The 144179-nt window shown below is 39.2% G+C and overlaps 1 protein-coding gene across 1 annotated transcript; it reads right to left on the reverse strand.

Annotated features, from left to right (window-relative positions):
* Window positions 1-6958: 6958 nt before the first annotated feature.
* Window positions 6959-96063, reverse strand: adcy8 (adenylate cyclase 8 (brain); the record flags this gene model as incomplete). The annotated part of the gene is made up of 18 exons (XM_080503800.1): window positions 6959-7458; window positions 8795-8909; window positions 10207-10299; window positions 11292-11438; window positions 16651-16809; window positions 24312-24390; window positions 26680-26852; window positions 28267-28356; window positions 29778-29979; window positions 30557-30657; window positions 34077-34274; window positions 47099-47369; window positions 49267-49425; window positions 55355-55482; window positions 56657-56768; window positions 57513-57643; window positions 64396-64545; window positions 95164-96063. The coding sequence occupies 18 exons, from the start codon at window positions 96061-96063 to the stop codon at window positions 6959-6961; spliced, it is 3708 nt and encodes a 1235-aa protein (XP_080359926.1).
* Between the last annotated feature and the right edge of the window lie 48116 nt (window positions 96064-144179).

Below are 144179 nucleotides of genomic sequence, written 5' to 3' on the forward strand. Positions count from 1 at the left end.
AAACGAATCTCATATACAAGAGTTACTCAATAAAATATTATATCAAGTGCAATTTGTTTGATGTCAGACTTAACTTGTTGTCAATAAAGTGTCAAAATGAATCTAGCTATGCTTTTATAGAGGTAACAGCCATAAATCTGACAGAACTTTAAATTTCACATTAAACCACTCGATAGTCTTTATTGCTTTTAACTTATTTTCTGTCCTAAAGAAGCCACACTTACATTTTTCAATTTCATTCACGACACTGATAGTTGTGGTTCAATATGAAATCACTTTATTATGATTGAAGGAATTGTGATAAAACCCACTCAGCAAGCAACGTCCAAAGACATCCAGATTATGGCCTGGAAAGACATGTTTTGGAAGTCTATTTGACAGCCAGAGCTAGTTGACAAATGACATAAAATTCTGGACAATATAAAAATTCTGGACATCAAAGACACCCAGAATCAGTTGAAAGAGACAGGTCTGTCTGTTAAGTCCAACTGCCTGTATGATTATTGATTTCTCATTAAAATAATGAGGGAAGTCGATCACGACCGGCAACAGGAGACAGCATGGGAAGTTTATACGCAATATCTGAGTTATGACCATTTATTGTTTTGGTCGCAAGACATTGAACTTTTCAAGTCTTCACAGAGAAACTCGCCACTTTGATAACCTTTCATCTGGTGAATACAACTATGTACATGAGTAAATGTTTTCCCAGCACTGTCAATTATCAGTCAGTTGTCTAATTGGCACAATGGTTAGTGCTTTTGTCTCGTAGTTAGAAGGCTGTTGGCTCAAATCCAGTTGGAGGTGTTTGTAGAGTTTGCTCGTGTTAGCCAGGTATCCTCCAACATTCCTAAAACATGCATGTGGCTGTAAATTTGCAATGCTATATCACTCCTATATGTGTCCTGTGATTAGACTGATGAGGTTAGATATCTTTGAGAACAGTGGTTTTGCTTTGCCATCCCTGACAGTTGACACAATTTAATTCCTTTCTACTCTTTTTTTTTTCTCTCGAAAAATTTATAAAAAAACATTTTAGTGCATTTTCCACAGCTCATCTATTTTCAGTGGACACATGCAGTGCTGGCAGCTCATGCAAGACTAAAATAGCACAGCTATTTGCACAAGAACAAGAACTGAAGGAAGAACTGATTTGAAGAAAGCAGCTATACCAGTAACTTTATTACTCTGGTATGGACTAATGGACTAACACCATTTACAGTTCAACACGTCCTGTCTTATTTTCTTTCCCTAACCCTCACCCAATTTACCCACACACACACACACACACACACACACACACACACACACACACACACACACACACACACACACACACACACACACACACACACACACACACACACACACACACTGCAGTCTCAATGTACCAACGTTGCCATAGCAACTCCATCCTCCGCATCGTTCTCTCTCCTGTTGTTTCCTCCTCCTCCTTGTCTAACAAAAAATCCATATGAGGGAGGGAAATGGGAGCAACAATCAATTTCTCCTGAACACACAGCATTTATGTTTGTCACTGTGACAGTGACCAGATGCTCCAAGTCGTTTGAATTTCCTATTTATTCATGGATGATGTCTCTGTGTTGGAGCACCTGTGTGAAGCAAGACGATGATGGAGAGGACATTCTGATCCTTGTATCGAGGCCTTTAAGCTTATAGTGACAACAAATAAAATACGATCATTTATATCTGGTTTGAAATCTAAAGAATCTCATGATCTTCTGGTAGCCTTTTCAAATAAAGAAAATATATAAACAACACCACTTTATCGGACATGCCATGTTTAAAAAATTACCACGGGGGCCTTCAGCCATGACCCTCCATCACACTACAAACGCATTGAGACAGGGGTACACACACACACACACACTCACACACACACACACACACACACACACACACACACACACACACACACACACACACACACACACACACACACACACACACACACACACACACACACACACACACACACACACACACACACACACACACATTTACGTCCCCGAAACTAATGGGTTCAGATTTCCACCATTTTCTCAGCTCACATACAACCTGATAGTCATCATGTATGTAACACAAATATATTGGTATGTCTTTCGTAGTTTAAAAAAAAAAAAATCTCAAGTAGGTGGGTTCTACTTTTGGGTCATATACTGCCCCCTTGTGATAACAAAGCACTGTGAAGAGGAGTAACTAAGAACTGAGCTGTGTGAACTTTGTTGCACTTTCAGGGTTATCAGCCATAGGCAATTTAATGGGTTGTAAAATACAAAATAAAACAGAATATCCTATCAAGGCACATTTTATATTTCTACATGGTGAAAAGTGTTCAATACACAAATAATACAACCATTTTAAATGTGAGAAGGAACACAGGTGGAAAATACCAGCATGACTAACATGAGATGTTTTGTAACTGCATTACTAAATGTGTTCAGACTGATGCAGACATGGCGTGGACAAAGGTTACTGAACAGTAACAGGTAAGGAAAAGTCCAAGTGGAATAGGTGAGATTTTCCTGAGGTTTTTTCTAAAACTCTGCCACTGCAGGAGTCTAACTGGGAGTCTACCGCCACCAAGTGGATATATTTACAAACCACAAGATTTCAGTAATTTAAAAATACATGCTTTTCCATGCCTGACTTGTATGACAGGACAAATGCTCTTCAAATACTGCCTGCCAACTAACCAACCAACCAACCAACCAACATTAGTTTGAATATGTTGGAGGATATTCTCCAACTTCCTGCAATTGCCTTCTGTTTTTTTTTTTTTTTTGTGATAAAGTTAAGAAGTTAACTGAGGAATCATCCAAGAACACAACAACACAGAATAATAAAGACCATTAGAAAATTTAATACATTTATGGTATTTGATGTTTTTTTCCCCCATTGGTCCTTTTCTGATCTCCAGTTTGACAAATTACAGTGAAGCCAATTACTCCACTCTAATAAGAATATAGAAAGAGTCTTTAAGATAATGTGGAAGAGTAATTGGGTATATCCTCTTTCGCTTTAAATAACATAAACACAATTTACAGAAGAGAGACCGAGAGAACTCACTGGAAAGAATCGCATGCTTTTTTGCACTGTAATCCACATCGTCAGTTGTGTGGATGATGTACTTTTTTGAGACTGCTGCCTTTTTATTTGGGGTCTTTGTCCTGTACACTTTCTTGTTTTAAAGCACTCACGATCAAAAATTAACTCAATTTATTTTTAGATCCCAAAGGAAATGTAATATTTTGGTTTGAAATGTTGGAGAAAAATAAGTTATGAAACCACAAAGGAGGCCATCATAACTGGAACAGTAAACAATAAAGGAAGTTTGTAGGAGCCGTGAAGAAGAGCAACTTGTTGGTAAATATTGATGATGCACTTTTTTTCACAAAACTGTGAGTAGCAATGCAAATATGGGCAAATGAGGTGAAGCCTAAACTAAATCTTACATCTTACAGCCATCAGACCAACTGCGTTAATGGTTTAATTGATAACACCTTCTCTTTCACAGCTTTTTCAATGCATCACATTGACTGTAAGTAACCTGCATAGCCTTTAGAAATTAACAAAATCTGTAAAGTATCCTGATGGTAATTCCTGTGACCATCATGCATCACTGCACCTTTCATTTTGTGTTGGAATGAGAAGACGGCGTCTCCCCTGCAGCTGAGCAGGACTGATGATCGGCTCTGATACAGATGATCAACCATCAGCTCGGCTCTGTCACAGGCCAGATGGTTCGAGATCAACTGGCAGGTGTTTGGATTCATCCACCCCCATCTCATGCCTGCCAGGCTATGTGATTCATCAGAAAAAAAAAGAGTTTCAAGACGATGAAGCAGACAGTTCCTCCTCTGGTGTGGAAATGAAAGCAGGTGCTTCTTAAATATCTCGGCCACATTGATGTAGAAGTCAACAACAGACGGAGGACAGCCATATCAAAGAGATTTTAAAAGTCACTCTGCCTATCAGCCACTGTTCATATTAAACCTCTTAGAAGTTTAAGATGTCTGATCACCTGACCTTGCAAAAGATGTACTGAAACATCTCAATGAAAAGCTCCTGTGATGGCAAGTGATGTATTGACGCCAATGCTTCTCAGTCTGTTTAAGCATGTGTGCTAATTACAATATCAGATTGACTTTTACACTTAATGAAATACTTTGAGATAAAGAAAAGGTCCCCATGCTCTTTAGAGAACCTGTTTCCTGCAGCCTAAATCCATCATAGTGACATAACAGGTGCACCTAAGTGGCAGATTGGAGCCGTGTGTGTGTGTGTGTGTGTGTGTGTGTGTGTGTGTGTGTGTGTGTGTGTGTGTGTGTGTGTGTGTGTGTGTGTGTGTGTGTGTGTGTGTGTGTGTGTGTGTGTGTGTGCGTGTTTCTTTTGGGTGATTTGGAGCAGAATTAAAATAGCATTTCATTGTTATAATTTGACAATTTGACCTAATTTTCAGCACTCTTTTCCAAACACAGAAAATAACAGCAAAGCCAGCTTAGATTTAACTTGGTTTGTTTGTTTTAATGCTGAAATGACCCAACAGTTCAGTCTTGTACTCACCTTTTCAGAAAATTCAAACAGCCAAAGAGATTTGTGGTTTACTCTCAAACTGTCTTCTTTTTCTTTATATCCATCCATCCATCATCCATCTATCTATCCATCACACGATGGCCGTACTTTATCACTTTTTTTTTTTTTTGCAGAAGTTAACATGCTGCTGTTTAATTCAAACTGTGATGGTTCATTGACATCTGAAAATGTGATCAATGAGACAATTAATGCAACCAGACCCATGGCTTATATAAAAAATTATACCCCTTTTTATTGTGTTCTCATATACAAAAGAAATACAAAAAAGAAACACCGGGCGAGGGTCAGAGTGGGACGGGGCTTTTGGGGCGTGGGCGGGGATGGGTAGGTAGTCGGGCGACATAAAAAGGGGACACAATAGGAGTAATGTTAGACAGTCCGGGGGGATCACACATCGAACAGACAAGAGTGGATGAAAACAGAACGCTGTGGTCCTGTCCAGTCCCTCTCTTCCTCCCTCCCTCCCTCCCTCACCAACATCACCACTACACACTCCTCTTCCTCTTCCTCCTCCTCCTCCTCCGAAGTGGAGTTTCAGTCCTACAAACATTCATCAACAGCAGCAATGCTCAATAGGCAGAAACAATCTCCTCAGCTGAGTTGAACCGTAGTGGGAGGAGCCAGAGTGGGCTACCTGGCAAACATCCCACAGTGGAGGAAACTTCATTCAATTCTACATGACATTCATGGTGTTGAAAGGTCAGCAGGCTGGTTGATGACAGTTTGAATCTTAATTCCCTGTGTTAGTCCAAAAATTCAATGTATGTAACATGTTCAGTGGAGCACGTTGTTACATTCAGTACTTTTCACCACAATACAAAAACCTGTGGATATTAGCTGGCAGTCTTCTTCCTCAATATTACTTGCACATTTCTGGGCAGATTTCTAAATGACATGCATGCATGTACGAAGTTTTGAGCACATACAGGATGTGGACATGATCCTTAAGACACAGCACTATATTGTTGATCGTGTTTTAAGAGAAAGGGCGGAGCCAAAGACCCAGTCATCAACATTTGCAAACAGATACACATACACTCAGAAAAACCAATACTTTATAACAGCTCACAGATTAAGCAAATAATTTGGGTCAAGTGCATGTCAAGCTCTGGAATACTTTTACTGATTCCCACAGTAACCATGTTATATGCATAAGAAATCTATGTAAAGGTCTGAGAAAGCTTATTATGAGCTACAGAAAAGTAGGCAATGGACCCAAAGCATCTCTGAGTGGTCCTAGTCAGTAGGTTTGTAGCTACCTGATGAGGTTAGACGATGAATCCTTGATTGATGGAACAGTGGCAGGAGAGTGAGCTGGGAGAAGAAGCCTTTTTGGTACCAGATGGCTCCAAATATGAACCAGAATAGCGAGGATGAATGTACTGAAGTAAATTAGAGACTGAAATGTCTCACAAAACAGTTTGTATTGGACCTCACTGGGTCTATATTCTCCATAGTAATGGCCTGATGGGCTTTTAGAATTATGGGAACATTCCTCAGTCGCAATGGTACGGTGGTACCAATATAGCTTTTGGTAAAGTTTTAGTTCATCAGTGAATGTACAACAGTTTTAATCACAATTTGAATAATTATACCAATTCCTTGATATCAATTTCTCACCAAACTGATGTATCAAAACATCTTTTTTTTAACCCTTCAGATACTGGCTCATTTGTTGTCGACAAGTTTCCCTCTCGTCTAATCCAGCTTGAGGCGTCACAAACTATTCATGAACAAGTAGTGGATCTGCAGGATGAGCAAAGTTCTTCACGTTCATGTTATCAGTTTGTGCGGCATGTTAACATCTTTTGTCAAATGAGCCTCAAAATGCAATATATTGACTAACTGGTGGGGTATCACAGTAGGGTACGATAGTAGAAAAGGCTCTACAACCACCCAAACCTTTCTGAAATCAAACTTTGTAGTAGATTCTATGATGCGCTAACATGTTGCCTGGGTGGAAAAACACCAATGTCGCAATAGCTGTATCCAGCTTCCCTCCATGATACATGTGTTAAAGATGACTTCCCTGTTCTTAATCTTGGCTGCAGATTTATTTATGATTTTTTTTTTCTTTCCCTAAAGTGAACAAAACACAGAGCCTCAATTAAATTACTCACCAAAATTTTTTTGAGGGAAATTTCGGGAACCAAACAAGCCTATGCTTCCATAGCCAAAGATAGCAACATGTGAGGAGTTTCATCTGCTTTCTGTAAACATATAAACCAATCTTCTTCAGCTTCACCCACTGAGGTTTAACTCAACCACTGAGACGGTTTCTGCCTGAAGAGCAGACGTGTTTCTGAGAAATCTGCGTGGAACTCAAACTCCAGTCGGCTCTTCAGGACAGTTCGGTCTTATCAGCTGCTTCGGCGTGATGGCCCCCTCCACCCTCGGAGCCTCCGGGCGCTAACAACGTCCTCCGGTTGTAGTGGTGGTGGCCCTTCATGATGCCCGAGTTGTTGTTCTCGTTGAGGATCTGCTTTTGCTTCTGCCGGTTGAGTGACTGAACCAGGCCGAGCACCACAGCTGCCAGCGAGTACTGGCCAGTAATTTTGCGCGGCTGCAAGATGAGCGGGTTGGGCTGTACCCGGCCAAGCAAGAAGTACGTTCGAATCTTGCCCTCCTGCTCACTGATGCCCTTCACGTAAATCTCGCCCCGGTACTCGAAGGCAAAGCCTCGTTCCTTCAGGATCAGGTAGGTCTCCTCGGGGACCTGGATCTTGCCGCTCACCCCGGTGCTGTCCATTCGGCTGGCCAGGTTGACGGTCTTCCCCCAGATGTCGTACTGCGGCTTCTTTGCGCCGATCACTCCTGCTACGACTGAGCCGTGAGCCATACCTGCAAAAGAATGTTGAAAAATTGTTGCTGCAAAATTGTTTAAATTGGCTGAGCATTTCAGACCCCTCTAAGGCCCGAGTCTTCAATTTAAAACCATTTCTGCTGATGTATTCCTGCTCCCCTGTGGTTTCATGTTGGCACAGTTCAGAAATGAGATCAGCTTTCTGTAAACACAATTTACACATTTCAACATCAATAGAATCTATCTATCTCTAAAAATACAATAAACAATAATTCACCCAGAAGAAAGAAAGGCATACCGAGAAATACATTTTTTTTGGCGGCCCTGATCTATATCTAAAATAAGTAACCATTAGAAATATAGGATATCAATATTGCCTTTTCCATTGTAATATTTTCTCCTTATTTTTCCTCTGCTATAAATAGTACGGTCATATATAAACATATGATTTAACTGTGGGCCTTTTCCTACAGCTGTGGTGCAGCATTACCCTTATTAAACATGAGAGTTTATTTAATGTTTGCATGCATTTTTGTGACTTCCTTGTGTGTTATTCCTCATATCCACACTCCTGGTGAGGTGAAACAATTCAAATAGCTTTCAAAATATGGCCGAAGTGGGAGTAAAATCTGAGCTAATGTCAATCATTCATTGAGACTTTCTTTTCAAGTAGAAATATGGATGCATTCATGAAAAGAAGGTACAGATATAAATTATAAAATGTGATTAAAACAATGGTTGAATTCCATTTGGTTGCTTTCTGTTGACAGCATCAAACAGAAATGCTGTCATTGTCCTACTACTTCCCATGGGCTCTATATAAAAATAGGCAAGGAGGACTGACATGGTATCAAGATCCCGTCTCTTGGTATTGATGTCTCGCCTTCTATCTGATGGCTGGAAAATGATGAGTTCGGGGGAAGGTGTGCTGCTTGTGGAGAGATTTTAGAGGTACGCGCAAGACACTGATACCCCGTCTCCACCTGCCAAAAACGATGTGTCAGCTCTCTTTAGAATCAAGTCTGCTCGGTGAAGATATCTGCTATTATTAAGATCATGGTCACTCCATGTGGGTTGACTGATTGCTCTGCAAAACACAGGCGCCGCCGTGTTACCTGTTCCCATATTGACAAACCGAGGCACATTGTCCACAACTTTGGGTAAAAATAATGATTTATAACTTCCAGCTGCAACGTGAGAGTGACCATAGACAGTTGAGATTTGTTTTCAATTGATCAACTGATTTTATAGATAAGGCTCTGAATCAAATTATATAATGAACTTTTATGACATAAAAAAAACAACAACTTCATGGACATTTAAAACTGTTCTGTTCAGCAAATGAGGGCAGCTTCGGAATAATTCTTCTCTCACCAATCCTCAGTTCAAAGTTGTTGAATGAGTGCTTGTTAATCTCCTGGATGCTCTCGTTGAGGGCGATGGCGAAGTCTGCCAGCGCACACAGGTGACCCCATTTATCTTCACATTGCTGTGGGAGTCAGAGGGGAAAAGCAGAAGAGTCTGAGTCAGCTGGACGTCAGGACTTGGCTGTGGTCGGGATGAGCTGAGCATCTGAGTGTTGGAGGGGAATACTAGCTCTGAAGTTTCAGCACATAATATCCTGTTTTGGGAAGTTGCAGACGTTGATTTTTGTGAGATTATTGTGGTTGCATTTTAATCAACTGAGTATTAGTCAAAGAACATATCCAACATATAAAAGAAAAATTATAATTGCTGCTCCAGTATCTACTAGCACGTAGCATTGTTGTAACTTATGAAAATATGAAAAACTAAAGTCAGTATGGCATAATATCTGATCAGCTTAGAACAAAACTGACAAAATGCACCACAAATGTGAAAACAGCCAGAGCGTCACTAGCGTAATCAGGATGACATGCTTTTTGATTGAAAAAGCTAATTCATGAATTGCCCATACTGAAAGAATTCTGATATGTTAAAGTGATTCAACATTCTTATTTTGAGAATTTGATAGTTAAATTGATAATGGTTCATCACCATAACATGTTTTTTTTTAAAAAAGGTCCTTCTTATGATATTTTATATGACCTTCATAGTGCTTTATATGAATCTCAGACAGATTATTTACTTTGTTGTTTTTGCTCACGCTCCCTTGATTTCTGTTTGTGTTTTCTGTTTATGATTTCTGCCCTGTGGCCATCAAGGCATAATTGAGACTGTCAATCAATAACATTTTTTCATCAGTTCTTTGTAAAATTTCTTTGAAAAAAGCATGAAAACACATAAAACCTTTTTATCATAGCTTCACTCAAAACATACAAGCGTAATCTCTCTTTGAAAGCAGCAGTTTAATCATTAGCGCATCATCACAATAACAATAGGTAAAATGTGTGCGTTCATACTTATGTAGAGTATACAGCCAGAAAAAAGATCAAAATCCTTTAAAATCACATTAGGTCCAGAGAAGTTACAATTCATTTCTTAGTTTTGAATGCATCAATTTCAGAAATTATTCTTTCTTTTGTTTTTTTAACGTTTATGCCAATAAAGAAATAAAATAGATATTTTTACATTTCCAAGTATACCGTTTACACACTTGTCTGCATCTGAGTTCTTTTGGCATCTTTTTATAGTCACTCTAAATACATTCCTTCAGGCTAAATACATTTCTTCGGGTGCTGTATATCATAAGATCAATATATGCTAATCATACTTGAATGGAGGCATTAATACACACCAACGAAAGAGATGGAGTCGATTCAATTGCTACATGTCGATAAGTCTGAATTCATAGTTTTTGGTCTGACCTGCTTTTCAGGTGACAGTCCAGAGACGGCCATGTACGTGCTCCCAATCGTCTTGATCTTCTCGATGTCCTGGAAACGGTCTTCACCGAGCAACTGTGATGCACAGACAGAATGTTTCCTGAAATGATCTCGTAAAAACTAGTTGATAGTACTGATAATCCAGAAATGAGGTGTGAGTAAATAGTACAACTTAAAGAAGAGACATAATATGGATACAATTTCACAGCACTGCTTTGAAAAGCAGTTGGCTACATTCTTAATGTGCATATAATTAACCGAGGAGGGAATTTAAGATTTCTGTCTACTGCTGCAAATGTCTTTGCCCTCACTCACTCTCTCTCTCTCTCTCTCTCTCTCTCTGGAGAACTCCTTGCTGGAGAAAAGAAAAGGTCTGCTCCTGGTTTGAGGGAGACGTATTTGAAAGTGAAGAGGGTGGCCCGAGGCAGCGGAGCCCAGCTGGTGTCTGTCTGTCTCTGCTCTTATTTACTATGAAACTCGTTTCACTTCGGACGCGCTGTCAGGGCCATGGGTTCCTCAGACTTCAGTCTGTCCATGGGGAACTAAAATGTGCTGGAGTTTGAGGAAACTTTAACTATTGTGCTAACTGAAACTGAACCCAGACCGACAAATATGGATTAGTGCCCCTGCAATACAAAGATATGTATTATTTAAACATCTTATCTTGATAAAGACTTGACTGGTTTGTTGAGTGTATACATGTTTACATTTTCTTGACCTTCGAAAAGTAGGATAATGATCTCAAAGCTTGCAAATCATTCTATAACACAAGGGAAATTAACCCTGGAAGAAAGTTAATATCTAGATTCATATTAATGGTGTTCTTGATGGAAAATAAATACCCAGAATGTTTTGTATATGCAGTGTTTGGAGAAATTAATGTCTTGTGGAGGGCAGCTTCTGTTTTGTCGGCCTTTTGCATTAATCAGTCCTGAAGTGCTCCGAGGAATGAGATGGAAGTTTAATCAAAAAGTGGAGATGGCGACATCGGCGTCGGTCCCCTGCATGTTGGGAAAGTTTAAGTTGTGAAGGAGAAGCGGGCGCACTTCAAAGGTCTGCAGTCTCACCTCGTCAAAGTCGGCAATAATTTCGTTGAGGAGCCTGAGGCACTCCACTCCTTGGTTATTCATCTCAGTCTGGGAGTAGAAGTCGGCAAAGCCCGGGATGGAGGCAAACATCACACCCACAGAGTCGTAGGACTGTGAGTACAGCTCCTGTGGCAACACACATCACAGAGGGAAGACTTTTAGACACATTTCTCTCACAAGAGAAGCAAAAACACTAATTGTGTGCTGCTTTTAGGTATGTTATTTATTAAATCAATAAATGAATTTGTTTATTGGTGGTTTATTTGTCTTCACTTTGGGAGATATACAGTATATATGTTTTCCATGATTCATCCCTCCACCTTCTATATGACTTCTTTTAAACTGATGAAGAGAGGAAACATCCTGGACCGGTCCATCACAGGCCAAACACACAGTATGCCTCCCAGCCCAACATGGACTCAAAGAGAGGATTTCCTCACTTTGAGGGTAAAATACAAACTCTGAGCATTTTGCATTTCCCTTAAAACATTTCACATACTGACACTGCAGCTTCGAAAATGTTTCGATGCTCTCTTCACATCAGATTCCAATACATTTGATTTGGTAGAAGCCAATACAACAATGGTGCATTACATAATTTTCACCACTGGGGAGCAATGTTGGAACATGACCAAGCATCCCAGTCACTCCTAACAAGCAGCCTCATGCAGTAATTCACTGTGTCACTATTGGGATCTTTTAATAATAATTTGATAAACACAACGTCCAGTCAGAGTTCAACATCACTTGTTAATAATATAGCATGGTCCCCCTCTCTCTCTCTCTCTCTCTCTCTCTCTCTCCTTGTATTCCGCTTGACTTTTAATTTAATGTAATTGTACACTCACCTTTTACTTTTTCCTGACATCATTGCTGATATTATGCACAGTAATAAACCCAGTCAAATACCACAGCTACTAAGTTAAACTAGGGTATAGTTTAATTACTTGGTATTTCACTGTGTCTGCTCAGAAGCTCATCAGTCAGACGCATAGTATTGACGTCTTCTGGAATGTGAAGTGCCTTTAATATGGTTTAAGTTAATTGTGCAAACACATCCACACATTTTGTCCACTGTTTAAGCCAATCCCAAGCCCTTACTGCATTTCCTTTTCTTGATTGCACTTCAGGATCTATAAGAAGCTGAAAAATGACTGTGATTCAAACAGTGTTTAGATTTGGTGGCAGGAGAGCACAATGCTGTTGTCTTGAAGAGTGCAACCAGACGGCTGTTCCCTCCAATACTCCTGTAGCATAGTCAAAATAAAGTCGGGTTTATTCAAAATTCATCCTAGCAACACAGCTGGTTTGCAAATTATACAAATATTGCACCAATACATTACTGCTGTTTAAAAAGAATAGGCATACATATTAATTAAAGTAATCAATTTGGCTCTCAAATATAAATTTAAATACAAGTAACAATACAAAATGTTTCCTCAATTTGTTTTGTACAGGTTTATAGATGATGCTGTTTGACTTTTTTTTATTGTCTGGTTTTGATCCATTTTAATATACTTTAATCTTCAAGGGTCAAGTTAGCTAATAGCCTGGTTTTTAATGAATATTATTGCTAAAATCAATTGACAAACTAGCATTTACTTTGACAAATTTCTATAATTAACCCTTTTCATACTACATTAACTGCATTCATGCTCAGTTTGTGGCTGTTGAATTTCCAAAAATGTGCAATGTGTAAATGTTTTTGGCCCTTTTTCCAAGATAATTGAATCATTTATGGAATTCACTGTTACTGCTTTTGCCAATATTCAGAAGCCTATGTTATAAATATGTAGCATTCTGGTTAATTTTGTTTGATATTGGAGGTTAATGGCTGGTTTCATTTTACAAAACTCAATTTCTTTCTGTGCATTTTGATTTCGCTGTAAATCAAACAGAAGAGAAGTGCGTGTGCTCAGAGTGAAATCACCGCAGGTCTGCTCTATGTTCATCTCAGTCAACCTCCTGTGTGTGTCTGCATGTACTTCACAGCAGATGTATTCTAACTCGGGTGGTGAAAAAGGCACAGTTGTATTTCCTAAAAGTACATTTAGATATTTTCTTCGCTTCTTGGTGCTATAATGAAACTTTGCATGAGTGAGGCACCATCATGTGAGTCATTGGAGAACAATTTCCTCACAATGCCAGATGTCCTGTAGCATGAACAACATGTACCGAGTAAATAATGCCTTTTTCACAAACAGCGGGCGAGAACACTTGTAACCATGACAACTGTACATTACCACTCCCCCCCCCCCTAAAAAAAAAAATGCCTCAACTGAATTCTCTAACCGGAGAAAACTCGACTGACGTTTCTTAGAAGCTAAGAAAAGAAACCCAAATATAGTCACTTTATTATTTCCCAAACCTCTTTAATGTTGTGAAAATCTCTTAATCACCCACCATGTGTATCTTAATGAAGATACAATATACAACCTGGTTAATAATGCAACTAGCGATTCAGACCCAAACCGGCCTAATGGATGCATTTTTAATCGTGTCCTTTTTAATTAGGAACACGCATGGGAGCAGAATGAGATCAGCTCTCCTCATCTGACATTCATAATTCATCCGATGCTTGACCTTTGTTTTGGAGGCTAAAGATGAGACGATAACACAGGTGACTGACAGCGACAAATGAGAAGCACCTTGAATGTACCATCTGACTGCTGACCATTCCTCATTAATAAAGCACTGAAGTGGGAAAATGCAGAGAAGAAATTAAGGAGCCATTTCTATCCGAGTACAATTTCTCGCGAAATCCTCGCATCTTTTAACCTGAATTACAGCAGCTTAAGAGAGAAGACGTTATTAAGCAGCTTTTAAAGTGGACATTTGATAAGTTTTAGGATTATCTCGTAAATCTTGATGATTAGCCTATTCAGCTGCTTGAGGTAACCAGGATGTGTACCTGGAAACAGCTCATAAGTCTAAATAAAAGCAGTTGTTTGTCTGTTAGTCTGATGGCCAATGTGTAACATTTGTACACTGAAATATCTCGATATCTAGATTAATTAGATTTCTCAGTAATGGAAGTGCACATGTGCAACATTAGGAGTCATGTCTGTAAATGCCTGAGTCTTGTCTTAATTGTTTTGGGAACGCTGACTATTCAACACAGATATGAATGAATTTCACTTATAAAGTAATTTTCAGCAGTCAATGGCTGAGAGTAACTTGGGGGTTATTGTCTTGTTCAAGGTCCCTTTGACATTTGGATATGGCGAGATGAGGGATCGAACCTACAACCTTATGATTGAATAGTAAATCACCATAAAATGTGTAATTCTATGGAGTTATTGCAGTGAAGTCATGAGTTAATGGATGTGTGATTTTCTTTGCTTTAGCCACAGTTGTCTGCACAGTGACCCACACAGAGACAAGCCAGAGACACATCTGAAACATCAATGTTTAAATAACTGCATAGAACCTACTGGAATGTCTGTCATTCATTTGTATTTTCTGGATCTGTGTGTGAGTTTGTGGAGGGATTGTTCACTTTATCTGACGTAGCATTTCATGCATCTGTGGTTTATATCCGAGTTTGTTTGACGGAGATGGAGTTTAAATAGGTTTCATGATTCAGATTTTTAGTAAACGTGTATAGAATAAATGATAAACCAAGAAAAAAAATGGTTGTGTGGGATAGTTAAATAAATGAAACCGCTTTAGTAATATTTGTTTGCAATGGTACTGTTGAAGAGTGGTATTGGCATTGTCTTCAATCTTGATGAATACATTTGGTAAACTGATTGTTAAAATTATTAATGTTTATTGAGTATGTTTTGTTGCTGTTGTTATGTCTTACTGTCATTAATAGTTTAATTTTCATTAAACTTTTAGATAGATAAATAAATGAATAACGTTTAAAAAAAGATTTCAGTTAATTGTCTCGATGCAGTTGAATGATTTAGTTAGCATTTTGGTTCTTTTTCTCAAAGGTTATTAACCTATTATTGGCAGGTTATCGTTATGATTCTATGTTTTATCAAAGGAATAAGGACAGGTGTTCCTCAGAGACCCTGCTGTGTAGAGTTTGCATGTTCTTTCTTTGTTGTTGTATTTTATTTTTATTTTGTATTTTAAATACAACAACAAACATATCACAGATTGAATTAGGTTGTTTAACTTGCCTGGCGGTCTGTCTTCAGTTCCTGTAAATTTCAATATCGTGAGGATAAAAGTTGTCTGGATCGACTGAAACTCCTTAGAACGTCCACATGTAAGAGTAAATAAAGGTTTTGGAAATGTGTCTACTTTGTAGCTGCAGGGAAATTAAGACTGCTGACTGACAGCATGTTATCAAAATCAAATCAACTATGTCCCACCCTTCCAAAAAGATAAAAAAAAAAAAAAGAAGATCGCTGGCTCAAAAAAGATTTGCGTCTGAATGAACCGCCCAGCCAATTCACTCTCTGTACAGTCTTTGAAAAGCAATTACACAACCTTTTCTTTCCTTTGCAGCGTTGGAAAAGCGAGGCTCCGGGGACAAAACTGGAATGAATGCAAGGGCACTAATTATGGAGCAGGTCTGAGGTGGAAATGAGGTGAGGCAAACAGATGTCTGAGGTTTCACAACGCAAGCTTCAGAGTTCTTCTTATGTTACATGTGACCCATGACTTTTCTGCGTTGCTTACCCAAAATATTTGTCTTTGTTCATATTAGTAGCTTAAAAAGGAGCTCACACAGTTCTTTTCTATTATCATGTGCTGTAATAAAGAGATAGGACTCAGAAACAGAAGCAAGTGAATGATTTCAATGAAAAATGATTTCACTAATAAAACCAAATGTTTTAACCATCCATCATAGTGTACTGACCCACTTCTTGCTTTAGGCTGTATTCACATAACTCAAATTAACTGTAAAACGTCTCATTGGCATCCCAAATAAATAGCTGCAGGTACTCTGGTTTCCTCCCGCAATCCAGAAACATGCATTTTATGTTAATCGGTGGCCCTAAAAATTGCCCCTCGGTTTGAGTGTGTGGTTGTCTGTCTTTGTCCTGTGATAGACTGGCGCCCTGTCCAGGGTATATCCTGTCTTCGCTCATCAGTAAGCTAAAACTGGACTGTCAAACTTTGGCTCAACACTTTGGTCTTCGATAAATGCTCCATATTGCTGATGAAAATGTTCTTTAAGCGTAATAACATGAGATTTATTCCAACCAAGATCTCAAAATCATCACTTGTGCTCAGATTCAAGACGTCGCTAATCTTAAAGTAAGAAAATGAAGTTACGTGATCACGTTGGAAGCTATTCTCAGCAGGTTTAACCGAGTCTGTGTGGAAGCTCGAAAAAGAAGCGACAAAAAAATGTGTGTCTGGGTGTTGCGCCGACCTCATTGTCTCGGTCCTTCTCCAGGAAGTGTCGGGCCACGTGGCTGGGCAGGATGTTCCTCAACATGTTCTCATTGTGCTCTCGCAGCTCCTTCATCTCGTTGATCTCCTCTTTGGCCTGGACACGCCACAGAAAATCCAGCCGTGCCGTGTATTCCAGCTGAGGACAGGAAGGAGATTGTAAAAGGGTATAACAAAATACATGGTTTACCTGCATATCACTACATTATTGCACTCTTCATTCCGGGCTTTCCGCAGTATTTCATTATTATATCACTTGATTTTAATAAGCAATTGCAATATTAATTAATTGCATTGGAAGTCTGCAACTGTTATTTGCAATCAGTTTATTTAAATGTCACTTGATGACTTTAAGAAACTCCGGTTATTTGCATTCATAGTACAATTAGATCCATCATAACCAAGGTCCAAAAGACACAGACTAATCTATGTTGCTGTTTTTTCTCACCAATAATTTGTCTCATCCTGTTTTGTTTTTTTTCTTACAGCAGTCACTCCTGAAATCATCTCATTATGTCACAACATCATTAAAATTTGATTTGAGGAGGAGCCCTGAGGTCGAGTGTGAAACGTGAAGAAATTCTATAAAATTCTGCAGCTGTGATTAATCCTGCTGAATGATGAATACATTTTCAAGGTTGTATTTTTGTGTTGTTCTTTGTCACCACAAGGTTATTTTGAACCAGCATTTCAGTACCTTTATTTTTTCATCAATCAGGTACCTTCCAGTGAAACCTAATTTACAATTTATTAATTTTTGAGTCCAGCTAATTGAATATCTAGGATTGAATCAATTGATGGGTTCCAGTGCCTTCCCGGTTATAAAGAGTATATATATATAAAGATGAAGAAATGCTGCTTGTTGCACAAAAATATGTTTCTATTCTATGAGCTCCAGGCAGTGATTTGCTTATTTAATGGATTATTTGTTATTGTTCATGGGAAAATAAGGCACAACATATTAGTTCAAGCAGATATTTCCTGGAGAGACGTCCTGTTTTACTGATGTTACGGCATCACTGGAGGTTGTTTAGTCGACACAGAGATAAAAAAACTGTCCCAAAAAAACAGGTTCTGCTTCAGGGAAGTATTACATCATTGCGAGCACACAGAATATATGTAGGAAGCACAAAATGAATTTGATGTCAGAACCTAGTCCAAGATTACAGTGTTCTTTATGTACGGGGGATATAATGTATGTGCTGAGGGCACAGAGCAGGTGGCTCGACCCAAACTGCTAAAAAGACTCATCACAAGACCAATTCACAGCCTACTAACACATAAAACACAGACAACATTTTTTTTTCTCACTAGAAATGATCAGGCTCCACAACAATGAGTGAGATTCTTATTCTTTCTTCTTAGTCTTCCATCCCCAACATCTCTTGCTTCGTATAGCCACCATTTCTCCTCTGCACAAACAACGAGAGGCCCAGAGCAGATCCTTGATGAACCCCACCCTGATGCAGTTAACGCTGTCTCACTGTGATGAAGTAATTAACTCAGGGTGATCAAAGATCCAGCCCAGCAAACCACCAATCAAATACATTAAACAGCTATATGGGAGGGTTTTTACATTTGACAGTATTTTGTACCAGAAGGGTTTCGTTCAAATTGGCTTTATGTAAAGATTGCAGTCATTTTCAGGAGTAAAATATAGGCGTTTTCATCACGTATAATTTGCACAACAAAGAAACACTTTAAAGTTTAAATATACATGTTATTTTACTGGTTTGGCCCACTCAAGATGAAATTGGGCTGAGTGTGGACACTGAACTAAAATATGTTTGACATACCAACATTAAATAAACATTGAAAATAAAATCCTTTAAGTCTGCAAAGAGCGGACTGAACAAAAACTTACATTACAGTGTTAATTTGGCCATACATATTCAATAAAAGTATTTATCAGACATTGCTTAAGCTACACTTAAGTCACCAGTTATATGTGCTAATACTGATTTTGACTCTTTCACTTTTTTCTCAAGGCCATAATACATAACATGTCCAAACATTAATTTTTTTCTTCCTACTCCATTCAAACTGTTCACACAGACTGAAAGCCATCACAGGCCTTTGAAAAATCCTCAATTACTTGAAAAGTCAAACCAAATTCAAGGAAAACTCTGTTGTTTATATCATTAAGATGATGGAAAAGGCCAAGCTGCGGCTCTGCAATGAGCTGCTAAATTAAAAAAAAAAAAATCTGTTAAAAACTGGATCAATTATGTAACATGAGGAGAGCTCGATCAATCAGACAGGGCAAAAGGGATTCCAATAACCAACACAAATTACTTTTTTGAATGAACAATTAATACAAAGTCATTTGAATAAATTAGAGCCCAACAAAAGTCAGTACCAGTTAGTTTGTACTCGCAGAAGAAAGAAAAATGAAAGAAAAAAAAAAATCAGTTTTATTAAAATTAATTTCCAGGGCAGACAGATAAGCCTGTGAGGATTTAAAGGACTCTCAGTGGCTTTTGACGGAAGCAGTTTTGTGATTAATCGTGGTATCAATTAGTCGCCTAATCGTATGAGTGGGTACAAAAACTTCTCACTTTGTGTTTTTCCAATTAAGGATGCAAAGCCTGTGGGGCCCGTTTGGCGGCGGGATAATGAGCTGGTGGCCGGTAAAAAAATAGGTTGCTCACTCGTTAACCAGCGTGACCTCTTCAGTTCACAGACAGCTTCTCCGAGGAAATACAGAGGTGGGAAAAAAAAAACCCCAACCATTTCACCACTACTAATCAGTACTAATCAACATTTCAAAACAATTCTTACACATTAGTGTTGTCCTCACCCTCACCTGACTGCATTTACAGCACATAAGTCTACTTGTGCAGTAATATGTTGAATATTGAATATATATATAGATTTGAAAAAAGTGTAAAATATGAATTAACATTAACATTTTCTTCACATCTACTTGATAGAAGTGAATGGCTTTTTCCTCGCTACATTAATCTGATAAATGCACTGGCTTCTCACATGTATTTTACAGATTACAGTATAAGAAGTTTTATGGACATTGAAATGTGCGTGGCATTATTTTATTACAAGATAATAATAACAATAATATTATTATGGAAAAAAATTGCATAATATTACTGAAAATGAAACACAGATCACCATTAAAGAGAAAAAAAGCGTTTAAGGGCCTATAATTGTGACAAAAAATTACTTGTGCATGCCTTAGAATTTACTTTCAAATCTAGCTTAGGTGTCACAAATTTAGCTTTCTTGCCGTGACACAAATTGAAGAATTTTCCTTCACCTGGACGAGGAATGGCACCAAAGACCAAATCAGATGAGCTGGATAGGACAGACTCGCCAGAAGTGAGCCTGCAAGTCAGACCAAGCGCAAAATCCATCCATCCATCCATCCATCCATCCAACACTCAAACACTCAAACACACTTACATTGACACTTATGGGCAATCTATACTTGCCAATTAACCTCAAATCCATATTTTTTACTTTTTTCTTTAGTCCTGGGACAAAAACCCATGTATGTATAGGGAGAACAACCAAACTCCACACATAAATGCTCCCAAGCCCAGACTGGAACTGAGCATATTCTCGTTGTGGGGCAAGAGAGCTTCTAACTACATCATCGTGAATAATAGGTTTTAAATATTGCTCTGAATAAATCTTGTCCGTGGCATCCTCGTTGAGTTGAGTTGAGTTCAGACAGCTGAACATTTACAATTATACCACAAACACCCTGACTTCAAAACCTACATGTCTCCATCAGACTAAATGCAAATCAGCTGAATACGAACTTTTGTTGTTTCTTTCTTTCTTTCTTTTTTTTTAAGAAACGGCTGTCTAATGCAACCTGCTGTGAGAAAAAAGAAAAGTGCTCTCTCCCGTCCATTAAGTGTTGTGAACAGAGACGATTTAGAGGCAGTCACACAGTTTATCATACCATTAACACCATTCAATAAAAAGCTGCATCACATTTTCTGAATCGGACCCTCCTGATGGGAGGAAACTGTCTCTTATGGATGCACTCTCCCACTGCCTGATGCTTCTCACACAAACAGCTTTTCGCAGCAGTGAGTGTTTTGCTCCTCATGCTGCGAGCTGTCATTGTCTCCGCTTTGTCAAACTAGTGGTCGAATTGACCCAGGGAAAATCAATATGCCACTGGATGACTTCAAATACGACGGCTTTCTACTTTCATGAGGCTACAAAAGACCTTCAATTACGGCCGTCTCCCCCATCTGTGACTGCCGCCGAGCCGCCTGATCAAAGGTTGCCATAGAGAGAGAATGAAAGCGGTGCGCTGATACCAGTTTCCATCAGGCTGCTGACTCCAACTGCTTCTATACAAAAATGGCATGTATAATGTATCAGATGTGTAAATGAAGTGGTTTGTTTCTGCTTTTGCTTCGTGTTTACGGAAGACAAATCCACACATCCGAACAAGATCCTTTTCTCCAGCATTACAAATGCAGTTCCCAATATTTGGGGATTGTAAACAACTCTAAAGTATCCCTGCACCTGTTTGTCACAGCTTGAATGTACACTGAGCACTTCAACAAAGAGGGAGTTTCTTTTCTTCCAGCTTTACAGTTGAGCTCATTCAGGAGGCCTGCGGTGTGAAAATCCTCCACTGTATTACAAAAAAGTCTCATCGTCTTTATGCTTATATATATATATAAAAAAAACAAAAACCCTGCTGAGAACTATTTTAAGATGGACGTTTTGTATATGTTTTACCATCAGCTGCTTTAAACCTTTCTCTGCAACTCTGAATCATCATCAGCAGAGGTTAAACAAGTAATCAACCAGTTATTTATGTTCAGATGGTCATGAAAGTAAAAAGTTCAATCCCCAAAACTATATAACTGCTACAGTTGCCAATATTACTCTCCAATATTCGTGTTTGAAATATGTCACCTGTTTCTCAGATTGTACCACCACAGTCACTAGTGCAATATCTCGAATATTGTAATGGCATGATTGTCATGACCAGTGATGCCAGCAACGCGTTACTGTCATATGACCACTTTTTTAAGTACCGAGTAATCTACACACATTACTAGTTCCAAACCAGTAAACAGATTAAAGTCACTTCTCCAAGTCACTGTGTGTTACTATTGCAGAGTCCTGCAGGAAGAGTTTCTTGTCTGTAAAGCTGCTTTATTACTGAACAGAACCGGGCCGCTGATATAAATGTGATGTTTTAGCCATCAAGAGAATTTTTCACATTCTTTCAACGATGTGAACAAGCAAAAAAGACACCACAGCACTTGAGCATTAAAGTGGTCAGACATTTAATAAACAAGGGGTGTGTGTGGAAAAGACGAATATCATGTGATCATTTTTCAGTATTTACAATTGAGGGTCACAGAGGCTCGTCTCAGTATTTTGCCTTGAAACATCACTGAGTGCTTACAGCTCTGTGATATGATTTAAGAGAACAGGCGAAGTCCCGGGGGCCCTGAGGTCTCATCTTCATCCTATTATCACACCAATGCCTCTGGCACCACTTGGTTACTTGCTGTGGAAAAATGTGACTGCAAAGGGCATGACCTTCAATATTACGGGGTAAGACAGAAATTTACCAGAGAATTTGGATGATATCATTAATATCGCTGCAGGTTGGGAGCACAGAGTGAGGCCAGAACCCACTCTGAAGCATCTGTACCGATGCGTTTGGTCAGAAAGCAAGAGGAGCTGTCTCACTGAGTGCTGTCAATGCTGGTTGAGGAAAACTGTGGCTGAGTGTTACGTTAAAGGCGCGGTATTCTTGAACTCCCGTGGTGTATGGGGAGCGTAGGATGTATCCATTGCACTACAGATTTAAGCACAAACGCAGCCACGCAGAGCGGCTGCAGCTGTGCTCACAGCCAGTGGCCACATACTGTCAGAGCAGTGGACGAAACTGAGTAACAAGTGTGATTATGTGCGGAGCATGTCACTTAATTTGAAGTGTTTCTATCTAGATCTGATCAACAATTTATCAGCTTAGGCATGAAGAGCAGGGTAAAACCAAAATTACAGCAAGAAAATGCTATAGTAGTCACGACAAAAGACAAAAAAAAACTTCTACTCTGAGAACAATGCTGACATAATGCATCAATACTGCATATATATTATAAGTTAGTGTCAATATAGCTGCAAGTGTAAGATTGCTGTTCATTACCCGAGACTGCTAACAAACAATAATTTCAATTGATTTTATGATATTTAGTGTTGGACACATTTTTGTACAGAAATACACATACGAATACCCCAAAAAATGCTTGTTACCAAGCATTATTCTAGAATTTTTAAGATATATGTTTATATAAACTGTTACTAATAATGCTCCTCATGCATCAAATCTTATATGTTGTTCATTTTTTTTCATGCAAAATCTTTTATATATGTTTATTTTTTGTCAATATTATTTGTCAATAATCCTGCTGTGCGCTAAAATGAAATTGCCTTGAAATTTCATTTTGATGCAAATCTACATCTATCGCTACGTCTGTGTCTTTGTCTATGTTTAAGTCTTTGTCTATGTCTATATTTAAATGAATCGCCTAAGTACTGCTGCTCTTCATTGCGAAGTGGTATTAAGCTATGTTTAAAATCAGATCAGCTGTCACTTCTTCTTCTTCTGTTATTTAGACCCCAACTTAGCTGCTAGCACTAATTAGATAGTTGCATAGCAACAAGGACGATGCCCAGAGTTTTTCTGATTCATGTTCCTATTCACATCTTTACATTATTCATTACATAAATGGAATCAGACGATTTCTCTTCCTCACAAATATTTCTTGGAATTGTGTTGACTTTGATGAAAGATGGTGGGAGGCTGACAAGATCTGTTGCAAACAGTCAGAAATATTAAGGATTCAAGCAAGCAACCAGCTATGTGGACGTGAACCCTTTCTCCAATCTCCAATAGCGAACACACTCACTCTGACCAAGACACAAAAACAGGAAGCTTCAAAGTGAAAGCCACGGGAGGGTTCCCAGGGGGGGCTCTTGATTGTGGATCTTATTAAAGTTTTCTTTGAAATGTGAAAATCAAACCTTGACAAGCAATCTCTGAGCAGTGAACTATGTCTCCCTCATCTGGACCCGAAACTGGGAACCAATTATATGGAGCAGGCATGGACAAGTCGTTCCTAAACACAGATCTGTCACACAGTCTATACTGTAAAATTATAATCCTTCAAAACAAGTATGAACTACGTACCATGTTGAAAAAAAGAAAGAAAAGAGCTGCATTATGTGCATCTTGGACACTTGATTCATAATGCTTCACTGACCCCTGGCAGGACAGCCAAAGGGCAGCATGTGGTCAGATTTGATTTAGAGCATGAGTGGCCATGTGGTAAGAACCTGGCTTTCAGCTCAAACCTACCAAAAAATAAAAATACAATCTAATGCTAGATGCTTCACCTCCTTCTGAGTGAGTTTTCTCTCTCTCTTTATTGAAAACAAAAATAAATTTCGAATCATTTTTTCGTATCTCTGGAAAAGTAAAACACAGCTATATCTTTGACTACGAGTGGATTTTATTTCACTCACTTTTTTTGTTACAAATCCTCTTGAATGATACTAAACCTCTTCAGTTGGGGAGGACCTACACAGTCTTTAATCTATAAAAACTTTCCAAGTTGACAAAGCTTTTCTTACCTGCTGGCCGTGGTAAAACACTGCGAGGAGGAACATGGCCATCAGGAGCAGAGATGTCTCTTTGGTTCCCAGGAAGTTTCTGTGAGAGAGGAAAGAGAGAGGAAGCCCGAGATTATGACCATTGCTTTCTTAACTAACAATGATTAATTCTTTTGAGGGAAAACATGAGCAAAGTGCGGAAAACGAAACTAATCAAATTTTGATCGTGATTGAAAAAAAAGAGAAATCCCTCGATGCCTCTGCTGAGATATAAGACAGGTCAAGTTGTGCAGTGTTGTTCAGGCTGATCTGATGCAAGCTGAAGCTAAACAGATATTCTGCTCCCAGCACTGTATAAGAGGCGCACTTTTACACCAAATGGAAAACAAGAGATAATTTGTAGTCACCGCAAAGGCTCAGCTTGTGACAATAAAAAGCAGTTTCACGTTTTTAGCATTCAGTGAAGCGAGATGAAAACAAAACACACAACCACCCTGCTTCAAAGGCTCCTGCTACTCACACAGAGTTCGTTTAAAATCAAGGTCATTTCAAAGGCTCTGACGTTAAGTGAACAGAGCAGCTTAAATTAGCTCGCTCCAAAATGTCATGTGATGTAAATGAGCTCATACCGGCACATAACACATTATACATAATTGCTAATGGGCTTATATATTTATACATTTTGCTGCTTGAGCAGCCTCAATGTGCTCATTCACTCACACAATCATACACACATACACAAGCTCAAGGATCAAACCACCAAGATTTTACAAGCAGTAGATTTAGAGATGCTCATCTCATAGTGGCTCTTATCATATTTCTAAATCACTAGCTCTTAAAAAGATGAAAATCTAATGGGAATGTTACCTTCTATCACATCCAGCTTTAATAAAGGTTATCAGGAAGCTTGAACAGTGGAGCTAAGGAAATGTGTCCTTGTGTAGTCCCTTAAAAAGTAGATTGATAGTTATTAGATAATTTCCTGCATACTGGAAGCCATCAAAATGTCACATCTCTGAATGACAGAATACATTGGAAGAACACAGGAACTGCTTTGGTCAAATTATAAGAAGCCCAAGCATTCCGAAATGTCAACCTATAGTTTACAGAGTAACTCATGCAAACGCACGCATGCATGCACATGCTAATGCATTGACTGTTGACAAAAACTTCAGCAACTTCCTGCAAGACGGTAATCAAACCACTTTGGGATGTTGGAAGACAAACCAAAGTATAAATCGTAGCATGTTTGCTAAAAAAACAAACAAAAAAACAAACGTACGAGGTGTACAGGTACAGAAACCACAACATTCATCCTAAAAGCATTTTTGGAGCCTTTGTTGCATCGTTATTGATGCTTTTTTGTTTTGCTAAACTACCATGTTTATTTTAGTGGCAGTTAAGTAATACAGGTATTTTTAGAATTGGGTTAAAATAAACCATTTTTGTCACTGCAATGTTACATTGAGCTGGACGTTCCTAGGAGTCATCATCTTGAATATACAGATGAAGAAAGCCTTTGACTTGTCGATAAATATGTTGTTTAGTCTAAAAAATGTTATGTTATATACATACAAAGATGTACCGATGAAAAGAATGTCTGGTAGTGCAGACAATCAATTCCTCATCATAAAAACCATATTTGTTCAAACACAATGCATTTATTTATCTGTGCTATTTCTTTAACTTGTGTGTGACAAAAGAGTGAAACTTTTGTAGTGGACAGAAAGCAAAGCTGCACTTCCTCCTCCAGAGGGCTTTTCACACTGACCTTTTATCGTGTTCTCCAGAAGGACTTTGAGAAATTAATCTGACCCTCTCTGCTCCCTGTGGATATCTCCTGTATGGAAAACCTTTGCTCCAAGGCTTCTTCCCCTTTTTTTTCTAATAGGTTTTTTTTTTTCGTGGTTATTTTCTCAGGATGTACTGAAGCAATGTCACTGTAAAAGTCCCGTACGTTCACAGAGAACTTGCACCCCTAATCTCCACTAAGATGAGTTTCCTCACATTAGAAATAATAGCGATCAGGGGGAAAAAAAGGTCAATGTGGTTAACGCTCTTGACTTTGAGGAGGAAGAGGTCATGAAACTTTAAAGGGTTGACATGTAGGAAGCAGTGATGGAGAGACACTAATGTACCTTCACTTTATATATGTCAACTAGAATAAACTACACTCACCTTTTCCTGCATTAGTAATAAAACTTTTCTTGAAATTGCAGGACTGAGCACTGAATGAAGAAGGATGAAGCACCTGCTACATATCAAACCTCCGTCATGGGCGGCTGCTCCCAAGTGAAGGCGTCTACAGCATTAAACATTCATCAGATGGACCGTATAGCTCTCTGAGTGGCGCGGCCACCTGGTGAACCAGTCACTGTGAAGCACTCACTCTGTGTTGTGGTGGACCGTGTCGTATCGAACAAACAGCGAGGTGTAGAAGGCTTCGGTCAGGAGAGAGTAGATGGCGATCATCACAAGCAGCACAGCCAGCTTCAAGACAGAGTTCAACCTCAAGAACACCGCACATGTCACCATGGCCAGAACCCCCGTGAAGACGAAGTACTGAAACGAAAAACAAAGATGTGCTAAACCTAAATTATACACATAAAATTAATAAGTTAAGCTTCATGCAAAACAGTAATGTAAACACATGGAACTAAGATTACAGCATTATATCAATTTAGCATAACAGTATAATGATTCAAAGTACATTTTAAATTAACCAATCAAGAAATTCCCTTGGGGATAAATAATGTGTTTCTATTCTATTCTATTCTATTCTAGTCCACCAGATGAATTGTTGATAAGTACAAGTCAAATTATTTTCCAGGGAAAAGAATTATACAATGAGAACAATAATAAAAGAATAAATGGACACAAATTGAATAATCAATAAAATTGAGAGCAAAGTAATTTTGAGGAGACAAACAAGATAAAATTCTGAAACAAACAGTTGTTAAAAGTTAAAATATTAATATGACATAAGGAAAATCAAAAAAATTATAAAAGCCCAGACAATATTGAAAGAGATGCAATTTGAAATAAAATAAAATGTTCAAATAGACAATAAAATACAATTAGCAACACCACCATTAAGCATAATGTATGTCTGCTTGACTGTTCAGTTTAATAACTTTGGCAAAACAAATGAACAACAACTGAAAGACCTACAGTATTTCCTAATACTGTGTGTATATTACAGCCTCGTTTATCTTGAAAATGTAGTCTATAACGTAAGCCTCTTAACAGAATGCTTTTGTCTGAGCCTCATTCTCACCTTTTATACTCAACATTCAGAGACCAAGGCATTTAGTAATCAATTCAGCTTCAATGGAAATAACCGTCATGACATCACTCTGACATCATGAGCTCCTCCAGCCACAGACGATATTATACAACATGGAGCAGCAATAAACCTGTGATGGGATGTCCTTTTATTACCTTGACTAAAGGCGTCTGAGTTGGCGCGAGTATTTTTTTTTAGCTGTGTCTAATCTAATATTCCAGTCTGATATTGTCCCTCCTGCACAAAAAAAAGTAAATCATTCTTCTTTATGGATCTAAAAACAGACCTTATTCGGAGCACAAGAGCCTTTCTGACTCTGGGGAGGAAATAAGTTTATGATGTATACATGCAACAATTCATGACTCAACCCGAGCCCGAAGCTGTAAAAATGTGACTCGCTTATTGAGACCATCAATCAGCTCTATATTGTGTGAGCAAAAAAACAAACAAACAAAAAAAGAAAAAAAAACACATAATGGATATTTCTATCACGACTTTCTGATGGCTCCATCAGTCGCTGTTGTGTGAGGTGAAACTTCCCTCTGGGTGCGAGCAGATGTCGAGGATATTTAATTCATCATTTTGTCGCTGTCACAGAAGTTGGAAGGAAAAAAAAACAACAAAAAACTAAACAAAAAACTAAACAGATGGACCTGACTGCAAAATTGAGACACCTCACTTGGTCCATACCTCTGGGTAGAAGCAGATGTCGGGGATGGAGGCTGACTCGTTGTACGTCTCGTTCCTTAAAGTGGTGGACTTGTCAAAGTCGCACCACAGCTGTAAAAGCCCAACAGGGAGGATTATAATTGTTGTACAGTATTAAACTCTTGTTGGATCAGCAGAAGAGAAAAAAAAACACATTTTTATCAGCTTTTCTTCTTTTCTTTATATTAAAATGCTATTATTTACTGGTCCGGCCCTGGTGTGGTGAGTTTGATACCCCTGTAAATTGGATTTTTTTTTTTTTAATCTATCATCTGCTTCACTTTTCTTCCTCTTTTCTTCAGACGGCAAATATCCAGTTCCATGCAAACTGATGGAAAGTGTAAGTCATAGTGTTTTTTTAGTTTTCCATGTTTGCCTTGCACATTGCCAGTGCCCTTTCTTCCATTAAGTTCCATTTTCTCAGAAAGTCCAGCCTCTGGGTTTTCTTTTTTCCAGATACAATCAAAAGCATGTTTTAAGCTGATTATCAGCTTGGTTAATGTAATTTAGTTCAATAATTTACATGTTTAAAATGAAAACAGGGCTAAAGAACGGAGCAGCTTTATCAAGAAAATTGCAGTCAATGGGCTCACACTCCCAAACACCTTTTGAAATAACATCAATGTTGCTAGAAACTGACTATAACAGTCTCACTTGTTGTCATGATATCACATTTTTCAACCTCGTTTATTTAGTTATCCAAGAATGAACATTGAAATAAATTGAAAGTGATTTCACAACCATTAAACTTAATGTATGCCTGACAAAGATTTTTTTTCTTAGTTTTTTTTTTTAAAATATCATTGCCATAAAAATGAAATGAAGAAAAACCAATAATGTTCCCTAATAAGTATTTTGTTTGTATTCCAGCCTCATTTATCGTGTTCCTCCATGCCTTGGAGCGCTATTATTGCCCAATTACTAATAAAAAAACATGAATAGTCTGTGTAAAGGACATTTCCTTTATTATTATAAACAGACACTGCCCTCAGATAGCAGACAAACAAATTAATTCATACATCATTAAAAACAGCCTCTGACAAGTGTCTGTTTAAGGGATTCAACTAGATGCCATACTGGTTAGCAGTTAATGGAAACAACTTGAATAATGGCAACTAGCAAAAACGAGAAGAGGGAGTTGTTCTCAACCAAACTCTACTGGCAACAGAAATGGATGAAAGTACATTTATAGAGATATATTTAAGAGAAGCGCACACAAAAATTATTCATTAGGGATGTCATTGATTAGTGGTCTTAGGCCCCGTTTACACAACAATGTTTCAGATGAAAATGCATTGTTCCAGTGTTTTCGTTCTAGGTTCTAGGGTGTGTTCTAGGGTGAAAGGAATACATCGAGCCTGATCATGTGGTGCTTTTGTCTGTTGTCTGAGGGTGCTTTTTCATATTTCCATTTGACTAGCCTCATTAGGCATATTGTTTGCCAGGAGCATCTCTATTGACTATAATTCTATGTAACGTCGAAATTAACTTACTATATTGATCATGGCTGCCAGGAAATTGATGAGGATGGAGACGAAGATGATGACATTTCGCGCTGCATAGGTCTCATTTATCCAACAGCAAGCTTTCCGAAGGACCAGAGGCAGACACTTGTAGTCCTCCGCTGTCGTAACTAGGACCAGGCAGGAATGAAGGACGATGAGGACCGAGAACTGAATCACCATGGTTACCATTCTGCAAAAAAACAAAAGTAGAAATGATAACATTGTAGCAGTGAGATCATGTATGTAGAGATGGATTTTCCTACTCATCAAATCATACAGGGCGCCATGAATGTGGGATATTTTCTTAATTTTTTTTGTTGAAGAAACCAAATGGTCTTTTTTTTTTAAAACATTGGAAGTGATATGTGATGACCTGTCATTTCCAAAGTCTCCCCAAACAAGGAGCAGAAATCTGAATTGATTTGGCATGCTTAACACTACTCCCATGTGTATGGTTTTGTTACAAAAACAGACAATAGAACCCTCTATTAGCCCCACATGAAAACTGCATTGTTTTCAACATTTCTGCTGTTTACGTGGAAACGGACAGCGTTTTCAAAATGTTGTATTGTAAACCTGAGACTTTTCTGAAATGAAAACGTAAAAACAATGTTGTCTCATTGGAAACATTGTTGTGTAAGCGGATCCGAGACTCTTGAGAAACCACAACAGTTTGCTGAGGTATAAAGATTTTAAACAACAAGAGGGCATGCTGGCACTTTAATGTCCATATACAGGCTTTTTATTCACCGAGTGAGTTTTCTTACCTGGCAGAGGGAAGGAGGCTTTGGATGGTTGTGATGAAGATGAGCACGATGAAGGCGCACACCAAGTTGGACTTGAAAACCTCATCTCTCATCTGTGAGTACTGTGCCACGAAAGCAAAAGAAAAAAAAGAAAAAAACAAAAAGAAACAGAAAAAAGAAGAAGAAAAAAGAAGCAGGAGTGGGAGAAGGGGGGAGATGGGGAAACAAGTTTTCAGACAAATGGAGGAGACTCAACACACCCAAAATGCACTTGTTAAACACACTAATGCACTGGCACGGATGCATGCGACGGTTCAACCACAAGCGTTAGAGAGAGAGACTGGAGCTGGTGAGTTAGCTGGGGGTCCTGGGGAAGGTGCAAAGCTGACAAGCACAATGCTGTTAGCTGAGTCGGGGACACAAACGGAGCACGCTGCGTCAAAATGGGAAAACAACAAAGCTACACTCGCGGCTTCAAAAGGGCTAAAATATGAACGGAAATAGTATAAGATGAGTTTTCTTATTTCTCTACCACAGTTGGGTGATGTCACTTTAAGTCAATTGGTAAACTTATCAAAGTATATTGTTCAACACCTGACGAGATTCATCTTTATATCGGATCTTGCGTCTAATAAATGTTCATTGAAGGTTTTGACAGAATTTACATAAAAAGGCACCAGGGGGACCATCGGAAGTGGACTTGGGTTCGGGAGTTTGCATGTTCAGATTCCCACAGTGGACAGGTCACCACTGTGGATCCCTGAGCATAACCCCTGACACTCATCAGCTCCCCAATGTGGCATCCCACCACATCCAAGAATTAGTACATTAAATATGCAAAAAAACTTTTTTTTATAATTTTTTGCAGGGTGTTAATAATGTATGTTTAGTTAATTATTAGTTTAAAATATTTCTTGATGTTACTGGTTAGTAATGTCCAGTAATAGTGTATATACTTTAATACCAACAGCAATAGCAGCATAGTGTTCATACACTGTATACGTCCATGTGTATATTTCCTCTCTAGCAAATCCAGAAGTAATCCTTGTTTTAACCTAATGTAGCAGTTTCCCCTTTTCAGAAAATTAGACTATCATTGTAGGAGGTAAAAATGGGAAATTTGAACAATGACAAAATGTTGAAAGCCTGAAGAAATTCTGCAGAAAAGCTTATTTTGTTCAGCCGATGAAAGATTTCTTTTTTGTCTCCTCAAGGAGGTTTTTTTTGTTTGTATAGTCATCTAAAGAAGAAACTGTGTTTGATGATGTGGGCATTAGCATTTCCTAAAGTGTTCTGATTCAAGACTACCCATTGAGTCACTGGACTGGGCTAACTGCCTGACTCATCCCAGTCTCAGACTTTTCTCCCCCGTGACCCCCGCTGCCCCGTCCTTGCTCTGTCTTTCTCAAAGGGTGCTGGGAAATTAGCAAGAGGATGCTTCATGTTTCGTCACAACTTCAACAAATTAAAAAAAAAAAAAAAAAAGAAGAAACAAACAAAAAAAAAAGAGATGAGGAAAGCCAAAAGCAAATCACTGCACATTGACTGACCGAGGAAATAAAGAGGGAATCAAAAAGTACAACAAAAAAAAACAGTTTTTGAAAGAGTTTTTGAAGATGGCGGTGGGATTTGGGAGGGAAAAAACACAACTGTGAAGTAGAAAGTGAAAAGGCCAACTCAATGTTCAAAGATGAGCTTATTCATGGAGCAACAAAAAAAAGGAGAAAAGGGATTCAAAGCTACAGAAGTGCACCGCATTCAGCTACAAAAAACCCTGGTCAGACATGGTTTATTGCCACCATTACCTCATTTCTTTGTGATGATTATTTAATTATAAAGAAAATTACATATTTTTGTCATACTGTGGGCTACTTGTTGTTAGTGGTGTTTCAAATTCTCATATAAACTTCGATTGATCGCGCACTGATTGTAAATATATTTTCAATAGTTTTACTAACAGATAAACACATTCTCTTTAGAAACACATAAAAAAACAAACTTTATTTATTAGAAATTTCAAAACCCCATCTGCCAGCATAGAAATCTAGAGACGTCAAATCAAAACAGTGGGATATGAATGCAGTGCGCTCCCATAAAAACAAAAAGAAGAAAAACGTTTTTTTTTTCCACAAGACTGCAAAAGGGAAACAGGTCCATTGCATGGATGGGAGGGGGGGGGGGGGTCATGAGTAAACTGAAGGGGCTTTGGACTTGACAAACTTTCACGTTTGGCTGCTTATTTTTATTTTTGATTTCACAGTCCATGTCAACACTTTTAATATTCAGATAAAAGAATTTGTAAAAGTAGAATGATTTTCTGTAACTCTTGATGCATAATTAGTTTCGAGTCTGAAGAGTGTCATTGGCATATATATAGAAGTAATTACACGACTTTGGAAAAGCTGTGTTGCGTCTTGAGTGTCAATTATTTCGCAGCGGCGCTCAGAACCACTGAAAAGAGAACTTTTTGACAATGGCTTGCGAGTTGGAATCTTTTAAAAATGCTCCAACTCTGTCCCCGTGGAAACGATGGAACACGCAACTTCTTGAAAATGCTCCAACTCCATCGCTATGGAAATGGGGAGGGGGGAGGGGCTTTTCTGAAAAGCTGCTACTGCGCACCACGGCTGTGGTAACTTGTTTTTCTGCAAATGCGAGAGTAGATGGACAATAACAACAACCTGTCACCAGTAATAGCAATTCAACTTTGTCATCTATCCATATGAATGTCTGTGTACTCGCCATTGTTGATGTTTACAGCATATTGTTCTTTGCATGTATGTTTGTCTGGTTTCATTAAAAGAACAAACAAAAAAACGCCCACTTGACGGCCAACATGAAAACTACATTATTACTGTTGTTTAAACGTAAAAAGGAGTTTTACTGGAAACGTTGTTGTGTGAAGTGGGCCTAATTCATACAGCCATTACTTAATAAACAAACAAAAAAAACAAACATCTGAAACCTTCAATTTTGATCTGAAGGAGCACAGCTTTACTCAGCAAAACATCAAAGTTAAAGCTTCAAATATTTCCAAATAATCGCACTAACCTGGCCAAACAACTGTAGACTACATTTGAAAAATCATTATTACTTGTCTATTTTTGTTTTTGTTTTTTTTACATGAAAGTCACAGAATCAAATGTGAAAAATACTAAATGTCACCTTATTTCAAGTAAAACAAAAAGAAGCTAAAAGTTTTTAATGGAATGGAAAGAGAATTACATAGATTACATAGATTAAGTAGACACGCCTCAGACTCTGTCCAAATAAAAGAGAATATTAACCTTGATCTTGATCAGTAGCAGCATTATTTCCATTATTTAAAAAAAAAAAAAAAAAGATTCCTGGTGACTTATACAAATAAAGTAATACAAACAATTTTTACAAGTCAAGTGCCTTTAGCTTACTCATGATGGGACAAAATAATTGTTGGTCATTGTTTTGCTTCTGAAAATCTTCATCTAGGAATAGATATGAAGAGGGAGAGAGAAATAAAAAAAAAAAAAAAAAACAGTGATCTGTCTAAAACCCCAGCTACCTTCTCTTCCAGGCTGGAGTCTTTAAACATCAGTGAGAAAGGCTTGATATGCTCTCTTCTCAACTTATCGCCACTCCGTAAGTCGATGGCGCTCTCTATTCGCTTGTTAATTTCCTCAGGACCAGAGTGGACATGCAAAGCTTGTGCGAGATGGTTTGGTAGCAGATTTATCGAATTTCTCGTTAGGGCAGCCAGAGTCTAGAGGGAAAGCACATGCACATAGAATGAACCTGCTTGTCCCCCCCCTTTTTTTTTTTTTTTGTTTCATTCAAGATACAAATGAAAAAAAAAAAAGAACAGACACAGTTACATTCATTACATACACGAAAGTGAAAACCAAAATTAAGGAAGAGGAAGAAAAAGGGAAGCTCAAAATGCAACGTTTGGCCGTCAGACGGCACGGAGCAAGTCATGCATCTCCCATTCACTCTCGTAGCATGTTCACATTGCAATGTTAGTGGTGGCAAAGCTTGCAATTATGTACACATAACAAAGCTGCAATTTATGTGATTTTAAAAAAAAGACCGCAGATGAAAACGCACAAAAAATTATGGAAATTAAAAATGATGAAGCATGAAATGGGGGACAGTTAAAAAAAAAAAAAGTGAAAGAGTATAGCCAGACAATGTCTGGGGAAATGAGGTCGAATGTACAAAATGAACGGGGCAATTTTAAACCTCTTAGAGCAACCTTTGAAATATTCCTGGAAAATTAATATATTAAAAATGCACCAGCTTGTGAAAACTGAAAAAAGTACTGTTGTAAAGAGCAAATGAATGGCACAGGGGTCTGTCTTCACAAGAAGCTCCTCGGGCTTTAATTTACCACTTCACCACTTCCCTTCTCTCAATTCTGCAAAAACAAACTGAAGGCTGAAACCTGCCTCAAATTTTTACAAACTGCTATGAAGCCCTCATGAGAGGACTTTCCTGTGAACTACTTCATTCTCCATAAAAAGGCATCTGCCTGGTAAGGGGACTCATTTTCATACCGGGAACACGGTATCCGTTAATTGTCGAGAAACTGTTGACAGAGTCTCATATGACTGGAGTTTGTTGATTTCAGGAGAAAAACAAAAAAAAACCCCAACAAAAATGTGGAGAGAAAACAGAAAACAGTCTCTGAAAGTGTGTGTGACGTGCAGAGTTTTTAAGTACATGTGGAAAAGAAATGATATTGCTGGAATCTTTCGATGGTTTGTATTGTTTATCAGTCGAGTCTTCCTCAGCTTCATTGGAAGGGAGATTGAGATCACCTGTTGGCTGGTCGTAGAGCTCTGCCAGCCAATCAGCAGCACGGGGTATAAAAGGGACAATGGGAAACTGCTTGGAAAGTTTTCTTTTGTCTTTGCAGAGGCTGTGAAGAGAGACCTGTTTTTGATTTGTAACCATAAAGTGCTGCTGTTGAGTGAAATTCGGATTTAAATAAATGTTTTGGTCAATACTACTGGAAAATCCAGGATGCATTTGGATCTGCCAGACCAGCCCTCAGGGTGTCACTGGGGAGTTGTAAATTAAATGAAAACTGGTGTGCATGATGCACGTAATATTTGCAATGTTATCATTGTCTTAAATATATTTAAATGGTCAATTGTGTCACAGTAAAGGACCAGTAATACATTAGTTCTACATGGTGCCCGACACTTTTGTGAGCAAAGTAAATCATTTTACACATTTGGTTCACACTAGGAACAAAGAACGTTCTAAATTCTTTTTATAAAAACAGTGATACAAACTGCTTTTTATCAAGAGATTTTTTTTTTGGGGGGGGGGTTAAAACTGGTCAACTGAAGCCTCTTTATTAGTTTCCACCTCTGATGACACTATGGATTCCATTCCAATCCTTTAAAACCATTTATGTGAAAAGCAATATGCAAGGTACCAATACAAAGTAAAAAAAAAAAAAAAACAACTATTGAAAATCTCCATAAGGCCACAATAATACAAAGAATATTGTGGCTCATTTGTATTCCATATACTTCAGAAATGAAAAAGCTTCTCAAATGAAGGTTTCACTGATCTAATGAATGAATACAAATATAATGAATCTTTCACCTTTGATATCTTAGTGAGGCTGCATTCATAAAGCTTTGATTCTATTTAGCTTGACAGGCAGGATAAGTACAGAGCTCCTGCTTGGTACCATCAGAGCCCAACATTAAAGTTTTAACATGAGAATTGATTTCAAAACACATCTGAATATCAGAATTTATTTATTTATTTTTCATCCAGCATTTGGTGAACATAAAGCACTTTATCATCAAATGTTACTCGTACAAAGTAAGTTGGGTGACCAACCGAGTTGGTCGACAAAGTTATGTTTTCATCTGCATGTATTTATTTTTGGTTTTCAGTTGGGGAAGCTATGCGCTCAACCGAGTGCCCATTCTACTTGTATATTCATTCACATTCTCAGCATGCGTTAGTTGAATTCTGATCGTAACATCTGAAACCTTAAAAATATTTGCCACTGCAGCTCCGTTATCACCACACCAAATCAGATGTTTCGATGAGTATTCCCGATAGTTCTCTGTCAGGGTTTTATACATTAGTTAATTGATCTAACAAAAGTCTCGTTTTCACGAAAACGTTTCAAGTTCTCACAAAAGTTTTCAGCCACATTTTGAAAACGGAAAAGGCAGAAATGCTGAAAACAATGTCGTTTTCATATTGGGTCACTAGTTGGAGCAGTTGTTTGATTTTGTAATGAAACCACACACGTGCGCAGAGAACAATAAGTTATAAACATTGATGATGACTTACACTTGGAAGTTGGATTGCTGTTCCGGGTGAATCTAAACTATAAAACTACGAGGGCTAAGGTTTGGGAGCCGTGTCACTTTAGTATGCTGTTCCCACCCCCAAAAATCAATTTATTTCCCACTGAGAACTTTATTCTCTTTTAGATTATTTCAGTTATGCTAAACTCATTAATGTGGAGTACATTTGGTGGGAGGTGAGCTCCCCGAGGACGCCACGTTCACTGAAAACAAGCAAGTAAAGGTAGCAAAGGTCATATGTGAGACTTGGAGTTACTTCCTCACAGTCACTGACATTCGCTCTGTATCATTACCAGCCAGTCAACGCAGCCACATTGCAACTTTGCCCAAATTACCCTTTGGAGTTTCTGTGACCTATAGCGCTTGCAGTCATTAAATCACCTAAGAGAGGAGATGTACAGAAATGCAATATATTTTCCACTAATTTCACGCAAATGAGTCTCTCATCTCTTGATTCATTCATTGCATGAAGGCATAAGATCTATCACACTCAGATACCTCATTATACATTCATTTTTAGTCTCTGAATTAATTGATGTTCTCAGGAAAATCTTAATTGCTGAGTTTTTTCATTCTAACGTGCCTGTTTTTCATAATCACTCGCATCACCATGTGTAAATGTACATCTAATCAGAGCTGTAGGAATGAAAGAAAAAACACTGCTTTACATTTGTTTTTCGAACAGGAATTTGCTTGATTATATTCTTATTTTGGTGTCTTCCTATCATTAGCTTGTCATTGGCTTTAAACTAACATTTTTATTGTATTTTTTTCTTCTGTATTATACAGGTGTCTAAAAATAAACAACCACGCTTACATCTAAAAATATTTTGTTGTAACGGTACTACAGAATATATGAGACAATAATGTGATCTAAATGATATATAGAAGCAACATTTTGTCTACATATTAAACAGAGTCTTAATTGGATTGGAGTTTGCACACAGTACGCAGGAATGATGGAGAACTGAACTAGCCTGAACTTGAACTCGGCAGAATCTTGTCTTGCATTAGAATGAAAACATGTGGCCTGCATGTCAAGTGATTAATATACTGTATCATGAGCAGCTGGAGCAATTGCAGGCTTCATTTTAATGACGACAATCGGTTGGCATTTAGTTCAACGAAAGAGCAGCAGCTACTCTTAAATAAACCATTTTCCAGACCAAGTTCTGGGAGTGACCTCAACAGCTATATATAGTTTATTTATTTATAAAAAAAAAAAAAATTTAAATGAGAAAACTCTTTTTGAGAGAATATAGCCACATTTGTGTTGTGAAACAGCAAGTATTTTGTCGCTTAGATTAGAAATCTGCAGAATCAGCCGGCTGTGGAGGCTTCACTGGAGTCATTATAGGTTTTTTTTTAAAGTTTGAATTGTTGGTCTGGAAGCATATGCATCAGAAATATATATATTTTTTAAATTGTACTCTTACAAGTCAATTCAATTCAACTTTATTTATATAACACCACAGTCATTATTAGGTGCTCTAAACAGAGAAACCCAACAAATCCACAATTTGGTAGAATTTTTTGAAGATGCTCTGGTTTCATCTCCCTGTGGATGTATGAAAACACAACTTTTAGAAAATGCTCTGTCGCCATAGAAATAGGGAAAACTAAAACTTCTCAAAACACTCTGAGTCCGACTCCGGAGGAATGGGAGAAATCTTTTCTGAAAGACTGCTACTGCGCATGTGTAGTACAATGGCTCAGTCCACATTCTCCTGGGACTTGATAGTTTTATAGATACAATTACAAACCCAACTTCATTGACTGTCCATACAGATGTACATGTACTCATTGTTAATGTTTATAGCGTGCCATTTTCATGTATGTTTGGTTTCCTTACAAAAACAACCAATCGCACCCACTCGTGGTCCAACATGAGAGCCACATCACTTTCAAAATGTTGTAGAGAAAACATGGAACTTTTCTGAAATAAAAACGCAAAAACAATGCGCTTTCACATGAAACGTCCTGTAAACGGGGCCGAAAAAACAAACGCGTGCTGTCCGGAACAATGGGCACTTTGAGTTGAAGTTGTCACTTGAAATTGAGTCAGGCGAGACCTTTATACAGCAGCAGTGCCACTCAGTCACTCTTGTGCAGACTCTGCTTTCATTAATGTGAAATGGCAGCGTAAGTACCCGGGCTATTTTGGAGGCATTGTTGAACAATGGATGGGACTTGGGACAGATCATCCTTATTTCTGGTTTGTGCATCACACTTGCCCAAGAAATAAAATACAATGGTTGAATTAAATGTGTACACATGGGAAGATCACATGGAGCCAAATGTCAGTTCTGCTGTCTGTTCGTCCACCCCAGCCTCCTTATAATACTGCCATCTGACTTCCTCATTTGCTTTTATTGTGATTTATCGACTTGTAAGAGTCGACTTCTATCACTTGGATAAAACACTGGTTTCTACTTGCAGGAGAATATAAACCTCAGTAAACTGGTCTTCTCTGATTAGGGCTATTAAGCACTTTAATATCGCGGAAGTGTGTGTTTTTCAGTGGCTCTCTGTGCTATCTGCAGCTCTGATGTTAAATTGTCAGCTTTGGGCTATTGGAATTTTGATATTCAGTTCAAGTTGATGAGCAAACATGGTTGAGTTGACATCATAATAAATCAGGTCAAATCATGCTTACAGGAACAACTCTCCATTTTTGGAAAAACACATTATTCACTCTTTTGCTTATAGCTGAAAGCAAAGAAGAATGCTTCCCTCGTGTCTATGGGTCAAATGTAAAGCTGATGCCTGAAGACTGTGTGTTTCACTTGGCATAAAAGATCTAAATAACTGTGTCAGTTTAACAACATTGCGTACTTGTCCAGTGCTGCTTAACACTTTTATTTCACAATCTTTGCTCAAACATAAAATACACAGATAATTATCAATAGACTGAGTTGAAGTAACCGATGAACATCTTTGAAAAAAATGGAGAATTTCTCACTTTTTTAGGTTTCTCACAGTGCTCATATCAGAATTTGTCATACCTGAACCTATTGTCACATAAATCAAAATGTTAAGTATTGTGGAGAATATTACATCATAATTAAATATTCACTGTCAGGGATTTCCTTTATTAAGCAAAGATGTCACAAACAAGATGCTTTTTAAACTTTTTTTTTTTTTTTTTTTTTTACAAATTCATTAACCTCCTTTCTCTGTCTACAATTCAGCCGATGAAAATCTGACTTCCTGGCTTTAAATAAAAAAGAAACTATATTGTATAGTATAAGAGCCCCTTTTGTAAAGAACAGACTTCCCAGAAAATAGCTCTGCATCAAAAGATGGGGATGTAAGCCTTTATAGACCACTTTATAACCTCAACAAGTTACTTGCCCTCATCCCTCGATTCATAATACAAGGCCTCAGAAGGGGCAAGGATATGAGATGTGCTACCATGATTGCTTTTGGCGTGCACATCCCCAAGGAAGCGCACAGCCTAAAGGGCACATGCCTCCATCTCTGGCATTTCTTTCTACTAGCTTCTACAGTGTTTCCTAAAGCAGTGTCTGACTATGGGGGCAGCGAGATACAGCTACATGTTTAATGTATATTAATAACCGAACACATAAACTGTTGGAAATGCCAACATGTAATGCCATGAAAAGGGCAAGTGGAGGTGGGGAGAGTGCTAACATTTGACAGCATGACCACATGCAGTAATGTCAATAGGATTTTCATGTGCTAGATATCTCACATGTCGAGTTGTGTGACAGATTAACTAGTGTGTTCCAGCCAGAAAGTCTAATTTACTACAAAATGTCTTGTTTGGAACTGGTGCTCTTCAGAGGATTTCAACGAGGCAGTTATATAACCCCCACACATGCATCACGCCACTGGAAAGACCAGGGCAAAACAGATGGATCAGCACTTTTGCGCTCTATATTATTAATGACAAGGGGCCTATAACTCTTGGAACGATGTCATGTGCAGAGAAACTAGTAGTTTCAAGTCAGCTGCAGCCCAGCACATGATGAATGGTTAAAGATGCACCTGTCCTTTCCCCTAATACCAAATGGCTATAAGTAACCTACTCTACAGGATTAAGCAGGTACAGCTGATGGTTGAGCAGGTAGATATCAAACACACTTTGACGTTGAATCGGTAAATGCTGTTTTTCCACTTGAGTGCTTTTAAACAGGTGGTGGAGAGAAAAAGCACTATTTTACTCTTAGGTTGTTGGGATCTGACATGTTCAGCCACATAATTTCAAATGAAGGACTCACAAAGCATCAGACCTTGAGAACAAAGGATGTTCTATAAGTGAATGACTGATTGAATTCAAACAGTTGCTTCTTATTGGTTGACCAGGCATAACTCATGGACGCCAACCCAGATCTTCACCATCCATTCATGTTTTCACTCTGGATTTTATAGCAGTTAGTTAACAGGAGCAACCAAATGTTTGGATTACGCATCTTGGGTCACAGTTCTTAGTTTGCCGGATAAGTGAATGATAGTGAAAGAGTGTCTATCTGACACTCTGAAGATCAGAGCCGGTAGTTTTTGTCCCTGCAGACATTGAGATGGACTCAACAAGGTCCAGTGGTCACAAGGCAGTGGTGCCATAGAGGTTAGAGGAGTGGGCTAGGGAATCAGAGATTCTCAGGTTTGAATGCCGTGACTGCAGCTTACTGATGTGGGTCCCTGAACTAGGCCCTTGACTGCACTGCACCGCTGTTCGTAGCGTGCATAGTTAAGATTAACTCTGAACAGGATGGGTTGAATGCAGAGACCTAATCCCTTCAAGGGGAATAATAAAGTATGATTTCTTTCTTTTTTCCTGCTCCCAAGTCAACAGGATAACTGACTCTCTGCCAAGCCAAGGACAAGCAGGCTACGTTGCATCAACGATTCAACAATGCAAAGGATGCGTTTCTTGCTTCGAGCAGGCAAATTATGAGAGTTATTGTTTGTTAAACTGCAACTTTGCTATTCATGTAATGTGCCACTGAGTTTGTCAAACCTATTGATTACTGTGAGTAGAAGATGTTTGTTTATCTAAAATGTGAAAAAATATATTGTATTTGTGTGTTGACTATATTCTTGTACTGAGGACAACGAGGAGCAGCAGAGAGTGAGTCCAGTTCATCTGCAGTCCTCTGAGGAAAAGAAAGTGATGATTGTGTCCACATACAATGCGTCACTTTGTGAACAATAGATTCAAACTGCAATTGTTTTGATCTGAGACCATGACCACTGGATTGAAGATGGACACCAGTTCATGTATTGACTACTGAGGATGGACATCATAGTCACGTTTGGGGGTAACCTTAGAATAAAAAAAACAAAAACATTTTTACTCAAAAGAGATGGGATAATCGACATGGTTTCATATTGTCTGTGCACCAACCTTGACTAAATACTAAACCTAGAACCTAATATTTTGGTTCTAAAACATTTCTTGATTATTATTAATTTTTTTTTTTTTCTCTTCTCATTTTGAGTTTGTTTATTGAGCATGTCAAAGGCCCACACAACTACTATACAGCATTAATCAACATAGAAAACAAACATGAAAATGAAACCTTTTTGGGGGCGGTTAGTATTCACAGTACAGGTACATTAAGTAACTGGGTCTTTTAAGGAAACACACAAACTCCTTTGAGGTGAAAGCACTGTGACAGTGCTGTGCATCATGGGAGCCAGCAGGTACACAGTGAAGCATGAAAGAGGTAAAGACAGAGCCATTCAGCCAGTGCAGACTTCCCACAGAGAGCTGGAGGTAAGAGTCCAGGGCTGGGACTCACCATACAGCCACTCAGGAGTGGTCTTGATACATTTTCTGGGTTTGATAAAAGCAATAAGTCTCACATAGATGATAGTTCCCATAATCCCTCTGATGGGCATGACATGATGTCATGTTTCCAGTGTTTTCAATTGTACATGACTGCATGACAAGTCTATATATTCTCAATATTAATTCAAGAATGCTACTAGCACAGATATCTTACCAATTTGCTTGTGCTTATTAGGTATTATATTAATCTTTGTTAAACGTGGTCATGTGGTCACATATTGTGTTGGTGTTCATTGTTTCTTTAAAAGCTTGTTCAAACTTGCCATCAATCCATCTATTCTTCCCTACTGCTTCAACTGACTTGAGGTCATGTGGGGCTGAATCCAATCCCAATCGACTATAGAGGGAACTTTGTTACCAGAGATTGTTTACATTTTTAGAAATCAGTCTTCCCCCAATTCACCACAAAGAGATGAGAAAACACATATGATTTTATATTTATATTTCACACTTTTACACCGTTGGTATGTATTTGCCTCTGCAGGCTGTTCCCTTATGTTTAATGTCAATTTACAAATTTACTAGAGGGCTGCAGAAGAGTGGCATCATTAGTTTCATCAAATCTTGAGAAAAAAATATGAACAGACATAGTGGATCTATACTTAATTAAATTGAACAATGTAGCCGAGATGGTAAGTTTTGCAGGTAAGACGGCCCGGATGCAGTTTGAAATGTCTACAGAAAAATGTTTCTCGCAACAGTGAAACTAAATTAAAAGCCAAAGAGGGAAATAAAAAACCAGATTCAGAATATAGCAATGCAACTACCAAAACTAATCTACGAATCTAATGAAGGGGAACAACCAAGATTTTACCTTCATAAGAAGGACACAGCTGGGGTACCAGAAAATTATTCAAAAGAGACTGAAATGTACTGAAAACAATGGAAAGTGTAAAATAGGAAACAATAAGGTGTTTAACAAGTCAAAAATACCACAGGAATCCTTACGGCAGATAACACTGAGCACAAGCTGGGGATACACACACTAGCAAGAGTTCCTTCTTAACCCACAGATGCTGAAAACTGAATCCGACTAGCAGGATGGGCAGACAGGGACAGAAAACCACTGGAGAACTCCAACTCCAACTCCAAGTGGAGTCAAACGACTACATGAAAGATCCTTCAGAACTCCTCGGAGAAGCCTTTGATATACAAAGAACCCCCTTTCCAAACCACTGTCCTGACAGGCTTTCACTGTGGCACAAACAAAGATGTGGCACTTTTCAAAAATAACATTTCTCCCAATCCGAACGCAACGTCTACATCAAAAGCTATAAGCTCGACACGACCACCACAGAGGAGGAGGAGCTGCACACATACTCGCATATACACAAGGGGTAACATGGAGTTCAGAGTCAGCTTGTAGCTGCAAGATGCAAAAAAATAGAGGAAAACTGTGGCTTTGCATATTTGGCACAGCCAGAGAAGGGGGCGGGGGAATTTTATATTACACGTGACAATTCAAGACTTTGGATTTATTTTAGACATTGTTGATTGTTCATTAAAAAGTAAATTTTCACTATCTGAACAGCATGGAAATCTGAATCCTAAACAGAAATTATTGTCACCAACATTTAGAAGATATTTAGTAGCTTGAACAGGCAATTCCAGAATAACATAAGCAGATGATGTCTGCTTGAGGAAAGACATTGTGCTCTGCCATCACCTCACCATCCACTGCAGGTCCTTCCTGTTCTCCACTGTAGAGCCAGAGAAGCACACAGTGCAGCAGTAAGCCAGGAGGCTCTCTATGGCTGACCTACTGATGACTTGGTGGGGGGGCGATGAGAAAGATAAGCTTGTTTCAGCATCCTGAGGAAGTACAGTCTCTGCTGGGCCTCCGTTACATGATGAGACATGTTTGCAGCCAGATGAGGTCAACTGAGATGTAGATAGAAAGGACTCTATCGTCGAGAAAGGACTCGATTGTCTATGTACAAACATAGCTTTTGTGTTTTGAATGGGGTATCCAGCAAGTCAATCAGACCGATATCCTCTACTCCTTTTTATGTTTTCTCCCTGACATTGTATATTTAAATTGATTGTGTGTCTTCATGTTATCAGGCTCTGATTGATACTACAATGACTAAAATCCAAGCAAATGAGGAGCTCCGAAGAGATGAAAAAGGTGGGGTGATAAAGGGTCACAAATCATAAAAATTCTTACAACAACTTTTAGTACTACATTTTATACTAACCCATTTCTTCAAATAAGCAGCAGCTCTTTCCACAACAAAGTGTCAAGCAGCGAAAGAGCCAAAGGCTGTTTCTCACTGTTTCTCACAGTTTCACACATCAGGATTTTCCTCTCCATGAGGTGTAGATTACACCCCTACCAGCCATGTCCAGGGTTTAGACATAACCTGCCAAACTTTGATTATGAAACACAAAGATAACTGAGCTGGATCCCTCCAGTTTCTCTTGAGGAAACATGGTGACATTAAACAGCTGGAAACGGAGGCAGCAGCTTGTTTCTGGTGGAGGAAAACCCCAGTCCCAGCACAGGCAGCGTCTTTTTGGCTCTGGGCGTCCGCCAGCTCGTCTCCTTCGACCAATTTGCGGATGCAAATGTGTCGTGAATATGCGGCTTTAATCTCACTCCAGTCTGAGCTATTATGCACGATGACATGGCTTTGATTGTCAGGGGCAGCAGACACCTCGATGGATGACTTTGTCAATGAAATGTGGCTGTGTGGGCTTCAGACCAACATTTTTCTGGAATCGAGCCCAGGAAGGTGGATGAATAAATCTTTTGAACTGCTGCATTGAGAAATGTGCACACTGAACTAAAGCAAACATTCACACACAGCAGTGGGTGTATGCGTATGATAATTATGTAGATTGCTTCTTGTGGTCATGTCACATCCATCTATTTTATTCTTTCGATATGTCACAAGCCCGGATGGAATGAAGAAAACCATAGATGGTTTTGACTATACATGACGAAGGAAAAAATTAAAATCAGCCTTTATGGTAAAGGAGTAATGAATAACATTAAAGGTGACCACACATTTTGGGGAGCAAAATTTATAAATGCAGACCAATCTCTCTAGGAAGGGCCATAATACAAACATTTAATATTAAAACCCATTTAATATTTAAATTTTTAACACAGATAGGAATCGTGTGGCGGAAGGGGCGTGGTGCAATTTGCAGTGACCCAGGATAGGTTTAAGGAGACAAGGTGAAATGAAGGCCTTAAATAATCACCTGCAATCTCAGCTTGAGTGAAAATAAATAATAAACGGGAACTAATGAATGCCGATTCAGAGATTAGGATTGATCAGCATGAGGATGAAACTGGGCAGTAAATATATTGGACAAAAGATGTTGGACATGGAGGTGAAAAAAGGAGACCTGGGAGAGGATTTATGGATGGAGTGAAGAAGGTGGGAGAAACAGTAGTGGAGGCAGAGGAGAGGGCGAGATGGATGATCTGCTGTGAAGGTAATCTGAAAAACACAGTGACCAGGAAGTTGTTTCTCTCTGCAGATCTCCACCTACCTGCAGCTACAGCAGATACATCCATTTGGGTTTCTTTTAAAGAGTCCTCAAAGAAAACACTAACAATCAGTCTAAGTATACGAATATACTGTCCTGATATAAAGAACTTTTAGTAGAGTTGCAAGGAAATACAGATTAGAATGATTTCTATGCTGTATTCCAGAGGAAAACCTAGTAAGGCTGTGCATCCAAATACATAGAAAAATTTCAAATAGCCTCTCCCTCAGTCTTTTTCCAAGTGGTTCTTGACCAAAGAAGCTTAAAAATGAGCTTAGGTGTTCCAGACAATACATGAAAAATATCAACATGCCTCTCAAGAAAGCCGAGTTGCCATTGTTGTTGTTGTTGTTGCTAGCAAATGCAGATGAGCGAGGATGGAATGAGGAAGATGTTTGTATGGACAACACAATCAGAAGCTCGTCACTCTCAAAAAAAACCAGGCTGACAACACACAGAGACCCATTATCACGCTAACACATTCTCTCTCCAGAAAGCCGTACAATTGTTCCCAGGAAGATAAAAGAAAAAGAAACATAACACAAAGACAAAAATGACCATCAAACAGGCGAGATTTAGAAGATCCCATGCACTGCGAAAAACATCCCCATCCCGAAAGGCAATTTCATTCCGAGATAAGATTTAAAGTGTTATTTTTCACAAACTGGGTAGGATGAGATCGTGCCGCTGGTTTCAGGTTGTTTGGGCATTTTCCTAAATGGCTAAAACCTCCTAGAATAGGTCTGAGTGACAGTGTGTTTTCCAGGAATTCTTTCTTTTTTTTTTACCTTTATGAAACACACACTTCTAAATCAAAACAACACTTCAATCCTAATCCACAGAAAGAATTTGCAGTCAAGTTGGGTATTGCTTCACAGTGTGATAAAGTGCATAATATGAGTTCCAAGCAAAGGCGGGACTTACGTTCTGCTTCCCCACAATGTTGTCAAACGGCAGCTCGGGGCTCCACGAGGCCTCGTTGAAGGTGGTGCTGCTGGCCCGGCGGTCAACCGAGCTGGCCGCCTCCTTCATGATGTCCTCGGGGAGCGTGAGCAGACTCTCCTCCGGCTGCTTGATCAAGTAGGTCTCGATGTTGTGTCGACGGAGGAAGTCGTTGCGATCCTTCCCATGTCCTTCTTCCACCTCGTAGTCACCGTTCAAACAGTCCAAAGCAGCTTTGGAGATGTGGATCCTCCTAATAATAATAATAATAATAATAATAATAATAATAATAATGAAAAGCAATAGCGGAATAATCCCACAACAAACTACTGGCATTCATACATGTTGACAGTCATTTAAAGGTACTCAGGATAATGTGCTAGCAAACAGCTGCCTCCTTCCATGTGCTGCTGCTTAATCCTCTCACATGATGTTTATCTCTTCCTGATGAATGCAAATCCAGCATTGATTCTTTTTTTTTTTTTTGGTGGGGAGTTCTGCTTTGGTCTTCATGAAATCCCCAAATTATAAGCTGGTGTGGCTGCTGCATGTTCCTCCAACATGACATCTCCTGTTTGTTTATATACTGTGATGTTTGTCAGAGCTTATTCTATGAAACCAGCGGCCCTGAAAATGTCCACAAATGACATTAAAAACAAAAATCTGAGGATAAAAAAAGCTTGTTGGGATTGACAGTGGATTTGTGACATATAAAGGAACGGAAGGAAATATGTTAGCAGCTCGAAGGATTTTCTTAAGTTTTAAGAAAACTTGACTTACTCTGTACTTGATAGTTTGATTGTGGTTGGGTAAAATATACACTTTGAGAAAAATGTATTATTTCTTCTGGAAAATTGTGCGATTTAACATTAAAGTAGTGTTTTAGTTTTTGAGGTGTAATTGTGTTGTCTTATTTAATGTATTACCATATTATATGTATGCAGAGGTGGCAAGTGATATTAGAATTGTAGCCATATTTGCTTGGATTTACATTTTTTTTATCAATAAAACAGTTGGTAGTAAAAGTTATTGATACTGAAATATTGACAAATGCATGAATGATCAGCTTACATCAATAATGGTGATATTTCATGATTTCTTTTTCCTGTTTCAAACATAAAAGTCCTCCAAATATATGTATTTTTAATATATAAAGTTCACACAATATATTAAATGATTTTTTTGTTTTGTTTTTGTTCTGAAAATAACTTAGTTTTTGTTTTAATACTATGAAACAAGTTGACAACACATGTACATGTGACCCTTGTATATCACCACAATCACCAAAACATATTCAATATGTTTGAAAAATGAATTATGTGTCAATATATCGTAGTTTAAAATGAATGTTTATTCTAACTTTTGTACTATGGTCTTTTTTCCCCCCCAGAAGTATATGGACTCCTACTTATATAAATAATGTGAATACTTTCAGAAACTCTTTAAATATTAAGTTTTTGTAACCAGTGCAATTTAAAGTGGAACTAATAAAAGCTTCAATAAATTTGACTGGAAAAAAAAATTAAGATGGACACAGTATTTGAATTCAAATTTAAATCAGTTTGATTTATACGCCAATTCTTTTTAAATGATTGTGAGTGTGAATAGAAGTTAAATGACCAAATACACTTTATTTCTAACTGTATTTAAAACAATTGAAGTAATTTAACAAGTTAATCCAAGGAAAAACTTTTTAATTTTCTAAATGTTAGAAATTGCATACATGATTCAACAAACGTTGCTGAAAGAAAGCATGAAGCATGGATTAGTTTTATTTTAATTGTAGGGAGCTAGGTTTTTACAGTTTGCTTTAAATTGTACTGTTTTTGATGTATGTTACAATGAAAGAAATTAAATTAGTTACATCTTGTCCATTAAACGAGTGATTTCAGCAGAGAACACGAGTCAAAGTACACTGTGGCTCACAGAGAGTTAACCTTTTGAGGCCAAATAGGAGAATCCAATTCAAACATACATTATATAAGAGGAAATAACTTTGTGTGATTACAGAAAAATAGCTGACTGCTGTGTTTAACTGCCTCAAAAAGCATCATTTTAATTCACTTTCCATCCATTTCGCCACAAGCTCAACGCCTGTGCAGCACATATTGGTCACGTGTTGGTCAGTGCGTGTGTTGGGCTCTACTCACCCCGGGATTCCTCCAGACTCCAGTTTGTTGGCAATGTCCACGTCCCAGGACCAGACATCAAACTGCCATTTCCTGAGTCCCAGCACGCCGCACAGCACCGAGCCCGAGTGGATCCCGATTCGCATATCGATGTCGTGTTTCGTGCGTGATCTCACGTACCTGCGAGAAAATAAGACATGGACAGTAGAAGGCTGCTTGTAAGATCTTGAAAATGACATTGAAGCATTTGCTCAGATGGTAAAGTCATTCTATTGCTATGTGGTAGAAAACAACAAAATGATACATGGGTTTTGGTATTTGGTAAACAATTTGATTTGTGAAGTTGAGTTTCAAGTGTTTAAAATTGGCTTATTTAATTTCATAGGCAACTTTTTAAAAGTTTTCTTGTTGTTGGAGCCGATTATTATTATTATTATTATTATTATTATTATTTCTCATAGCTTTTAACTATTTGACATTAGATTATAATCTAAATGTTTGACTTTGCCTGATGTTCTTCTTGACCAATGATGTAATAATGGCAATAATGGAATAATTCCAATGTAGTAAAACACAATTTATTAGTCTCCCAATCCATTATCTTAACAACATTTTGCCAGTTATCTAATAAGCTATTATGTGATTGAAGTAGTATTAAAAAAATCTTTGCAGCCAATAATGGCATAACATAAATAAGCATAGTGGCTGGAATAGTCCTCATATTGATTCATTGAAGAGATTTACTGTGTGGCATTGTCAATAATGGTGGGAAAAATTTATTTTTACAATTGTATAACATTATAAACATTATTCCATTTAGAATGACCAACAGTATTATGTTAGTGGCATTTTTTTTACGTTATCAAAGCCAATAAGCCAATAAAACATCATTGCTTATTCGAGTCCTTCATGATGCATGCATGCTGCTCTAAACGCCTTTTAAGAACTTTCTTTTATAACTGGATATGTCTTCTATGGTGCAGTTTGGTGCTGTGGTGGTTCGTGCTCGGGCTTGGAAGTTTTTCTGTGTTAAGTTTGCATGTTCTCCCTGTGCATGTGTGGGTTTTTGCTGGGTTCCTCTCACAGCCCAATAACCCTGACTTGGTGATAGGTGTGAATGGAAGAAGCAATATAGAAGATGGATGGATGTTTTTCTATGATGTTATGAATAAAACTTTGCACTAACAATCCTAAAATTGGGGTTGTGGGTGTTGTGATATCAAGTGTACATGTTCTTGGGCCCTGCTTTGAAAGAATTTCAGGGGTAACCTGGAGTCACTCGGTGAAATACAGCATCTGTATGCATTTATTCAGCAAATTAATATACATGAAATTGACCTTTGAGAGAAACAGAGCAAGGATAACGCTGTCCGGGAAAACACTGTTCGCAAATCAGCCGCAAAACAAACACAATGCATTTCACGCGTATCAGCACCTCTTCAGCAAGCGGAGTGAGAAACTGTTTCAGCCGGCTTTTCACACTTGTTAATAAATTTGTTTCTTATTTCATACTTTATTATCCCCCAACACAATGAACACAGGACGAGCTGGGGCTGATAAGTCTGTGAGGAGCAGACGGGGCTGTCACGCCCATTCCTGCCTCCAGGTCTCATTTCATGCTTCATAACAGCAGTGGTGACGCATACGAGGTGAAAGGCATCCTGGGAGTTTTTTTGACAGGTGCTTAAAGTTGGTCGAGTGCTAAACGACACCTGGGGTGGAAATTAACTCAAACACACTGCGAGGAGGAGGAATAGGAGGACGACGTGATACTCCGTTGACTTGCGTTTTTCTTCTCCCTGGAGAATAGTTCTGGATTCAGTCGTGGAGGTAATGCATTAGCAGCATTACCTGGCAGGACTGTGACCATTCATTTCAATATTAACTGCTATTGTTCTTATAACTGACATATTTGACATCAAGCACATTTGATTGCCTTTCCTGTAAAAGTAATGGGTTACTATGCCCTCGTTAACTAAATGTGTAAAGAAAAGTGATCAGCAGCGATTGCAACGTCAACAAACAAAATGTGTCACTTCCAATTGGTATCTTTAATTTAATACTTCACTTTGATGAGTTCATGCACAATTTATACGTTTCTGTCATAATTTCACTCTCCTGTGATGCATCTGCTTCTTCATGTATTTATCCCATTCTGATATGGAATTCACAGAAGATTTTCATTCTCATCTGCTTGAGTGGTTCTCTCAGGCCTGCCTCTGGTCCCCTTATGTATCAAAGAGCCTCATTTCCTAGAGATGTTCTGATCCAGTTGTTTAGCCCTCACAATTTGGCGCTTGTCATACTTTCTTAAATCCTTACACACGTCGAGTTTGAGGACCATGTATGCCTTTCCTCCCTGATCTATTTCAACCACTAACAGATATATAGATAACACACAGATAAACAGAGCTATTCATTTCACCAGTATGTCGACATAATGTTATGGCTGACCAGTATAAAATCCATTTTAAAATATGCACATTGTACACACTGGGAATCTTAACCTACTTTAATTCATCCAGCATCGAGCACCGGGATAATTAAAAATGTAATTTTATTGGACTGTATTAAGGACAGAAATGTTCTTTTCGAGCCGATCCAATTTCATGCTTTACACAAACTTAAGCCAATTCGCTTACCAGGCATATAACAAATCAGTAATATCTTTGTATTCAGTGGAGTGAAAACTGTTTCTGCTCATTAACAGTGCAATCAGAAAGATTAGCATGCATGACACACTTGTTAAAGTGCTGAGGTTCTTCTGCACTATAAAAAAATGGCCCCAAAAAAACATCCACTTGTATATTGATTTGGTTTCTTTCAGTGCCTTTTAAAATAAAATTAAGCAGTAGCTACAAACCTTTTATACTGTATTTGTGATGTTGAAGTTAGTTCTCTTAGTCAATACTGTTATATGGGAAAAGGCATCTATTAACTTTAAAGATATAAAACATGAATTTAACTAAAATCTTCACACAGAACGGCCTAACCTGGGTTCAAAACCCATGACATTTCCACTGTGAGGCTTGAGTGCGAATCACTACACTATAGTACAACTCTCAGTTTAGCAGATTGACTTAACAAAATACAATTATTTTTTTATTTTATAAACACCAGCCCTCCTCTCCTTCCTCAATACTACACTAAAATGGTTCAAGGAGAGAGAAATCTATTGAATATTATTAAAGCGTGTTCTTTTTTCCACTCGCTACATACCTCTTATTTCTCTTATGAACTGATGATCACACACAATCTGTAAAATCCCAGAGTGCCATTTGAAAAATATGATACCATCACTATCAAACTCTTTCTTCTACTGTCTGTTATGTGATCTGATACATTTGAACTCTGTTATTGAATGCATTATTTGTCAGTGATGTTCTCTAGAAGCAGCTGGAGGTACGTCTTCGCAAATATTGGAATTGTTTTCATTTCTGTTTCGACATCAAAGACCTTCTGTATGAGGTACAGTGAATGACAAGATGAAATTACAAGAGAAAAGATAAGAGCAGAGTTGTCCAAGGCCTCCGGGGTAAAACAAATATGTTTATTTTTGTAAATGATTGCTTTAATGTTGCAGTTAAGCAGCTTTGGTGTCAATGTGTCTTCATTTCAACCTATCTGCAGCAGAATACTGCTTTGCCACAAAGTTGGATGTGTGTTTCACGATGAAATCCAGTTCAAACTAAAAAGGAATTCATCAATACCTATAACTCCAGCACCCCGTGGTTTGATCCTTCACCCTCATGGATTGACAGTTCAGTTCAATGATCTGTTTGTCTTGTTTCCAAGTATTTGGCCAGAGGACTCCAAATCATGTCTCCAAATGGCTCCATTATGAATGAGCATTTGCAGATATCTGACATGTGTTTTTTTAAGTGCTCTTCAATGTGAGTCGTGCCCGTTTATCTGGAAATCCCAAAGCTTCTTATTTCCATACCATTATTTATGATATATATTGCTTGCCGCAGCAAGGTTTCTCTGCTTGTATTTTTTTTTTTTATGCAAAAGATGTAATACACTTTGAGAAGCAACAAGGTGAATACAGATGTCCTGCTGAATCACATTCTGGGAGTGGAAACATACGGGAACAAATGTTTCAGTCATTTATAAGGGAGACATAAAATATGCATGTTTTCATACAAATTCCTGATATATTTTTCTCAATCCTCCTCAATCTGCAACTGTCGGATATCCCATGTTTATTTTTGTTATCATCGCATCCATGAAGAATACCCACATAGAATCGGCAGGATTTCTGTATATTTATGTTCCTGTAATGCCGGGGAAGTTTCCAAAATGATCTTTCAAACAGCACTCAATAGACGGCTCATAACCAACATGCGAACTACATCAAACGCTATCAATTATGGAGACAAATCATGATGGATAGGTTAGGTACAAGAACATGTGGGAAATGAAAACAACAGATCACTGGATTCAGTTTCATGATTTGCCAGCGGCATTGTTCCTCCTCATTGCGACACTGATGCTGTCAACCCTCTCAGATGTCTGCGCTGCATTGAGAATGTGTGCACACAGAGGAGGAGCCTGGAGGGACAAGGTGACATGAAAGGGACAGGTGCATGCCGGCGCTCTGCAAACAACACAAAGCTAGTTATTGTAGTTTGGACAACTAAACCGCTAATCATCAGCAGTAGAACCATAGGTCATGGAGGTAATTAAATTATTTAATACCCCCTTTTAATGGTCCAAAACTGAATATTTGTACACACAAATATGACCATATCTGCATTAGCTGAATAGTTGTGCTCTCCTGAATAATAATATGACTGGGTGTGAGTGTCTGTTTGGGTTAAGTCATTGCAACTTGCATCACAGTCTCTCTGCGACTTATGGTTTGGATCTTGTGTGAGTTCATTTTAGCTCTTTAGCTCCTGTGAGCATCTGAGGAAAGTTTGTTCTATCAAGCTCACTTTACGACATTCAATGTTCCAAGCACATCTTGCTATTGTCTGGTACCTTTCTTTTCAGGACCTTTAAGATCTCTCTGTATCTGGATTCAAAATAAGTTGCCGAAACCAAGCCTGACTTCGACCCTGTGCATTTGGGTTCTCCATTCATTACTTTTCTTTGTTTGATTGAATTAAAAATCCAAAATCTGAGAACCAGTCGTAGAGTTTATGTAATTATAATATAAATGTTTCCTTCATCGTCTATATGTTATTATTCACTGTCTGTATGGTCATGGTGCTTTCCCATTGCAAATTAGGTTATGATGTAAATGTAAATGTAATTTATACATTAAGATGTAAATGCAATGTATAAATGACTTTTTTCTTGTGGTTCTTGACAAAGAAACACTGACGACTGTCACTCTTTCAGCCCTTTCATCTAGTTTATCAAAGGAAAGACACCACCAAAGCACCACTTTGAGACACTGGCGGCAGTCAGAAGGCCTTCAACTCTATGCATCAAAACCAACTTCTTCATGTTCTCCACACACAGGGGCCATACACATCCTTATCTGAATTCCAGCTATTTGGTCTGCTTTGCTCTCTTCATGAATACGTTCCCCGAAGCTCAGCTCCTCAGAACTGCAATAGGGAGTCCTCTGTGTAGTACTGCTCTCTGAAGTCTCCAAGACTTATTTCTTAAGTTAATCTTTAATCACTGTCAGCATCATCCTCCAGTACAGGATACCTTCCAGCTCCTCTACGACCTGGATCTCAACACAACATCTCCTAGTGAGAGCACAATCTTTTATCCAGCCTTGCCATGCTGGTGTTTTATGAGATTAAAATCATAACAGTATTAATTTTAATGTTAAGTAAGGAGAGGATGCTGTGAAGAAGTGAGACATTTTTCATTCTGTAATTGGTTTTGACGTAAAGCGTGTCACTTTAGTTGCAGATCTTTTTAAGGACAAACTTGAACAAGAAAGTGTTGAATCAGCATTTTATGCTACACCAAACGTCAGGGGCCAAACGATAAAAGCAAAGATCCTCTGACAGACACACAACGATCATAGCAGCAGGTGAAATGTCAATCGATATGCGATGGTTTGTGCCCTAGTGTTTTATCGACTGGATTACTTCCAGCGGCGCTGTTAAAAACGATGACCGACTGTAGTACAGGAGGTTACCTGATGGTTTTGATCATGCTGAGGCCCATCTCCACGCAGCAGTGGGCGTGATCCTGTCTGGGCTCAGGTAGGCCCGACACACAGTAGTAACAGTCTCCCAGGATCTTTATTCGTAGACAGTGGTGCTCCTGCAACACGACAATCAAAAGGCAAACAGGTGACCCCCTTTAAAGCCACTGAATTGTGAAAAAAAATCTATAATCAACAGGATAACAGAAACATTAAAAACATATCGAGTTATCTCTGCATTATTAATCCGGCTGTGAAATCCTGACTGACCAGGCGTGACGGTCTGAAATGCACTTCAATCTAATATCAGCCTGTTATACAGAGCCAATGTTGAATCAGATATTCACTCTGTTGTTTTTAATGAAATATTCATTCAGATGGTGGAGGATCTTTATTCAGCTTTCATGAATGCCGGCAGCCCAGCGCAGAAGAGATTAGCCATGGGCTCCAGAAAGAACACAAGTCTCATATGGGTTCGAAGATGTCCAATAACAAGAGAGGGCTTCATTATTATTTGTCAAACATAGAATAATACTTGACATTACAAAACAAATTATATGGCCACAACATTTCACCATAGAAAAAAAAAATTCTGGGAAAATACTGCAAATATCTTAAAAACACACTCCCATGAATACTGCAATTCCTTGACTGCATCATAAATTCTGAGGTTAAACAAAGTTCCTCTAACGGCTTTTAGAAAATATTAGGTCATTTTGGTTTGCTGCTCAATAAATAAAGAACTTGTTAATAGGTTAATATATATAAATATAGCTAAATAAGCCAAACTGAAATCTGGGACAGTTTAAACATTCACTTATGGAGAAGCTGTGAAATCCTTAAATGATGTGCCAATATTGTTATTTGGGTAGAAAATCCTGTTTACAAATATTCCTTTATAGGCTATGCTGATTATGTGCTATCATTGCTATTTATATTGATTTACAAAGACGCTAAAATCAGTGAATAAAGAGGGGATTTCATGTGGCTTGTATGTGTTTCTTTTCCAGTCAGACTTTTAAACAATTCACTTTATAAAACCCTAAAACAACTAATAGATACATGTGATACATGTTAACTGGCATCATTGTTAGAGCTAAGATAGAGCTCATAGAGTCACAAATTGACCATTTATGAAAGGTAAGGTACCTTCTGTAAAAATGTACCAATAGCAAGTTTAAATATCTGTATTTCTTCAAGAGTTACTTGAAAAAATGATTGCAATTGGACAGTGAAGAAAATAAAAAGCAAAACAAACTTGTCATTCTGGGGTCAAACCTTAAAAGAACTTACATGAGCGAGGCGGTCGAAGCGTGCAAAGAGTTCATTCAACATTCGGACCAGCTCCTGCGCCGACAGCGTTGTGGAGAGGTTTGTAAAACCTTTAACATCTGCGAAAAGAATGCTGAATAAAATACGGAAATGTCACTTTAATATCCAGGTCAGTCTTCCAAAAAGTAATTGCTTCAAGAATTTTTCATCTGTCTATTTTTTCATATACCCCCCATTCACACAACTTTTCAAGTGAAAGGGGCATCGTTTTTGCATTTTTGGTTTCAGAAATGTTTCATATCAGCAAAGCAACATTTTGAAAATGATGTACGTTCATACGGAAACGACAGAAACGACACACATGCACACAGAGAACAATACGCTGTCAACATTAACAGTGGCATGTACACGGACATTTTTATGGTCATTGGACCAAGTTGAATTGCTGTTACAGGAGACTCTCAACTGTAAAAATACCAAGTCATGACACTCTGGGGCCCGCCATTGTTGTTATTGTCGATCTACTCACACATGTGCAGAAGCACTATTTGCTATGGCTGTGGTGCACGTGTGAAGGCAGCATTTTCAAAAAGTTGTGTTTTCAGTGACTGCGAGCACAGTTGTCATGGAAACAGACATCCAAAGCACAACGCACGTTTTCTTTGAAAACTTGAAAATGTTGTCGCGGAAACTGGGCTTTAAGTTGATACAATTCTTTTGTAAATTTCACAGAAAATTTCCAAAGCAGTGAAAACTGCTTTCATTTCCGCAGACTAGTTTGATTAATAGGTCCTGCATGACCTGAAGGGAGGGTGATTTTAACCTGCGAGCACTGTGAAGTCTAGACATTTGATTTGAACCAAACCTGCGGCCTCACCTGACATTCTCGTAGCGGTGGATGTAGATTCTGTGGAACTGATGCTGGAGGTGTTCATCCTCTACATTTGTCATGTCGTTGATCATTTCCAAAACTACAAAACGTGGCAGGACTGATAACACCAGTCGCTCCTGAGGGGAGAGAAAAAAAAAAAGATTTGTTTTAGTTCTCGCATCTGGATTGCAATAAAAATGAAATGCTGTAAAACCATTTTGGTGATTACTGACCACAAAAAAAACCCTGAATGTTTTCTAAAAACTGCAAAAATAAAACAAAAAGCCTGCCAAGGGCAAGAAAAATTTGGTTTATTTGTTTGTTTTTTTTCCCCAATACAATGTTGCCAAATTTCCCAATTCTCGTCAATAATTCCTTTCAACTCATTTATTTTTCTTCTTCACGCCGGCAAATGATGGCTGTCTTGGAAGAAACATAGACTTAGAGAGATAAAAAATGGAAAACTGTGTAAGTAATTTAAAAAACTTCATAAACCATGTTTGATGTAATGTCGATTTAAGTGTTCAAGATTAAAGAAAAGATTAAAAAGTGAGTATTAAACAGGAGTGGAGAAAACAAACAGAAGCAAAGCTCGAGGAGAAAAAAAAAACCAAATTACATAAAAGCCTGTGAGACATGATTTAAAAGATGACTGACTCTGCCAACCTAAGCTCCTCGAGCCAGGATCCTCCAAATCTCTGAGCCCGGAGAAACAACACCAGAGGACAAGTTTTTCTTGTATTTCTTTTTTTGTTTGTTTGTGTGCTGTCGCAGTGCCACTTGGCAAAAGCAGAAACAGATTTGGAGTGGGAGAAAATTCAGCATTGCTCAGTATTTTGTTCACCAGATCTGCATTGGCTCAAAACAACTGCCTCCTTCAATACTGAACACATCAAAACCAACTTGAAATCATCACATTGAGTACAGTTACTCGCAGTAATCCAGCAGATTTGTCATACATTATGCTAAAATAATTACATGTCAAACGGAAAGGCTCCAAGTTACATCATTTTATTACATCCTCAACATAAAAGGAAAAAAGCTTCCACACTGTAGAAATTCAAGAGGTTTTTTATTTATTCTTGTCAGTTCAACTAAAAAATGCTACTGAACTTTAAAAGAACAATAAATTGACATAATTCTGCTCATAAGAGAAACAATACTTTTTTAAAAACAAGAATATACCAAGGAACCTTTTTGTTTCCACAACTTAATATGTAATAAACATTTTACTCTCTAATAATATAATAATAATAATAATAATAATAATAATACATAACATATCAATTAAAAACAAACTGAACTCATAGTAGAAAGTAAATGAGTGTCAGCTTCATTTTCAAAAATGAGCATCTTTCATTTATCTCCCGCTTAACGTCTCTCCTGAGCATGATGCCTCATTCGTGTGCATGTGATTATAACATTACTTTGACCATAAAGTTGCTTTTATCTTTCAAGTTGGAAGAAGACGCTCTATAATCTTGATTTGAGCTTATTGATTTGCTTTTTTAATTAATAAGAAGACGCAGAAATAAAGCTGAAATCACAGGTAGTGTGGATACAGGCCAGCTTTAACATCAGGAAGCTGTCAGGAAGACTTGCATGGCTGAGAGAGACAGTATGCCTGTGGATCATTACTTTTGTTGATTAGGAAAACGGCTGTGCAGTGGCTAACGATTCCATAATTGTAAATGACTTTTGAATCTTTTTTGAATATGTGTTATATATATATATATATATATATATATATATATATATCGCGTTCCCACAGATGAGCAGAAGCTTTCCTGTCTCTGGGTCTGATCTATTAAATGTTGCGTGCCGAAGTTGATCAACTAACCGGATGCTCTGAGGTTCGTATCTGCAAAGTAAAGTTCTCTATTTAGCCTATTGGTCTTTATTGATATAGAATATTAGGCCTGCCTCCCAATATTTCCGAAGTATCTGGAGCTGGTGAAACATGAGGTACGCACAATGAACAGTAACTTAATGATCATAGCAGGTGGTTCACCAGTCAGCTACAGTTGCTGGTTGTTGTGAACAAAAAAATCAGAGGTTTTAAAATTCTTCTTTTTCTTAAGCCCACTCTGAATTCTCTCATTGATTGAGATGGCAGCACTCTTCCTCAGACCACCTTGGCCATATAATGACCAAGAGCTGCAATTATGGAGATGCTTTGTCAGGTGTGGTAATGTTCTGGCACTAAAAGACTCTTCGCTTGCTTCAATGACAGCAGTGGAGATTGGTACATTGGGCAGTTATTTGAACAAGAAACTACTCATGACTTACTGCACAACTCCACGTTAGTGCACTGCTGCATCATAGTTGTAACGCAAACAAATTGAGAAAGCAAACCACAAAATTAATGTTCCCCTCTGAAGATACACAAATCCAAACAAGGGAACATAATGGTATGCAAAGGAGCACATATGACATGTTGCTTTAACACCATGAAGAGCCATTCATTCAGAGTCAGCCCAACATGCATGGTCCTGCTGTCACAAATCCTCAGGCAAGTAGTAATTGGCGACTAAATAGTCCCCGACCACAGTGAACACGACAACTTATACCCCACGTGCTTATCTCCATTATGAATCTAAAGAATAGTGAAGGAGTACACAGTAGAATGACACAATTTTTCTTTTTTTTTTTACCTGTTTATTTCATTGAGAAGTTTTCAAGTGAAAAATAAACAACCTCATATGCACTCAGTAAAGCTGCATGATGCTGTCTGAGAGCTCTCGAGAGCCTCTTCAAACCTTGAATGGGGGGGGGGGGGGGGGTCCTCTGTTCATTCACTCTGGATAAAAAGCAGCAGGGTCACTACTTTCTTTAGTTTCAATGACACACTTGTACTAGTGACAACAGCCTAAATCATAGCTGAACAAAACAATGTTGGTCTTACAAAAGCACTTATTCCCCTTCAAGCAATCAAAGCAATGAGCAACAGAGCAGATGGACGCATAAAAACTGTCCGAAGCAAACACGGTGGTATCGACAGTTTACTACCTCAGTGTGCATGTGTGGGCTCTCTCCAGCTATTCCGGTTTCCTACCCACAGTCCAAGAAACACATGTTTGACACTGATAGGTGGATCAAAGTGTTAATGTGAGTGTCGGCCTCTCACTGCATTTTTCATGTACAGGGCTCCTGTGTCTTTGCGCTTGGTCAACCGGGATGATGTGAACATGAAATGAATGCATGGATTACAATTTTATTTACTGGTATGATTCAATCTCAGTGACAAATATTAAAATTGAATTCCTCCTGATAGTTTAAGATTCCTTTTTAGAGTGTGTGTGTGTCTGGATCTGAAGCGTGACGAGACACCTCCAGCTATTCACTGTGGTCATGACCATCGGCAGTGCAAACCATGCAGGGATGTGTTGAAGAGCAGGTGTTTGAGTGGTTAAGCGCATCCTGCTGCTCTCAGCTCGGCTTTGTTGCCTCATATTAGTCTGCCGTTGTGTCGGTGTCTGCACAGGAAAGCGGGGCATCTCCAAATTAAGGTCTAGACAGACAACCACTGCAGCGGAGCGTTGCTAATGCTTCGGCTGCTGCGTCGCAACCAAACGCTCCGGGCTTTGGCGGTGGAGATTCACTGCAAGAAATGTGGATTTTCACAGTTATTTTAAATTCAGACTGAAAGTTGAAACTTCAAAGGAGCTTTGGCGCGTGATGTGTCTATGCCGCACAGTTACCTGCCAGCACCTTCCAGTGCTTGATCCCTCTCTCATGAGCCCTCCACAGTCACACTGTTCATGTATCTCTTCAGCTATATCACCCAAACCGCATCGTTTTCAACTTTACAGACACAGCACGTGCATTTGTTGCAGTTGTTTTTTTTGTTTTTTTTAAGGTTGCAGCTTCTCTATTGACTCGTTGGAGACTTCTTGCAGTGTAGACAAATAACATGGATTGCACATTGTTTTTGCTCCACTGGACATGGCCCCAGGTCTGGACAGCTGAGAGCCAGCGGACTCTGTCAGATTAGCTTTAAAAGTCATTAGCGCGGCTTGATGTCTGCCCAGAGCCAAAGCCCCACAACAGTACGCTGACAATGTCCATCTTCATTCAGATTCTTTCACCAGCTCTCCATTAAAAACAAATTTTTTTCCCTGGCAATGCTTCCATTGTTGGTTGTGATGAGCTATTAAATCAATGTTTGACGCGAAATCTTTTGAGGCCAAATAAAAATGTGTAATCATCATGATCAGAATTTGGAGATTGTTGCTCTTGAAAGTAGAAATCTCCCAAACTGAGTCTGTTTAGGAAAGGAGAAGCAGTGCTGTTGGAGAGTGTCTGCTGTGTTCACAGCAATGCAACACTATACTTCAATACATGACCACCCCCACTCCTAAAAAAAAAAGGCAGCATGATGTCCTCATGTGACCTCACTAAATGCCTGTCTACTATTCATTTACACAGAAAGGATTTTTTTGTTTAGTTTTAGTTAGATTAAGAGGCCAGACAGCATATTTCTCACCACCCCTACAGAATATATATCAAAAATAACTGACAGTATGAAAGTGCTAAACTATCTCTACATGAATACACTGTAATAGAACTGCATGTGTATTTTGAGACTCTGACTATGTCTCTTGTTTCAGGCTCCTTGACTTGACTGATGTAATTCACCTGTGCCTGAGTGTATGATTGTCTTCACCTGGTGGTGGTTGTATACGTTGGGCGTCTTCGGTGGGTTTGTCTGTGTTGGTCACCAGTGTCTCAGTCTGCACTCTGCATGTTTGGACTTTCCACTTTCTCACTGTTAAGCCCTGCGATGTCAAGGATTTTTTAATTTTTTTTAATTTTAGTTTTTTGGATTACGAGTATTTTATTTAATGTTAAATTATGTTAACTTATTCAATTTAATTTGGATGATGCAGACCAGAAAAATCCATATATATGAATTATGAGACAACTAATTTGTACAATTTTAAATATATATCTTTTGTTTCCTTCTTATTTGTTTTGACTGACTGAACTTTGTAAATGTTAACTTTGTGATACTGTAGACTGGGTAAGGAAGGAGATTGAGTTGTGACTGCACGGCTGCGTTATTGCTTTTGGGAACATGTTTGCGACACAATACTGGAACTCACAGACAAATTACTATTCTCAAATCAACATAACTATTCTTTCAACTCTGAATCTGATCTCCATTATAAAAAAAATTAAATAAATCATCATGCTCTTCGGTTTGACGTTTCACTGTCTAACACCAGCCAATCCTTATCCATACAAATCCCAAGTGTCACAGCATTTATCAGTGTCCACCCACTCACCACCACAAACATGTACCATGGACAACATCTATCTTTTATGCATTATTCTGATTTTAAAACTATGACATAACACAGACTGTTTCATCATGAATGAACAAGGACCACCTCCCCTTATTAAAAGTCCATGGTATAATCCATTCATCATTGACCTGACACACCACGGGATTGCTCTCTGCCATGAATAGTGAATGGTGCGGCCACAAGAGGTCACAATATTCACTGAGGTTGGTTACCTTTCACAGCTTTTTGAAATCAACATATTATCTTCAAAATGTCTTGAATGTAATGTAAATGTAATCAAAACAGCCTGCTGCACCTGAAAGCTGAGACAAATGAAAGCAGAAGGTTACAGGCTAATAAAATCAGAAGAACGGTGTAAGAGAGGCACAAGATCATTTTGTAGTGGTTAAACTGGAGTCTTTTTTTCTAAATTTATAGCCACCTGAGCCATTGTGGGCAATGAAAGAGCAATAAATTCTGTAGTGTCTCCTCACTGTAGATTTTTCCTCTAGGGTTCTAGTCACGCTGCAAAATAATACGATACTGTGTTCTCTGGGCATATATAAACAGAAGTGCAAAGACTGATTGGTTCACAATAGGATGTTCTGCTGTGAGTGTATGGGTGGGGCCTGACATAGTGATCATCAGAGCTGACGCCTTCCAGGAAACATGAACGCTGTAAAACGCTTCTCGGAGCCTCACTGTTCGTTGTCTGCATAAACAGAGCTCACAATCTTTAACTGTGTATGTGCCTGGTGGAGTGTCTGTGTGTGGTGGTGGGGGTATGTGCGTGCTCCATCGTGTGAGTACTTTTACTGTCTAATAGCTCTATTGCTGTGTTTGTGTATCTACTCCAGTGCCCATGTGACTGTGCTGTCCTGTTAGGTGTGATCACCACGCCGCTGCTCAGTGTGTGTGACAGCAGTGGATCGATGCAGCATCCATGTTATTCTCTTCCCGGGGGAGTCATTGGCCAAGCTGCTAACATACAGGACTGCTAACTGAAAACTATCAATTGTGTGGATGCTTTTATCAAAGGCAGCCCACAAGAGGATTCAGCACTGATCAGCGGGAAGGAAAAAAATATTAAGTCTTTACACAATTTGGTGTTGCATATCATGACTTTTAATGCTGCTGTGGTAATCTAGTAGTCACTGAAGGTCATTTAGAGGACACACTCAGACCTCATGAAGGCATTACACACTATTTCAAATTTGCAAAGCCCTCCAAACTCTTAAACTAATGGTCACAGAAACACCAGCTAATGGGATTAAAGTTAAAGTTAATATGTTCCAACTTGCATAACTCTGGGATTATGTGACTTCAAAGATTTTATATCTTTATCATGTGGCGCATATAAACAGATGCCACACACCAACAGCAGCACACATTTGCGACACATGCTCAGTTCTGATGGATTCAGCATCATCCACAGACGATGATCTTCGTCTTCAACACTCAAACAAGAAAGGAATAATGCCACTGCTTCAACTACTGCATGCGGAAGCTTTCTGAATCCCTGAGGAATCATTTGATATGTTCCCACTACAAGCAATTTAAACTCTAAGCGAGCAGTATGTGTCGTAGTCAAGTGGACTCACCTGTCTCTGGTTTTCTGTCTCTAACCGCAATCGAGCTTCGATGCATCGCCGCGTCTCCAGGAAGGCCTGACGCTGAGCCCGGTCAGACAGGTAACTGATGAAAATCCCAGCCGTGTTCATGCACATGAACAGCACAGCCTGAGCCGCGACCTGAAAAACACACAAACTGGGTGAGATCAAACCTAAAGCTCACTGGTGTGGACACATGCAATAACATTTGGAGTAAAAACCCGTCGTTTTTACGTTTTGTTGTCAGAAAAGCTTCACATTTATACTGCAATGTTGTGAAAAGGATGTCCGTTTACATGAAAATAGCAGAAATGCTAAAAAGTTGGCATGCTGGGCAGCTGCATGTGTCAGCGCTGTTGATTGTTTGTGTGAAACCACACAGATGCACATGCCTGCAAAGAATGATACCCTATCAATGTTAACAATGGCAAGAATGCGGATATTCACATGGACAGGTTGGATTGCTATTACAAGTGACACTCAATTATAAAATTACAAAATTCCAAGAGAATAAGGACTGGGATGCTGACATTGTTGTTGGTGTCCATTACTTGTGCCTGTGCAGAAGAACTATATACTACGGTTGGGTTCACATGTGCAGGAGCAGGTTTACAGAGAGGTTGTGTTTTCCCTGGAGACAGTGTCAGAACTTTTTGAAAATACTCCGTCTCCATCTGACTAAATGGGAAGGGGAGGGGGATGCAACTTTTTGAAAATACTCTATTTTCAGTGGAAGAACCACTTCTCCATAACATGTGGCTTTTCAGATAAGTGAAGTTGGTCCATGAATATTTCTTCTCAAGGCTGGACAACAAGCTTACCCTCCATCAACCCCTTGTCTCAGTGACGCCATACAGAGGGTTCACACAAAAGGCAATCTTTATTGAACGAAGACGGAATCCCAAAAATATTTTAGCGCAATGAGTAAAACATTTTATCATCAAGCACCAAAAATCTGGAAGAAGAGAGCAAAACTCAAGGATCACCAACAATTGAGCCGCCTTCTTTCTCTCCCTCCCCGCCTGTAAAGACCACTTCCAGACTTCCCGAGATTATCATGCACTTTTAGAGTACTTATGAAAAGTGCTCTGAACATTTTGGTTTGCAGATTTTATGACCATTGATTTTTCCCATCATTTCTATTTTTGTTTTTATGATAATTGATCAGCTTATTGCTGTAGCGCTTTGAGGCTTCTAAGTTTGAAGTGCACTAAAAATACAATGTATGATAAGTATTGTTGGTTTTAAAATGGATATTAAAGATTGGGGGATTGTTCAGGTTGTTCATGTGCAAAACTGAGGCTTGAAGGAGGACTTCATTAGCCATCATTAAGGTTGAATTACAACAATTTACTGGTATTTGGTATCAGTCAGATTTTAAATTCATAGTGACACTGTGTTTTAAAAACGATCAAACTGTATGAACAATTCAAAAATGAATAGATGGGAGACCTCTTGCAGCCACTGCTAATAAGAAAGCTGTTGTAATTGCTGGATGTGAACTAAATTCAAACTATGTGCAAGCTAGTTATTAATCTTGAGTATAATTGCCCCCCCCCCCCCCCTATAATGATCCAAGGTTGCCTGCAAGTCTTCATAGCAGAAATAATTTGATTTAACTTGAATAAATCGCACAGCTTTATGTATGGGAATACTAAACTACAGCATTTGTAAACAAACCCTTTCAGCATTAAATATTGGAGTAGTTGAAAGATGAAAAGCATTCCCCTCACTATGTATTGATTACAGGACTTCAGCACTCCTGTAGGCTTTATGGAGCCATTAAAATAAGATCTGAGCCCGATGCAGAGTGAAAGGAGTGCCTGTTTGCTGTGGCCCAAACGGATTTCTTTTCCCCCCTGATGAGTCAATGTGGCGCCACAGGCTGAAATGAAAAAACATTCATATTTGCTGTGTACATAAAGTTATGCTCATCTGTTATTATTAGCATTATTGCTGGATGGTGATTCATTGCTTTATTGTGTATGTTTTATTTACACTAAACAGATTTCATGGAGAAGTAGCCATTTGTACACCATCAAGCCCATTTTTACAGTTTGAGACACACATATTACAAACAGTGACCAGGTCTTGCCATATTCGTGGATGGAGATTAAAAACTGTATTAGCTGGTGGAACTCACTATGAAAGACTTTTTTGACAAAACAAATGGTGACATGAAGTTTATGTAATTAACTGAGGGGACAATACGGGGGCTGACCTCCTGTCAGGTTTAGTTCACAATAAATGTACAACAGGCTGAGTTTTCTCTAATAATCAATATACTAAGCTCTTTTTTTTTATCCCAAAAGACTGTGTACAAAAGATGGAGATGTTTGTAACATCCAATCCACAGTTTTGTATTCAGACTGATCTGAAATAAATGTGTGATTAGATTAAAAATTAATGTCAGAGGTGAGCGTGACGTCACTGACAAGCTTTCAAACAATGATGAGTCAGTGAGTCGAAACGCTGTGTAAAACGGAGATGAGAAGTCAGAGCAGATAAGAGAGCTGAGCCTAAAAGGAAAAAAAACGGGTCACGTATCAGCCTCGAGTGAGTGAGCATATACAGGAGACACTTAGGGTGTCTTCTTTCAAAGCCTCCCGACAGCCTGGTGCAATCACGAGTCCTGCACAATATGAAGTCCAGATCCGTCACAAGAAAGTCCACTTGTTACCACTGCAGGAGTTACACAATGTCATATATTGACACCAGTTACATTTGTTTGGGAATATATCAGCATAAAAGAAGAACAGAAATATTCAGAGGCAAAGTAACAACGTAATTATCAGGTTTGTTTGGTAACAAGATAAATCATACCAGGTCAAACTGCTCCCGTTGGCATTGCCATTAAATTGCTGTTTCTGCTCCATCTTAAATTACCTGCAGGCTTTTTTACTAGGGATGCTCAAATAAACACAAGGTTTGAATTGATGTTTTAACTAAATCAATAGTAAAGTTTAACTGAATGACAAACTGATTGTGTGGCTAAAAGATCAGAACTGGTGTGAACTCAATCAAATGTGTCTTCTACTTCAAACCATAAAGCTACATAAATACTGACAATACATGCTATCTTCCTAATTTGTGTTATCTATCTGTATGTGTGCATTAAAATGAAAAGCTAGTGTTACTATTTTCACATGAAACAAACGCATATTTTGTATTGATACATGAACATGTTGATAATGTAACGATAGAGTGGTTATGCATTCATGAGGAGCAACTCAGATCTGCAGTATTGGTTTGAGCAGAAAAAAAGAGAATCTGTTATTCTAGCTATTTCTTGTTTAGTTTGTTCGTTGTCAATGTGCATACATTTAACAACATTTAACTGTTTCACAATCAACACAGTGCCACGAGAATTCAGGACGCACCTCAGATACCCTAAGAAAACATGCAAGCGACTCAGGAACAACACGACTTCTTTAAAGGAGAGCTGTCCCGAGACTGAAAGCTTTCATCGTCAGCCACGAGCCTGCAAAACGAAGAGCGGCGCGAGCTGTTGAGCTGATGTAACACTCTGCAACAGCAGGGTCCTCCTCAGCTGCACGAGGGGATTCCGCCTGGCCGAGCTTCCTCCTTCCTGCCTCCTGGAGCTTCACATGATGCAAGTGTTATAAACAGGTTGGCTGAGAGTTCAGCGCGGCTCAGAGGAAACCCCTTAACAGCTTCCACCTTCGTGCATCACGCATGCCAGCAGTTTTTGGTCATTGCTGGTGAAAAATCACACTGTTTATCTATGCTACTCTCTTGGTGTGTGTGTGTACTGCCGGCAACAAGTCTGTACAGGTCCTGAGCATCTGCTCCCCTCGACATCACGTCTCTTTCAAAAGGTCACTTCTAATGGAATATTCCCCCACAAAAAAGTAAACCCTGTATGATGAAACTGTTCATCAATAAGACACACTTATATTCTTGGAAAGCGTGATCTCAAGCTTTTAGCGATGAGAGATAGAGACAAAACTGGATTACGAGCCAGAGGAAGTTGTGAATATCCTTCAAGGATATGTGCTACTAAAAATATTAAATCAGGGTACATGAGCCAACCTTTTAGTCCATTTCATGAGTTTGTCACCACTGATGGGATTTGGCAAGCATACTTGTATTCCAAACACTGGCATTAGACAGGAGTGTTATTATTTGTTTTGCTTAAAACGACCTCTGAATGAGCACTAACTGGTGTTCTTCCAGCAGCTCGGGCCTCGAGCTTCATCCAGCTCAAAGATCTAAGCAGACGGAACAAATCCATCTTTGTATCTCCACTCAAAGATTTCTGTTAAATTTCACTGTTTAAGGCAAATTTATTCACCTTAAAGTGCCACTAAAGCGTCCCCAAAAAGCACCACTGACACAAATGTGTTTTTAGAAGGTTTTAAAAGGTTTTAACTCTTCATCACTGTCATACGTTGCATGGGACACTTTCTATATGTTGTTCTGAGATTGGTTCTTCAATATCTACTATGTCTTTTCCAGGAAATATCACAAGTAAATAGTAGAGTTGGGGCAAGCTCTCAAAGACACTCCTCAAAAAGAACTCCTTTTAACCTTTGTCTTCCTGCTGGCTTAGAACTGGCTTCAAACCATGCGTTCAGTTATCCCATCAATTCCCTCGAAGGTACTTGCTTATACATTGCATTTACCGTACATGTTCCTTTCTTACTCAGGACTCAATGTCTTTAATATGTCCATCTTTTTTTTTTTTCTTTAAAAGCGTCTTGGACAAAGGCTAAGGCCCCAGTTACACAATATTTTCAAATGAAATAGAAAAAAATGTTGTTGTGTTTTGGTTGTCCGTTTAACGACAACAGTTCTCTGAGCCACTGAAAATGGCTCCCAAAGTGTAAGAAAAACACTCCAACTCTTTCTCTGTTAAAACAGGAAAAACACATCTTTTTCCATAATGCTGCCACTGCGCATGTCTGCCACAGCAATAGTGAATACATCTGCTCTTTAGTTCTTCATAGAAAATAGTTCTTCTGCACATGCATAGATCAACCACAGTAATAACAACAACAGACTGGCATGGCGTCCATAACAAACAGGGTCTTAAGCATGTGAGAATTTTTACTCCTCTTCCACAGTTGAAGTCTCACTGTCATGATTCACAATGTAAATCAAAGCCATTGCAATCAAATAACTTCCAACTCATTCCAATCCTTTCTGTAGACTGTATTGGCTTCATGCTTCTTTTTTTTTTTTGAAAGGAGAAAGTGCTTCGACTCCTACACTCGAGGCAGAATTGTGTCATTGCAGATAAAAACCTCAAACAGACAGTTGGGTGTCCTCTATCGCTGACAGAGAGGATCTGAAGTGGTGCGCTGCCGTTTGCCTTGGCTGTAAAATTGCTGCTTTGAGAGCACATTTGGAGAGGAAAAAAATGGAGCATGAAGAGGGGATTTTTTGGCGATTTCTGGTCTTCTTGACCTTGTGCTGTTTTACAGTGAGTCAGTTGTCGTTTTATGAGAGGGCTTTCCCCTCACCTGAATTTGTTTCTCCTTGACTTTCTGTATCATTTTTGGCATTAACTAACAGGAGGACCTGGTGATCAGAGAAAGTGGTTCACAAAAGGGCAGGGAAGCTCAGTCAGTTTGTCTGAATTACTGTCATGAATTAAAATGAAGATTGGAGCTTTCACTTTATCAATATCACACCCACTAAAGCACTTCTGTTTTCGACAGACGAAAAAAGTCGGAAACTATGTCACAGATTTAGATCTTTCAGTAATGAAGTTTAAAAACCAAATCTCACAAAAAACCAACAACTTTACATCAGATCATAAAATACAGGACAGTCGGCTCCAGCCTTGAGAAAACAGCAGTGAAAATGTTGAGCATCTATGACCGTACAACACACTTTCATACACTCAACGTGAATTGATAGATGTTATGTCTTCATGCATAAAGTCACAAAAACCATCAATTGGAAGTTGGAAATGCCTGTTAAAATCAGAACATCTCGTTCTCAAAGAGAAAGAGAAAATTGCAATATCTCAGAGAAGCAGCTCTGTGTGCCTCTTGTTGTGTTCTCTTTGCCTTTGCTGTAATTATCCTCATGCTGGCAGCTTCTCTACAGGCCTTTTGTTTAGTTCTACATCAACAAAATATTTTAATGTCAGGTGTCTGTTGGGCAGAAGATTGACACAGCATAAAAATGTTATCTGTGTAACTAGAGTTTGGAATAAGTATTTTTTAAATAATTTCTTATCTAATATCCACATTCTAACATCACACTCCTAGTATCCACATTCATTTCAGTTCAAACATGCTCAAGTTGCTCTGTCTTTGAGGAAGTAAACATAGTGAATCTATATATATTTTCAGAAAACACAAGCTGTTCATTTATGCATAAATATGCACTTAAGCTTTAAAGTGGCAAACGTTTCAGACATCCCCTCCAGGCATGGATCTTAGAATAACGTATTTTAATGTTTTCAATCAAAAGTTGAGTTGAAATTTTTTTTTTTTTTTTGCCTCCACCCAAAGTCCATCCTGAACGTTGAAATGCTTGACTCGACTTGCATAAAAAGGTAGAAAAGCTTCCAAATTCATTACAAGACACCTTGAACTCAGATCAAAGTTGAGCTCAGAGAAACTTCCCTCTTCCAACAGATGAATAGGAAAAATATCATACCCTGCATATCCACACTGCAGTATCTTGCGCTGTGAAGCTTAAAACACACAAGGGAAGAGGCATTTACCAAAACATATCTTTAATTTGAAGGGAACTTTACGTTTTTATTCAGTAAAACTGTTAAAATTTCTTCAGATGATATTATTAAGTCATTGGAGGCCGCCACCCACCTCCACTTAAAATACCGCTGCGAGGAAACCCTGTATGTTGCCATGTAAAAAATAAATAATAAAAAACATTTTTTAAAGCTGAAACTGTGTGGGAGTATCAAAGGATTTTTTTTTTTCTTTAAGCCACGCATGCATGTACACATATACGCAGAGCCATCTTTCAGCCAGTCGTGTCCCCCGAGGCTCCCCACTGTATCTCAGAGAGCCGAGGAGCCTCCCTGTGCAGCACGGTGTGTTACTGTGTGTTATTGTGAATCTCTCCCAGGACGCCGTCAGCACTGATTCAATTTCTCAGTTGGCCCCTCAAGGCCTCAGCTCCTCCTACAGAGACAAAAAAAAATTAAGCTGAGGCAGCTGTGGCGGCCTCCATGTTGTTTTGGAAAAGAGCAGCACCGGTTTGCCATAAAGGGCATCAGCATGGAGACCGCCGGTGCACTCATTAAAAGGAAATGCCAGTGATGTGGATGTTTTTAACAAGGCCTCATTAAGAACACTGGGCCAGGAAGAGGCTCTGCTTATAAACAGCTGCATGGAAAATAATCAGGCAAGGTTAATAATAGTAATAATTATCATAATGATTTCAATTTGATTCAACCGTGAGCAGTGGCATACAGCGTGACATGGAAAATAAACACGCGTTAGTAGGCAGTTACAACCTCCTCAGCAACACATGGACACATTGAGCACCAAAAGATTAGCCTTGAAGTGAAAACGGGTCCTTACCCAGGCTGTATTAATTACAATTCCCAGTACATGCACTGCTTTATTAACTGTTTTGATTTGAAATGTTGGTCTGCTGTGTACTGAGGACCACTTTGATTCTGAGAACTCAGTTATAGACATCAGAACGTGGATTCTCATTCGCAACTTAGTAAACTTGCGGAACTAAAAAACATAATCAAAGCACAAGAGAGTGAAGAGAGGCTGAGTAGATACAGACCTAATGAAATGTATGGAGCGCTGTACTACTTTAAATATTTGCAAACCACGTTGTACCTATTGTTGCTGTGTTTGTTTTGTTTTTATTACATTTGTTTTAAAAAATGATGAAAAAAAATAAGATTAAGAAAAATTTGAAGATTGTCGGTCGGTTGCTTGGTTGGATTCATCCACTGGTTGGCTGATTTTGTCTCTTGGTAATTCACTAATCCCACTTTCTCAGTTGCATTCCTTATAATTCCAGGATTCCAAGAGGAACATCTAACGGCTTCAGTACTAGCAGTCTCTTTTTCGTTGGCATCACCAAAACTATTTGACGACTCAAAAAAAACATGGCTGAAGGTCAGTGTTGCCTTTCTTTGTTCCTTGTTCACCTGGTAAATAAATTAAGCATCCATATTGCTTAGAGTTTGCTATTATGTTGCTGGGTAACAATGGCTTTTCAAAGTTGTGTATTAGATAGCTGGATATCACTCTGCACACAATTCAAATGGTTATTAACAACTATGCTACCGAGTGAGTCACTCCAGAGATGCTCTTGTACAAAAACATACCAAGAATTGATTTTAATGGGAACAGGAAGTGACTCAGTTTCTCTAACAACGAGGGATGTCATAGAATTTTTTTTTACAGCAACCAGTAATTTAGTCACTTAAAGGTATACTTGTAAGTTCTGGGAATTGTAAGAGGACAATATTTCTTAGTTGTTGCCATTCATTTGTTGTTTGTGTGAATTTTCTGAAACATTCCTGTGCATTTGTGCATCTCACAACTGAAACACACGGCGCATGTGCTTCTGGCGTGGTGAAACCAAATCAATCACTGGACTATGTTTAGTAGTTATGTACAAACCATACCAGTGAAACCAAGTGTTTGACTCAACACCATAGAAGTAAGCTTGTGGTTTTCAAACAAAGACCAATCTAAGAACTTTTTCAATCACCATCACTGATGTGACGTTTCAAGGAGGGGAACAAGATAGAACTTCACAGCAGCAGGGTAATTAGCCAGTGCGATGGCTTAGCTCAGAGAAATGAGAGAGTGGGCAGACGGCCAGATCAAGCTGAACACGCAGGAGTATCAATATTTCAACGCTATCACTTATCCTCAACACAAACTTCTCATGTTACATTAATGGCGGGGATGCTGCATCATTACATATGTAGTCTAACAGGCAGTCACAGCAACACCACCAGAGCTAAATGCTGCCAGGCTCCCTCCACTTAACCTGCTTTTAGACACAGGCTGTCAAAAGAAAGTCATATTTTTAATTTGTGCACGAACTGGAAAGCTTAAAAGCTACAGCTCTGCTTGTGGCTGACGAGCCCTGCAGAAGGTGCTGAAGTCGAACAAAGCGCACCAGGGGCACAACACTCCCCACCCTCCAGGATGCCCACACCAGGAGGAGCGTGGCCGGGGCCAACAGGATCATGAAGGATCTTCATCATCCCCACAACAATCTCAGAGTGCCTGCACTCTGGCTGACGCCTTCGCCTCATCAAGGCGTGAACAGAGAGCCTCAGGAAGAGTTTATTCCCTGAAGCTGTCAGGACTGAGAACTCTGACCTCCAGTCAGCCCCTCACAAACTGAAACAATAGACACATGGCTGGGGATACTTCAGTATTGCACATTTGTACATCGCACGGTCTGCACATTCTCTGTGTGGACACAGAGCCTCACTTTCACATAGCGGCTTCATTTTGTGTCGATATTTTATCATTTTTTTTGTGTTCATTTCAGTGTGCAGAGTCTCTTCATGTTTACCCTGTGTTCTTATGGACTGAAACAACATTGTCCGGCCTATTGAGTCCTCTCCTGAACCAAAAGTAACAACCGTTTAGGATAATTATATTTTATTCAACGTAGAGTCAAGAGCCTTTTTTGAGCATTTCTGAGAGACAGGTTATACAATTTGCCACAATCCTATTTCACAAATGACTGAATAGTTTGAAGGGTTCAATATGCCTCGGCTCTGAATGAGTAACAGATATGGTGTTTGTTTTGATCAATGTGTCAAAAGAAAAGTCAATGAAATACTTTTCTGTGAAACGTAGATTAAGTAGATTTATAGTATAGGAGCTTGTGCTTATATTTAGAAATATCTATAAAAAAGATCAAATAAACATTACGTGCACCAATGACAGACTGCAGTCACTGTAAGCTGCCGTTATTAACATAAACTCATTTATACTGTGAGAAACACACAAACAGAAATTGTGCAACATCCAGTGACGCAAGAGTGTGGTAATGTTTGACTGAGCCAAGCCACAGAAGCAACACTGTGAGGATTTTATGATGAAAGCAAATCTGATTATTCTTATATTAGCAGCGTTTAATTCGAGTTACCTCTGTGGATCACTTTTCATCCTCTACTCAGACGCTTCATTAGGTCTTTGCCTGGTACTGCTCGACTATGGGAACCTTTTCAGTGACATTTTCTCTCAAATATCCTGAAATCAAGAACTTTATCTCTCTCACGTTCTCGAGACTGCTCAGTTCTTCGCTCCAAATATGAATCCCACAACATGTGACCTATATGCAGCTCATTACCATGACAATTTCTGATGTCGCTCAGCGAAGAACAATAACTGTCACAGTTTTAAAGACATGACAGGGAGAGTGAAGGAAGGGACAACGCATGCAGCAGCACGGCTGATGTTTGGGAAGATGAATCGAGAAAACCCACACAGCTGTGACACCATCAGCCGCGACTGGAAAATCAAAAGAGAATTGCTTTTCATACCCAGAACACGTGTGAACAGTTTGTTAAACGTATCCCACTGCTAAATACTTTGAAATACAGCTATTTAGAGGAAATCAACATTAATCAAGTCAACCGAAAAAAGAAAACAAACCAAAAAAGATTTTGTATGTATAAAATCGGTGAAACACTACTAGAGCGAACACCCAACCAAATCTCATCACTGCATGTTAAATACTGCTAAATTAGGACCTTGGCAGTGAATTCACAAGTATTCAATCGCTGTACATGCAGGTGAATGTTCAAACAGTCAATACAGTGTATAGATTATGCAGTAAAGAGAGATAACAGTGTGATTTGGGAGTGAAATCTTGAACACCCCTCTTTGTCAGTGTGACAGCAGCTCTTCTTCTTCTTCTTCCTGGCTCTGCCAATATCACAGCCCGGCTGTTGCCTCATGTGTGAATTGAACTCACGGCTAAGTTGACAACAGAGCGTCTGCAGGAGAATTGTGCATATGAATGTGCGTGTGCATCTGTGTGACAGGCAGTGATTAAAAGTGACATGCTCACCAATATGTTCAAAAGGTGTTATCAGACACAAACCGATGACGGAGCGCTCCAATTCACTCTTCAAATCATCTCTATGCTAAATCTAAATTCAGATGATGTATTTTCAGTGCACAGTGTATGAATGTGCATTTTAATAAGCACGGAGGCGGCATGGGCCTGAAAAAAACACACAAAAAAACCCCCCAACCTTTTCTACACTTGAGAAAAAAAGGTAGATGTGCAGAAAATAAACAGAAACAAGAAAAATATACTTCTCATATATAAATTATGTATTCATCTATCGCAGTGTTTCAGTGCAGGTCCTGGACTAGCCCTGCAATGCATCTTTTTAAAAACCGAGAAGCGGTGACTGCCAGGTTGTGGTGGTTAGCATTTCGACTTTATAGTGTTAAGATTATATTTCAGGGCTTCTCTGTGTGGAGTTCTCCCTGTACATGCATGGGTTTTCTGCAGGTGTTGCAGGGAGAAACTGTTTCTCCCTATATGCTATATATTGGTAAATGGAGGGGTACTTTTTGCTCACCAGCTGATAGGCCCGTAACCTATTGGTACAGCTTTGTACCCGGCCGTATTGGGCGCAATCTTCTCATCACCACCTCACAGCTTTGAGAGACTCACAGACAGATTTCAGCATTACTGTAAATACAGATATCAGAAGAGAGATGAAAAGCACTCATATGGCAGCATATCGTCTGTGATTCAGCCTCCAAATCCCCGGTGTCAGCGTTCCATATGCTTGAATTTACTCTGTCCTCTACACCAATTAATTTCTATTGATCTATTCAAAAGGACATGGTAGGTATTAACTACCACAGTCCAGCCCTTCACATGTCTGTAGGTAATACGTTTCCCTCACAGTTACCTCTTCAGTAGAATATACGGTCTTCAGCTGTACTCAGTTGCGATTGGCTCCTACTCAACCGTGAGGATGATGGATGGATGCATAGTTGTTTGTTTTTTTTTGTCAGAGTTCTGCTAGGCCAATCCCTATAGGACTGACTGACACTAGCAATGGTTTGAAAGTTTGTAGAAAGAAATGTCAGTGTCTTTGGTGGATTCTCATGGAAATCAGACTCACAAGCTCAGTCTTGAACATTGCTCAAAATTATGCAGGGAAACAATGTTCTTGTGTTTAGTTTAGAAAAGAAATATGTGGCACAATAAAGGGAAATCCTTCCCTCAAGGACCTCTGACCTCTGACAAACCTTCTCTACGTCCAGCATGAGAAGCCATGCTGCTGCAGTTGCCTCTGCGGTTGGCCTTTTGGTGAGGCTTCTCCTGAGCATGTGATCCTGACATTTCCCCACAGCTCAGCCTGCAGCTCAGCTGCATGCCCGTCTCCTTAATGTCACTTTATGGATGTAACATCTCGCTTTTCCCTCTGAGCAAGAAGCAGGGAGCAGCCATTGTGGTGCACTCCGTCAGCTCTCCGCGTGGCTGTAAACAACCCTCATAGGTCGATGCCTGTGTGCGCCAAGTAGCTGAAATCTCATGCATACATTTGACTGATTTGTGGAGTTCGCAGGGCACACTGTGTCTTGTTCTGTTCCCTCACATAGACTTCCATCCTCCATCTGCTCTAAACTGTATTATACAGTAAGATCTAAAAATATGTTCTGTGAATGTCTTTTGTGGATATCTAAAGTAGGATTGTTCTTATACCATTATATTCAAGATACAATAATAATTAAGGGATTTTTAGCTCTGCATTTTACTTTCAAGTTTCCAATTTATATTGGTTATATATTAACAGTATAACAAAATAGATCTGTTGAGTCAACAAACTGACTCAGACATAGTTGTTTTGCTGAATTCCTCTCATGATATGAACTCCCGCCGCCCTGCATTTTCATTTATTTACATCTCTGTAGTGGCCACATATTTAAACACAACCCAAAATCATTTGTCAACCAAAAAATGTGCATCTCAACCAATCAATTAATTGCACTGTGTAACAAGTTATGTATAAACGCAATTACCAAAGGATGCATAAACTAATCATGCACACCACTATCTGTCCAAACATGCAGATATTTTGACACATGAAAGAAAAGTATCAAATCTTCATATGATAGAAACTTCTTATAATACTTAAAAATAAATATAAATATTATACTGCGATGTCCTGCAATGCACAACAACATTACCCAATCTACCAGAATTTAAATATTGATATGATGTTTTTCTTGATGGATTGCTTCTTACAATTGAACATTCATAACAATATTTACAATTTATAGCAACTAAAAGAGGCAAAACTATCTGTCGTGTTTGCTATTTTGTAATCGCTCGATCATTTCTCAAAACACTACCCAATCTTACATACTATAAAATTGTTTTGTGAAAAAGAAAATGGTACAAAAATGATCAACAATCCTCACTTGCCTGATAAACGTTTCAAAACAGTGTCAAACTGATTTTCTGACCATAGTTTGATGGATTATTGGTGTTTTAATAGAATCAGGTACTCATACTAGTGAATAAACTCGTTTAAAAAAAGAAAGGAAAAGAGGGAAAAAGAGAAAATTCAAAGATCTCTTGATGTTTGACACATTTTGCCGAGCGGGCAGTTATATTTGCTCTTGGAAGACAAGCTGAGGGTAATTCCCTGAACTGTCAGGGCGACGTTCCCTGAGGGCGGCTCGGCAGCTTGAGCAAAACAGCCCAGGGGAGTGGAGGGAAAATCTGTGATACAGTAGCCGCTGAAGACCGAGCCTCCCAGGAGAAGCTCGATACACGCACGCACCAGACAACAAGCCGTTATGAGCCATGAGAACATGTGCTGCACGGGCCCGTTTGTCCTGACACAGCAGCGGAGTGGTAACCCGGAGGCCTGCGGACGACAGCGGCTTCACATCTCAGCGAGCTGGAGTGAGCAACATGGACAGAATATGCAACAACTCTGTTCAACCTCTGTTGAATCCTAGTCTGCCTGCTGGGTGACGAAGAGCAGAAATACAACATAATAGGATAAAGGATAAATATTTAGGAATGGAGGAGAGACATTCATCAGAGGTTGTAATAAAGCCCAACAACTTTTCAATAATGTAATGAAATAGTCAAAGATTTTCACAGTCATGATTGAGAGAGAGTGTAAGTCTTCAATTAAAAAACACAACTGCTATCCGTTCCACCTTTTTACATGTTAACAGCACAAAACATGCAAAATGGGTTTTATTAGAATATTGGCTACAGTCGTTACATTTTGAAAGGATTTTTTAATGTTGCTTCATTCATGTAATAACTTATTATATTGTTGGCAAAATGTTTATTACAGTAATAAGTTAAATATCTTATTGAATGTTGCAAAGTTCGTTGTTACAGGGGATGGTAAGAGACCAAAAGCAGGGACCATTGAGGACTAAAATTCACTGAAAAAACACAATGATACAAGTATTTTTTTCAGTTCATTTCCCTTCTGTAGTCAAACATTAGCAAACCAAATATATGTCTATTTTGTGTTACCTTTGTATTCCTGTCTCATTATAAAATAATAACTGTTCACTTAACTCTGCCGCTACGAAAGCCTCTGAGAAATAAAAATAAATAAAGGTGTTAAAATACCTTCTAACTTCTCCACATGAGCTTGAGGTTAAGTGTTTTTTTTCCATGTCGAGAAAATGCTAACAAGCCATTCCGCGAATGACAATAAGAAACGACTTCATTGAGAAAGCACAGAAAATGTGAGTTAGAAAACTGACTGTGGCCTTTTGTGACTCCAGCTTCTATTCAGCAATGCAATCATACTGATTTTGTCCAATGTGCTAAAGGGCACAATAATCTCCATCGTGCTGAGTAAATATGTTTTGGGATTTGACACAGATGCAGTCCAGCAGACAACAACTTTCACTCCTGCAGTCACGAAACAAGTGGTTGTGATGAGGCCTCTGTTTTCACTGACACGGACACTTTCTCCACGCTAATGGTTTGTATCGCTGCAAGAATCTTATTTGACATGACAGATAGTCGTTGTGTAATACCAAAGTGTCAACCTGCACATGGCCTCAAGGCGACTTCGTGGTGAGCTTGGTGATTTCATTGACAAGTGTCAAGAGGTTCTCTTTGGGTTGAAGTTTGATTGCTTTCATAATATGAGATACATACATGTTTAACTCACTAGCAGACAAATTAAAAAAAAAAATCATTGTGAAGAAGCTCCATGGCATATTAAGACATAGACCACTTAAATAATATAAATGTCAATCATTTTGTAGTTCAATTTATGTCTGTTTTATTCCGATAGCTATTAGAAAATGTCTATTACATTTTCAAGAAATTTCAAAGGATTTCCCAATGACAACAGACTGTAACCGTCCAAAAATGTTGACCATTCCTTCTGAATATTTCTTCATAAATCTGGTAGTTGGAGCACTTTGTTGAGGGCACAAAACAACATGGAATGTACTACAGCGTCTCTCATGTGAGTCAACCTCATAACCACAGTGATACCGCAGCAGGGCCTTCCAGCTCTGAGAAGAATGGATTGTGTTGGTGTTATTGTGATGCAACTACTGCAAGCGATCTCAAAGTGTGGGAGGATTAGCCCGCCTGACAGAGCATAAACCCCATTGCACCCCTCCACCCCCGCAACTCTCAACAGCTGGTGAGATGTATAGGCAATGCAGAGCATACATCTTCTTAGAGGCTTTTGATTTTGAATCTGGCATGTCGATGTAGTCTGTAACTGCTGTTGCACTTATAGTGTTACGATGTCTGTATTTTCATTTGTGGCTCGGCTGATATAATGATAGTTTAACATGTGGACGGGACGGGGAATTGAACCTGCAACCTTCTAATTCAGAGATTATCATTGAGCAAGACAGTAAACCCCAGACTTCTCCTAAAATTTTAAAATAGACATATATTTGGCCACGGTTACTTAACTAGTCATAACAATCATATCGTAATAACAACTTGCATAGCAGTATAGAATATAATATACAGTATACATATATATACTAAATATACTCACTAAATACACTGATACATAGAGACGAAGCCTTTTGTCCAGCTTCTGCCTTCATTTCATACATAATTTGGTAGTTTTCGAGGATTACGGATGCGCGCAACATACAGAGAAATACCACTGTTCACCTGTGGGGGGCAGTGTTGTGCAATACGTGTGAATCTGTATGTGGATACAAGCATATCTATGACATTGCCTCACCTGAAACTTTAAAGGACTTTTGTGAACAGTTCGAGAAAAGTTTAAAGCGAAAGCCAACAACATGCAAGTCTCTCTATTGAACTTTTGACATGCCTGCACTAAACTATGTGCATGAAGGCAGCATATTTGGACTTTTACGATGTGTATCGTCACCACAATTAACTTGGATCACATGTTGGATCACACTTGGATGTACTAAAAAAAGTACATCCAAGCTATTTTAGCTGACTGTCGTGAGGTGAGGAAAATCTCCTCACAGTGAACATATTGTGGGTCCAGAGCAAGATATATAAAGTTTGCATGTTCTTCATGTGCATATGAGGGATTTCCCCCAGGAATTCCTCATATTTGGTGATATGACTGACTGAACATTTGTAATGTGCCCACAGGAAAGAAAGTCCTTTTTTTTCTTCTTTTTTTTTCATTTTCTGAATACCTGCGGTTCTCCACTTTTCAAACAGATAACAGTAATCCAACAGTAATCTCGTTAAACACTGACCCCAGTGGAGAGCGGCCAGCACTGCTGGCTGGAGCCCAGTGCTATGAATAGATTACCGCAGGGGAGGTAATCCCGTCAGAAATCATGCTCAATGTGAAGAATAAGCCGAAAATCACCCTCACTCTAAGCTTAAAACCTCACTCAATATGTTCTCAGTCTCAAACAGGACAAATGTTGTATATCAAACCCACTCCCATTCAGCGGGGGGGGGGGTAAACATGCAGGAGGAACTATGACAGATGTCTTCAACAGTAGAAAGTGTTGTGTTTTGGAAAATGAGGCTCGGTGAGCAAGAGAAGAGAAAATATCCTGCTTTTATCAATAAATTTTCTAGCCTGCATGGTTTACAAAGCTCCACGGCATCCTTTAGATCACAGCAATATTTCTTTGGAATCAATTACACTGAAGTTGAAGTGGAGCGCAGCACGTATTCACTAACTGATGACTTTTACAAGCAAAAAAAACCCCGGCTCATGAAAAGGACAGCCAGAATAAATATTTGCTTGATATAAACTGAGTAAATTCAAACAATACAAACAAAAGCAGGATATATAATTAAAACTAGTCAGGTTTCTTTCAGGGCTTTTTTTTTTTTAACCTGGGTTTTTGAAACAGGGAACATTAATAAGCAGAACATCAAATGTCACTTATACATCAGTTCAAAACTTGGTTTATATTTGTATCTGCATCGGATTACAGTTAAGGATGTTCAGCTTTTTGTTCACTGCAGCTGGAGATATTAGATTGTGAGATCAGAGTAGTGAACCCTATAAGCTCTATATCCCTGTAATTTGGTACAACATTGCTATGGTCACGAAGTGAAACAAAAAATCCTGACCAAAGCTCAACGGACCCAGATGAAAGAGTCCCACTGCACCGTACAAGTCACCATGAAAACACACAAACAATAAACCGTATTTTTTTAGCTATGTATTTCCAGCTTTCCAAGTGTCATTAAACATGTCAACATGTTCTTGATTTCCACATGCTGCTGGGTATGTCCTTCTTCTGTACATGTTTGTGCAATTTTGGAGTTGCATAGAGCTAAAACAAACCTGTTTTGGGATTATCGAGGAAAGCCAAACTCCAGTAATCAAATGCACGCAAAGGCAAACCATGAAATTTCCATCCAGGTGAAGTTTTGAGCACTATCAGGTGTATTTGCCTCACAGCATGGCAGGAAACCCTAACAACTACATTGCCATACAATCCTTCTCGACATCTATCTTCCACATTTATGTGTGTGAAGTGGGAAAGGCAACGACTGGAAATGAGTTTTCGATTGCATTTGATGCCAGATTGTTATTTTTACACCCAAACAGTGGGACATTTCCAAAATTAATCAGGCAAGGCAACACATGTAGTTCTTTGTTTGTTAAGAAAAAATTCTATAATTTTAGGACCCGATTAAGACAAAGATACATATATCCACTCTGCGGGTCTCAGTGTGTGCTCCCAGTGACTTCCTTAATATGTGCAATTGATTCAAGTTGTTGGCTGGTCAGTGCACTGTGCACTCCACTGTTAGTGATAATACTGCAGTACAAGTTCTGCTTCATCCAATAGTGGTCGCTTTTGTCTGGCTTCTTTGATTCGAGTCGATGTGACTGCACATAGTGTCTGACACCTGATCCCAACCCCGACCACAGTGAAGATGGACGGGTCTCGGTATTGACGCTGTGAAGCTTTGTCTCTATTGTCCTCATCTATCACGTATCTTCCTCAGCCAGCCGTTCACCCATTTGGGCTCAGTAGTCTTCTTGTTTGACCTCCAGAGACCTCTCAGTAGAGGTCCAGGTGTCGACCTGCTCCACACAGTGTCCGCCAGGAAAGAAAACGCCATGTGTGAACTAATCAATGTTCTCCCTTCCTTCAACAGTTTGACCCAACCTTCAGCTTTATTTCCGGAGAAACAAGGCAAAGAAGCAAGAAACGCTGGCTAATCCACTCATTATAAACACTGCCTAAATAACATCAGTTATTCAATACAAGATCATGAGTGTTCTGAGATCTTCATCATATCTGCTGTAATTCTTGATGCCTTCAGAAGATTTGAAAATGCTTTCTGTCCTGCCTGATTTTTCTCTCTTTTACTTGCATTACGTACAACAACTCCAACAACAGTTCAGCTCTTCAGATGAGTCATAAAGTGACTCATACTGCATGAATGAAAAATGTATTACTGTGGTGGTTCTGTATTTGATCCATCTTCAGTAAATACACTTGATACACTCTAAGTTCTATACCCTGCCTATTGATCTTCTCATCATTGCTTTTGGGAACTCTGTTAAGAGTTGGAAGACAGAGAGATAAAGAAGAGGGTGTGAAAACACAAAAGACATAAAAGAAAGACAAAACACAAATGGAATAAAAAGTTAGAATCAATCACACAATGACAGCTGACGAAGCTGGCTTCATGCAAAAAGATGTAAAACATTCACAAAACACATTAGAAAGCACACAAAAAAATGCATTGGTTTGCTGTTAAAACTTAAGAAGAAACATTTTGTTATTTTCCTATTATATTCACTGAATGGGGACACACTTTGATCGTTTTGTGATGATTTCAAGTCACCGAAAACCGACGGCAAATCTGATCCTGCTGCGGGAAAAACAAGCAAGAGAATTTTGTTTATTTGGTGATTTCATTTTTGTCGCCAACTATAAAAAAAATAAAATGATAATATTGACATGTCAAAAAGTGACTGAGCAATTTGTTTGGCTTCCAGTTGGTATTTAAAACCAATCTGATGGAGAAGCTTTTGCTGTGACACAAAGAAGGATCAAAATTCACCAGTCCCAATCATTTTTGCAGATTGACATTTCTACAAAGTGCCACAACAATGATATACATATTCTATTAAGCCATTACACCAAAGAAAAACAAAAAAGAAACTGTATCCAGGGGACATCATGTGAGCTCATTTCAAATGTGTAAATAATCATGATATTTGACATTTGTGTGATTTTTTTTCTCCCAATGAAAAGAAACAACTTAGATAATCGTGCAAAATCACTACGGTCAGTTCAAAATGTGTGATCAAGCAGTTATGTAATAGTTTTGACAAGCCTGAGCCTGGATGCCTGTTCTGTCCCTCTGAGTTAATCCTGTGATTGACTCGTGCCACAACTCTCACTCAATGTCAACATCTGTATCATCCGAAAAGTCGGATCATATTACACCGAGTCCAATGAGACCTTTGGAGAACCTGAATTCTTGCTTGCACTGTGTTTCATTTGAAACTCTTCTCCGGTTTCTTGTCAGCTACTAGATGTGAAATACAATTGCATTTTATTTGACAGTTTGTGATTAACTAAATGAAGAAAAAAATCAACTTTTACCAGAAAATAATAATAATACAAAAAATCCCCTACAGTTTAATATAGATAATTATGATTTCTCATGAAGTACCTAACTATAAGCAACAGATATTTATCAACAAAATATGGGTGAAAATTGAAAAATCAACATTTGTTTTATTGTTGTTACTACTTTTACATTATAGTAGTTTTTAATGTACTTAATTTTATAATACAAATTACCATTAAGTTGCTTTTTTATAACAAATAACAATAACTATATTTTCCGTCCCTTTGACTTTGAACCTTAATGCTTGTTTCTACTGACTCCAGCTGAAATTAATTCCAGTTTCTTAAAGAAGAAAAACACCACAGAAGTTCACACTGGTTTGTTTAAATCTAACACACACTGATCACACAGAAATCATTATTGAACGGTCCCTAAATTTGCAGAGCAAATATATCATGAAAGCACTGACAAAGCACATTTTGTTGATTCCCTCCTTGTGAAATGCTGCACGTGCACCTCCAAAAAGCCTAATGAGTTTCTCTGGGAGTTCACATCAGAAATTAGCTTTCCTATTATTTATGTGCCGATATACAACAGGCAATAATTAGGTTCTGTCAGCAATTCAGAGTGAGAGACACAAAGAGAGGCTTTCATTGAGATGAATGTCTGCCTGGCCAATAATGGAGGGAGGAGGAGGAGGAGGAGAAGGAGGGTGAAGTCTGAGTCAGCAATTGGCAAGAAAAGAGGAATGACTTGCAGGCAACTTTGGAGGTCGATCAACACTGCGAGCTGAAAAGACTCACCTGAAACTGACAAATTTCAAATATTAGATCAGATTTATTATGCTTCATAAAAGGATAAACAAATCAAGTCCTTCCATATTCCCAGATGATGAACCCCTGTGCTGAATAACTACACAAAGTGTGATCTATCTGTCCAGGACACTCCTTTGACATCTAAAGTCTACAAAAAGGTCTGAGAGCCCGAAGCAGAGAGCACAGAGGAGAGTAAATGAGCCGCTACCAGGTGTCTTGGTTTGACCATTTCAGAGCACAGACTGTAACTCCTCCAGACAGACTATTTCCTTTGGCTTTGTTGTAGAAGGAGCCGGAGGAATCAACAAGATAACAAACTGTGATAAAGGTCAACAACAGGGGAGGGATCCTACAAATGAGCACCTGAACTTTCTCTGTTTGTTCAACAGACCTGAAGGAAGCTAAAAATTACTGTGTTTTATATCATTATCATCTACGGAACCCGGGTGACAAAATTATCTCAATCAGATAGACTGAAGACCCATACTGTTGGTCCGCAACTGGCTAGCTTTGACACACCAGCTATGTGAAAACACTGCCACAATGTTTTGAAGGGAAAACTCATCTTTTTTGTATCTTTGTTTCAGAAAAAAGACCTGTCAGTTTAAACAAAAATGGCAGAAACATTGAAACTGATGTCGCTTTCATATTAAGTTACTCGTGGGTGCTATTGGTTGTTCTGTAATGAAACCACACACACGCACGCACGCACGCACGCACGCACGCACGCACGCACCCACACACACACACACACACACACACACACACACACACACACACACACACACACACACACACACACACACACACACACACACACACACACACACACACACACACACACACACACACACACACACGTGCTCCCAGAGAACAATATACTTTAAACATTAACAATGGTGTATGGGCAGACAAAGAAGTTGGATTGTTATTACGGTGAATGTCAACTATAAAAGTAGAGTCAGGACCACATGGACTGGGAGTCATGACAGTCTGAGAGCCGCCATTGTTCTTATTGTCAATCTATTTGCGCATGTATAAAAGAAAAATGTACTGCAGCTGTGCATATGCAGTAGCAGCATACTGCAAAAGTTGTGTTTTCCCCCTTTATGTTCGGATTATTTTCAAAAAATGTCAATCTTGTGTGGCATTTTTTTAAAAGTTGCATTTTCAGTGGCTCAGATCACTGTTGTTATCTAAACGAACACCTAAAATGGACACCCTGGACAGTTGGTCAGTCGATCACAGAGCAAAGTGACGTACATTCACCAATTAAACTTGAATACATGTTTGCTTTCGCCAAGGAAAGTTAGGGCAATGGTTATATTTTTGTCTGTGTATTTAGCTATTGGTTTGTATGTAGTATGTATGTATGTATTTTACCAATTTTTCACAAAAACTACTGACCCAAATTGTATGGAATCTTTAGGGATGATTTCTCATCAACCAAGGACCAATTCATAAGATTTTGGGATCAGGGAGAGGTAAAATATGCTGCACAAACAAATGTGGCATTGGCAAAGTTACGCGCTCTTCCAAGTGCCCGTTTTATTTGTGAACTGTGGGCGTACCCAGAGAATTTTCATGCTCAGATCTTCTTTTAAAGAAGGTTGAGCTCACCTGTAATTACTGCTGTCAATTCTTCAATTTTCCATCTCCATTTTAACATTCACTTATGACAGCGGAGTGAGCGTGAGAGACGATAAAAGCTTTTTTGTGTCTGAAGTCACTTTTGGAAATGCCTGGGAGGTCACTGCACTGAAATGTTGCTGAAAAACTCTGCTATTAAAAGCTCAAAAAGCTGCAGCTGATGGCCTTGATCCTTCATTAAATATTAAGAGTGGCTGAGTGCAGTGTCTGGTAACTGCAAGACTGTCCGAGTCCGACCGCATGAGGCTGGCAAGGTGGAGGAGGAGGAAGAAGAGAAGGAGCTGAGAGAGGGGTAGTCTGGGGGGCATAAAAGATGGAGTAACTGATTTGTTCTTCTGTGCCTCCTTGTCCCGTCTCCCTCCTCCTTTAAGACGGGATTTCTCATCGAGCTGATTCAGTCACTCACAGAGGGGAGATGCAGCGAGGCAAAACGCTGTCCACACGACAGCCACATTTTAAAGGTCACTACATCTTCAGACGACAGAAACTGTGTCAAGACCGATCTGGCTGCCCATCTCTGTCGAAGGATGTGAGGTTTGAGGAGGCAGATATTTTGTCCAGCAGCCTGTGAGTGCTGAGAACAGCTCAACCACGTGGAATTAAAGCAACACGGGAAAAACAAACAAGTCAATAATTTCTGTGAGGACACACTGAATTAATATTCCATTACCATCCTAAAAGTTGGCATTGAAGCTTTCAGCTGTCAGTGCTTTTGCTTTTTAGTTTTTATTGATCAACTGAAAAAACAAACAAAAACATGATAAATAAACTTTTAAGCCAATTTTTAAATGACAATTTTACTCCATTATATCCCCTGTATCAAAGCTGTGTGTAGTACTTTATTCATTCGGTTTATTACTGAAATTCAATTTATTACTGCTGCTTTTGGCACTAACCCATTATCACAACAAAGAGAAATAAACCCACACGCAGGAGCTTGTAAAAGACAGCTACTTCTTTTGTCACGTGCGATTTACATGGCCACAAGAGGAACTGCGGGTTATTTTAAGTGTTTGAACAAGTGATCAATTATGACATATTTTCTGTCATAATAATGATCAGACAAACTGGAAAGAGGGCAAAGCTGATGCAGCTTCTGCTGTGAAAGCGTTCCCACGAGCCTCTGCTGGCACCTGATGAATAACCGCCTCAATCATCAAGCATTCAAACACACATGCATATGCATGCATACGATTGAAAATACAGCGCAGTGTATGGGTGTTGGTTTTTTTTTAGGTTTTTTTTTTTATTTTTTATTTTTACTTGAAATTACACAAAAGAATACATTTGAATTAGTACATCAGATCATGACCAGGAATCAAAAAGTAAGATTCTGTCATAAAACGTGATCTGATTCCAGTTTGTTTGTGTTAATAAAAGGAGAAATAGACCAACGCCTTCAAAAATTATGATTGCAATCGGCTGCAAGTGTCGGCAAACAACAAAGCCTGGTGGATGTTAAAATGCACATTTCGTTTTTCTCTCCAGGCACGCTATAAAGCAAGAGATTGAAAATGTAGGCATGTTGTCGCCGTGCGAAACCCACACTTGGCTTTTTTTCTCCTCTATCTCCTCGGTGCAGCAGACGCTCAAGGTAAGCCGAGTTTGACCTTGAAAGAGGAAGCTGCAGCGAGCTTGAAGAGCAGATAATCGGCTGGAATGAAGCCCCCCACTTCCCTGCTGTGTGTGCAGGCACTCACAATTTGGGGGCACACACATTATGGGGGTTCAATCTATTCTGTGCAAAATCACGCGTGTGTGTGTGTGTGTGTATATGTGAGAGAGTGTGTGTGCATGCCTGTGTGAAGAGAGATAGTGCACATGTGAGTCAACAGAGAGAAAAACAGGGCTATTGACAGTTTTATCATGCTTTGAGCTACATGCAAACACTTCCCCAACACAAAAACACACACGTCATCACGTAGACTGACACACTCTGCCCAGAACCAGCTAATCTGTTATTTACTGATGCTTCTGTTCATTTAACAGCAAGTTAAGGCTAAATGACTTCCGCACAAAGGCAGTCATCAATACAGCAACGACTGGAAAACCAGAATCAGACGTGTTTGGAAGGAAAGGCATAGGTCAATATGGCAGCCTTCGACAGGCAGGACACAAAGGATGTGGGGCCAACAGGGGCCCAGAGAGGCTGTAAAGAGACGAAGGTGGATCGATGGAGGCTATTCTGAGTCTGACAGGAAGATTCAGACTCAGGGGTGACAGGAGACAAGAAATATGGAGGGAGAGTAAGTCTGGAAATGGTTCTGAAATGATAAAGCACAGAGGCCAAACAGGGACAGCAACAGCACTAGAACCTGTGAGGAGAGACAAGAAGAAGATTTCTACAGTACTTTTTACAGACAGACCCAAACAGCATTCAAAACAAAAGATAAAAGATGAATTTACATTTACAAAAGGAAAAAAATAGACTGTGCATTAAAAGTATAAGACTCAGACGGTAACCCAAAGCTTATCTTCGTGTGTGAGTCTGAAGCTGATGGTTAAATGAGAATATACAGAATAAGCCGACCGTGAGAAAAGAGGCAAAACGCTTGGGTCGAACCGCCACAAGGTTCAATCTTAAAGCAAGTACTTGAAATTGTGATCTCATTAAGGGACCGTGTCTTCCTGGCTATAAGATTCCGTTTTTTTTCCAGTTGTTTAGCTTTTCATGTGGTTTAGGTCTCGTTGACACGACATTGATTTTTAAGTGAAAACGCAAAGTTAGCGTTTATACAGCAACGTTTTGAAAGTGATGTTGTGAGCATGCCAGGCCACAAGTTGGTGCTGTTGGTCACTTTTTGTAATGAAAACCACACACATACATGCAGAGAACAGTGTGCTATACACATGAACAATGACGAGTACACGAGATTTGTATAAACAGTTGGCAAAGACAGATTGTTGCTTCTGTGACTGTCAACTACAAATCTACCAAGTCCCAGGAAAATGTGGACAGGGAGTCGTGACACTCTCCCGAACACCATTGTTCTTATTGTGTTAAGTGTTACATATGACCATCTAAGGATAGAAAAACAAACTTGTAACTGGACACACAATGAGTCAACACCTATTTTATTTTTACTCTTTGACCGAGAAACTGATGTGTTGCCCCGACATCTCCATTCTCTCTATTCTCTTCGCCCTTAAATCAACCCAATTAATAAGAACAGATGAGCACTGCTTGAATTCAGGATTTTTAAATTCACAGTGTGCCAAGTCTTCATAAACCCCAGGAGTGCAGTATGAGCTGTCCTAATCCGGCCTCTGCTGCGGCCTCCATCCAGCCACACTCGCATGTCATCGTAGCCGAATTAAGACAGAACATGCAAGGCGCTGATCTCGGAGTGTTTCCAGGTCGACTAATACTGACACGCAATGCTAAAATAATCCCTGCCACCCGCCGGGTTTCCAGCGAGCTAATACTTAATAATAATGACACGAGCTAAGACTTCTCGCAGCATGAGTGGAAGACAATTAATAGAATCTGCAGTCCTCTTCAGAAACGAACACTCGTACATGTCATCAACTTGTGCAAAATAGCAATTTAATTACTGTCGCATAAAGGAAGAGATCTGACAATGAGAGAAAACCAAAACTATGTTGATAAAAATGTTAACCACAAAAATAGACCAAGTGGTCCATTTTACAGGATACTGAAGCCAAACTGGCTGTCAAATCAGATATTGTCAAATCAGATCTTCTATATGTAAAATCTAAAAATCTGTTCAAAAGACCAGTTCTACATCAGTTTTCCCTGTAAATGTTATTTAAATGTCTTGGTGGCAGATTTGTCCTTAGGCTTTGAATTATCATTTCAGACAAACAAAGAAAAGAAAAAAAAATGGCATAACTACATGCAAACATATTACATCTAATCACTCAGAATGTAATCACAATCTTGTATGTCTGTGTTGTTCTCTTGTATGTCACCATGAAATCAGCCGCAATACCTTTCAGATGAATTAGTTTGCATTCATGAACTGGTTCATTTGATCCCTGGGAAATGCCACACTATCCAGCAGATCAGAGTATGAGCTGAAGTTCTACAAAGTCCAGGGGAACCAACTCAAAGCCATCAATGTCAAAAATAGAGCAAGATAGTTTGTTGATTCAGAAAACAGCACCGATTTGTTTAATATATGAGAATGCAGAACACTTGCAGAAGTCGCCTTTTTTCCTGATGTCCTGAGCTGTATTTCTTTCTCAATAACTAAAATTCCAATAATTTATATAGCCAGAATCAGCAAGTTATCCCAATTTCATATTACAAAATGATTTTCTTCAGTTACACATTCAAACACTCTTTATTCCTGTTCAGTCTGGGTTCATAATGTTAATTTTGACCCGTGTAATGCTGAGTCCCAGAATAAAACTCATTGATGGACGTTGTGGTGAACCCATGCTTCCAAATTGAGCCCAGCTGTAAACTACTGTCTTTATTCTGACTCACGAAGCATCAAGTGAGCACAGACACAACATTTCTGGAAATATTTTGGGACAACATATTTAGTTTTGTGCACTTTTTGTCTTTTTTTCTTGAACGTTTGATGAGTTTAATCTGGGTATTCTTTTGAAATACATGTTAAATGTTCCTATAAAGTAAAACAAATGTATCATATCAACAATTGAATGAATATCAATTATAAAGAAAACTGTTATGTGATCAGAGTATTGGGATTACAATTTACTCCAAACAGTAATTGAGACCAGTGACTGGAAAAGATTTTTAGGGACTCGAGTACGACTGCATCCATTAAATATCAGAGGCATTATTGATTAGTCTTAAAAGACTGTATTCTTGCTGTAAAAAGCAAAGTGGCAGCCTCTAAATCCGGCTAACAGCACTCTCTTTAAAGCTGTCGACCTTCAACCTTTCCTCAGAAATGTTCGCCGGTTCAGTGGCTATGAGCATCACGACACAGCTGAACGGTGCGAGGAGAAGCTGGGAAATTCCCCCAGAGCGACACAACAAGACCCACACAGTGCAGCGTACAGTCAGCTGCATCACATCTACAGTCATCTATGAGGCCACACCGAGGGTCAGTGGTGTCAACTGAGACTTCAGAGTGAAGCATGATGGGACTCTGCCTGACGTGGGGGGGGGGCCGATGAAGCGCTGTCCATCCCGTTCACGGACAAGGCAGAATGAGTCAACATTCCGAGCATGCTCAGTGTAATTTGGAAACATTTAGGCTGCACTGTGTAAGGTTTTCCACGGTATGTTTGGATACTACTGAACATGTCACAGTTGCATGACTGAACAGACATGACTCTGAGCTGCGGTGACAAATGTGCTTGAAATAAGCCATGACTCAAAACATTCATACAAAAGTGTCTTGAATGAGATGACATCATTTCTCTGTTTATTCGCCATGATATTCACAACTCCATCCATCCATCCATCCATCCATCCATCCATCCATCCATTCATCTTCATTACCATTTTATCAAATTCAGGGTTGCAGCTAACTACACCCTGTACAGGTCAGAAATGGGTCTCAGAGTGAACAATCACACATCTATATAAGCTCAACTGTGTGGTTTTTGACTGTCCAAAGAAACCAAAGCAGCTGGAGAAATCCTACATACAATGAGGGAACATGTATCATGAGCTTTATCCACTACACCACCGGGAAGTCCTGGCACTTAGTGAAAAACAATCTTGATATGAGCCTGTAACTAAATGATGTAAATTAATATCTGATCAAGTAATCAATTAGCCACAAACAAATCCACCAGGATTTTTCTGAATCATAAATGTGAAGTAATTCAAGATTTTTCAATCATATTTTGGGGGGGAAAATGCATTTTTGAGACACAATCAAGACATTTCATGATGATTCTCAAATTTTCCGAGACAATGGTTAACAATTTGTATATAATTTTGACAAATTAAAGGCTACAAAACTAGTGAATCAACTGAGAAAATGTTTGGTCTTTTGGCTGCTCCATTCATAAATTGCCACAGTGGATCATTGATCCGCTGTCTTAAAGATTACCGTAAATGTAAAGACATTTCCAAGATACCATAATTACAAGTATAAAAATGAATTGCTAAAATATTTTCCTTTCCTTCCTGATAAATCTGAAAAATGCAACATATCCATAATTCTCTCAACCAACAACCTAACTATTAGACAAGACGAAGGAGAAGACTGAGGTGGTTAGAACAGGTTGAATATGACTGGACATAAATTTGTGTTTAGATTGTCATTACAGTCTTAGTTTAATGTCTTTACAATTCTTTACAATGGAAACACATAATAATGTGAAATAAAAATGTGGCTGTTTGGAAACATTTGCTTTTCCAAACTGCCAATCACAAATCACTGCACGCCATCATTCATTGGCAGCAATCTTCTACAAGCACACTTTTCTGCTTCTTTGCAGTTTGTCCTTGAGCTGCTCCTCACTAAACAAATCAAGGAAGTGTTTTAAACCACACAGATGTATTAACTGACAATTCTTGGATCTATTCAGAAAGTGAATAAAAAATTCTGAATCTACACCACTGTAATCAGACCAGCGATCAGTTTTTTCTTTCTTTCGGAATAGCTGCATGACTTTTAATGCAATCAAACGATGTTTCGACAAAAGCCTTGATGTGGAGTGTACAGCAGTGGTTTCACCAAAACACTTTTAATCTTTACACCAAACAAGAAGAGAGTGACACTCAAGCAGCGCACTCCAGAATCTGTTCAATCACAAAGCACTTTTGTTAACTTATAACTCGCAGTAATGTCATTTCAACACAATGTAGTGTGGGATTACTGATACCCTGAACATCATCTGAGTGCTTCACATTAGTTTAATGAGTTCATAAAACACAATCTGTCTGCATGAATCAGGAATTAGTGTGCCGGCAGACGGCACTGTGCAAAATTCATACAAACAAACACTAAAGACTGAAGCCTGAAGAGATAACACAAGGGACATTAAATGAAACAAAAAAAACACTGTTTATTGTTGAATTTCCCTCCAAGAGACAAAGTTCAACAAGAGGCTACCAGTGCATTGCAGGGAAACTGCTCCATTACACACTCTTCAACAATTAGTACTTAGGAATGCATTACTGTAGTTCTTTGGTAATTATAATTTTTTTTTTTTATTGGGTTTTTTGTTGTTGTTTTGTTTTGGGGTTTGTTTGTTTGTTTGTTTGTTTGTTTGTTTGTTTGGGGGGGTCACCACATGTGCATTGTCACCATTCATCAAGAAAACTTCTATGCTGCTTCAGTTTAAAAAAAAAAATTAACTTTCATAGGTGAGAGTCCACCTGTGTGATCCTACTTCGTATACAGGTATGGGAAGAAAGAAAGAAAGAAAGAAAGAAAGAAAGAAAGAAAGAAAGAAAGAAAGAAAGAAAGAAAGAAAGAAAGAAAGAAAGAAAGAAAGAAAGAAAGAAAGAAAGAAAGAAAGAAAGAAAGAAAGAAGCCGAAACCATTCACCAGTAGGAGGTGCTAAGCTTGTTTGGCACCGCCGTGCAGTTCAGGACCGCTCTTACGCGTGCGCGCTTGTGCGTGTGCGTCTGTGTGTGTGTGTGTGTGTGTGTGTGTGTGTGTGTGTGTGTGTGTGTGTGTGTGTGTGTGTGTGTGCGCGTGTGTGTGTGTGAGCGCGCGAGCGAGCGAGCCTCTTCGCGTGCGCATATGCCCGGGCCTGTGCTCGCTGGACAGCTCCTGGTGCTGAAAGCACAGCAATCAGCAGTCAGCCGGGGCTGCTGTCATACCGGGACGACTGCTGCTCCGGACAAACGAAATTAGGTGTCGACACATGCTCCCGTCTGCGTGCGGTCGAGTTTACAAGGACTTTGCCACATAGAAATATGGTCCTCTTTATCAGGTTCAGTCACACAATAAAAAAAAAAGACACATGGAGGTGTGGATGAAAGTGAAAATAACTTGACATCAGCAGAAGCAAGAACTCTATCCTATGAGAAAATATCTGCATTTCACTAAAAAAGATAAAGGTTTATAAAGTAACGACAAGGAAAAGAAGAAGATGAAGCGGCCAGTCAAGCTGGAAATAGAGGGAAATTATAAATAGCGTGGAGAACAAGTAAAGTAGCTGGATGGAGGATGAGAGGAACAGGTGGCACAATCCATGTAGATAAAGAAGGGATAGAGAAGGGAATTGAAGAGCTCGAGAAGAAAGAGAGAAGGAGAAAATAAGTGTTTGTTGGTGTGAGATGAAAAGGTAAATCTGTTTGGAAAATATGCATAAAGTCATTGATAACAGATTAAAGACACAGCATTTAAAAACCAGCTGTAAAAAGAGCAGATAGAATCATGGAATAATTTACCTGGTTGGTGGAGAGCTGTGCATTCTGGGAGATGAGCAGCTGGACCAAGATGTGGAGCCCCGAGGTGAACAGGCCGGCCAAGATGGCCCAAGTGAGCGGCAGCGGCAACATGCTGTAGGTGGCGAACAGCGTGAAGAGGACGTATCCCACCCCGTCACCCAGCAGCCCGTAGCCAAGTCCGGCTGCCAGGATCTGCGTGGCCATGGCCACCCAGGTGACCACGCCGCTGTACTGCAGGTAGCTGTGCGACGTAGTGTCCTTACGCACCACCACTAAGGCACAAATGACAACTTCGATGCCCGTGAAGAAGCCCAGGAGCGTCCCTTTGATGGGGTCCATCGGGGAGGAGGCCAGGGTGAGGTGCAGCACCAACAGGGTGAGCTTAGTCACCACGTCCAGGATGTTCATCACCACCACCGACTTGCGCCTCTGGCCCAGAAAATACCGCTGGTACAGTCGCTCGAGGTCTCGGGACTTGAAGGCGTTCCGCAGCGTGGGGAAGATGACGCCCCGGTACGTGTATCCCCAGTTGAGGAAGAAGTCGGAGTTGCTCGGCGCGCAGTCGATCTGCAGGAAGCCGAGGTCGCTGCTGGCGCGCTCCGGGAACACTTTGGTCCCGCCGTTGTTGTGCCGGTCTCCCACCGAGGTCCGCCCAGCAGACTGCTTCCGCGCGCCCTGGCTCGGGTCGTAAGGCTCGTCCGGACCGATGCCCTTCACTCCGCCCTGCTCGTGGATGAACCGCTGTTCGGTGATGTGCCGCACCGCGGTCTGCCACAGCAGGCGTTTGGGGCGCGCGCTGCCGCTGCCGCTGCTGTTGCTGTTGTTGCTGCTACTCGGGGTCTTGTTGATAGTGTACAGCTCCTCGCTCGCGCTGGAGCACCGGACCTCGGACAGTTCCATCACGGCTTGTTGCTGCTGCTGTGCTTGTTTTCTTCTCCGGTGTGGATGCGTCCGTCTAGAGGAGGCTATCTCTCCCTTCCCCGGTTGCGGGTGAGCTCAGCGAATTTGGGGAGACGGCGTCCTGTCGTGCGCATTGAACCGGGGGCGCGTGCTTCTCTGGGTTGCGACAAGCGCTGCGCGGAGTAGAGCGCGGGTGGAGGTCATTGTCACGCGAATGATTCCACTGAAGAAGCAACACACAAATTTCACCCGAGTGGAAAACATCTCTAGGATTATCTGCGTGCCATCAGCATCATCACCATCATCAGTACAAGCCTTTAGGCTGAAAATCACCGGGCGGCAGCTCGGGCCACTGTGCGCCGGCCGTCCGCACCATCAGGCTGCCGCGGCGTCACAGAGAGCCGGGATCAGTCAAAAAAAAAGGCGGAGATTTGGATGCGGACGGTGTCAGGCGATCGATTTCTGTGCACAATTGATCTTTAGTTGAATCCCTTCACCCGTGCGTCTTTGGCACAGGTGCGTACGTCCACGTTGCCATTATTTTCCAATTGGCCCATGCCACTGCAGTGTAAAAGAAATAACCACATTTCATGTTAATTCCAGGCGTCTGCAACGTCCGTGCAAGATGTCACGAAAACAAAGACATCCAGTGAGGTCAACAGTAAAAAGAAAAAAAAAGACAAAAGAAAAAGAAAACGACCAAGAAAAATCCGCAAAAATACGTCTTTGAAAACACGCAGCAGTCTCGAGCCAGACGGGAAATTATCAACTTATTGTTCCGCGTGAGAGTCTGCAGACGGGCAGCGCGTGTTTTAACGCTCCATCCCGCGCCTCTACATCAGCGGTTTGGATGCAACACCTGTCTGTGCGCAGACACACATCCGTCCTCCGCTCAGTACTACTCGGAGGTGAGCTGGCTCCGTGGTGTAAATGATCGTCCTGTGTGCCCCCGTGCTGTGCGCGAGGATGAGAGTGGAGCCTCCTTCCTCCTCCTCCTCCTCCTCCAATCCCTCCTTCTCCGGTGAGCCGTCTCTCCGTGTGAGACCTCCCGGTTTCCCGTGGTCCGTCTCCTTGCTCGGCTTCTCCTCCTCTTCCTCTTCCTCTTCCTCCCGCTCCTCCTCCTCCTCCTCTTCAGGGGCTGGAAGGGTGGGCAGCGGCGGCAGCGGCAGCCGCGTGGAGTGGTGTGGATTTGCAGTGCGCGAGACTGTAGTCAGCGCGGAGTGGGTCAGCGCGGAGCGAGTCAGCTCCGCTCCGGTTTGACGTCACCGGCATCTCCATGTGCGCGCGCGTGCTCCACCTCTCCCCGTCTAATCCCACACTCCTCACTGTATTCCCATTTCTTCTTTTGCCTTTTGTCTTCACTTCCATCTGCCCGCTGGCTGTCCATTCCACCGTCTTCAGCGCGCTGCTTTTTTCTCCCCCAACAGACTTTTTACCCAAACTTACATGAGACTGAAACAGTCTCCTTTTTCTCTTGTTCAGTCTGATGGTACCGATCTGATGGAAGTCAATCTATCTGCCTCATCCTCTCTTTCTGTTTGTCGGCAGTGAATAATAATAATAATAATAATAATAATAATAATAATAATAATAATAATAATAATAATAATAATAATAATAATAATAATAATAATAAATGCATTTTTGGCTCCCTGCCTCACAGGTAGATTATTCCCAGTTTGAGAGTTGGGGTGCCTCTCTCCTAGGGGTTTGCATGTTGCTCATGTGCCACGTGTTGGTTTTCTGTTGGTACTCTGGTTTCTGTGACTATTTGTTTCTCCCTGTGTTGACACTGTATTGGGCTGGTGAATTGTCCAGGGAGCAACCCTGCCTTCATCCACAGTCAGCTGGGATTAACTCCAGGATTCTGCAATCCTGACCTGGTTGAAGCTATTTATTGCGGGATATAGTATGAGCATTCCATCACAAAAACTAAGTGAGCTTGGACGGATGGGCTGATGTGTAAACGGAACTGTGGACTTTCCCAGTGGAGATGCCTGTTTGTTGATGAACCATCCGTGTACTTCAGAATTACTGAATAACTTTCTATATTTGTATTCAGTAAAGCATGTATTTGCCTGCAGCACTTACACCGATATGCAGTGTCAGTAATCTTTAGTTTGAAGTTTATTCTGCCTCTGTATGTAAATCACCTTGGGTAAGATTACCAACTCAGGACTTTAAATAATTTTCTTTGTGCGGAAATTTGGGAATGAATGTAATCTGAGGCTTGCAGGCCCTCACATATTAACGAAAAGCCAAAATCCTGATAGAAATCATGAAAGGAGAACTCCCCGAAGATGTTTTTATAGTCATCCTTAACAGATCTGTAATCAGAATCCTGCCAGGGAGAAGCAAGTTGAGGCAAAATTAATTCAGATTCATTTCGAAAATCGTGAGAATGCCCAATATGAAGACAGAATATCAGAGGCACGAATGTGCATTGTAGCAACTCCTTTGTCCCCTGCTGTGTGCAAAGCATTCTGCCCCACTTTCTCTTATCGCAGCGAAGTAGCGCCAAGGCTTGTCAGAGTTCGCTGGACTCGAATTAGATCAGGTAAAATTATTCTCTCCTAAACCTTGAGGAGCCACACGAGGTCCTTATGAGGAGAAACAACCCCCACTTTGACTCACGCATGGCTCCGGGCGAGAGGAGGAAAGTTGCCTCATTGCTATTCAGTCTATTTTTACTCTCCTTTCGTCTGCTGTGTCTCTACTGTGACTCTTTTCTTGCTGATTCCCAGGAAAGGAGAATTACTGAAATCCTTCCCCAAACTGAATCTCGCCAAATGCTATCACACACCAAAAAGAGCTGGCCATTATTCATCCATGCCCTTTATTTGTCCTTTTTGAGTGGAATGTCAGTGCTGGTAGTGAGAAATATGCTGAAAATATAAAGCTGCAGCTCCTACAGCTTCATGAAGTTGAGGTGCGGCTCCCAAATTAAATTACACGTAAAACTCTCCAGTGTCAGTCTGACATTTTCAGCATGCTGGTATAGAGGACTAGTTATTGCTCAAAAATGTAAGGAATTATAATGAAATATAAAATAGCCGAGAAATGTAACAGATTTAATCAAATACAGAGCAGTCATACAAGTCTCAAATATGAGCTTATACACACAGGCACACAATAATCGGAGTCGTTTTAGCGTTTTCATTTTGGAAATCTTTTGCATTTAAACAGCAACGCTTTGAAAACGATGTCCATTTAAATGGAAAACAATATAGTTTTCACGTGATACAATTAGCAGGGGGGGGGGGGTTGTTTTTGTAATGAGGGAACTACAGCCACTGTGATGTCAATGTCTGTGAAAGGGAGATGTCAAGGAAATTGTGAGTGAGAGTCTTTGTGCTTGCTGCGTATGTTCACATTGACATCAGGATGAATTATGTTCTATACGGAAGAGCTCTCCATTGTTCAAGTACAAGGTCAAGGATGACGTCTCTTTGTTGTTTCTTACAAAGGATCATGTGGCTTCAGGACAGAACAGTCATCTTCAAGGTCGAGAATCAAGAATTGAGAATTCTTTTTAACGTAGAGTTACTTTATATAACGGCATCCAAACAGGTTAAATGGCAATTTCCAAACACATTTTATGAAATGATGTATTTCACAGCAAAGTGAGATGTAGTGCTGTGCTCGTTATGGTGTATTTTTGTCATTATATCTTCTCCTTATGTGCAAAGCATTGCCCTGCTGGGGCCTCACATCCTAACATGATTAATGCACACTTCAGCCAATTATGACACAAGGACTCATGCGCAGTGTCAGACACTTTTACACACATGTACTTGACAGTAAACATCACAGAAAGGTTCCTTTAATAGAGCAGCCCATGAAAACAACAAAAATGTGTTGCTTTAATTATGCAGCCAATGCTGATGAGTGTAAGTAGGGTTCAATAGAATATTCCGTCCTTGATTTAGACATGTTTGACATTGGGCCTTTTTAACAAACTTTAAGTTTTCAGTTCCTTCAATGGACATACTCTGGCTATGTAAAGAGAATTACTCTGAATGAATGACGAAGACATATTTCTGTGAATGTAAGTGCAATACTATCCATCTCAGGTAAAACCCCTCATTTATTTGCTCACCGTCACATTAAGACATGCATATATTATCTGAAGCGCATCAGTCAGAAAGGCCTGTCAACCGTCCAAATGTGACAGTTTTCTTCAGAAATGTAGCCGTTTGCCATTTCGCCCCAGACCTGCTCATTTCAGGGCGTCAACCCCCCTGACACATGTGACAGCTCATCGATTCCATGGGGCGGTAATTTGAGGGTTCAATGACGTGATGACAGGAAAAGAGAGACGGCTCGCCCTCTGTTCATATGCACATAGCTTAACCACGACACAATGCACATCAAGGACAAACGCCTCTTTTGCCTCTCGCCGAGCCATCACCTGACGTCGTGTTGGGGCTGCAGTCCTTGCACAGGCCGTGCCACGCGACGAGCTCCACACTTAAAAATAGGCCATACCTTCAATCGCAGAGGGAGTCATTTGAAGGTTATTAGCTCAGTGCCAGCTTTTATTGTGTGAACAGACATTGAAACATTAAGTTGTCACCACTCGACTTTAGGACAACAGCAAACACATTTTCAAGCTTGAATTCACTTCGGCCCATGTTTTCAAGAGAAAATGGGCAGCTTCTGTTGCGTTTTGGGTGTCTGTCCACACGACAACCATGCAGAGTCACTAAAAACACATGTTTTAGAAAAGACTCCGGCTCAGTCTATGAAACGTTAAGTGATTCTGTTCATTTATTTCAGGCTTTTGAAAGATGGATCTAGTTTTCAATTGCTAGGATCATCTTGCTGTCCAAAATGTTGTTTCGCATGCAACACTGTGGTAAGCCATCTTACCTTTAAATCAAAAATAACTCTTGTTGAAGTTTGCATGTACTTCCTGTGTGTGCATTCCCATCATAGTCCAAAATGATATTGTAGAAAGAAAGAAAAAAAGCCAGTGTGATTGTGTTATGTCTCACTGTTTCGGACTGGTGACTTGTCCATAATGTCTCCTGAATACCTTCCATAGTCCGCTTGTCTCCTGCACCCTACAACCCGGAAGCAATCTGGAAAATGGATGAATCACATGCTGACCTTCTGCAAGATCCCTGAAAACTAATGAAAAAAAAAAATTCCCATTGGCCTTTTTTTGTTTTTTTTGTTGAAGGAATGTGGATGATGACAACTTTTGGCAGGCGCACAAAAATCTGTCATCTCTACAGCACACAGATTTTAATACAGGAAAGCCAAATAGATTATGCAAAATGAGGCTATTGTCAAGTGCAGGCAAAAATAATATATCTTTAAAGGGCTAAAAACACAAGTGAGAGGAAAGACAGCTGTAAATATAATTGTCCCTGGAGTAAAATTCAACCTTTTTTTTTGTTTGTTTGTTTGTTTGACTTGACGGTTCAGTCTGAATCAGTGAATGTGCAGCAGGGTGTTTCTCAGCTAAACAGCACAGCAACAGACTGTGGCGCTGATGTCATCTGGAGCAGCTCCACAGACCATGAATAATGAACAACTGCTCCAAGATCAGCCGCAGCAGTTTGACTGGGATGATTCATAAGTGGAAGCCCTACATTCAAATTGAGATTTTTAGGATGAGAGAGATCCAACAAAACCTCTGTGAGTCAGCGGCTAATCTATTGATTCTATTGATTTATTGCTCGGCTTATAAAACAGCTGCTGGTGGTTTTGGCAGTCCGGGTCTTGATTCTTTGGTTGATAATTGGGCTTACATATATATCACTCGATAATTTTTTGTGCGTATGCAGAGCAGGCCAATACAAATGAGCATTCTCGGAGACTTACGATGCCAGAAAGCAAAATACCAAATCTTCTCAAAAACATACTTTTTTTTTTCTTTTTCTTTTTTTTTAAAGGAGCAGCCACATTTTATGTATTTCTTGATTTGAATCCCCCTGAAGAAAAAATGGCTCCAAACTTTCACACAATAAATAAGTTGTTTGAGGAAGATATTCTTGGGAAACTGGGGTTGCAGCAATATCTGTGCTGGATATTGGGTCTGATCCTGCACAGCGTACTTGTGAAAGTTTCCTCATACAAGTGCTATGTGACGTCATCTGTCAGCAACATCAGCAGAGGTTTGGAGATTCTCTAATATTATTGAATAATGACCAAAAAAAAAGGCAGACTGTACGTTATGATCTGCCAAAAATATCAAGAGGAGGCAAACAATAATTCATACATCAATGCCAGCAACTTAATTACAAGTAAAATTTGGACCAGCACAGTTAACTCAATGTCACTCATGTGTTCTGCTCAGTGGGTTCAGGAGCATTCTACTCTGAGCACTACATGCTAAAAGGTTTCAGGGTCCACCCGCCAGTGATGCTAGAAGATATAACTGATACACTCATTAACGTGTGTGTGTGTGTGTGTGTGTGTGTGTGGCACACAGCAATTCCAGTAATGTGTAATGGAGAAGCAGTAGTATATTGTAAACTGGAAGGCTGTTGAAGGTGCGTGTAGCGTCGATGAAGGGACCATAAATGAGGTTTAAAGGCGTTTAATCAAGACCCTTATCAGTACTCTATCGGTGAACAACAAAAGTTTCCTACTTGCCCTTTAAAAAAGTTGTATGTGCTTCCCTAATAGAAACAACTGGAGCTCAGGGATGGAATAGTGTGTGATCAGACGCTTTCACCTTTGCTTTGTCCTCAAAATGATCCAACATCACTCTAAGTGTTACTTCCTCAGGTCCCTGTGGTGTAAGTGAAGATTTCTACACAAAGCATATGCCCATACATCATTTGTCTAATCGTCCCGAGAGGTAGTTGAACCTCTAACCTTGCTGCAGTAATGCTTTCCTCTCCCCTGTTGATCTGAATACTTCCCTCTCTGTCATGTACAGACACTTTTTCCGCTCCTCTCCTCAGGCTATGGCCGCCCGCTGTGAAGGTCATTCACCACCTCATTTGTCAAACTGCGGCTGAAGCTACCTAGGTTACATACTCCACCACTTAGAATTTCCTTCCCACATGATGATTTATTCCACTTTGCTTATTTGTGTTTGTTCAAACCATGTTGTTGTTTGAGCAGCATGAGTAATAACCTTATTATTTCTTCTGCCAGGCTGGTTTATGGTCCATTTCTCCTGCAGAAGACAAGGTCTCTGAGGGCTGCTCTCTTACGAGCTGTGAAACTCAATACTAATATGTCTTGAGGGTGCGAACACACCAGCTAATCACTTGCTCAGGTCACAAGAAAAGACGATGCTATACTCTTCTTTAATTTTGTTGCATATATCAGTAATATTTAACAAGGTGATGCTGCAGTTGTCAAGCTTGTGAGAGTTGTAGTATCAATTGACAGTGGATATTTAGAGAAACTCTGGATGTTTGAGTTGTCAAGGTACCCAACCAGAACACCTCACACCAGACAAATGATGACTTTCTTCCATCAGATATCAAGATGATGAAAAAAAAACAATCAGCAATATAATCAATTGCTCTTTTACAGTTGATCAAAGCAGATGCTGCATTTTTATTTGCAGCATCATTTAATTTATATTTGGACAAAGCTAGACTGCTAGAAATAAAGTAATACGTTGTCTGATATCAGCTTTGGGCCACAGTTCTGGTTTAGTTGCCTACTGAAAAAACACAATTTTAGATTATACTTCAGTCTGGTTCAAGTTTCTCCAAAAGTTTGTTAGAGTGTCAGAAAACATGCTGTTTGGCCCATAAACTAATCCTAGTCTGTGGTACAAGACCAAGTTGAGGATGAAATGCCCAAAGTAATCAAATCAAATCAAATAGAATGTGGGCTAAATGAAGAAGAGCTTGAAAGCAGTGAAATACCTGCAACTACCATTAAATGCATTGGAATAAATATATTTTTTAAAAGCTTTAATTAAGCTATAATGAGCAGTTTGTCCTCCAGGCTGTATTCTAAGTATAGTAAAACACGGAATGAAAGGGATTTAAATTAAACCTTTAACAAGCTGAAAGTGAGCAGTAAATAGAGTGTTATTTGGCATTTATTCAGGACGCAGGTGAGCAAAACAAATAAATAAATAAAATAATTAGAAACTCTGAAATGCATGAGATGCATTTGTGTTTATGTACTAGAGTTGCTATCTTTTCGAGGTGGAGGTGTTACAGCCCTCAGGCCGCATGGCTTCGCCTCCACCTCTCTGTGTGTGTTTTTCACACTTTTTTGGGGGGTCAGAAGACTTTAATCAATGAAGTTTGAAGCTTGAAGACCTGTTCAGGGGGATTTCAGTTCACTTGTTTTGTGCACACCAGGTTTCACATGGAAGCACTCGCCCTTGTTCCAATGAACCACACTAACGTGAAGACAGTGAGTGTCCGACCACTTTCTGGTCCATTACTTAGATGAAGAGGACGCTTGTTTGTGCACTTAAATGCCATTAAAAATGACAATCCATCTGAGATGGTATGAGGGCTTTTTTTTATTTTTTTACATAATCCACTTACTACATTTGTAGTTTGATTAGAATAACCTCAATCTTAAATCCCTGATGTAAATTGAGCTGTCAAGTTTTAAAAGAAATTAAAGATGGGTGGATGGACAATTTATTTACCAATTTAGCTGAACTCATAGGTGACAGATTTCATATTTTCTGCAAAGGTAGAAGTACAAATATAACCCTGGTGAAAGTAGAAGTTCTAATTTAAGTGATTTAATTAAGTAAAGGTAAGACTGTTTATATTCTGAGAAGCACAAAAGTGAAGAAAAAAAAAATCCTTGTACTGCAAATATGTGGGAGGTGGTGGATGTATTATAATATATAACGCTTGTTTTGTTTTTTTTAATTAAGTTGTCACTATGAAATGTAGCAGCAAGAGACGAGAAACACAGTTATACACTATGAATAAAATGTTTTAAAACTGTGAATGTAAAGTATTGTAACAAAATAATTACATAGAAAGTACAGCATTGTGATTCATTACATTCATTAATACTTAAACAAAAGTCATGATATTTCCACACCCAATTAAACATTATATTCTAAAAAGAGAAAGATGTAGAATTGAAAAGTTCAACCCTGAAACTTTTTTCTTACTTTTTTACGATTGTGACCTACTTTTTAAGGAGTCATATTGAGTAAATTGACTTTCTCATGGTTTTCTAACAGTAATGCATACCCATGCCTAGGAATTATGGCCAAGAACTGAATAATGCCTGCCATCTGTCATATTTCTCTGTGGCTTGTTTCAATTTTTAGAAAGCGTGTTGCTCCAACAAGCCAATCATAAATCAAACCCTATATAGTGACACTGGGGTTTAGCCAATCCCAATCAAAGTAGGGCCTCCCTTTGCCCCTTCGACAATTAGGCAGCTCTGCTCGACCATATGGCACGAGAGGAAGTACCTCCTCCTCTTCCGAAGATAGGCGTGTGTGGGCGGAGCCAGTCCAGCTCACACAGACACAGCAGATTCTGAATACAGCTCATATAATCCAATATTCAAACGGCTGAAAATCAAGGAAAAGCAGGATTTGGGGCAATAAACTTTGAACACAATGTTTTTGGACCAACGAGACCCATGTGAATGTGTTGAAAAGCTGTATGATATGACTCCTTTAATAGAAATGAACACTTTCAAATGCAATTAAAATAAGATAGGGATCTGTTGGAAAGTGTCAAACTGATCAGAATAACACAGTTGGTCATTTCTTTCTTGAAACCACAGAATCAGAACCAAAATCAAATAGTCTTTATTGTCATTGTCAAAAACAATACAATTTTGAGTGCAGCCAATGCAAGTGTAATTCAAAAAAGCACTCATAAATACAAAAAGAAAAAAACAGACCCATACTAGAGACATCTTTCACTGGATTTCAGTAAAATGTAGCCTATTACACCTTTGAGTACTCCTTTCTTACACTATTCATATAATTTGCAGAAAACAACATCTTTGATATTACTGGATGCATTGGGTGCCTGTTTGCAAATTGTACTACATTACTATGGTTAATTTGTTCAAACATGTTTTTTAATGCATCAATCACAAGCCGTGAATTAGAGGAACCCTTTCAAAATGAAGTGTTACACTTTCTGATTACCATAACCAGGAGATGTACCAAACTTGTAGCTTATAACAACTATTTATCTGTGCATTTATTAATGTGTATCACATCATTATTAGTTTGGAACAAATTTTGAATAAAATCCTTGACCCACAAACTTAAATTATTTTTAATTTAAATCTGACCCGCAAGTGCCCACCAGACTGGTCTTCTGTTTACATGAAAATAATGGTTGTGAAAAGTGGTGTGAAAGATGCCTGGAGGATTGGCAAGGTGCATCTTTAAGAGATCCCCACATGGATTGTCAGATGACAACAATGCAAAGACTTCTGAGCTGTTTAAATGGTCCTTTTACTGTTATTTAAAGAAGTTTTCCCTGCAACCTCAGAGCTGTGTCAGTGCTCAGTGCACATTCAAACAGCTTTAAGATGCAGTACAGTAAATAAAGCGATAGGGTGGACCTAATTCGTGCAAAATTGACACATTTGGGTGTGAGTTGCTCGTATTTTCCACAGATTCTTTTTTGGGAAAGAGAGTTCCTCCCAGAGAATTGACTCTAATACAGCTCCAGTTTGAGCAAACCATAAGTGAACTGGCCATCTGCCAAGACTTAATGTCGGCCTGACGGAGCGGAGAGGTGGAAAAATAGCGCCAAAGCTCAGTCACCCTTCTCTAGTTAAATAAAGGTTAATAATTACACAGAGAAATGGTTCTGTCAGCACTTCTTTGCACCCTCAGATCCATCAGGGTTTAAACCTGTGCAACATAACAGTAGTAATGAAGTGTGTGGAATCTCAGCCGAGAAGAGGATCGACACACAGACTTTTTTTCATTACCCTGGGATTACCACTCATTGGCAGATGGAAAAAAGAGAAACAACAAAAGGAGGGGGGGGGGGCTTTATTTTGGCTCTGTGCAGTGCTGACTGAATTTCAATCTGGGTCAAATATGATCTAAGTGTAAACCTCCTTTTTATATCGCAGGGAAAATCTGGCTTGGATTTTTCACTGGTGCAAACCACTGAGGATGACAAATGAGTGTTTCAGACAGAGAATCAACATACGATGTACTTTAAAGAATGTACATTTATTGTAAATACTAGCAAGTTCCAGCCCTCGAACACCAGCCTGCTTATCAGACTACATCCTGATGACATAATCAAAGTCCTGCATTTTATGACATCGGCTCTTACACACGGTTTCTCAACCGCAAATCATGATTTATTGCCCTACTTGAACAAACTATTGCTGCATTATCAGGGGGGTATTTGTGGAAACAGCTGGCTGATTAAAACACTGTTAGCATAAGTGAAAGGCCACTGACAGTCAGTCCGATTCACGAAAACAAGATCAGATATACAGCATATATAGCTGTAGTAATATTATATGGGGCGAAGAGGATGAAGACAATTAAAGTGTACAAAACATGATAAAGTGTAATGAAGAATCTCGTCATATAAGTGAGAATAAAGCAAATTGTCTTCACTTTTGAAGCTCCTTGAAAAAAAAGTCTATTGGAGTGGGACAGAGCACATTAAACATGTGATAAAAGAAATAAGTGAGCCAGAGTGAGTGAGACAAAACCAGCTAATTTGGTTCTGTGAAATATGTTTCTGCTTGACAGTGATTTAGAACAAATTCACACGGTCAGACACCGATAGAGTGCATCGGCTATGCCCATTATCGGGGTTCATATTCTTGCCCAAAGATAATTCAAAACACATGAATATTTGGAACTCAACCTGCAAACAATGGAACTGCAGGACAAGCCACTACAGCTCCGGAATCACAGTCTCAGTAATGTCATTAAAAGGGCAGGTATTGGATTCAAAAGTCGTGTTTTCCTAAGGTTAACCAAGTGGTTTTATGACATGAATTCAATTAAACCTCCATGTAATTATCCTGCAGAGTGACCTACATGTTTGAAAATGAAAGATGTGTGACCAAGTTGAGGTACTGCAGGTTGTAACATGTACCACTTTTTCTCGTCTATATTTTTACTGACTTATTTATTTGTTCTGTATCCGTTGGTGTGATGAATAAAGGACTTGACTTGAATGTGATACAATAGGAACAACAGAGATACTCCAAAATAAAGGAAGTGAGGCATGCATATGAGAGAGAATAAATTAGGAACCTATCACATAAAAGAACTATCAACTCAAAACATATGTCTTTAATTCTGGACCATTTTTGCATCTGTATTTCCTTCCGTTCAGTAATTGTGGAGCCACGAGGAGCTTGAACTGTTTGTGTGAGGCTTTTTGGAGCTCAGTGTAATCCCAGCAGCTCTGCACTCTGCTGTGCAGTGACAGGATGCCGTCTCTGGATGTCGAGCAGATGTTAACGCAGCTCGGCTTTATCTCACCATCAGAGGCAGGCAGAGAAACGACAGGAGCTGAAGGAGCCTTATCATTGCAGACTCACACACATACATATGCAGTATCTTTTTCTCTTGCACACCCATGGTGTCACCCCTCCTCCCGTCATAGTCACCTGCAGTTCACATACCATCACCGAGGAGCCGCACAGCCATCAGCATGCTGCAGATGTGTGCATGTGCTTTAATGCATTTATGAGCATGCACACCTTAAATATGTGTTTAATGGGCATAATACTTTGCTGCACGTGGCTGCCCAAAGATATCTTGATATGAGAACATGCATGTAAATATGTACTGAAGTTACACATTACCACTTGTGTAACAAATAATTATGTATTCATACACACAGTGGAGCAAAGAGTGACAATATGAAGAAAACTTGACAATTCGCAAAGAATCAACCAATGGAAATAAAACTTTCTTTTCAGTTCCTGGACCTGATTTATTTTCATAATTATAAGATGGCAGACATCACTGCTGGTTACACTAAATCTGGCAAGTGGATCTTAATCCAACCTGGCCTCTGTTACTGGATCAGTGCAGTCTTGTTGAAAGGGGACTTTTGTCTGATATGAGACTGGAAAGTGAGCCTTGGCAGAGTTGAGATCTGATTGTCTGAAAGTCACAGCTCTTTCAAATCAAATCTAGTGCGACAGCAGCCAATATATAGTTTGATTTCAGTTGAGTGGAGGGGGGTCTGTCAGTGTTGCCTCTATTATACAATCATTGCTTCACAGGGAAATGTTGGGATTGTTATGAATTACACTCTCACCACTGTAAATCTGCATAGTTTTATCAATAAATGTAGGATAAAAAAAAAAAATCCTTTGGCATCACTTGGGATATGCCTTTATGTAATACTAGCCTTAAAGACAGGTTTATACGTTACTTATCCTGCCCAGTATTGACCTTTTCAGTATTGTATACAGTCCATTTCATCCATTTCTTTTCCAATCGTGCTACGTGGAGTCTATATATGTGTCCTACCTCTTCCGTTCAGAAGAGTTGTCCCATGGTCTTTAGCAACTGGTGGTGTTTTTCTCCAGATTGCTTTCTTGATTGCAAATAACAAAAACTTTACAAGATATTTTGAATTCTTGGGACAATTTCTTTAGGTATTTTCAAAAAAATTATAAAAAATAGGACAAAACAGCTACTGGGGAGTTCAATTATAAATATGTGTCCCCAAAAATTCTTATTCTCTGACCTTTTCTGACAGTTTCACCAGCACATGGTACATGCATGTAATTTCTTACTTTTTATTTTAAGTTCAATCAAAAATGAACCAGATTCTTCCAGGAGAATTTCCTGAAAATATATGAGTTGGTAGTCCAGTGGTGTGCTTCTGAAAGCTAATCCAATCCACATTTAGGACAAACACATTAGAAACATTGTTGTCATACTAAAATCCAGAAGCGTATCGCTGATGATAATAAAGAATCAATATTTATCACCTGCCTATTATTATGGCAATTCCCCTGTACGCCTGTACAAACTGTTTCAATACAGGATGATTTTGACATTCACTTGTAGATTAAACAGATAAGACACTGGTGAATATTAATCCAAATCAAACAGCATTGCTGTGAACTGGTTAGAAATCCAAGGGAAAGTTGTGGACTAAACTGGACATGTACTGTTGATTTAATTTTATTCATCTGTGATTAATAAAGTAACAATTATAACATCAAGGCACAACCTGGCGCTTTGCATAGAACGCAACAATCCCACACGAGGATGCATAGTCGACAAAACTCCTTTAGAGGAAAACTTTTCAGTACCAGACTCAGGGATGACTATGTCAGGTGGGAGTTAGGAGATAGAATAGTGACAAGAATATTAAGAAATCCAAACAAATTACATTTTTGGATTTGGTTCCCACATGAGGCACAGAATAATAACTTTCAGTTTCAAGGTACAGAGAGAGGACAGAAAGAAGAAAGCGCAGACTGCAGGAGATATGAGGCATATACTGTATAAGTTTGAAGAGTGAGAAAAGGAAAGGTTGTCACTGTAATAAACAGGATATCTCAGAAGTCTCAAACTCAGATATCTTTACGAGAAAAGGTGAAGGTGACCTGAATCAGCATGAACTATACAGTAAAGTTTTAGTCTTAAAAGTAGAAACTGTTTTCGCTTCCATAACTGAAACTGGAAGATGGTGAAAGCTCTGCTTCCCATTGTACTTTTAGAAACTTAAAAAGTTCAAATGAACAGCAGAAAAAATTATATGAGATATAATGAGACCTGGTTGTTTGAGTTTCAGAAAATATTTTCAAAATGTATTTGAGGTTTTCCAGGAAGTTAGGGATGATGGCTGTGTCTTAAGTTCAAAAACAGTCGCTTGAAGAAGACGTTGGTCGAACCTTTATGCTTTCTGTGTCTAGAAAAGGCTTTTGTGTTGTAACTCATATATCACAAGTATAATGCATGTCTTATCAAGTGTTTTATTATCTAACCACATCATTCTGGCACTGATCATAAATCTAATATCAATTGTTTTGGATACATCGTTTTCTTTTTTCATTAAATTAACTGAGCTTGAAGTTTTAAAATCCCCAAATCAGTCAAAAGTTTTTAAGTAAATCAAGAACCTCTTTGGGAATTTATACTTCTTCTCCTATTGGCTGAAATCCTCATATCCCTGCTCAAAAATGCGGATCCTTTCTGGACAAAACAACTGTTATGTTACTCTAAATACAGATAAAAAGCTAAATCAAGCTCCACAGATACACAAGCCCGCGTTACATCGTGGGGTGTGAGGTTGGACAACTGCACAATGGGTCCTCGGTAATCCATGGCCGTGTGTCCAAAGTATGAAAAATTACATAACCTAATAGAAAAAGAACACAAAACAAGCTGATCTGCTGTGGAAACACAGAAATCACCCTTGTGGTTTCCCCGAGTGATACGACTTCTTTAATCCTCAGTGCAAGATTAAAGAAGTCATTGAGATTTATTTTCCTGTGTTTTGCGCTCGGATGGACGGAGGGGAGCCGCCGAGGCCTCGGCCATCTCTGAAAGTGATTATGTTTGAGGGTAATGCGGTGGTTTGAGACGGTGCTGGCATCATATCTGAGAGGCAGCCTGAGGGGATGAGTCATCCACAGGACTTTCTTTCTCTCTTTTTTCTCCTCTCTCCATCCTCCTCCCATACAGGCTCTTCATTCCTCCAGTCTTTTGCTTGTAATCTGCTGCCCTCAGCTCCTCTGCTGTTTGGCTGTTGTTCTCATTGTTTGGCTTTCTCGCGGCTGCATTAATCATCTGTAATCATGTCCATAATCAGAGAATATTGGAGTTTGATCAATATTAAAATCTCATTGTCTTCCTGAGTTGAGAATGCTGAGGTACAGCAAACTTGAAATTAAGTCGATGATTATAGCTGTGATGTCATGCAGTGTCATTTGCATCATCACGTTGGATCCATTTGTCTCTTTCCGATTGTGTTCTTTGATTACACATCTCACCCAAACACCATCATTTGATCACTCAGGAGCAGGGATGGTTGTGATTCTTCATCCTAAAATGGTATGCAGCTCTTGTGGTTGAACGTAGCTTTATTGCAAATTTTCTGTAATCTGCCCACAAACAAACAAACAATAGCTTCATTCACAACATTGTTTGGGGGAAAAGCATTGGTCACATGCCCATGCCATGTTTGTCATTTTTGGAACATCCTTCAGAAACATCTGAGGTTGGCTTTAAACACTCCAGAGGAACAAATACCTTTGTTCATGGATCAGGGTCAAACTGTTACATGTAAAGGGTAATATTTATTTGAAGAAAGTCATCTAGGTATTCAGCTGCATTCACAGTGGAGATGGAATTTCTATTTCCTGTTTTGCAGTTGGTGTGAAAGGCAAAAAAAAAAAAGCTGCAACACTTTTGATTAACTTCAATTTACTGTGTCCAATATTCAACTGGAGGCTTCACACAAACACCCACAGCAGAGCAAACAAAACGCCTGACCTGACAATTCACCCCAGACTGTTATTTCTCTGTGCAGCTGAGCGTGCAAGGCACAGCCATGAAAAGAAAAGCAGCACGAGCACGCTCACCTAGTTAACTCTTTGAAAATGTTTAAGATGAGAGGGTTTGCAGAGGTAGCGCATGCACATCCTGTAATCTGCCCAGGTCAGGCACAGGAAGGGAGAATCAATGGGAGAAAATTGCAGAACATCGACACGCTAGAAAACAGCTCTCACCGTGGAGGGGAAATGCCACTGAGTACAGCCTGAAACAATATATACGCAGAACTTATCAACACAGTTGCACGAGTCACTAAACATTTGTACTTCTTCACCTCTCCTATTAAGGATGAATTGATGAAGTGCACATCTTTTATTATTGTAGGGGCTGAGGCAACTTCACTGTTTGACCACCAACACAAATGTAAATTGTAGCAGAGAGGTAATCAAGCTCCTGATGTGAATCAGGTGTGCTGCCTCACCTCTCTGCCCACGATGGAGGAGCCGCCATGGTCCTCCATGCTAACTACATCATTTTCAGCAATTCTGATGTTTCTGTTTGAACGGACATCATTTTCCAAAATCACAATAAAAGTTTTCCGTTCTCACTTAAAAACGTATAAATGAGAATAACACACAAATGACCATTGTCTTTCTGTTTTGTGTCAAACTTCATAATTTTTCTATTCGTATATTCTGCTCAGAAAAATGTAATTGAAGTTGAAGATGTGAAAAGAACTTGTGAGCAATGGTAAACTACAGTATCTCCTTCAGTTTGCAGTTAAGTATAAGGCAATGTCTCACTGTAAAAGCTTTCAGTATGGACAGCGTATGTAGAGGAGTCACTCTAGTGTGATTTATGAAAACAAGGCTGCCGGTGGCTGGTTGCCTGTATAATGATGTCGATCAGCGCCACCTTCACCTCTCTTTCCCATGGGTCACTGCCTTTTGCAGGCAACACAAATTACCGAGACACCAACCTCATCAACTTTAATACCTGTCGGAGGCTGTGTCTGTGGCCGCTTGCAGTCGTGTTTCATTTACCGTTTAAACAACAGGACTCTCTAGTTTGTAATCATTTGGTTCAATACAGCTCAGACTGACTGTGTCTAAATCCAATCAAGTACAAATCTAAAAGAGTTTTCTTTCATTTAGTCCCAGTCCTTCTTGTTGTTTCAAGTGCACGTTGCTCTGACGCTTTAGTATTTCACTTGTCTGTCAGTCGGTCAGAGCAGATTTTCTCTTGCTTGGGATAATCTGTTTCTCAGAAAGTGTGCACTTTATCTGCTCTTTACTCTGAATAAATCATCTTTCATTTTGCTGATCTGAGACATTCGCTTCAGAAGTCTTCGTTCTTACCATTGTTGAAATATTAAATATGTATATAAGCTGTGTCATCATTTCTAGTGCAATACTACCCACGAACCCAACAAGCAACCCATGAGACAAAAACCTGTGATAATTGACTCGCAACAATGGACATTTATTGTCTTGTCTGTTTTGAGGTTTATTTTAAGTCTCATGATGTCTCGTTTCAGCCCCTGTTTACATGCATAATTTAAATGTTTTTGTTTCAGAAAGGTTTTGCATTCATCGATTGGCCGCATGTGATCTGTGGATGGAATCCACAAATCAATTAAGGACAGCAAAGAAGACGCTAAAGAAAAAAAGACCTAAAATAATTCCAAGATGGGCATTAAAGACGGTTTTTCCTGTTTAAAAATGGGTTACATCTGGGTGCTCTGGCTTCGTCGTACAATTTAAAGACATGTCTGATTGTTTACTTGGCTCATAGGTGTGAGCATCTTTGTTTATCTGCGTTAGACTTTTGATAGACTGGCAAACCGTCCAAGGTATGTCCCGCCTTTCGTCTATTTTCTCCTGGGACATATTTTAGTTCCTGGCAACTCCAGTTTGGATAAACAGATATAAGACATACTGTAGATAGATAATTCCAAAATATTTTGACAGAAGAGACTTGGAAAAACGACAAACTTTAGAAACATAAAACTGATATTCTCTCAAAATAAAGATTGTTGTCATTATTGTTGCCAACTTGATAGCCTGACTGATTAATTTTCATGGGAATAAAGGGTCCTTAAAACATTAAAAATGCCATTAACAGCATCCAGATGTATTCCTGCAGTTGGTTTCAACATGTCACCTACAGCACCTGCAGACATTATAAATGTATTAGACTAGGGTCTGATTTTGCAGTCTGAGGCTAAGCCCACTGCAAAAACACATTTCTGTTTACGACATACATGAGCACAACCTGAGATTTATTTTTTTCTGTTGTTGCAACTTCCAAAATGTTTTCCTCAAGGCCAAACATGATTGAGGTGCTTTTCTGTAGCCATCCAAACCAGAGAAGCCAGCTGAAAGCATGACCTCATTTTGTAGATGATAAACAAAGACAGTTGTTCTATCATCATCTAGGCTGGTATTTTCAAGCCGTGGTCATCTGAGCATACAAAGCCAGGTCAAGACCTTTATAAGAAACCATAATTATTCAATAATGAAAGCACAAAATGTAAACATGTACCTCTAACCCCCCCAAAAAATGAAAAAACAAGGGAATCCAGAGTGAGGTCACCGAATAAGCATAACCATGAACTAGAAAGAGATTACTAAAAGTGGACGGTTGCCTAGAGGTAGATAATGAATGAATACTAGACACGGTGTGGACAGGCAACACAGTGAAGCTTCAACATTTGGCAGAGTTGAGGGAAAGGGAGGCCAGAGGACTTGAGGGTGCAGTCAGACAAGCACCCGAAACAAGAGAACTAAGGTTCAAAGATAGTACACAAGAACTGATAAGTTTGTTTTTTCTCCCAAGGACTTTGAGAAATGATGAGTGTCATTCTTTTCTCCAGCTAGTGCGAACCTGCCTCATGATTGTCTATAAGTCTGTTAAGGAAACTGCACACGAGATATTTAAATCTTGTTCGTAACCTACAATCTTTTTTTTCAAACCGACCTGCCAAACCATTTAGAAGCAGAGCTTCAAAAACAGCTTGTTTTCAACTCTCTTTATTATTTGACAGTTGGTCAGGTTAAGGAAGTTACAAGTTCCCTGTGTGTGAATACTGACTCACATCCCTGTGGTGAAAAATAGAGGTAGCGTTTGCACTAATCTACATGCTTGTACGTATGTAAGCGTATGATTGTTCACCCAAGTGTTGTTGAATTAAATAGATATGTTAAAGTAACCAAGTGAGCCTGTGTGCATACAGTTTTATTCATCTGTTCAGATTTGTGTGTGTGTGTGTGTGTGTGTGTGTGTGTGTGTGTGTGTGTGTGTGTGTGTGTGTGTGTGTGTGTGTGTGTGTGTGTGTGTGTGTGTGTGTGTGTGTGTGTGTGTGTGTGTGTGTGTGTGTGTGTGTGTGTGTGTGTGTGTGTGTAGAAGAAGCAAGTTAATGAGCAGCTATTTTCAGCCCTCTCCAGGACAGGATGTTGTATTTGCTGTGACTACTCTGCAGCGGGCGACACACATCAAATCAACACAGACAGAAATGGACCATTAATGAGCCTTCGAAATTCAGGCAGCAGTTCTGATATGTCCACAGGCACGATCACTCTGAACATGTGTGCGTGTGTGTGTGTGTGTGTGTGTGTGTGTGTGTGTGTGTGTGTGTGTGTGTGTGTGTGTGTGTGTGTGTGTGTGTGTGTGTGTGTGTGTGTGTGTGTGTGTGTGTGTGTGTGTTCGTGTGTTCAACTCCCTCTGTGGGGTCCAAAACCTGAGAGTACCATGCACTTGTATAGTCCAACCAAGACAAAAGCTTTGCACATTGAAACTGTTATGATCACAAGTTTCAGCTAAAGTTACACTTCAGTTAGTACCTAATAATTAATACACTGGCAATGCCATTACTAGTGTAATAGTGTCTGAGGTGAAGAAATGTGTTTGTATATTTGCCGTGATGTCTTACTCATGTTGTAGGCACCCATCAACATCAATCTGTTATCAAAGTTATGTTATAGAGGCTTTGTTCTTTAGTAGTCCTGTTAATGTAAATCTTAAAGGTATGGAGACAACTAAGGACATGTTAGACTATAGTAAAAGCTAGGTTAAGGCTATAGTGTTATTGTTATCTCAAGTCGTATTTACATTATGTTGTGACCTACTTTAGTTGTTTTTAGCTAAGTCACCACACCTGATTACATGGATGGTTTGGATTATATCAATCTGAGAATAAACACTGGCTCACCTGCTAAACTACCCGTAGTTCAAATGTGTCCTCTGTGGTGGATATTTGTAAACCTGGCTATCTCCCACCCACTGCATCTTACTGAAATAACTCATATTGGTATCTACAGACGACATATAAGGCTTTTCAATGGTACCAAAAATGTTTTCAGTATTCTGATTACCTTGTACATAATGGGGAATTTAAATAAAATTGGGATTGGATTTTTTCTCTCTCTCCTGGTAGTCAGGAGGTTAGCTACTGTCTCATTGAGACAATTTCTCTAGTCCATAAAGCGCTCAGGTCAAAATTATTTTTATTAGAAGCCGCCGGGTTTTGCCTGCCACGTCAAATAACATAAGGGGAGAGATACTTTGAGTTTTTAGGCCAGGATAATGACATTTTTTCAGTTTCCTCTGTGCTGATTAGATTATTTGGAACAATTCTGCAGGGGAAAGATTATAAACAAAATATGCTTCTGTAAAAAAAAATTACTTTTTTTTTGGCACAATGAAAGATATTGATTTTTCTAAATACCCTTAAAAGGAAAATGTCTAACATGTCTTAACCAGGTTAACATGTATTAAACCTGAATGTATTCCAAATTCTTTGTGATAGTAAAATGCCGAAGGATGAGTGTCCTAGTCGCCAGAGTCTTTTTCCTCTGCACCATGCTGGCCGCCCTGGGTGGTTGTAATTGGTCAATGTGCCATAGCTAATATTGTGATATTAGGCAGATATAATGTCTTCCTTCCTTCATATTCTCACTTTAGCCCATTGGCATGTTACAATTTGTCAATTCTCTAAACACTTGAAAGACATTCAGTCATCCAGTTCACATGCATTCTGACAGCCATACTCACACAGTAGTATGCTGCTGAAGATACCAAGAGTTGTATGTGTATGAATTACAATCACTTCTGTTGTACATCGTGTTAGAGTCATGCTGCACAACATGCACGTTTGTTTTTTGAAACCACAAACTCCGAAGCCACCTGCTGAAATACATTAGTTTTGCCCAACCCGATCATCCACCACACTGCAAAATAACAACAACAAACAAGCAAACAAACAAACTGAACAGAGAATTCTAAAAACCCATTGTGATTTTTCTTTATTTTTCTGCATGAAAATAATGTTTTATCTCAAGACAAGGTTGCAGTTTTTGCTCCATGTAATCAGCAAACTGAGAAAACAGAAGACAACTTTACTTCACATGATGAGTTATGTCATTGCCACTCCTTTTGTATACATTTCAATTCAGGTAATTTAGTTCTTGTCTTCATGAATCCAATCAGTAAAAAAGTGAAGAAAAAAATGCTGACAGCACCCTATAATCAATAAACCTCTGTACAATTGATGAGAAAATAAATTGAAAGTATTCAATGCCATCTGTGTATATGTTTACCAGTCTTTCCAGTGGCTTGTTCGAAACTCATTTCAAGCCTCATTTGAGGCTGAATTTCATTTTCAAACTGCAAGTTCAAAAGGTTGAGTGAGGGTGGCTGCACTGACACATCATGCTGGATATTTTTTGCAGCGTGGGACACGGCAAAGCGGTGCCAGCCCGGCATGGTCGGTGTCGTCGACCTCGCTCTGTGATTAAACTGACAGTTGGGATGTCGCAGAGCGCCAAAGCACTGCTATCGAAACTGTGAACTGGCTGCCATAATTAACGGCTTCGACTGCACAAGGAACAACGTGCCAGAGCAGCTGAGAGCGAATCAGACACACAGTCAGCAGCCTGAGAAATAAACTGTGAAGATGACACTGTTTTTGGCTCCCTGCAGGCCAAACTCACTTTATTTGCATTTGGGGGGGGGGGGGGGGGGGGGGGGGTCTTGGAGGTAGTAGTGATTCACAAACATGTTCTGATAAGAAAAATATGTTCCAGGTGGATGCTGACAAAACTAAAACGGCTGCAAACTACTTAGAATTTAACAGCAGGCTAATAATCTGAAGGTTTAGAGAAAGCTGATCACTTGCCGTGCTCTTCCATTGGCTTTATTGTATCATCATTAACGACAGAAGGTTTATTGATTCAGCCTGGCGGCGCTCAATAACTAACACTGCACACTCACTTCGACTGCCACACACCAAGCAGCTGGTCATGACTGAGGTGAGTGACTCCATTAACAAATCCCCTCGCTTGTGTTATGACATTTGCATTTGACTGTGCATAAAATGATTCTACAACAGTAGTAGTTTGAACTCTGTGAAATGGAGTGGGACAAGGCTTTTGAAGGGCAATTAAGGCCCTTGGTGTCGATGAGGACAGGTATATTTTGGCATGAATTATAAACCAATCAGCCATAAAATCAGGACCTGTGACAGGTGGCATGAATAACACTGATTATCACCTCATCAGGGCAGCTATTAAAGCTTCTGCAGTGGTCAGAATCTATCAAAAGGGGTCCACGGAAGGAAAAGCAATGATCAGCCAGCATGCTTACAGGAAGCCAAAGTTCATTTGTGGACATACGGGAAAAGCAATGAACCAACACGGCAAGATAAATCGATGCATATACTGCTTGATTTTCAAAATAGTTGTTTAAAAAACAAAAGTGTAAAACTGGACACATGATCGCTGATCTGCTGACAGGGTGCACTGACAATTCCGTTTGACAGACATGCAAGATAATAATACACACTGTCCATTTAGAACATTTGCACTCATGGATATGGAATATTGAATAGATCTCTCAGATTGCACAAAATCGTATAACATGCTCCATTTAAATGTTTCAGATGAAAACATGTCGTTTTACATTTACTTTCAGATCCATCCATCCATCCATCCATCCATCCATCAATCTGTTGGAGGAATCCAGAACTCACAGAGGAAACTCACAGAGAGATTGTGTAACCCCCCCCCCCCCCAGTGCAAAAACACATCTTTGAGGTGATTTGATGACTTTAACTTGAGCGAGTGAATCTCTCTGTGACTACCGTGTGACGGACTGGAACTGGTGACCTTTCCACGTTGTAGCCTGTCTTCTGCTTCAGCTCCAACCCACCGTGTTACTAAGTTGGATGAAGCAGTATAGATGGATGGATAACTTGGATTCGTAAAGGAAAGACGAGTGCATAAAAAAATTTAGAGGTGTTTAAGCGCCCATTAGACTGTAAATCAACATAATCAGCCGCATCATAACTTTTACTGTCTCTGTAAACACGCCCTGGGCTGGTGCTTCAGACACTGGTGGGGTTGAGTTGTGTCTTATTATGCTGCACACAGAGAACATAGTGTGTCCACCACTGAATAAATCTACACTCAGCAAGGTCACACCTGTAAATATTGTCTCTGGCCATGGAACAGTTTCCCAACCAGCTGTCACTGCAGAGTGTTGCACACACACACACACACACACACACACACACACACACACACACACACACACACACACACACACACACACACACACACACACACACACACACACACACAAACACAAACACACACACGCCTTTCAGGGACATTGATTTAGCATCCTGCTTGTACAAGCTTATTCAAAATGTAGTCATAGCTGATGGCTTAACACAAAAATATGCGTGTACATAGGGTGCATGCAACAACAGTAATATCTATATATACGCTTGCCCAATACTGTACAAATGTATAGAATGTGCTCTGTTGCTTGCTGTGGGTTTTGAATCACAGGCGGATGTGCTGGTTGCGGTTAACTGAAGTCACCTCACCAAATAATTTCTGTCAAGTAATGCGAAGCAGCTGACTGTGTCCTAATGCGGCTTTAATCACAGGTTTAATGAATTAAAATTGGATGTGGGTGCTTCACCAGTTCATCAGCTGCTTTCATTTCCTGTATGAGGACAGTGGTAGTGTTATCCTGAACGGCAGCTCTCACTCTCATCACGCAGTAGTCCAGTTTTGTGTTTATGTATACTTATCATTATGAATGGGGTTGAGTTGAATCATTCTCATTTACATTTCTGAGCCATGCATTTGTGGAATGAGCAGCAGAGCAGTAAAGAGCTCAGTATGTGGGTTGGCCCCCGTGCCAAACCGTTTATTCTGTTGTTGTTGTTTATTGCTTTGAGCCTCTGGTTCCTCCAGGTGCTGACAAGGTGCCAATCATGCAGGCAGTTTGATTGGTGGCTGATTAACTGCATCGCCACTATGTCTTGTTTCTTCAGACTTCAATCAACAATATAAGACCAAACAGGAACAGGCAGCAGAACACGCTGCTTACATTAGCATCAAATATTTTATGGACGCAACCAAAATAATCTGCCGCTCATACCACAAATACTAATTCTTCAGTTTCCTTACTTTCCATGCCATGATTATTTGGATGCAAATAAGCACTTGGTACATTTATAAAAAAAATTCGGAAACTACTGTATTACACGTTCAGAAGTTCATGGTTAGGAAAAAACTGGTACAATTCTTAAAACATTTTTTATTGTATTTTTGAATCAATAAATGATCGTATATGTTTACATATAATATCTGTGGAACACCTATATCGAATAAAAAAATTTGCATTTAATCTTTAAATATACAACAGTTTTTTTCCTCATTGCATTCAGTCACTTTTGCCATCAAAGAGAAGATTGCCAAATGGATGATATCTCATTTTTTTCTAGAGACAGCTGTCAAAGAGCTGAGAAGCTTTTTTTCTCTCCCAAATAAGTAAAGAAAGGATCTGCGGAGTAGAAAAGGTTTTACTTGTCTCTCGTGCACCACAGTGAGTTCTGCCCATGTGTCAAATAATAACAAGACAGTCAATCATTATTCTCTCAAAGTTCTTGGAAAAACGGCAAAAAAGCCTTCGGTGTTAGACTCATGCTGAATGTGAATGAGCGAGCGTGGCGAGTTATTGAGAGAGCAGGTAACGAACTGTGTCGATGGAGTGTCTAGACACCTGGCTCTAGTCTTGTGTAGACGGTGACCTGGCGCGTCTCTGTCAGGGAGCACACATCGGGGATTTGGCTCATTCAGTCTGTTTTATCAAAGCAGCCGGCAATACAGGACATTCATTAAAATTAATCATTATAAATGACACAAACAAAACATCACAATGTCTATAGACAACCAGCAGTCACTTACTACCTCACAGAAACCAATTTAGACTCCAATTACATATCAACATTTCAAGTAAAAACACTTTGTTTTTGTGATGTGTTTTATCAGAAAAGTCTTGCATTTTTTGCAATTATAGGGCAATGTTTTGAAAAAAAAAAAACATCTGTTTACTCAGAAACAAGCAAAAAAGCTGAAAATGCTTTCATATAGGCTTCTGGGGGAGGGGAACTGAAGCCACGTTTACACGTACCCAAGTTTTTACGGGTTTTACAGATTATCCCCTAAAATGCAAATAAGGTTTTCCATTTTCACTTGAAAAAGAAGTGTAAATGGGGCTAAATGTTTGTTTATTTGATCGCATAAATTGAGCCCTGAAAATCAAACTGCACATTGACATAATTAAGATCACGGCCCTTTCCTAATGAACTACAAATCAATGTTTAAAGTTCTGAAACTATGATGGCTGCTTTTATAAATCAATGGGGTCATATGTTCCACCAGTATGTGTTTGATCTTTTTGCAAGTTATTATTATCATAGACATATTTTTTGGTCAGACACACTAATATCAAACAGCTGTACTCTCTGATAAACCAAAGCAGTATGTCCAAGTCATTTACCCTGATTGATGCATTAGCAGAACTGATCCCATAATTCTGTTTAACACCCCAGTTATTTTTCAGGAATTGACAGGAATAGACTTCAGCCCCACCACATCTACTTACCCTGAGTAAACACTTCATAATAACCACCTTTGATTGACTCCCTATGTATGAAAAACTTTCCTGGGAATGTAAATACAATTGTGAATTTAGGGTTATGGTCAGATCAACATCGGTAAGCTTGTTAGCAGCAGGATCAACATCAGTAAGCTTGTTATCACACTATGAAATGTATTGATTTTTTTTGTGAGAAATCTCTAATAGATTGTATGATCACACTTGTAACTCACAGTAAAATAGGTTTTCCTTCATAATATAATGTGTTATATGTCCTGCAAATAATTATAAGACATACACCAAGGTATGCATGAGAAGTTGTTTGGGAAAAATAGATAGCGATTGAGAAGAGAGAAAAAGTGCTCTGTCATACATCTGTTTGATACAATTAAGGTTATCATCAATCAACAAACAAAATATGTGGGCTTGGCCTTGTGCTCCAGTAGCCAGGTCTATAAATGGCATTTGTGTACAGATTGTTTACAAGGTATACTCTCACACTCCTTTTCCAGCTATATACTGTATTCATGTACTGTATGTTTACAATATATAATCCAAGTGCCTTGATGATCGATGGATGGATGGATGGATGGATGGATGGATGGATGGATGGATGGATGGATGGATGTCACAGTCAAATACAAAAGAAAGAAATCAAAATACTGTATGACATACAGTATATAAACCATTGAACCTTTAAAGTCAAAGACAGACAAACCCATTTGTCAAACTGAATTAAATTCAAATGAACTTTGAAGTGCACAAGCTGAAATAGTTACGTTATTCTTTTCTGAGGTACATTAATGCCACATAGCAAACTCGAGCACATCCAGCATCATTGGCAAATACAGTGGAGTAAACCATCCAAGTTGATGTTTGATATTCGCAGTATAGAAATGCAACCAAGTGCCTGGCTGATTGATCTCACAAGGGATTTGGTGGAATGCAGTATGTGTTTCCAAATAGAGCCACGAACTTAAATAATGTATTGCCTACCATGTATACCAGGCTTTAGCAGTGGGGATCTACTATGCATTAGGTATTCATCTATAGGCTTTCAAGGGTCTGCAGGGTGAAAAAGTATTGGGAGATCCATCTGAAAGGCTTTTCCATTATTTTGCTGCACCATTCTCATCTTCCAGATGGTACGTTTTATTTTCCATTGGAAATACATTGACATCGTTCATCAGCAGGACCCTTATTATCCTGTCATATAGCTGCATTGATAGAAATTAGCCTGTGACGTACCTCTTCGATTTATCTATTGCTACCCACACTTTTCTACCCCCACTTTTTATCCATAGATCCCCAAGAAGCTTCCCAAGCTCAAAAGCAATGGTAGATCCATCTTTTACACTGCTGTCATTCTGCCGTTCCATCCCCACATGCCGGAGTCTACTCTTATATTTCATCTTTGGTAAAGTATTCATTCATATCTCATTTGAAGCGGAGGCTCATGTGTGAAAGAATGAGTATGTGACGAGAACGTGCTCACCTTATGCATACTTAATAGCTGACGTACGCTGATTTCCAGAGCCCAGGCTCCAGTAATAAGGCTGTGATTAGATAGAAAATTAGATTTATTTGGAAAGTGACGCTTTAGCATTGTAAGTGGTAAACAGTAACATCGATTGGTATTTTAAAAACTCTGTATAATGAATAAACAATATATGATTTTGTATCAACATTTCACCTTTCGAAGGGGACTGACACCATTGAAAGGTCACTCGCCCATTTCCAGGCTTACACATAGAAAGAGAGAGAAAGAAGGTCACATATGCATTTGTTTCATTCATTGCTGTTTTGGGGCTATGGGAAGGACCTGGGTACCTGAAGGAAATCCCAGAAGCTCTCCAATAAAATACAAACTCTATCGCTAATGTGTGAACGAAAAAGTTGCATGACTGCACTAACTAAATGCAAAACCTCAGTATTTACCTGTATTCTGTTCAACAGAATCAGCAACATCTCATTCAGCCATAGTGCAAGTGATGCATTGAATTTCTTCTGTAATTGTAGGGTTTGTGAGAGGCTGAAGTCACACTATGAGGTCCAGTAACAACCTTCTCAAATTCCTTATACTGTCATAACATCAATGAGGGATTTATTCAATCACAAGACAATTAACCTCTCCAGCCATGTGTGTGAAACTACCAATAATATGTTAAGGTTTTGGTCTCTGTTCTTCAGGCAGCACTGTTGATTTTAACAAAAGACTATTATGGCATGCCTGAGCTAGATGACAGCGTTGAGGATTGAGGATGACGCGTTTGCTGACATAGGCCATGGGTCAGTCGTCACACCGAAGGAGCAGAATCATTGGGACTCAGCCTGGCCTCCACAGGCTTCTGTTTCAATGAGACACAGGACGAAAACCTCAAATGGAAGGAACAGACTGAATAATAGAATTGATCCAATTATAAATCACATTGGATTATTTGTCCAGGGATTCTTTGGCCTCTGACAAGTTTCATACCACCCACGAACACTTCCTTTTAACTGGTTGTGCTTATTGTTATGGGGAATAGTGTGGTTTCATCACTCTCAATATTATCCAGCATTATTTTTTTAGACACAAAATAGAAATATATCCATCAGAAACATTGATTGAACTTTCTTTCTTAATTGTTCTTGTAAGGGTAATGGAAATCATACCATTTGTGTCTAAAAATAAGTTGTTCAAAATCTTCAGTAAAATGTAAATGGATAGAAAGCCCAGAAAATAAAATGCAGCAAAACAAGACTGACTCCAATATATCTTTTTTCAATAGTAGTAAATAGAACAGTTCACAATTCCCCATGCTAAAAAAAAAATAAGAACTACATTTTTTCACTTCACAGAGCAGAGTCCTGATTAGAAAGGTCAAAAATACAAAATTAGCATGAAAGTGATCCACACTGATAACATATAATGGATGTTTAGTAAACGGCTCAGTCAACATACCTTCTGACAAACCACTCAAAATGAAAAATAAATTCAGTATTGTCCAATAATAATCTTGTCCTTCTCTTCTTGACTCTTTGAACTAATATTAGGAACTAGAATGGGAGAAGCAATTTCTTGCTGAGTATTCAAGTTGATCCACCTTCCACAGACAAATCTCAACCAATTTTCAAAACCAAACTGCCTAATGGATGATTTAATTTCCTTGGAAATTCAATTCAATTCAATTCAATTCAATTCAATTCAATTCAATTCAATTCTATTCTATTCTATTCTATTCTATTCTATTCAGTTTGGTTCACGGTGCACAACTGCAAGAAAACCATTTGACTTCATCCTATTCCATGAGAACTTTGCAACTCTGTTTGAACTGAATACACAGCTCTCAGAAGCTCTTTTTCCCATTAAATATTGATGTTGTTTCTCCACAAGTAAAATATAGTGTTGTGTTATTTGGTGTGGTAAATCACATGTAACTGCATGTTCAGCTGTTTGCTGAAGCAGCAAAACTTGAGCTTTCATCCCATGTTTCAAGCCAGTAAATGACACAGAGGTCAACATGAGCTGGCGCATCAAGGAAAATGAACAAACCTCAATTTTGATGAAAAGACTGTGCCAAGAGAAAACAGACACAGCGTTCTCATCATTAACACGTGACCATTTTTCAAGCAAAGCTGAGTGCTAATATCTACTGCCACAGATCCTTCAGCTTGATGCTGTGTCAAACACTACCAGGTTGAGGCCATCGATCAGTCCAATCCTGCAAAGAAATTCCCATCTGAAGAATGTAACCCAGGGAATTTAAAAATCTTGCCAGGCCACCGATTCTTTTTTTTTTTTTTTTTTTTCCGAAAACTCTCAAATACTTATGTTTGTGTTTGATCCTGCACTGCAATTGCTGATGGTTTTTGTATTTTAAGACTGTTTGTCTTGATCACATAAAAATATATACCATTGATTGAATAAAATTAAAGATATCACTGTTTTGTTATTGTTTGTACCTTTTGTCTGCTGTGTTGGTTTAAATGGTTGTAAACGTGAAAGTGTGCATATAGTCTTCCTACATGAGTATATACACACACACATGCACGCACGCCCATGCACACGCACACGCACACACTCATCAAGTGAGTCACTGACAGGAGGTTAAACAAAGTAGCCGTGGCCTTTCACATTTAGAATTACACTGGAGAGGAAATGAACATGTTGGTAAAATGTGATGTTTTCCCACAGCTATTCTGTCTCCACAATATCCAGCTATTCATCCAAGCATTCAGTCATCCATGCAATGCAATTACACTTACTTTGTGTACAGAGCAACAAACCAATGGGTAAAGGCAGCCATTAATATTATTATTAGTTGTAGTAGTAGTAGTAAGTTAAGTCATTCCAGTGTGAGGGGACCTGGTGTAAAACTCCAGAGGCAGCAGAAAGATCACCCATTGTGGACATGCTGCAATAACTTAATGAGGAAACCCCTGTAAAAGGGAGCAGCTACAACACTTTTACTCCATCAAGCTCATGCCAGTGATGATCTTAAAGGCAACTCGTTGTCATTTTCTAATGAAAATAAACCAGAGCAAAGCCACAGAAAATCAGCTAAAATATCAAAGAAATAAAAAAAGTGAAATAAATAAATATTGCAGCACAACCACCAATCCACGGACTGTCCAGTTCGTACTCTGTCATCTTGTTTTTGTCCGCTTGCTTGTCAAGTTTTAATGTGAACTCAACATCGCTATCCTTAACAGCTGTCGACTGCCTTGTTTATCCTCTTGCAATGATTCTCACTCAATGCTGTGAAAAAGTCAAGCCATTGCCCTGCAGGAGTATGATACGAAGTGAGTTTGAACTGCCAGATATGCTAATTATTGAACAATTTATTAAACACTCAAGTTTTAACACGAAATGTGTGAAATACAGTTATTTTTTTCATGAGAAGAAAAGCTGGTTTATAACACATTTCACCCAACGCTAGCAACTTGGAAGACATCTCAGAAATGCAAAAACATATGTAAAATCTGTGTACAAGTATATGTATGTGCAGGCACTGAGCACCTGATGAATGGCTTTAAAGCTAGACTCCCAGGAACAATTTTCTGGTTATGAGAAAATGTTAGTAAGTTAGCGCCACCTGGGGCTCTATTTCAAATGCGACAATGTTAATTTGAGATGGCAAAGACAATTCAGCAAGGATGAAAAAACCGACGCTCTGATCTAATCAGTACTGCTACTTCTGAGTGCAAAGCACTGTTTGCTTTGCCAGCAGGCTCCTCATCAGAGACGTTCCAAATTCGTTTTTTTGACCGCATTGTCGAGCAGTAAAAAATCCCTGGCAGTTGATTCAGAAGATTATTCAGAAAGTTGTGTTTTCACTCATTCACCCATTCAAATGGAGTGTTTTTGAATGTTCCTCTGGGATTTGTTTTCAAAAATTTCAAAAAGTTTTCAGTGGCTTGGCCCAGGTTCAAATCACCAGACCTTCTTACCGTCAGTGGAGAGTGGAAACCAGATCACCGCCGAGTGACGAAACAAAACATATGACACAAAATAAACCATTATTGAATGCAAATTACTGCAAAAAGTCACAAAATAACCAGCATGAGAAACAAAACAAAAAATTCCGGTTCAACAAAATGTGACAAAATACAAAAGAACATTTCAAAATTGTCCTAATCAATTTCGCCAATGTTGATATGGTTGTGGCAATGAAGAGATGTTTGGAGATAAAGTTGATTTATGTTGTGATTAACAGGACAAACCAGGTGCCCTTCACGCTTTTCTCTGTCACAACCTTTGCAGCAATTTCCTGTAATCTGCCCACGAAGACATAAAAGGTGCCTAAATCACTCGGTTATATGATAACGGAGACAAAAGGAGGAACAGCTGTGGTACAGACAGAATTATTTTCACTGAATAGATGCTGTTTTCATGGTTTTCTGCACAGTACAACCTGTAATTTCTTCTGACAGAGTTTTACTCCAAAACACAAAACTGATGATATAAAAGCAAAATGTCACTTTGTGCTCAGACTGATTGGCTGATAACGTGCACATTCCTCCGAGCAGGAAGCACAATGTAATGTCTTTGTGAAGACCACAACTCTGACTTTAGTTGGTGCTCTCAAAAAAAAACAAAAAAAAAAAACAAGTTTGAGCCAAGCCAGTGAATCTCCAGCAGGATGCATAAATTAGCTTTACTGGGGACCTCATCTTTCACTTCTGTTTTGATCGATGACCAGAGACACCTGTCACTCATCTTCAAAAGCTGTCAGTCATACTGAGTTTATGATAACGGAGTACTCCCGTGTACTCAGTCGGGTTTTCTGGAAAGCTGCAGAGAACTTTGCTTTTTTTTCAGTGAAGGAGATGAGACTGCCAAGTTGGAAAAACATTTAAATACACAACGGACAAATTATTGGAAAACACACTAGTGTGTAGCTATCATTTAAGAGCTGACCTGCTGACTGTGTAATTCGGTTGTTCCCATTGTGAGGTTCAGGCCAGTTCTCTGGCTCTCTGAGGCGACTATTGTAAGTGTCCTTGGGCGAAACAAGTCACGCCAACTGGCTCATCTGCAGCTTGCACAGCATTTTTCACCCAACATGGGTGAATGAGTGAATGTGACTGGAATATTTGAGTGCTTTAAGTTCTAAAAGGTATGAACATGCTGGTCACAGTCCACCTAACACAAAAAGTAAAATTTTCTTTGAAATATTACAGTTGTAAATTATGATTGGCCTTAATTAAGAGATATTAGTACAAAATACAACCAATGTCTACTATAGGACAGAGCTGTCTTGAGCAAGGTTTCGCCAGAAAGATGACATTTAATATGTTATGAAATAAATCTCTTCCATTTCTAGCCTCAAAAAAAAACAATCAGAGGAGAGTTCATAGCTTTGCTAATGAAGGACGGATTTGGAGGCTTTTAACAGAATTGCACTGACACAAGGTGGTGGGGAGCAGGAAGAGCTTCAGTTTGCTCCAATAGTCTTCATTGCCCTGAAATCAGGTCAGAACCAAATGGACAGTAAATCAGTCAAGAAACTCTGTGGATAGTTACACTGGTCGGCTGTAGCCATCAAACTCTACTGTATATTTCACCTCTCAATTTGTGCCAAACACATCTGGTGGTAAAGTAAACATACAAAAGTTAAAATGGAAGAAAATATTGTACATTCATGATTCTAAGTTTCTAGTATGACCAAAAAGCATTTACTTCAGCATGAATAATCAAAAAAGAGGTCATTGAGGTGTGATAGTCCTATATAAGATCTGAAATATGTTTATGTCAGTAAACAGAACTAATTTAACCACATGCCTGAAATTGTTTTTTGTTTTTTTTTGTTTAGATTTACTATTCAGCCATTGATTTCCTCTTGCTCTGGACTCTTCCCAATTATGTGTAATAAACTTGTTTTCTCTCATGCCACTGTCCCTTTAAATATTGACTGTGAAAAATATTGCTGCCACTTTACATAACACAGATTATGAGCTTTAACTCACTTTGAGTCTGAGTTAGTTTTATTGAAAATAGAAATATATCCTAATTGAAAAGATCGGCAGGATTGATAGGATCCTCTTTTGCTGTATTTCAGGCAGTGACTTACACTCACCGGCTGCCCACCCATATCTATTGTTCCTTGACATTTCCTCGAAAGCAGATTTATTGGCTCACATAATTAAAAGGGCTGGTGTCACATGCGTTGAGTTCTGCTACCTGCCGTCTCATAAAAGCTGTCAGAAGTGTGACAGATGCAACAGCAGAACGTGAAACTGGGGCAGAAAACAAAACATGGCAGCCATAAATCTCTGAAACGCCGATGGAGCATCACTGCTCACCACACACACATCACGTGGCTGACGTGCACCGATGAACAGGGCATGCATGAGGCAGAGTATGTATATAACACATACGCAGGGCAGATTTACTGCAGTGAAACGGATACAGTTTGTCAACCACAACATTAATCTCATTTTGCATATCATACATGATTTTAATCTCACTTTGCACATAGCATATGTATATTTAATCCATTTTAATACTCAAGTTGGGTGGAAATAGGCGCACAGTGACCAGGATCAATTTTTTTCTAAAGCTTAGGATTTAATGTGATTTTCCACTGTAATGTGAGTAGATAGGGTTTTTCTCCGAGGCATTGTGTTGTACCCTCACTATGCCTCCTTATCTCTTCATTTATGACTGCACAGCATCTTGTTAGGGAAAATTATGATCTTATTTAATTTTTTTGTTGGAAAAATTAAAAAAGAAATCTTTGAAGGTACAGAATGTAAAGATTGTTTTATGTAAAATTTACAAGTAGAGATAAACGATGGTACCACGTCTTCAGTACTAATCTGTTGCTGCCAACAGTACAAGTGAGTGGATTCCTTACTGAACAAACACAAGCATGAGAGGGACACTTGTAAACCAGTTGTCAAAGTATAACACATGATTCTGCTGCTTGGGATTTGGCTGAGCCAGATAGAGGACACAGTTGCCACTCCCTCCAACAGGGGGTTGGAAAATTCTCCCTTCACAAATCTCAAAGTTGTGTGGAATGCCTTCAGAATTGGCCAAGACAAGTATTTTTAGTAGTTAGTTTTAGTAGTTTAGTAGTTTTTTCTTTTCTTTTTTTGAACGGGACCATCTACAGCAAGATTCTTACTCATTGGGATGGTTTTCAACTGTGACGTGAGACGATCAACCAGTGGCTGGATCTTGTGCAGAGGATTTGGATGATCCTGTGTTCCTGCTGAATATGTGTTCCTGCTTTCTCTGTGGCGACAGATAATTAAAGGCTTGTGACAATTTTTCGAAGGAACAATGTCGTTTTCGTTTCAAAAGGTTTGCGCAGCAATGTTTTGAAAATGATGTTCATTTACATGGAAATAGTAGAAGTGTTGAAAATCATGTAGTTTCCATGTAGGGTCACAAACTACACGTATATGAGTACATAGACATTCAAATTGGATTGCTATTACACTCTGAGCAGAGTTGTTGCACAAACGGACCACCAGAACTACTTATTTCAGGAATAATGAGGTCAATACAATTCTGCTAAATGAGTTTCTAAAATATCAATGCTACAAAATTTCCCAATGTTAAAAAATTTTTGCAACAATATCAATGCGCAATACAGTTTCAGTTATTTCAGTATTTCTTAATAGTCTCCCAGTTATTGTGAGATTAATGAATTACTTTTCATTCCAAAGCCTCTCGGGCGGAGAAAAGTAACAATTAGTGCAACGACCACAATTTTAGATTGCAAATAATTGCATGATTTTGTGCATTGGTGTTCAATAATGAATTCAAAAGCAGTGTTTGTACTTCAAGTACTTCGATGTAAGCAACCTTGGTCTGTGTTTGTCTCTTTCTTCCCTTTGCTCCATGGGTTTTGGCAGTCAGCGACCGGATTTCCTTCCTACAGGACAAGACAAGGGGGACCTGGTGTCAATCTTAACTCAATCGAAGCTCATCATAAAGGACTGGCTCTGACTCTCCTCCTCTGCCAAATAATACTTTCTTTTTCCGTGTTGTCACCTGTGAATCTCTGGGTTATATTCTCCTCTTTGGACTCTGCTGGAAAGTTGTGCTCCTGTTTCTGTAGCCTCATCTCCAGAACTGACTCTTCCAGTGAAGAACCTATCACTGGCCACCTGTTTGAGTAATAAAAACAGCTTTCTCTGCTCTCAAAGGGTCTGAGTGTTTCTGTGGTGTGACCCGATTTGACACATGGACACCATTCACCACGCGTCAGCTCATTTTGAACAGCCACTGCACCTCCCATCTCACTTGTTTTGCTTGGAGAATCTTATATTCCTATTCCTGTCATGTACTCGGGTAATTTGTGGACCTGCTCTCTTTTCTTTCATTCAAGTTCACTTAACAGCCACTTATACCACCGGTCAGCTCAAGACCATCCTGTTAATGGTGAAAATGGCCATGGACCTTCTTATGACGAGTTAAATAATCAGCCTAACAATATCCATTCACATTTTGAGTATTAGCTGCAGAAAATGGGTGGACTAATAGAGTGTTTTGGAGGGGTCTTTCAGAGAAACTAAATGAAAAATAAGCAGCCCGTGGTAATAACCTCCTGTATGGATGAGCTTATTAACTTTACAATAACACTGAATAATACGATAAGACCCGACCCCCTAATGTTCTTTTCCAGGCAATCTGGAGAGTCTTTCCAATCTGTCTCTTATCCCACGAGTCCTCATCAGCATTCTCCAAATCAAACAGCTAAACAAGCTCAACATCTGAGGGTGTTGACAGAGGACTGAAACCCATGACCATGTTCAAACAAAGCAACTGTCTGTTTAGAACCAGCTCAGACTCATTGAGTAGTGTCATTTAATAAGTTTTCTTTAATTGGATTTATGTGGGGCATGCAAAACCGACCTCTTGTTTGTTGGCAGTGTAATGCTTTTTTATTGCCTGATTTCTTGGATTCTGTTGGAGAATCATGCTAGTTTTCATCACCGCCCCCTCACTGAATGGACTCTTCTCGTCAACATCTTCATGCTAGCTTTGTCGTCAAGACCACCAAACTTGAGACTGAGTGAAGACCAAGATCTTGAAAATGTAGCCTGGACACTGGTTGAGTACTACAACACTAAATGTTTCACAGTGAAACTGACACCCTAAGTTTATTTTGTCAGGAGGTTTAAGTCTGAAATTGTTCCACATGTCACAGCCGACATGGGTTCAATTCTTGAGACATACTGCAATGCTTCCCTAACCTCTTGTGAGCAAGATGTGGCAGAAGCGTCCATCTTTGTGCATCTTTTTGCCAGTTCAGGGCCATTTTTGCTGCATTATCTACCTCTTTCATGGTATTAGTTACTTCTCCATTGACAGTCATGAAGCGGGGTTGCACCCACTACCAACCTTGGACAGTTGATTGCCATGTAACTGAGCCAGTCAAATGTCAGGGGCAAAGAATAAACAGCGCGTTCAGCTGCAAGTGTTGGGTGTTGTTAACAATCCCCAGAAAGGCTTTAATTGCAGCCCCACCTCAAATACTGCTGCTTGAGAAGAGCATGGGGCAGATCCCAAGTCAGTACTATGCAACAATTCCACACCGCTTGTTTCATATAGCTTGTGTCTATCTATGTATTCATGACCAAAAACCAATTGATAGTTAAAATAAATTCATCAGCAATAATCCATTTTTATGTTAATGCAATACAGTACTAACAAAATAGATGGCACAGTTAAAGTAGATGTTAATCAGACTTCAGCAATAGGAAACAGAACCTGGTTAAATTATGATTTTTTTTTTTAGACACAGTGGCACCAAATTAGCATTATAGTAGAGCTAATAGAACTTGATATTTCAATCATTTATTGAGTCAGAACTCTTGAAGTTGACCCAGCTGATGATGGAGCTCAGAAGAGGAAAAATGTACTTTTTTGTCTGGTCCTTTTCATTGCTGGGGCCCTTTACGGCCTACTCACCAACATATACTGCCAAACAATCAGGGAATGGATACACTGATAGTAGCTCTAATGGAGCAGTACTTGATTCTCAGGAGAGTTGCTAAGTCATTGGGCTCCTCAGGTGAGCATTCTTGTTTATTAATGTTTTCTTGAAAAGCCTGAATCATCTCAGTTACACTTACCCTCAATTTCTGACCATCTTGTTATCTTTTCTTTTGATCCTAAGCCCATTGCTTCTATTTTACACAACTTGATGATTTGTAACTCCAATCTGTTGGCAACTTCAGGTGGTAGGTTGTTGATGTTGCAACAAATCCCAGTAGAATAGAGGAATTGCTTTCTTTCCCAGGTTATTGGGTATTCCTGCACCTTGTTCCAAGCACATCATGTGGGCAGAAGTTGTTGTTTTTTTTATCTCTCTTGTGGTGTCCAGCAGCTATTGAGTAATAGAATTCTGAAGTGGGGATTGTCAAGTTCTTATTTCTTTTCATCTCCTCTCAGGATTTCGGCACTTGAGCTTTTCTGACTTTGTTCTTGATCTTGACCCTAAAGAAAACTAACAAATGTATTTGATCTTTTACAGTATGTATCTTGCAGATAAAAGTAAAACTTTTTATTTATTTTTTTTAATTTAGTAAGTACCCAAAGATTTATTGCTCTCATTGTTCCACTTTAATGTAATTCTTCAAGTTTCTAGGTGAGCATTCATTTTTCATATCGCGGCCTGGTCGACTCCCCAGTAAATTCCATCTGTTCTGACCGTTCTTCCCCCTTGATTGTGTCACCTCATACAACAGGGCTCCCCAATTCCGGGCCTGAAGGGCCGGTGTCCTGCATGTTTTAGGTTTTTCCCTGTTGCAACACACCTGAATGCAATAAGGGCCTCATTACTTAGCTTGTTTACAAGCTTGACGATGACGTCAACATCAGGTTGAGGTGTATTGAATCTGGGAGAGAACGAAAACCTGCAAGACTCCTCAAGGCCCGGAATTGGGGAACCCTGTCATACAGTATGCCATCCCCAACTTTGTTCAGTCTTCGAGTGCAGAATTTGTGCAGGAGCACACTGATGCAATGCAATTTACTACCTTGGAGTGACCACATCTTGATATCCCAAAAAGCACAAAACAAAATGGTCATTGGACATTTGGTCACCATTGAGATATTTAAATGATACTCAAAGTTTTGTCGAAGATGCCTCGTGATTTTACAATAATTTAAGTGTTCCTGTGAAGAAACTTCTGTTATTTAACAAAATGTTATCTCTGAAAACTCTCAGACGTTCGTCGACATGTTTTTTTTGCCTCAAATTCTTTTTGACAATAATAGTAAAAAAATTACTTCAATTAAATAATTCCTCTTGGGTATAGAAAATCAAAATACAGCAACAGAAATAGTTTTATTGAGGTAGGCTTTTCAGGACACTGATTCTGACAGTATTTGCCATTTTTGAATGTGGTGCACTGTGCTTCCCATTTGTCCTGACTGGGGTGATAAAATGACTTTTCTTGTTCATTTCCTTTAAAAAACAACACGTGCTCTTTTTGTGAGCAGATAGAGGCCATGCTGCTCCAACTTCTGCTCTGTTTCTGAGCATATGAGAGCCACAAACAATAATCCATTCCATTTAAATACACACCTAACAGTTCTGTGAAAAATATATCTTTTCATATGAATTCAAAAAACCCCTCTGGGAAATCCATATAGGATGTGAAAAAGTGTCCACACAAAAGAGGACATTTGTTCATCCTGTACTTCTTGTCATCATCTGAAGTGTCACTGACCCAGAGGACACTGCAACACTTCCCTGTTTTACATTATATCTATAAAAGCTTGCCATACAGTCCCAAGTGAAACCATCCTGTTCATATCCATTAAACCGAGACAAGCATTTTACGTTTCAACACAGCTGTCTCACGACGACCTTCCTTCATTGGTGTTTCATGAAGTTCAGTCCCATGATAGCATTGGAAAATCTGATCAAAGTCAACCCAGTTCTGTCTCATTCAGCATTGAATATAACTATAACCTACCAAGTCCCAAGGGAATATGAACAGGGAGTCATGACACTCTGGAGGCTCCCATTGTTGTTGTTATTGTTGTTATCCATCTACTCACACTTGTGAAGAATTGGCAGAAGTGGTGTTTTGAAAAAGTTGCCTTCCCCCATTTCCACAGAAATGGAGTCAGAGCATTTTCAAAAAGTTGTGTTTTCAGTGGCTCCAAACACTGTTGTTGTGAAGACAGCCCCCCCAAAACACAATGGAAGTTTTGAATGTTCACTTCAAAATGTTGTCATGTGAACAATGCCTTGCATATATTTGGATATAGTGGTCTAGAACAGTGACTCTCAAACTTTTCATAATGTGTACCACCTGAGAAAATATCAAGCTCTCTGTGTACCACCATTATGGCTGACCTGAACACACAGTAGCAGAGGCTTACCCTATCAGCTATGGACAGTTAAGCTCTAATTCTAACTATTTTGATCACTATATATTTTCAAATACACATTATTATAAAGATATAGTTAGGACTTGTCCCCACGTACCAGTAGAGGGAGCTTGTGTGCCTACAGTGGTTGCGTGCCACAGTTTGAGAATCACCAGTCAAGCAGTTGAGTGAAATACTTTACCTTTAACTTCAGGTGAATGAGACAGAGTTTTTTTTTTTTCAACAAACAAATCAATCCAAACAGTTTAAAAAAGAAAAAAAGAAAGTCTTATCCATGGTGTTGGTTCTTGCAAAGAGCTGTGACAATAATGGTAATTCAATTCAAAGAGGTACCTGAGGTGAGCGCCAATGACTCCTTTGAACACTGATTTCCATCTCGACACATGGCTCCTATGTAACAGCTGCACTGAGCATTCATGTAAAATAGGGGTTTGTTATTTGACAGCGAAGGTTCTTTCTAAGTCACCTTCCTGATGAAAAAGCTTTCTGACTGCATCTATAGTCAGAGACACACCTGTTCCACTACTGTCACCGCTCCCCTTTGCGTTAATTGGCAGACCACAGAAACATTGAACAACCGGACTCATGGCCTGTCAATCAAAGCAGCGGGACATAGGTGGTTGAAAGAAAAAAATTAACTGAGAAACTAGGTCGATACAAGAAAAGAGCTTTGAGATGTTGTCAACTTTGAAAGCTTGATAATGGCTGTCTGGTGTAAAATGAATGGCAGATAAAGTGTATGAGAGTGTTGGGTTATAAAGTCACCACAGTGAGACAGAATTGGTGCCTTTTTCTATTTCTCTGCAACCAGTCTCAGTGGTTTGACTTAAAGTGGAGGCTTTGAGGAGACTGTGAAACATCCTGCTTGGCGCTCCTCCAGTAGAAAATATCTATGAAGACAAACAGTCAACGCTCCATTCATGTTTGTGTTGATAGTAAGAAGCCTGCGGTGGTATCTCTGAAATTGATGATGAATTAATGCCCTGTTTTTCATTCCCTCAACTGGGATTTCAAACGGATGAATTTGGGTTGATGTCATCCTAAATGGCAGTGGATTAAAAATAACTTTCCTAAACTGAAAGAAAACAGCTTTCTAATAACCTGTTAAAACACCGACTGCAAAAATAAGAAGTTACAACATGTTATCTCTCCCATATATCAAACAAATTGATTTTATTAAAATCAATAATTATAATAATCAAAATAATAATTTGAAATAATTAGCAAGTATTTAATCTCTTTCTCGTTTTTGGGAGTAATGTGTCCAGCATATAGTCTACTTTGTGCATGGTCTGGATAAAGTGTGTAAAAAAAATAAAAAGACAGATGGATGCAAAATAATTTATTAATTCTTGTTCCTTAGCATGTGAGAGAAGACATCTATCCCCATATTTGGTTCATAACTCTTCAAACCTCCATCTCAACCTCAACTCAAGCTTGATATCAGCTGTGTTTGGAATAGTTTACTGAATTTACGAGGGCAACTGAAATGGCCAAATGTTTAAGTAACAAATGCAACAGCTGATAAGAAAAGATTATTCAGAGGAACAGAATCTCAAGCAAAAAGGTGAAACCAACTCCATCTATATGAGATATGTTGATAAATGGCAAATAACTGATTGATGCTGACAAGCAGCTATTCAGAGCATGGACTGAGATGTTCTCCAACACAAAAAACATATCAGGAGCATCTGACTCTCATTACATTCGCAATATAGAAAAATGCGTGATGTTGAGTTGTCTTTCTTATCCCATTGTTTGTTTTTGAGAAATCCACCTAATATCCCCGATGGCTATTTATTAATTAATTTCTGCATTAATCTATGTCTGTATTATCTCATCTGTAGGCAGATTATTTAAAAAAAAAATACATGTACCTCTAGATGTCCCATTTGAGCCAAACTGCATTGAAAAACAGATTTGTCAGAAATCTGCTCCTAATGAATTTTGCGTCTAATCACAATCCCGTGACCACAAATGAATTCTAAAACTCCTGTGTAAACTGTCTCACTGACCAAAGACAATCTCCTGATAAATTATTTCTACCATTGCAGTTTGTCTTGAAGTTGGGATTTGTTATCCCCCGCCGTAGCCGATAGGCCCCGAAGGGGGATCTTGAAACAGTCTCTGTACGTACGTCCGTACGTACGTCCGTTCGAACGTTTCTACCTATATCTCGGCAACCCCTGGGCCCACAGTGACCAAACTTCACATGTGGATACATCTCAGAGGGGGAAGGGATACTATGGTGACCTTGACCTAATTTGCATATTAAGTAGGTCACAGGGTCACGAAGTGCTTAAAAACACATTTTGGGCTCTGGAGGCCTAGGTTTTTGAGCTAGGGCTCTGAAATTTTATACACACATGATACACACTCCAGGGATAACCTCCAGTACACCGAGTGACCTGACCTTGACCTTGAAGATTGGTAGGGTCTGAAGTTTGCTCGTCATGGTTGCACAATACCTGTATTTTCATATAAACATTTCTCCTCATTTCTCAGCAGTTCCTGGGCCCACAGTCACCAAACTTCACACATGGACACTCCACCTGGGGAGAAGGGGCACCATGGTGACCATGACCTCATTTGCACATCAGGTCACAGGGTCACTAAGTGCATAAAAACACCTTTTGGGCTCTGGAGACGTATTTTGACATAGCTTATGAAGAAGACCTTTCAGATTCTACATAATTATCTACAAGGACCCATGGAACACCCTCTAGTGTACCAAGTGTGCTGCCTTAGAGCTGGCTTTGTGAGAAAATATAAAGCCCTCCGGTGGGGGATTAGCCGAGCAACGGCCTTCTTGTTAAGAGGCTCATGGATGAATTTGATTGCAGACACAATGGATATGTCTGGTTTACACATAGTAAATAGTTGACGGCCAATGAGTTACTTTTGCTTTCCTAAGCTCTGGTAAAAATAATTTAACAGATAGAAATGGTAGGAACACCAAACAATGTTGCATGACAGGTCATAATTTGGGATGTGTCCATGTTCATGATGTTCTGGTCTCCAGTTCAGACTGATTTGCACCCTGATTCACCTGATAGGAGCGAATAAAGAGTCTGTCAGACTCCCTCGGGTCTCTTTATCTTTCTTACTTTTAATTGGGCCACTCCATCAAAGTGGGATGTCTTGCCAATGAAGCAGTGCTTCATTTTAATTTTCTCTCATTAGCTTTTAAATTACTTAGCAGCCCTGCGACTGGAAATCGGTTGTTTAAATCCTGGAGATCAAAGTCCAGCTCAGGGTAGAGGGGGGGAAAGACCGGCAGAGACTGTTGTGATTCCCTTATACATGCTTACTGATCTTTAACCTCTCATGGAAGTCATGAATTTACAGACATTCTTGATATTTTTTCAGTGGATTACCTCAGCGAGTGAGTAGTGAGTACATTACAGTGAGCATGCATGGTTAATGGCTCTCCTTTTCCAGAAAAATACATTTAAATGCCACTGACTGTTCCACCTAAAGATACTGAGAAATCCAGCTTGGTGCTTCTTTGCTGCCCTGGATGATCAAAGAGAAACTAGCTGATATGAAACAGTCATAAGCTGACACAAGTCTACAGAGCCTTCTAGTTTATTTAAAAGCTGCTCCACCTATTTGGTGTAAGGAGCATAATTTTATTTGCTCCAACATTATTAATTAGACTTGTTTGTTAAGGTTCTTATGATTAAGGTAATAATAACTGGGTGGTGCAGGGAGAAGCACCATGTTGTCAGAGAACCCAGACACATAACCAGGATTCAAAAAACATAACCAATAACAACCAGGATAAAGCAAATCATCAACCTGGGAAATAACAACAGGGCTTAGATAAACCAGGGAGAACAGAACAGACAAGCTGAAACGTCAACGGAGTCATTTATATACATATACATACACATGCACAGAAACAAGACACATATGACATCAATCAAGGGGAATCAGAGGAGGAGACAGTAGCAGAGGAGGACACTAAACTGATAACAGACCAGAAACCGGAAACAATATGAAATACAAGGATGTCAGGACAAATTCAAGGAGATAGCCTATGAAAACAAGGCAAAGCAAAAAGTACCACCATGTCACTGTGCAAAGAGCGTCGTTTGGGGCTGAACCAATTTCATGATGTAACTGAAGCCAGTAATATAATAATATATAAAAGGCCATTATTACAGCATTAGCTCCCTGTCCAGGATGTACTCTGGCACCCCCCTGATGGTCATTGGGTTTTGGTCCAGCTCCTCTTGATTCATAGACCAGGAATGTAAGATGAATGGACAAGTGAATCCTGGCAGTTTATTTTTAAAGCGATAAGTGACAATGTAATCAATCTAAACATTAAGAAAGATTAGAACATTTTGACAAATCTTTTCAATATCCTGAGCTAACTTAATGGAGTTGGTAGATTTTTACCAACATGATTCATCTCAGAGTCTTTCTTGTGTCATCAGATCCTCCAGTATTGGACAAAGACAGAGCCCAGCACAGTATCAGTGATGGGAAATAAGTTTAATGCAATCACAGCATTAAAAAAAAACAACCTTTGTTTTTCAGGGGTTTAGTTTAACAAATTGCCCTCTCAATCTTTCTGTGGACACAATTTCCTTCCAAACTATGAACAGCAGGAACATATTTTACATTTTATGGTCAGAGATATCGGGTAAGAAGCTTATACCTACAGCCCAAGTATCATTCTCTGCAGTTTTATTAAGCAAACGGATCATCAGCTTATGGAGAGCAGACTTTACCAAAGCTAGCGGAAAGTAGTTCAGTAAGGGAGGCAGAGGGGGAGGGGTGAGGAGCTGTCTGGATGGTATATGTGGAATGAAATCCCCTTTGCCTGGGGGCTAACATTTGAGTAAAGCCATTAAATGATTTGCCTGGTGTTTGTGACTTTTGTTCACCTTTGACATCTGCCGGATGTCAAAAAAATATGGGAAAACACTGCATATAAATCAAAGGTGCTTTTGCAAGAAGCTTTAAATATTTTCTTGTTGATAAATGGTCTCAACTGCAGTTGGACATTTCAGCACATGGGCTCTTCTGTGATAAATGCAGTGTGTGGTGGGTCTGGCTGAAATATGCGAGGGCTTCAATAAAGGAGATGTTGTCTCACTGGGAGCAGATGTTGTTCAACGGCGTCCATTTATTTTTCACCTCTAATATTGAACTTCCAGATGGGTAGACTGTCCACAGCAATCACATTTAACACTTTGCACTGGTTTTGAAACCGTTCAGGGACAACTTGGTTTCCAGAAAGAAAAAGAAAAAAAATCAGATTTTAAATTATTGGACCAAAAATCAGTTTTTATATAGAACACAACACAACACTGAGACCCGAGCTGAGATTTCAGTGGTGCTGCCATGAAAGATACCAAATGAGCGATAGCAAATCTATACTCTCAGGGAGTTTGCAAAAACACCTATAATGCAACCGCTATATGAGAAGATATTTGGGACTTTTCACTGTATTTTGCACCAGAAAGCATAATTAAAATTGCATTCATGTTGAGATTGTAGTCATGCTACAAATTGTTTGGTTTAGCAAAAATATGAACATTGTCATCAAGTATACTCTGCGACACAACAAAAGAGAAGGGTCAAAGATTAAATCTAAAGTTTATTTTGGCACTATTTTACCGGTCTAGCCGACTCAAGAAGAATTTAGGCTGTATGTGACCCTTGAACTGTCACGTGTGTTCTGCTCGATGCACACTGATTTCTCCAGATCCTCTGAACCATTTAATGATGAACAGTCATTGCTGGTTTTTCAAAATGATTTACACTTTTACCATTTCTAACATTTGATTGAGAGATCTGACTTCTGTAAAATGCTGTTTTCACACGCAGTCATGTTAGCGATTGTCGCCAGTTAAACTGACAATGCCTTGTGTCTTTTTGATTCTATTACTTTTTCAGGCTTTTGTTGCCTCAACTTTCTCCCTTTTTATTGCTGACATCAAAATTGTCAAAGGTGTATATTATTAATGCAATTTCTGACTTTAATGTTTGATCTATTCTGTGTGAATAGAATCAAACAGCGGGAGTGTTTAACGTTGTTATACACCATTAAACACTCGAGTCATTCATTTAGAGTGGCATTTCAGTCATGGGATATGACAAACAAGTTTAACCCTCTCAAACACCTGATTGGATTGGAGTTCATTAGTCCGTCATTACTCAGTTACTGGAGCTGCTGGACTGTCAGTGTTGTTGTTCCCATCAGCAACACTTTAATAATCCTGTTCCACACATGCTAGCACCGCCATGCTATATGACATTCATGCCGCATATAATTAATTTAAATAGGCAGCTGCTTTTTTCAGAGGGGATTCCATATTCCTAAATATGAAAATCATATATCATAGTGTTACACTGCTTGTTCCGACTCTAATTCGTTAGTATTGTGACCAACCAGATCTGAAGGGAATAGCACTGTAGTCCACCAGTGACTCACCGGCTGACATTTCATTCACAATGTGCTGCATACGCCATCTGTTTTCTGCTTGTTAAAGAAACGCTTTACAAATTAACAGCAGATGAAACACAAATGCTTTATTTGGGTTGGGAGTTGATCTTACAAGACTTTTAAATATCCCATTTAGTTGGGCTGCTTCTTTTTTTTAATGTTTAGATTTTAATGTTGCTGTGACATAACTCTGTTGTCATTGTGTGGGTAAGTCAAATGTCTGATGATCATGTATTGAAGGCAGCAAAATTTGGGGAAGATGCTTTTTCTATCATTTGGATGTGAGTGGTTCTTAATTGAGAAGAAGATGCAGCAACAAAACAGTTAAAAACTAAATGACAGCAATCGCACGAAATGTGAATGCATACTGCACTAGAACAGAATTTATATGTATTTTTCCAAAGTTGGAAAGAACAAGAACAAAGATGGTTGAGATCTCGATTTTTCAAACTTTACTACAGGCTCAAGTGTAGAGCTGACATGAATCAAGATGTAAAAAGTTCATTGTTCAACACAAATTTGCAGGGTTTTGGCAATGTTCAGCTCAATCAGCGACACAGAGGTAGAAATGGTATGAAAACTCGGTGTCCGGGTTCAAAATGAGGTCAGTAAGAAACAGGACAATACAACACCAGGTTAATAAGATGACAGAAGGTTCGTACAAAGGGCCTAACTTGATAGATAGACAAAAGATGAAGTGTACTCACCAGCTGGCAGCAATCAGACAGAATCTTATGGCTTATAAACACAGAAGCTACATTAAGGAACAAGTGAGACACGTTAGGAGAAGGAAGAAAGGAGGAGCGTGTGGGAGTCAGGAAAGAACAGATCTGGAATGACAGAAGTATCAGCCTGAAGGGACGCATGAGTCTAAACGTCAAATATTATTTGAGAAATACAAAAGCATGAGTAAAGAACAAGATTCAAAACCAATATGAAGGGCATTGGGCGAGATCCTACACAAGTGAAAAGGGAAAACAGAAAATTTTGGTTGTATTATTGATGTCTGTTAACTGCCAACAGAAAACAACTTTTTGAAAATGCACCATCACTGATGCAACAGTGGAAAATGTTTTTTTTTTTTTTAATTTTTTTTTTAGCACTGCTCCTGTGCATGTGCACCACGGACATAGTAACTAGTTCTTCTGCACATGCGTCAGTACCTTTATGGACGATAACAATGGCGGCCTCCAGAGTGTCATGACTCTCAGTTCTCCTTAGATTTGACAATTTTATAGTTAGGAGTCAAACTTAAAATGAAATAATCTCAACAAGGTGTGATACCCACTTGAGCTTCACTTCTCCTTCTGGTTCCTGACATTAAACCCAATAGTTCATATTTAAAGTATGTTGTCTTCTACTTTGTGCCATTGCAGAGCTGATTATAGCCACTATTGATCTGCGTACCAGCGACACAAGAGTGGTATTAATTGAGTGGGAAGCTTGCTTGTTGATCGATG

Source organism: Blennius ocellaris, assembly GCF_963422515.1.
Source record: "Blennius ocellaris genome assembly, chromosome: 10".
Lineage (NCBI taxonomy): Eukaryota > Metazoa > Chordata > Actinopteri > Blenniiformes > Blenniidae > Blennius > Blennius ocellaris.